This window comes from Hemiscyllium ocellatum, chromosome 40, assembly GCF_020745735.1.
Source record: "Hemiscyllium ocellatum isolate sHemOce1 chromosome 40, sHemOce1.pat.X.cur, whole genome shotgun sequence".
NCBI lineage: Eukaryota > Metazoa > Chordata > Chondrichthyes > Orectolobiformes > Hemiscylliidae > Hemiscyllium > Hemiscyllium ocellatum.
The window spans coordinates 22,727,118-22,871,296 of NC_083440.1; the positions used below are offsets into that span (position 1 = coordinate 22,727,118).

The 144,179-nt window shown below is 43.6% G+C and overlaps 1 protein-coding gene across 1 annotated transcript; it reads right to left on the reverse strand.

Annotated features, from left to right (window-relative positions):
- Window positions 1-49,353: 49,353 nt before the first annotated feature.
- On the reverse strand, window positions 49,354-86,507 carry LOC132834551 (NACHT, LRR and PYD domains-containing protein 3-like; the record flags this gene model as incomplete). Its single annotated transcript, XM_060853493.1, has 12 exons — window positions 86,399-86,507; window positions 72,730-72,893; window positions 71,553-71,666; window positions 68,809-68,903; window positions 65,822-65,988; window positions 64,523-64,694; window positions 64,368-64,433; window positions 58,223-60,014; window positions 53,014-53,100; window positions 52,627-52,797; window positions 52,289-52,459; window positions 49,354-49,435 (listed from the first exon to the last, which is right to left on the reverse strand). Coding segments are annotated over exons 4-12 (2,772 nt in total), but the record flags the coding sequence as incomplete, so codon positions are not given.
- Window positions 86,508-144,179: the final 57,672 nt, after the last annotated feature.

Here is a 144,179-nt window from a genome sequence, read left to right on the forward strand (position 1 = left end):
TATGCTGTCATTTAAAACCTGCACAATAGAATGTAATGACCGGGAGGCTGCGCTATCTGTGAGATTCATGTCATGTAATATGGCACAAAGGGTTTTGCTTATCCTCAGGATGTCAGGATGAGATAACGTTACAGACTGATTTTACTCCCTTTCAAGATGCTGAACTACGAGCTCTCCCTGTGCAATTTGTCGAAGACCAAACATGAGCGCATCCCGTCCTGCTCCACAGTGTGGACCCCAGACCGGGTGGATTATCTTGGTGGCTTTGGAGGTAAAGAGTGAGGCTTTCTGGCTCTTCACCTCCTGAAAATCCTCTGTGACATCGACATCCATCGTCTGCACCAGGAGTAGATTCTGCACGCTTTTCTGTAGCTTGGACAGTTGTCCCCATTTCTCTGTCACATTCTGAAAACCTTTGAGAATAAAGATCCGCTTAGTGTTCCCCTTGACTCTTTACTGCAAGTCTGAGGGAGCATCAAAGAGGGTCTTCACGATTCTCCAACCATTAACGTGGGAGACGACGAATTAGGCCACCTTTCTCCAGAACTCAGAAGATAGTGTTTATAAAGATAATCAATTTCCACTGTTTGTGGATTCAAACATAAAGGGACATAGTCTGCAATGTCGGGCTAATGTGTTCAGGAGAGATGTTAGGAAGCACTGCCACACACAAAGGGTGTTGGATGGTGGGAATTATTTTCCACAAAGGGAAGTGGATGCTGTATTAGATGTTAATTTTATATCTGCGATAGATTTCTTTTTCTTAAACATAGTTTGCAAGGAATAAGGCACAAACACAGGTATATGGAGTTTGGCTACAGATCAGGCACTGAATGCTGTGACAAGCTCACGGGGGTTAAATGTCCTGTTATTTAGTTCCCATGACTATTAACCGGCCCCTACAGCCTTGAATACGATCCCTAAAGTGTGGAATTAGGCCCTTCAGCCCAACAAATCCATGCCTATCCTCTGACGAGTAAACCACCCAGCCACATTCCCCTGTCCTATACTTATCCATGACGAATGCACCTAACCTACACAGCCTTGAACACCATGAGCAGCTCAGCCCGGCTAATTTTTCTGACATGTATATTTTGGATTGTGGGAGGAAACCAGAGCACCAGAAGAAAACCAACACAGGCACGGAGAGCATGTACACAGATAGTCACCCGAGGTTAGAAGCAAAGCCCAGTCCCTGGTGCTCTGAAACAGCAATGCGAACCATTGAGAAAACATGCCATTTCAAAGGATCCACTGCACTGACATGCTTCCTAAAGTGCGGTGTGCTGTAGTGTGCGGAGCTCAGGTTTAACCCAATGGAAGTCATATGATATTCAAAAGTTCAAATCTGGGCTGTTTCCCCCAGCTGTGTCTGAAGCGGTGATTTATACAGGTAAAATAATATTCCCCTTTCCTTTGCATTCCATTCGACTTTGGATAATTTATTTTTGACAAATCAGCTCAACGTTCCCAGTCACTTTCCAAAAAAGAAGTATACACCTCCAACTCTTGATGTTTGGTCCCCACTAGAATTAAGCCACTTAATTTTTATTATCTCTACCAAAAAGAATGAATCTTTCTTACTTCCAACATTATCTGCCATTTGCCTGCCCATTTCACTAGTTAAAGGGGTAAACTGCACGTGAACATATCCGACTAACTAACACTGAATAGAGTTAATATTTGGAACACTGAAATCAGCCTTTATTTAAAATATGGAGAACAAATGGGCAGAGACTTGCAAATTTTACGGCTTGACTTTTTTTTAATTCAGGGGATAAAGCATTGCTTAATTTTCAATGATGAATGAGTCTGCTGTTCGCATGAACACACCCAACAATATCCCCTTCTCCAATCTGTCCCACAGGAACTGGTGGAGGCCATTCAACTCCTTCTCTATTCTGTCCCACAGGAACAGGGTGAGGCTATTCAGCCCATTCTCCAGTCTATCCCACGGGAAAAAAGTCGGCCATTCAGCTCCTCTCCGGCCTGTTATTCTTGTACAAGAGAACAATCAGAAACTACTACAACCTGATCCCTGGGAAGGGAGGTCATTCAGCTCCCCTCCGGTCTGTTACTCTGGTACAGGATGCCATTCAGCTCTGAGTTCTCTGCATAGAATCTGGCAGATGTGCTGATTTCTTCCAGGAATTTGTTTTTGTTTCTGATTAAGAGCATTAACAGTTCTTTCTGTTCTTATTCAGCCCCTTCTCCAGCCTGTTTCACAGGACGAGCTCATAACTGATGTAGAGGCGATGGCTTAGCAGTATTATCGCTGCTCTATTAAGGCAGGCAACCAAGTGATGTTCTGGGTTCTCAAGCTCAAATCCCACTGTGGTAGATGATGAAGATTAAATACAATGACTATCTAAAATTTAAGACTCGAATGATGAACCCAGGTCGCTTGTCGATTAGCTCACGCTTTTCAGAGAGTAAACTGCATCCATACCAGGTCAGGACTACACTTGACTCCAAACGTACAACAATGTAGTTGACACTTAACAGCCCTGGTGGCAATTCGGGATGGGCAATACATGCTGGTGCTGGTCAGCGATGCTCCCATCCTGTGAATGAATTAAAAAGAAAACCCTTCTGGAGAATGACACAAAGGAAGTGGGCGAAGTCACTTTCGCTCATTCGGAATTGGTAAAGAAGAAGAGCAGAAGGCCTTTCATTCCCACTGCTAAGCACAAGAATGGCAGAAGGGCATAACGTCAGTCCACACTGTTCTACATGATAAAGCAAAGGCAGGAGGTAAAGGGAGGGCATGAGGAGTAGGGTTACATGGGGTGTAATGACAACTGGAGTGGGAATAAGGGAGCTGTTGGTGATGTGGGAAGAGGTAGTCCTGGGAAGCAGTGCAACATGGAGGCAACTGATTGTGGGAATGGACGGTCTGAGAGCCAAAGTTCAATGTTGATGTTAAGAAATTGGAAGAGAGGACTGTGCCCATCACCACCACTGCCCCCAAATTGAGTAGAGCTAAAACTGTCTCTCTTACCCTATATTTATTCAATGCTATTGCCCGGTATTTTGCAAGTCTATGTCCCTATATTTAAGCATTTATATTTCCCTGTATGCAAACCTCTCCCTGCTAATCTGCATTGACTTGTGTCGCTGTTCCCTTGTATGTAACCCACACTCTTCCCCATTGTTTAATTTTTTCCTAATTTCTCTTTCACCTTGTATCTCTGAATATGAGACTCTCCCTGTTACTCTGTATTTAAGACTTTATCTCCATTCAGTCCTCTCTATTCCCTGCGTTGTAACTAATTCTCTTCCTCTTGGTCTGACATTAGTCCGAACCTACTACTCTTCACTTAATCCGGTCTTTACCTACATTTAATCCTCTCTATTTCCCTGTATCCAACCACCTCTCTCTTACCCTGTTTTCAATCCTCTCCATTACTCGCTATTTAATTATGCCCCTATTACTTCACATTTAAAGCACTCATAACTACTCTCCACTGAACCCGCTAAATTTAAACCCTGCCCACCACAATCTTTAACGATCTCTGTATTCAGTTTACTCCCTATTGTTTTCTAATTAACCCTCTCACGACTACTTTCTATTTAATACGGTATGTTCTGTATTTAACGTCTCTTCTTCCCCGTACTTTATCCTCTTCCTGCTCTCCTGTATTAAACCCTCACCTATATTCTCTCTATTTAGTCTACCCCTATTTCTTTATATACGATTCTTTCCCTTTTCTGTGTTCAACCATCTCCCAGTTACTTTGTTGTCACTTTTCTCTCTATTACACTCCATCTCACCCTCTCTCTTGCCTTATATTGAACTCTCTTCGCATTCCTCTCTATTTAACCCTCTCCCAGCAACTTGATAATAATCCCACTCCCTTTGCCTGTAATTAACACTTTCCTCGATCAGTTATATTCAATTGCTTATCCGGTAAAACTCCATTTGAACCTTTTCGATTACGTTGTACAAAAGCCGATTCCCTTATCCTCTATATTACCCTCCCGTTATTACTCTCTGTTTAACCCTCTACTAATTATTGTCTATTTAATCCGATACCATTTATTCTCTGTTGAATTCTCTCCCTATGACGGACAGAACTTCAGAATATGTTAATATTTTCATCAAAACAACAACGACTCCAGGACACAACAATATTTATATTCCAACAGAAGCAGCTCCAACACAAAATAATATCTATACACATAAACTGGAACAGCTCCAATTCACAACTTTGAGATATAAACTAAACAGCTCCAGTACACAGAAATATTTACATACAGACGTGAACAGTTCTCATTTAAAATATTTAAAAATGAACGTGAACAGATCTAAAATACAATTAATATGCAGAAACATGAACAGTTTCATTCCAAGTTCGTTCTGCAACAATTTTTATGTACAAACGTAAACACTTCAAAAACGCAAAAATATTCAAACATTTACATGTGCAGTTGAAACGCGCCACGAAATTAATAAATAATAGAGAACACAACTAAGAAACAACAATACTTACTTGCAGGCAAGAACAACTCAAAAAGAAAACAGGAAGCAAATATGTCCAGGAACCGTTGCCAGACACAACCATGTTTATATTTACAAATGAGCATTCCTAATGATTCATGATATTTACGTTTAAACGAGAACAACTCCGAAGCAAAACAATGTTTATTTATAAACACAAACAGGTACAATGCACAATAATATTTACATGCAAACATGGTTAACTCCTATACACAGCAACATTTGTACAGACATACTCAGCTCCAACACATAACAATACTGAATACTTTATATGATATACACATGAAGAATGCAATATTCTGTATATGAACGAAAGGAAAAAATGTGTTGTTGACAAATTTGCAGTTGACACAAAAATAGTTGGGAAGGCAAGTTGTGACATGTTCTGAGAAAACATCACAAGTCCCGAAGTGTTAATTCTGATTTATCTCCACAGATCTGCCAGTCAAGCTGAGCAATCCAGAATTGTCTACTTTTGTTTATGTATGACATTCTTGCTTCAAACTTGGGCCAAGAGGTGAATCCCAGAGGGGAGGTGAGAGTGACACACCCTGACATCCCACTGGCTCGCTCAAAATTCACTTGAAGGACAATTAGGGGCACACTCCCCGCTAGTACCTATCATATCTGGCACATAGGAAGACGGTTGTCGTTGTCAGAGGAGGGTCAGCTCAGCTCCAGAACATTTCTGCAGAAATTCCACGGTGTACTATCCTCGGACAAAACAGCTTCAGCAACTTCATCAATAAATAGCTGGTCATAATTAATTTGAATATTATTGCTACAAAAGGATGTCAGCAGCCCGGAAGACCACGGCGAGTAACTCACCTCCTGACTCCCCAAAGTCAAAGCAAAAGTAAGAAGTGTAACGAAATACTCCCCAGTTTCTTGTTTGGAAGCAGCTCCATCAAGACTCAGAAAATTTGACATCACCCAGGACAAAGCAGTTTGCTTGATTGACATCACAACTACAAACATACACTTACTCCACCACTGACACTCAGGAGCAGAAATATGTCAAAAACACAAAATGCACCAAAGAGAAACATCAAGGTTCATTAGAGAGTGTCAATGCTCAGTTCATCAGCTCTGCTGGTAACACCGTACTCTGTTCTCCAATGACAAGACGAGATTGACGTGCTTTTGGAGGGAACCATTTCTGGATCTTTACCTACAAGGGATTGTCTCCACTGTCGCCCAACTGACCAGTTTCACTTATTAAACGCTGTCACCCTTTCCGCCTCTCATCAGCTTTTTAAAGATTTCTGCGTTCATGTGAGTGTATAGAGTCCTACAAAAGGCGAGAATGACCTCCCTACCCCTATAATCTGCACCACAATTAATCGAGGCATGTGGTATATGATGTGCCACCTTAATTATTGTATTAACCAGTCCTCTAACATTCAGGGATCGTGGGCAAGCGTCCCAAGTTCCCACTGGTCCTTTGAGTTTCCTAGTGTCTTGCATCTCATTAATTATTACCTTGCCTTGTTTCACGAGTTAAACAATAGATCCAGAAACCGAAGTAACAGTTCAGGTTTCAGTACTTATGAGGTGGAGAGACTGATGTTTGGATTACTCCCAGGTTCCCAAGAGAGCAATCTGTGCACCGTGACCTGCTGTAGGGTGCACTCGTCCTTTTTCAGGAGAGGGAGTGTTGTGATGAGACAGGAATATAACCAGGTCCTGAGAGACACAGAAACACACCCACATGCACACACTCGCAAAAATATGCCACTCAGACACAAAAGTACACCCACCTGCCCAAATACACTCAAGTTGAGACATAGGAAGATACTGATAAACAGAAACAGGAACACATCCCATCCTCCACCTACAACACACGAACATACACAGAAACAGTCAAACGGAGATGTGGGAAACCAACTCCAGACAGAAACATTACCTGATCCTGAGGGTCATACAAACACACCCTCACCCTCACAAACACACAGAGGAATACAATCAGACTAAAGTGTGTGACTATACCTATACACTGATACATTAACACACCCAAACCTTGCATATACACGCCCACACTGACACTCCCACAAGGGCAGTGAAACATAGATAGACACAGAGACCCTCACAATGGAAAGTGAAACACTTCAACACAAACTCCCTCAACATTGCTAGGGAGAGAAAGGGAGACAGTCAAAGTGCAGAAGACGAAGGGAAGCAACATTTACAGAAATGTAACTAATATTATGCCAAGGTATTGTTGATTGCGCCTGTGCATTTTGTATTTTCCAAAATCACCTCCTCAGAGAAACTCAGGGAAAGAAGAGATACAGAAGTGGTTTGAGCCAATTCACGGGAGCAGGTGTTAAACTGAGTGAACACGTGTCTGATATGGTCAATGTGTGAGAAAGAAACAGAGCGTGAGGCAGAGAGAGAGAGAGAGAGCATGAGAAACAAAGACAAAGACAGACAGAGAGACAGAGGTAAAGGGATAGAGTCAGAGAGAGACTGGCAGCAAGAAATTTAGAGATGGGGAGAGAGAGATGCAGACTTATCGAAAGAGATTGAGAAAGAGAGGAAGAGAGGGACAGAGAAAACGACATGCAGAAAGAGGCGGAAAGAGAGAGAAGGCAATATTCCTGTGGTGGGCTCATGGAACACTATCAAAACTGAACAAATGTGCATGGAGCAAGAAACAATTCAGATCAGGGGATCAACAGCACACGGAGAGTTTGTCTTGTTTAAAAAAACTGTTTATTTCGAGCTAACAGACAGAGACTGACATTGATCATGGTACAGGAGGGGAAGTTTCTTTCCCTCCCTCTCCTCCCCATAGGGGAAATGCAGAAACCCCTGCTGCCGGACTTTATCACTCATTCACAGGGCTCTCCGTGAGGACACAATATTCTGGCTGAGTCCATCACTCAGAGACAAACCGTCATTTGGAATCACTCCTCCAGCCTCTATCCCTCCGACACTGCCCATGACAGTTACTTCTTTTTCCCTTCAGTGCTGTCCCGTTGTTGCGTCTTCCAATATTTTTTAAGCTGCAATTGGATGGATTATGTTAAGCCTGGGAGATTAGTATCATTGTCAGGGACAGACAGGAAGGTGGATTACACCTTAGAATTGGATGAACTGTGATGTTCTGGAATGATGGGTGGACCGGGTTCGAAGGGCTGAATGGACTACTGCTTCTCATTGTCTGTGTGTCTCCATGTGTGTCAAACCGTCAGTGAATCAGGGATAGCAGCGTCTACCTGAGCATGGTGAATGGTGACCCATCTTGCTCCGCCCCCCACCACACCCCACCCCTCCCCCCCGCCCGCCATCCACTGCAGGGTGTTCAACTGAATCCATGTGATTGTTGTGATGAACCTCTGTCTGCACATATGCAATTCCTGCTCTGGGAACACTGCAGATGCCTGAGCACCTCTCCCAGTTCTTTTTGAATCATTAAGTGCAGGATTTATGTAACCAGGTTTTGCATCGCATTCTTGAACTTCGCTCTGAACTTGGACAGAGTCACTGCACAAAATAATGTGTTCGTGCTGCAGCTTAAATCCCTCAGCATTTCTGCAATGTATGTAAAATCCTTTATAGAACTGTAGTTCCAGCGATATGTTCCTTTAATGCGAAAGTACAAGACGTTTGAACCGTGCACTGTCCACAGAAGTATGAAGCTAATGGATATGGTGAAGAGGGAAATCACTGACCTCCTCCGATTCTCCATCTCTGCGTCTTTGTGCCTCTCTCCCTTCCTCTGACCCCTCAGGCTCTTGCGGACTCGACTGATCAATAAAATGTGTCTGATCATCAGAGTATTCATCAACAGAATTAACACGAATGGAATGAAAGGAGTTAAAATGATATCAAACCATCTGAATCCCAGCCACCTGGGATCTGTAAAATAACTTGATTTTATTCGACAGTGCCACAGAACATTGTTAATTATTCCCCCAGGTTCAAAGCGAAAATAGAAGGGAATGTTTTTTGAAAAGAGCAGAATGCCAGTTGCAGCCATAGCCACAGCCAAGGCTTTTTCTGTCCAATATTTTCTCTTCATTTTCAGGCAGCAAATGGCCACAAAACGATCGAAGGTGAAAAGGACAGTGAACCAGACGGAACAGTCTGTGGCTGCACGAGCCATGGCATAGGCAGAACGGCACACAGAGGTGAGATCCAGGAAACACGTTGGCATGTCAAAGAATTTGAGTTTCCACAGTATGATGTCAGTGAGAACAAACAGTAGATCCGACATTGCCATAGCCAACAGGCAGCGCGTTGTGCTGTTAGAGAGGCCACACTTTCCCCGTGCACGAACCACAATCACCAGGCAATTAACTGAAAGAAACAGGAAGTAAAATGCAAATTGGAAATTACTGATCAAGCTTCTCTCCGTCAGCACAGACAGCAATATAAGATCTTAGCACATAACTGAGGCAGTTGGGAAGGTTCAGATGTCAAGTTTGAACATGACAGCTCCAATGGCCTGACCTATTTTGAAGCTGCTCACTCCTCTGTTTAACTAAGGGTTGGCAGGGAATTTTCAGATGGAGGGGCGGGGGGGGCATATCTTTAAGGTGACAGGGAAGTGGTTCGCGGGATCTGAGGAAAAGGCTTTCACCAGAGTGTGGTGGGTGTCTGATAATTCAGTGCCCGACAGAGTTGCAGAAGCATCAAAAATAAACAAACGTTCACTAGTGCCGATCGCCAAACATCAAACACAACTTTTTTTAAAAAATGGCTGCAATTACACAAATAACTCCAAGTTAACTATAAAGTGCGGAGGTACAGAGAAGGCCACTGTATATTCACTTCAATACCAGAAACCAATTCAAATTCAATAATATTGCACTCTCTACATAAAATACCGCCACTTAAACATTTTCAAAGTGATTCCTTGCCTTAGTTCCAGTGAAACTCTCTGGAAGCTTCTCAGAAGAGATGAATACTTTCTAAGGCAAGTCTTGCAGAATCTGTGATGATGGGGATTCCACAGGGTCTCTGTAATCTGATAATAAATTAACAAGTTCCTGCCACTATGTGACTTTTGGGCACAACATGCCCGTGTACCATTGTCAGTGACAGTGTGAACACGCAACCGATCATCAGACCGATTTACACAAATTCATTGGTGTACTGCACTTACCGGGGATTGTTACAGTCAGAAGGGTCATGTAAAATAATTTACGTACATAATGAAATGAAAACGTCATTCTCTGCCTGAATCTCTGTGCGCAGGCAATCTCTCTGTACTCAATGCCGAGGTGATATAATCTCAAAAGCCTTTCCTTTATACCTGCTGGCATCGCCTGGGGGACTGTTACATTACAATGTGGTTCACTTCATTTATTCAATAATTTGAACAAACAGGCGACACCGGTGTGTTAACTCCCAGTGGCCACAGATTATTTTTATTTTATTTATTTGGTTTATCGGATGATACATGCCTCAATTGGTCAGGAGCAAACAGAGGAAAAATCATAATGAATAAAATGATAGAATCCTTACAACGTGGGAGCCGGCCAATGGCCCCATCAGGTCCACACTGACCCTGCAAAGGGTATCCCACCCACACCCCTCCGCTCTCCCTGTGAGGGCTAACCACTGAGCGACTGTGCTGCCCTCTATACCAGCATTGACACCACAACACCATCTAGCGAACTATAAACTCTCATTTCATTTCATGTCCATCCCTTGACTTGATCATTTGGAAATTAAATTCCGGTTGTTAAGTGTGAAACGTTCTCCTCAACACTGGGATGTGGCTTCATGGCTATTAGACACTGTTTTGTAAAGGGATGATCGTTGGTTTAATAAATCCAACATCCCAACGAATTCCTCACCTTGTGCTGATGCAGTTTTTTGAATGGAACCGAATTTCGCCAATTGAGGCAATAATTGAAACAAGTAAAGTAACTCACTGAAGAAAACACCTTCAACGGTTGCATAAGCTCCAATCAATACAGATTGATTGTATATCCTCCTACCAGGATAGGAGTGTCCTGACATGTTTCAGAGCTAGCTCTGAGGCATACATAGCCTGTAAAGAAAAACCAAGGGATGAGATATTCTCTCTTCCCTGCGGTGCACTGCACGTGTACACAGAAGAAACCTAAAACCTTTGACTGACGTTGGGATGGAAGAGTTTCAAGCGAAATGGAGCAGTGTGGCCAGGGACGGATTTGCACACACAAGGATGTAGAAATGTCAAAATCTGGAAATATTTTGTGGGAGTCATTGTTGTCAATGAGGCTTGTAGTGATGGGGAAATGGGACTTGGTGTGAGGACTAATAAAGGACAGAAAACAAGAGAGCAGGAAGAAATTTGTCATCTGAATGTCAGGCTGGTATTAGTGAGTGTCACAAGGACTATTGCTCGAGACACAGTCATTTATAATCTCTATCAACAACTGAGATGATGTGATCAAGTGTTACGTTTGCTGACAATACGATGTTAGGTGGGAGAATACAACACAAGAAGGACATAGGCACGAGGTGAAGGAGAAGTTCAGGATCAGTGAGTGAATGAGCACAAAATAGTCTGTACAATATAATGTAGAGAAATGTAAGAGATTCTTCATTCATTTCAGTCTTGGAAAGATTCAGGCTTTCTGTAAACTTTTAGATGCTTATCTTAGTACAAAATCAAGAGGCAAAAAGAAACCTTTGGTAGCATTCAGTGCCAGTCGTTTCCTTTATTCTCTTTATTCGTCTCAGTCACTTCTCAATTTGAGGAATTCAATTCTGGGTCATTTCAATCTCTCATTTTTTGAACCCTTGCTGTCCAGTTTCGTTCTGGCCAATCGGTATTGTACTCAAATGTACATGTACTCCCAACTCCCCCATTTGCAAAGTCAGTTTGGTGTTATTCTGATGTCAAATATCAGCAGTGCACAAAGGGAAAACTGTTGGCTGACTTTTTCAGAATCATCAGTCCTGACTTCGCAGAGTCCAGGATGGCATATTGCATCAAAAGTGCCTCGGGTCAAGAACGCCAGGGAGCAACTTAAGCATATCTTGGTTTGACTGGGGTGGGACAGGGGGAGAAGCATCAAAGTGTGGAAAGTGAAGCGAGCAAGGTCCTGATGCACACTGACACCAAAATGTCTGGAAGTGATATCACTCTTCAGAGACCAGCAACCTGTCATTAATCACCCGTTACTTGCAAATACATAAGCCTTCATCGTAGCCTTTTGTTAGATTTTGACATCTCAAAATCCCTGTCATTCATTCTTTTATTTCAGACAGGGCTCCCTGATTGGATTAGATTAACAGCCCCAATCAGGGAACTCATATCCTCTGAGGTCCACCTGACTGACATCATGACAATAACAGGTTGAAACAGCAATGAATTCAAATACGTAAAATTTGGCAAATCAGGGAGGAATTTTAAAAGCTGATCCCCTCGTTACTCTGAGTATTCATTTGGCCAATGACCATGTGGTTGGAAACACTGTTTCAAGGACGATGGGCTTTGGATGTCTCGATTATTGGGGAGGCTTCTAGGGCTGGAGTGGCCTAAATATATTGGAAACGTGGGTTTTGCTTTAATTGGATGGGGTAACACACTATCGCCATTGTGAATATTGACTCAAACCAGCCAGAGTGCCTTACACCTGGGATAAATCTCAGTTAGAAGGCAAATGAAGCTGGCCACTTGAAGACAAAAATCTGTGAGTGAAAGACAAAAGCAATAAGCATGTGTTCGGGATCCATGTTTCAGAATTCTAACCTTCAGGATCAAATACTTGCCTCACAGGTTCAGCGACAGGGTTCTTTCTGAAGCACCTCTTTTTTTTAATTTTAGGAAATCTCAATTTGTTTCAGTAATGGGATACAGTTAGTGCCGAAATATCACCTTTATATTTATTATTTGTGATGATGCTTGAGGTATTTGGTCAGAAATAACATAGTAAAAGGACTAACTTAGTACATCTCACAGATATGAATTGATACAAGAGAACAAATCTAAGCATGCAGCAAGTTAATATACTTTCACCAAATATTACAAACACAATGCAATAGCATGAATTTACAATATTATTGTATTGGGGAAGAGTGATCTTCAGGTGCATGAAGTGTTTGTTCAGTTTGCGAATGAAGAATTTGAGTCTGAAATTCGGGTGCTAACTCTAAATAAAGAATTGATGCATGAATGAGCAATGATTGATTGAGGAACCTTAGTAAAGATGTTATTGGTGGATAGATAATTACCAAACAGGAATAAATGCCTGAATAATTTTCAACAGTTGTAAAGTTGCCTTCAGGTCAACAATATGACTGGAAAGGTGAGAGTGTGCAACCCTGCCTGACTGTGGATCTGATGAGGAAGCTTTCTGATTCCCAACCATTGACTGAGTCTGAACTGATAATATTGGTGTAGAGCAGTCGGATTAATTTGTGGAGTCCCTTCCCAAAAACTGCATTGGTGAGCACATCCCACATGTATGTATGTGAGATCCTGTCAAAGACCTTCTGCTCTAAGCTGATGAGGGCGACTTCCAACCCTCCTGTCCTGCACATAGGCGATTCTATCCCTGAGAAGTGTGAGGCTGACAGTACAGATCAGGTTTGTTCGGAGTGAATCACTGAGCTGAAAGCAGTTCTAAGTCGATTGGTGATGACCTTAGTCAGATCATTTCAAGTTACATTCAGCAATGAAAATGGTCGTCAGTCGTCCCTCTTTTCCTTCTGATTGTAAATGAAGAGGAGGTTTCCTCATGGATTCACAAAGCTACCTGTTAGAAGCATGCTGTTGTCCACTTCTAGCAGGTCCTGGCCAATCATGAGTGACACACTCAAATACAACTCTCCTGGTAAGCTATCTCTTCTGCGAATCTTACTCTTTTTGAAGGACTCGAGGGCCTCGGTCAGCAAATCCAAAGGTAATGGTTGGTGCAGCCGCTCTCGTCTGCTATCGTTGAAGACCTACATGACAGCAAGGAATGGACGGGGACATTATCTTGGTGTTGTGGTTCTGTCCGCCAAACTGGGAATTTGTGTTGCAGACGTTTCGTCCCCTGTCTAGGTGACATCCTCAGTGCTTGGGAATCTCCTGTGAATTGCTTCTGTGATGTTTCCTCCGGTATTTATACTGATTTGTATCTGCCGCTTCCGGTTGTCAGTTCCAGCTGTCCGCTGCAGTGGTCGGTATATTGGGTCCAGGTCGATGTATTTGTTGATAGAATCTGTGGATGAGTGCCATGCCTCTAGGAATTCACTGGCTGTTCTCTGTTTGGCTTGTCCTATAATAGTAGTGTTGTCCCAGTCGAATTCATGATGCTTGTCATCTGAGTGTGTGGCTACTCAGGATATCTGGTCATGTCGTTTCGTGGCTAGTTGGTGTTCATGGATGCGGATCGTTAGCTGTCTTCCTGTTTGTCCTCTGTAGTATTTTGTGCAGTCCTTGCATGGGATTTTGTACACTACATTGGTTTTGCTCATGCTGGGTATTGGGTCCTTCGTCCTGGTGAGTTGTTGTCTGAGAGTGGCTGTTGGTTTGTGCGCTGTTATGAGTCCTAGTGGTCGCAATAGTCTGGCTGTCAGTACAGAAATGTTCTTGATGAATGGCAGTGTGGCTAGTCCTTTGGGTTGTGGAATATCCTCATTCCGTTGCCTTTCCCTTAGGCATTGGTTGTTGAAATTGCGGGGGTATCCATTTTTGGCGAATACATTGTATAGGTATTCTTCAGCCTCTTTTTGCAGTCCTGCTGTACTGCAGTGTGTTGTGGCCCTTTTGAACAGTGACTTGATGCAAATTCTTTTGTGTGTGTTGGGGTGATTGCTTTCGTAGTTTAGGACTTGGTCTGTGTGTGTGGCTTTCCTGTATACCTTTGTGGTGAATTCTCCGTTTGGTGTTCTCTGTACCATCACGTCTAGGAATTGGGGTTGGTTGTCCTTTTCTTCCTCTCTAGTGAATCGGATTCCTGCGAGTGTGGCGTCGATGATCCGCTGTGTGTTCTCTATTTCTGTGTTTTTAATAATTACAAAGATGTCATCCACATATCTGACTCAGACTTTGGGTTGAATTTGCGGTCAGACTATTTGTTCTAACCTTTGCATTACCGCTTCTGCTATGAGTCCAGAGAAGGGTGAGCCCATTGGTGTGCCGCTGATTTGTTCATATATTTGGTTGTTGAATGTGAAGTGTGCTGTGAGGCACAGGTCCAGTAGTTTGAGTAGTTTGTTGATAGGTTCACCGTCTTGTTCTCTGTTCTGTATGTCCAGCAGGTTGGCTATTGTTTCTTTGGCTAGGGTTTTGTTGATAGATGTGAACAGTGCCATTACATCGAATGAGATCATAGTTTCTTCCTTGTCAATGTGTATATTTCTGATGATGTCCAAGAATTCTAGTGCTGACTGTATAGAGTATCTGGATCTGCTGATCAGGTGGTTCAGTTTCTGCTATAGTTCTTTAGCCATTTTGTGTGATGGTGTCCCTGGTAGTGATACTATGGGTCTGAGTGGGATGTCTGGTTTGTGTACTTTAGGTAGTCCATAGAATCTGGGGGTATTGTTGTTTTCAGGTTTCATTCTCTGTAGGTCAAACCTGGTTATCTGTCCGTTTATTTTTTGTCGGTTCTTCAGTGTGATTTTTATCCTATTGGCGAGCTGTGGAATGGGGTCAAACCCCCTCTTTTGGTAGGTGTTGCTATCTGCAAGTAGTTGTTGCGCTTTTTTGATTATCTTAGTGGCTTCTGAGGTAGAGTGAGGCTAGCTGTTCTTCACCTCCTGGTGATCTTCCATGACATAAACCCCGATCGCCTGCAGCAGGTGCAGGTGCTGCACGTTTTTATGGAGTTTGGACAGTCCACTCCGTTTCAGAAGACCTTTGGGAATAAAGACCGCCTTGAAGTTCCCTTCATGGTTCTCCCTTTTAATCTCCTCCATGTTTTCTGGGATCAGCAGTTCCACGTTCAGATTCCACGTTCTCTTGCTGACTAGCAGGAGGCAGTGGTCAGGGAAGAACACCGACTTTGCGTTGGTGAATTTAACCAAAACAAATCCGAATCTCTCTAGTCCACTTCACAGGAGAACCATTGGAGCCTTGGTGAACGCCCCTCAACCACTTCCTCCTGAAATTTTGTTTTAAGCTGACGGGGTAGGCAACATTCAGTATTCTGAACCCATTTGATTCCAATCGCCAGGCCGGTCGCATCCTTCTGCCTTCTTTTCTTTCTCGTCTTCATCTTTATCTTCTCTTCCTTGTGGCGGTGATGGTAGAGGAAGATGGCATCAGTGGTGACTACAGCAGTAGCATTGTGAACCTGGAACAGGAATCCTGGTGTTGGTAATGGCATTGGTGTGGTCAGCCCAGGTAGGCAAACCCATTATCTTGTTTGAGTACATTGAAAGGGTGTTAATGAGACAATGGAACTGAGATATTAAGCCAAGAAGCTTGCAGCATTCACTGACAAATTCAGTCAAACCTGTGAGATATGCAAGGCTTCAACTTGACTGAACAGTGAATTTATTGTCAATGAGAAATTGCAACAAGTTTTCAGGTGAAACAATAGACCTGAGTTTCAGTAGAACTTGTTTTTTTTAGACTGGTCAAGTAAAAAGAGGAATATAAAATATCCAATAAAGGTTTTATGTAACAACCATCCTAAAATAGAAACTGAATTTAAAGTATGAAAACTATGTTGTTACATGATCATACTGCTTAGCCACTGCAATCAGAAATGACCAAGATAACGAGATAAAAGCAGGTCAGACGTCCCACTAAGGCTTGTGATTTCAAATTAACCTATTGGACGATAACCGGGTGCTCTGTGATGTCTGACATTGTCCACTCCAGTCCAACACGGGCACCTCCACATTAAAGCTAAAAGACGTCACTCAAATCAGAGAGATGCCATAGAGGACAACAGGATAACGAAGCAGGAAACTTGTGAGAAGGAGGAGCAGCCCAACTCCAGTTCTCCAAGCAGTAATCACGCAATATTAGCTAGTATGCGGGCATAGATGTTTCAGAACTGTTATGTTACTCAGGATATTAGTGCGAAAAACTGGCTTTGTAAAGTTACATATTTATCTATCTTCTATTTCAAATATAATTAACCAAATGTGATTATTGGTGTAAAACGAGGCCTACTAATTTAGTAATAGGTCAAATTATATGAAAACGAACCCTACAGTGGACATTGTCAATGTCTACATGGAAATGGGCAACTCCTAAATTAATCATTTTGCCTTAGCTGTTTTTTTAGGAGAAAAGAAAACAATAAGTAAAGTTTCACTCGTATCCTTTAGGGAAGGAAAATGCCATCCTTACCTGGCCTGGCCTATATGTGACTCAGGACCCACAACAACGTGTTTGGCTCTTAACTGCCCTCTGGGAAGGGCAATAATTGCTCTCCTAAATGGCGAGGGGCTAATCCCATGTAAGGCCACAGAGGTATGCTGCAGGTAAGAAAACCTTTGGTTAGATCTCACTGGGAAAAGTGGAAGCAGATCCAAGCACCACACCTTTGGAAGGATATATTGGCTTTGGAAAGAATACAGAGTAGATTTGCAAGAATTATATCACTACTTTCGGGTTTAGGTATGAGGACAGACTGCATACATTAAGCCTGCTCCCTCTCGAGATTCGAAGACAGGGTAGGTAAAGATAAATTATATCCCTTGGTTGGGGATTCCCGAACAAAGGGACATAGTCTGTGAATTGGGTCAGTGTGTTCAGGAGAAATGTTAAGAAGCATTCCTGCACAGGAAAGCTTATGGAAATTTGGAAGTCTCTTCCACAAACAACATTTAATACTGGACAAGTTGTTAATTTTAAATCTGAGATAGATTTTGTCTTTGTTATGCCTACATATTAATGAGTAAGTCACAAACACAGGTGCATATGAAGTTACCTTGCAGTTCTGGCATTGAATGGCAGAATATGTTTGAGGGGGCTGTATGGCCTGTTGCTATGTCCCTGTGACTAGTAATCTCTTCCCAGAATGATCCAAGGTATTGGCATTTTTTCCTAAAGTGTGGTATTGAGAAATGGGCAGAAATCAATTTTGTAGGTAAAAACAATGACTGCAGATGCTGGAAACCAGATTCTGGATCAGTGGTGCTGGAAGAGCACAGCAGTTCAGGCAACATCCGAGGAGCAGTAAAATCGACGTTTTGGGCAAAAGCCCTTCATCAGGAATACAGGCAGAGAGCCTGAGGGTGGAGAGATAAGTGAGAGGAGGGTGGGGTGGGGAGAAAGTAGCATAGAATACAATAGGTGAGTGAGGGAGGGGATGGAGGTGATAAGTCGGGGTGGGAGGGTGGAGTGGATAGGTGGAAAAGAAGATAGGCAGGAAGGACAGGTCAGGACAGGTCATGGGGACAGTGCTGAGCTGGACTCATTACAAGACTTTCACATTTCAATGGTTTAAAGCCGGTGTGTTTCCCTCAACCGTAGCTGAAACAGTGAATTATAATGTTTTAGCAACATTTCCCTCACATTTGTACTCGAACTGGATATTGTATGGATGTTTAAAAGCTTGCCTAATCTGCTCAGTCACTTTCCAAAAACAAAAGTACACCTCCGAGTCTTGGCGTTATGACATCCCCTCCAGAATTGGACCAGATAATTGATAGTCTCTCTCTTTACCAAAAAGATTAAACAATTCTCACGTCCTACATTATTCACCATTTGCCAGCCCCTTTCCCTTGTTAATGGTTTAAATATACATAGAAATATCACATTAACTGACCGTGAAGAGCTGAAGTATTTAGAATACAGCACGAAGCTTTTGTTTAAGGTTTTCTCTAACAGGAGAACAGATAGCCAGAGACTTGCAAGTTTCACTGACAGATTTTATTTTTAATTCAATGGACAAAGCATTGCTTCGTTTTGAATCACTGGATGCGTGTGCTGTTGCCATAGACATATCCAGCAACACTGGAATAGGAGAGGGCCATTCAGTTCCATCTCCACTTTGTTACACTGGAACAGGAGGCCATTCAGCTCTGATTACTCTTGACAGATGCTGGCAGACTTGCTGAGTTTATCCAGCAATTTCTCGTTTTGTTTCTGATTGACAGCATCAGCAGTTCTATCTGTTTGTATTCAGCCCCTTCTCCAGCCTCCTCCTAACAGGAAACTATTTAGCAGTTGGAGGAGATGGCTGCATGGCATTATTGCTGGACTGCTCATCAAGTGACCTGGGTAATGGTCTGGGGACCCAAGTTCAATCCCAATACAGCAGATGGTGCAATTTGAATTCAATAAATGTCTGGAATTAAAGAGGCTAATGATGACCACAAATCGAACATTAATTATTGATCTGCTCTTGTTCTTTCGAGATGGAAAACTCCATCCTTAAATGGTCAGGAGCTCATGTGATTCCAGGCCCACAACAATGTGCTTGACACTTCACTGCCCTCTAGGCAATTTGAGATGGGCAACAATGCTGGCGTTCGTCAGCCATGCCCTCACCCAGTGATTGAATGAAAATGCCCCTTTTTGAGACTAATAGAGAGGAAGAGGAGGAGGCAATTGAGCTCATTTTGAGGTGGTTGAAGGCCATTCATTCCCTCTCATGTGACTACGTGAACAGCACAAAGGCATTACGTCAATCCTCAATGTTCCACATGAAAAAGCGAAGGCAGGAGGGAAAGGGAAGATGTGAGGAGTGTGGGCGTGTGTGATGTTCAGTGAAGACTGCATGGGGAATGAGGGAAACTAGGTGAGGCAGAGAGAGGTGATCCTGGGAGGCAAAGTAAAATAGACGGAGGGAGAGCCAAGGCTTAATATTAAGGTTTGGAAACTTGACGGGATGAAACTCTTTTTCGTGGTAGCTTCTCCCTATGATTCAACATTTAAGCCAATATCAGTCTTCAGTCATCTCTATCAATTGATCCGTATTTCATCTTCCCTTTATTAGCCTGCATTTACTCATCCTCTATTACTCTTTACCTAATCCTACCTTTACCTATATTTGATCCTGTTTATTCCTTTGTATTTAACCATTTCTCCCACTTCTGCTCAGTTCAACACTCTCCCTATTACTCTCTGTTTACTATGTCCCTATCATTTTATATTTAACCAACTCACGATAATTTTCCATTGAATCTGCTCGATTGAAACTGATGTTTGAGACTACAGTGTTTAATTCTGTCTCTGTATTCAGTTTTCTCCCTATTGCTCACTAATTCGCCTTCTCATTATTAGTCTCCATTTAATCCTCTCCATTCTGTATTTATCACTCTCATTTTTCCTGTATTTAAGACTTTCCCAATTATCCTGCATTCAACTCTCTTCTCATGAGTCTATATTTAGTTCTTTCTCTATTACACTGTATTAACTCCACTTTCTTTCCCCTTAACGTAATCCTCACTATACTCCACTCTATTCAACATCCTCCCTGTTACTCTGTATTAAATCTTCTCACGTTCCACAAAGTTTGCTCACCAGTCATCACGTTAACGATTTTATGCTTACACAATATTCACACTGACCCAGCTAGCACAAAGCTGGTTCTTTAAGTGAGCAGAACCCCTGACCTTCCTGTTTACAGCAGGACCCCCTGATGAGAGCAGGTTAACAGGCCCAATCACGGAACTCGTATTCTATGAGTTCTATCTGGCTTACCTCATTATATTCATTATATTTTCCCCTGTATTAATCCTCTACCTGTGCCCCTGTAATCAATACTCTTACTCTTACTCTCTATGTACTCATCCCACTATTACGTTCTATGAAATCTTCTCCCTGTTTTGTCTTTAACATCCCGCTGCCATTTCTTGTGTTCAGCTCTCTCCCTATTAGTCCCTATTTAACCCTCCAAATGTATCTTCATAATCTCCCCATTATTCTTGATTAAATTCTCTATCAATTACAATCGTTAACCTTCTCTCTATCTGAATTTAGCCCTCTCTCTTTTCCCAGTGCTCTTCAATTGCAGTCTTGTTCGCACCCCTTCCAGAATATATGTTCTGCGCCAGAATAATGAGAGACTGGGTGTCCCAGCCTCATCGTTCACCACAACCATGAACGTGTGATCGCCGTTACTCTGTGCTGCCGCCCTTCCGGCCGCCGCTGGGACTGCAGATCCATCCCAAAGTGCTGAGTTCTCAAACCTGGTCCAGTCCACCGATTCCAATCAGTCTCGAGACAGTTTTCCAAAGCATCAGACCAGCATTGTACTTCCTTCGGTGAAGAATGCTCCCATTTCACCTTCTGCTCATCAGCTGTTTCCACATGTGGGAGAGACTAGGACCTGAGAGTTCAGCCTCAGAGTGAAGGAACGACCTTTGGAATGGAGATGAGGATGAATTTCTTCAGTCTAATGATGGATAATCAATAGAAATCGTGACAACAGAGGGCTGTGGGGACGAAGACATTGAGCATATTTAGGACAGGATTTTTTGGATTAGTGATTGGGAAGCAGATCAAATGTTGTGGGGAGAATGCAAGAGCTTGGGATTGAGAAACAGACAATTCATGGTTAAATGCCACTGTGTGCAGGTTAGCTGGGTTGACCATGCTAAATTGTCCATAGTGTCCCTGGATGTGCAGGTTAGGTGGATATGCCATGCTAAATTGTCCATAGTGTCCATGGATATGCAGTTTAGCTGGATTGGCCATGGGAAATGAAGGTTACAGGGATTGCCTGACAGAGTCAAGACCAGTGAGGGAATAGAAACCTTGTCAAATAATTTGGAATTAATGTAAGTACAAGAGGTCAGATACTTCAACAAGTAAGTAATGTTTGTCAATTCCAAAAAAAGATGATGTCGGTATCTACACAATTTTGTCTTTTGTAAGTTCGAATTAAATTCCATCCTTAGCAAAGTTGAAGAATTGAGGTTCAAGCAATTGGCAGTGGAGGAGAAACTGCGATTGTTGTCTCTTCTGACATGGAGAGAGTGCACTGACCTTCCTGAAAACTCCCGTCACCTTCTCTTCTCCAGCAGAATCACTTTCTGCATACTGCCCTGTCCTTTGCTCTTCTCCTTAGAGAATCAAGGAATTGTTGTTTCTCTTCATTAACAGGTGAATCTGGGGCCCGGCTCTCAGCTACTATCAGTGACTTTTCTTCAGAACTGAACTGAACAATTAATGTGGATGGACATTTCACCGCACTCATGAACTGCGTTCTGAACTTACACTGAGTCAACGAATAAATACCTTTGTGCAGCAAATTAAACTTCGCAGCAGCCATCCGACTTGATGAAAGACATACTCGGGTTCTGTGTCATCTGTTCTTCGCAGACGGCAATATATGGATTTTATAACATGCATTAGCCACAGAAGTAAGAATTTACCAGCTTTGGCGAAAAGTAAATTCGGAGACCACCTCCTGTTCTCCATCTCAGGCTCATTGGGACTTTCCTTTGCTCTGGCTCTTCAGTCCGTTGTTGACTCCATTGGCCACTAAAATGTGTCTGCCTTTCTGAGTGTTGAGCTGCAGGATTAAGGCAAATGGAACCAAAATTGTGAAAATCTTGCCAAACCCATGCAGAATCAGTATAATAGTTTGGTTTTGCGTATCATCCCCATGGAATATTGTCAATGATCAAACCAGGTTCATATGTAGAGTGGAGTATGGCGTTATTTTTTTCAACAAATCAGAATGCAGGTTGTTGCGAGTACTGAAGTTGCAGTTCTCTCAGTGAAATGTTTTTCAGCTTCTAGCAAGAAATAGCCACAAGTCAATCACAAGAGAAAATGACAGTGAACCAGAATGAACAGTCTCATACTCCATACAGCAGGACGGTGATGACACTTTATACAGGATGATATTCTGGAGAGATTCCAGAAAATAACAATAATATATCCCATAGAGTTTGACATCAGTGATAATGGCCTTTAGGTCAGATATTATCATGACCACCAGGAGTGAGGGCACATTTTCTCTTTGCCAGAATGACAATCGCCCCTAAATTATGTGCAAGACAGAGAAAGGAAAAGAGCCTGCAAATTTACTGATCTAGTTACCGCCTGACTCAAGAATAAGGGGGCTGACTCAGTAGGTTGGTTGGAGTTGATATGAGATTGGAAAATTTCAACCTGATCCAATGTGGTTCGATACGACCCTCTTTTTATGGAATCAGAACAAGGATTGGGATGATGACTCAGAGATGAGCTGCCAATTTAAATGGCTTAATAATTTGCAAGTCTCTTTAGTAAACAATCTCACTGGATTAAGTCTGCTGAGTATTTCCCCCCAGCAGAACCGACAACCCAGAAATAAGTATGTATTTGTGATTAATTCATTTTCTCATTTCTATTCCTCAATCCATGCACCAGAACACGTCCTGAACTCATCGCCTTTCCCATCCATGGCTTGACTTTGAACATAGCCACAATACAGGTCATATACCTTGTGCAGAGGGTCAATGCATACACCCTCTGATTATCTCTCCTTACCTTTCATTTAGATATTTGACAAGATGGAATTATAAGTAAGATGGTAATGGTGACATTATTAAAAGGCGAGATCTGAAGCAAGAGAGAAGTTGCTCCAATCAGTGGGTGAAGTTGTCAACTATCAGGTATCATATCCCTTCCAAGAATGGTGGCATCATTTGGACACATCTAAGTTTGCCACAGTTTGGCTTCTCAAGAGTAATCGGATCCTGCCTTCAATCTTGAGTCCCATAGTTGGGGTGGTGAAATCCAATCCATTTGGAGTCTGGAGAAAGAACATCAGGTTAGAGATTAGGAGTCCTGCAGTGAGAAACTCAACCCTCGACTGCACATTCCCCGCCCCAGCCCCCAACCATAATAAGACTTCCCACCATCTACAGAGCACAAATCAGGAGTGCGATGGAATACTCCCCACGTGCCTGGATGGGTGAAGTTCCAACAACACTCTCAAAAGGCTTGACGCCATCCAGAACAAAGCAGCACCTTTTGACTGACACCACATCCATAAGCGTCCATTCCCTCCACCACCAAATCTCAGTAGTAGACATGCGTGCCAACTACAAGATGCACTGCAGCAATTCAACAAAGTTTCCTCAGAAAGTACCTGTGACCTCACGAACACAACCATCCATAAGGGCAAAGATAGCAAATAAATGAAAACAAAACAAAGCAAGTTGTCCTCCAAGCCACTGACCATCCTGACTTGGAACTATATCGGTGTTCCTTAATTGCTGTTGGTTCACAATCCTTCAATTTATTCCCTGTGCATTGTGATAAGGCTGGTGGTTTAAGAGTTTATTTTGTTCTTTTTTTTCAAAAGTGTGGGTTTATGAGAGAGGTGAAGAGCTATCTACTTGGCAAGGCAATAGATTAAATAGTTTGTGAGGTCTTGGTTTATCTTATCTTATTTGAACAGGAGAAGCACCCTGGCTGGGGATGGCCAGCTGTCTCATACCAAGATTCCTAATTTTATCCATTTATTTTTAGATTTAGCTTTAAATAGTCGTTGCTGTTGCACCGACTAAATGGAAGCTTGTCTTCAAAAATATATATATTGTCCTGCATTCTTTTTCAGTTTGTACACTAATCGACTTGTGAATGGACTGAAAAAAATAGTACAAATTCTTAACCGGGACCCTGCCTGTACTGCTTAGAAAGTAAGGATGTGAATTCAGTAGATCTACAAACGGGGTCAGAGAAGCAGATTTAGAAGTCAGTTAAAATTGCAATACAACTTTGCAAAGCTATGTAAGTGGGAATTCATCAGTTCAGTTCATTTATGAAGGAATCGAATGAAGCAAATAAAAATCTGCTATCAGACCTTATTTTAACAATACATATGTCATACTGATTTCTATATTAATGTAAAGAGGTGATTTCGTGAAATTCCTCCCAATCTTTGGCATTTTGCAGCATTGGGCGCCAATTCTTGCTGCACCTTCGCAGGGTCGATTTTCCAGCCGGGGGTGGGCTCCGGAATGAATCGACAAGCTTAACATTCGAAGGTAGAAAGAGAAGGAAAAGTTAGAAATAACAGATAGGATTATAACAACAGACACAATCACATTCAATCATGCACTCATATGCTGTCAGTCACTTACAGGTGCATGCACAAGATACTGACACGTACACGACAGTGGAGCCTTACGCAGTCAGTATAACAGTCACAAAATCGTACCTGCACTTATCATACGAATCGAGCACACATACAAGAAAAGTCTGTCCCTCAAGCCATCTCCACTAGAAACCCAAGTACAAACCTGCACATAATGCAGTCTTGATGTTAAGCGAGTCACACTCACCCACCTCTGCTATCATTTCTTTTGCCCATATCAGAACCAAGTGTGTAACGAGGTCAAGAGTTGACTGGCCGCAGTGGAGCACAAACTGGCTATCACTGAGCAGGTTATTGCTGAGCAGGTGCTGCTTGTTCATAACACCTTCCATCACTTTCCTGTTGCTCGAGATAAGACTGCTGGGGCGGAAATTAACCAGCTTGGCTTTTTTCGTCCTTTTTGTGCATTGGATACAAGAGGGCAAAATTCCACTCTCTCGGGTAGATGCCAGTTTTGTAGCTCCACGGCAACTGCTTGACTCAGGGCACGGCAGGTTGTGGAGCACATACCATCGATGCCATTGCTGAAATGTTGTCAGAGCCGCCGCCTTTGCCCGCGAGAGAAAACCAAGATGAATCAACCCCTTGGCACTTCTGCCTGAAGAGTGAACAGGCTCAGCCCTTGCTTTTGTGCTGAGTCATTTGGATTCCACATTGTGGAATTATTGGAGATATATTTGGAGCCATGATCGCAAAGGGGGGGGCTGCATATCCTCCCTCAGCAGAGAGGGGCAACGGGTGGTGAGTTTAACCTGGGGATCAGCACACCGTGCATGAGTCTGTAAGGAAGAACCTTTCATGGTGACATTCTGACCTACTGGTCGCCATTGTACTTGATCAATGATGTCATTTATTATGCCAGATGTTTTGAATATTCTCGGTGCTCTAACATTGACATGCACAGGCTCTTATGATGCAAGTGGTAGTGACCTTACCTTTGAAATTCAAGAACTGCGCTCAAGTATTACCAGCACTTGAGATGTGTCTGAACAGGCTGATGAAAATGGCTACATTCGGTGAAATGTTACATACGACATTAGTGCTCTCACGGTATACACCTGCTCAGGAATGAGTATCTTATTCCCAAATCGGATAGAACAAGTTTACAGTGATTGATGGAGTTCTGCGCCATGAGATGGGATCCTTGTCTGATTAGGATCCATTGAGGGACCTGTTCCCTCATCAGGACTGTGTGTAAGCGTGCCAGCTCAATGAACACTGGAGAAACTCAGCAGATCTGGCAGAATCTGGGTATAAAGAAACAGGGTTAATGTTTCAAGTCCGGTTTGACTCTTCTTCCCAGCGGTTTCTAGGAAATACGATCTAGGACAGGAGTATTGATTCTGAGGGGAATGAGATACTGGGCAAAAATGAGATGGATTCTGATATCAGTTAGTGGAACCGAACAAGAAAGTGTTTGATTCTGTTGCTGAGCTAAGTGCGATCTCCAGATCTAATCCAGTCATGCGCAGTTTCCAAAGCTCTCCAGGTTCTAATCCTGTCACAGGATCAGTCTTGGGCGGGTTATATTTTCAAGGAATGTTTGAGGCTGAAACTGACTCAATGTCGATGCTGCAAGTTTCCAGAAACCATTTACGGAGACTGAAAATGTGGACGGGCATCATTTGTTGACGATTTGATGCAGTGTAGACTATTTAAGTGCTATTCTAAAATGTGTCAATTATAAAATGTGTATTCTAGTATCTGTCCACCCAAAATACACTAAATTAAACCCAAGAGCTTCTTATTTGTACTTAAACTGTACTTATTGTTGAATACTGTGCACAAACTTATTCAATCTGTAATTTACACTTTCTGTTCCCTTATTGTGCAGTTAATTCTCTTGGAATTGTGGTCATGCCCTGAGGAAACTGCGGTCTCTCAAACTGTGCCAGTCTCTACTTGCTGACCATAGGAACAGCAGATCTAGTTGCTAGAATCACTGAAGTTATCCTGTGACAGATTGAATATTTTTATTTCCCCTCTATTTCCTGGACATCATCCCTGTGTGCAGTGTTCACCATGTTCTGCTTCATGCTGCGGTGAACTGTCCTCTCCGGTTCACACTCACCTTCCGATTTTATCGATTTATTACAATCTGCTTCCTGATCATGAAAACGAAATATTGTACCAAGAAAAATGCAGATGTCATTTTCTAAATATGGTACACTTTGATCTGTTTTGAAAACTCCTGTTTTAATTTTGATATAAACCAAAAAAGGCCATTGCCAATGTAGCATGGTTCTGTTATCAAAAACCAAAATGCATGACTGAGCCTGGATAGGTGGGATTTAATTTGTTTGATCGGGTTTTAACTTAATTGTTTCCACTTGCTCCAGTTTTGTTGATCAGTGCTTTGACAGTAAGACACATTATCGTGACAAGTCGTCCATCAGAGACTGCAGGGTCAGAACAAAGGAGAGAATCCCAATGACTCAGAGATGAAGAGCAGAAGAAAGTCTGTGATTTTACTATTCAACATATTCAGCACCTTCATAATTCTCTGGTCAGTGCGTGTTTCGGAATTCTTTTATTGTAACATTCGAGAAAAGCACCTGAGACTTTGCAACAATACAAAACGTATATTTGTGAAGGTTGGCCTTTCACTGGCGAATTTAAGTTGCTGCACAAACAAATTTGCTTGTATGGCAACCCAGCCCCAGTTCAGACAGCAAGTCAAGGAGATGAGGAAATATCCTATCACGTTAATTATCCAGTTAATGAATGAACAAAACAGCTGATAACAGTCCAGAGACATGCCCCCAGTAAGTACATGTCATGAATGGGAAAAGAAATCACTGAAACTATTATGAATAGTTGGAATCGAAACATTGATCCGCATGGAAGACCAATGTTCATTATTTTCCGGTTCAAAACAATATACATTCTGCTTTCTGACGCTGATAACTTCTCAATTCACAGCAGAATGCTGCCCCAATACCATTTGCTTTAATATTGCAAAACTAACCTTTGACACGAGACTTTATGAAATTGTCTCCAAACACTTAAATGCACCTGATCCACTCCATGTCCCTTACCACTTTCTAAGGTTATCTTCAAGGAATTCCTGTCTGTCTGTAAATTATGATTTCACTTTCATCAGTGTGTGTTGACTTTGCGAATCCCGTTTCCACGTCTTTCTCACAATAACATCAACATTTCCTCGATGTTTGATCTTAAACTGTCTGTGTATCATGGTTTCTTCTATTCTGTAATTTTTTTTCCATGTGAGAGTGGCACTGTGACCCTCTAATCTGTCAGGTTGCTCCACTCTTCAGAATCTGCAGCTTTTGGGAAGGTAACAACAACGTGCCGATTTCAACTCCACTACACCGCATTCCACAAAGCCCACATCCCAACCAACTCTCCACCAAACACACACACACACACACACACACACTCACACACATACATAAACACACACACACTCACACACACACACACACTCACACACGTACATACACACACACACTCACATACACACACATACACACACCACACACATACACACATACATACACACACGCATACATACACACACACTCACACACACACATACACACACACTCACACACACACACCCACACACACACATAAACACACATACACACACACACAAACACACACACCCACACACACACATAAACACACACACACACACACACACAGACACACAACCACTTCAGCGGCATGAATTTTCAATTAATCTCCTCGCTCCTGGATTAGTTTGAATGAAGTTCTCCGGGCTGTGGCAAACTAATGTTAATTGTCTTCAATTCTCACTTACATTAGTATCCTTCGGTTCACTGGCAATTATTTGCATCGTCTTGTGTAAAGATAGAGGTAAATAAATTGTTTAATTGCACTGGCATTTCCTTGAATCGTATGGTCTACTTTTGGATTGGAAAGAACGCACATTGTCTTCACTAATCATTTTATGTTTACTAGCTCTTAGAAACTCCTACATCTGCATTTATATTTCCAAGCATTGCAGTCACAACATGTAGGAGACAAAGTAAGCCATTCACCCCATCGAGACTCTGTGCTAACCAATGTGGTCATAGCTCAGGGAGATTATTAATGGTGAAGGATTGTGTTTATGTGTGAGAGAGATACAGGTACAGTGTGCTCATCATAGATACCCGACAATGCAGAAGTAGGCCATTCAGGGTTCGGACTGGAGGGTGAGGGGGGGGTGTGAGAAGGATGACAGCGATAGGCTGAGCCAGGGAGAGGCAGAGACAGAAAGAAAAAGAGGCTTTGAGAGAGATAGGAAGAGAGGAGAGGGACACCAAGAGGCTGACAAAGAGAAAAAAAGGGAGGTGAAGGACAGTGAGAGGCTGAGAGAGAGGGGAGAGGGAGAGACACAGAGAGAACAAGAGGCTGTGAGAGAGAACGAGAAATGAGAGGGTCAGTGAGAGACTGACAGAGCTAGAGATGGGAAAGACAGTGAGAGGCTGGGAGAGCTAGAGAGGAGGACAGTGAGAGGCTGAAAGAGAAAGAGCAAGAGAGGAGAGAGAAAGTAGTAAATTGACAAAGAGGAAAGAGTGAGTGAGAGACTGAGACAGAGAGTGTTTGGGGGAGAGATACAAAGATAGAGATGAAGAGAGAAGAAAAGGTTGTGAAAGATTCAAAGAGAGCGAGAAAGTAATTGATAATAGAGACATCGAATGGAAGAGGGAAAGAGAAGGTGAGAGACAGTGAGATAGCAAGAGGGTTAGTGAGGCTGATAGAAAGCATGTAACCAACTGCGAGGGTGTGAGACAGAGCAAAACAGAATTCTATGCAATGCTCCAATCATGGTCTCACCAATAATTTGTACAGCCATAATATGATGTCCCGACTTTACCATGCAGTCGACCTGTGACACTACTTTCAAGAAACCAGGTAATTGCAATCCTTGGTCTCTCTGATCGAGGGCTCTACCATTAATTGCATGTGTGCTGCCCTGGTTTGTCTTCTGTCAAATGTTCATGTTTTCTTAGAATGACAATTTGCCACTTCTGGATAAATATTCCAATTCACAGAAGGTTAACATGACCATACAGCCAAAAGGCAGGGGGGCAATTCCTTGTGTTGTCATTGTTTGAAGTCAGGAAGGGAGAAAATCTTGCTATGACCATTCAGGGAGTTTGGGGGCGAAAATACCTGCCATAGGAAACAAACGATTTGCAAATTCAGAGAAAAAAATTAGCAATTTTACATGCTGTGGCAGTCAACAGGATGAAAAATAGTGTGTGTGTGTGCAGTTCTTATCAGGGATTGGAGGAGGATAGGTAGGAAAAGGCATCAAATTATTGCAAAGCCGCACTGAAATTTTAAAACTGAGCTAGGGTCAATAGCGCTCCCCTGACTTTGCCCCTGCCTGACGTTGGCACCCAGTTTGCCCTCCTCTCAACTTTCATCCTTGTGACTTTGCACCTCCACCACTAAACTCTTTCCACAAGCAATATGTAGGTTGGGTAACGTGTAGAGTCGATGTAGAGGATGATATGTAGGTTTGCGGATGATGCAAATATTGACCGAGTGCTTTTAACAGTGAGGGAAATAGTCTCTAGTTAGATCGAGAAAGATTGGTCAGACGGACAAGTCAGTGGCAGGGGAAATTTATCTCTGACAAAGGTGAGATGATGCACTTTGGTAGAAGTCATAAGACAACTGAGTATTCAGTGAATGTTTGGACACTCAGATGGCCAGAGGAGTAGAAATACCTTGAGGTGATTGTCAGCAGATCCCTGAACACAGGATGAGAGGTTAATGGGTTAGTTAAGGAGGCAGGCAGGATGCCTGTCTTTATCAGTAAGGCATAGATTATACCAGCAAGAAGATCCTGTTAAAGGTCTGCAGAACTTTGGTTAGGCCACATTTAGTGTAGTTCTGGTCACTGTACCAGAGGGAGGATGTGATTGCACTGGAGGGAGCGCAAAGGAAATTCCCCAGATTTTTGCTACGTGTGTAGCACTTTCCCCATGAAGGAGGAGGCTTGATAAGCTCAGGCCACTTTCTTAAGGACATAGATCGGGGGATGTCGGACAGGATGAATAGAAAACAGTTGGTCCCGTTATTCACAGGGCCAATAACAACGAGACATAACTTTAAGCTGAAAGGCGAGACATTTAAAGGGAAGATGAGGAAAAAAGTTCTCATTGATATCATGGAGGGGGGAATGCACTTTTCTGGGTGGGATGGTCGGTGACCTCGCAAACTTTAAGAGTACTTGGCTGAGAACTTGTAATGTCATAACATTCAAGGTAATGGGCCAACTGCTGGAGAATGGGACTGATGCAGATTTACTGTAATTTTGGCAACACAAACATGATGGGCCAAAGGGACTGTTCTGTTCCACAAGATTCTGTCACAGTAGAATCCTGAAGTTAAGCTTCTGAATTAGTTTCAAGTTTGTTTTGCATTGTACTGAGAAAACGTAAGTTAGTGTAAGTTTCAGTTGTTGTTGTGATCGATACAAGCTTCAGGTTCTCTCTTGGATTCCTGAAGAAGGTCTCATGCCCGAAACGTCGACTCTCCTGCTCCTTGGATGCTGCCTGACCTACTGCGCTTTTCCAGCAACACATTTTCAGCTCTGATCTCCAGCATCTGCAGTCCTCACTTTCTCTCTTGGAGTGCTCAGACTCAGATAGAATTTCACAAATGAGTTCTAAAACTGAATTAATAAGAACAGCAATGGGATACAGTTTGCAGTAAAACAGCTCTCAAGGAGCTCTACAACATGAGCTACTGAAAGTCTGAAAAGCCTCAGCGAAATGAAGGTCATCGCTGAAAAGAGTGTCAACAGATGGTTACATATTGGTGGGACTGATAATGAGTGAAATCTTGTTGCTGTTTGAAGGCAGGTTGGAATTGACATTGAGACCTGGCAGGATCAGATTAATCCAGTCTTTGGGGTATTCAATTGCAGACATAAATCTCAGTGAGATCACATCATTAAAATAAAGCTGTAGCCGTAATATGTTTGTTCAGAAGCAAATTAAAGGTGTCTTCAAAGTTTCCCAGTGGAGTTGTCACATCATATAAAACAACGTTGTGGAAAAATGTTAACTCCAATTAAGAGAGAATTCTCCAAATCTGACAGGTTGAAAGCAGCAGGAAGGGAGAGGCTGTTTCATAAACAGCAAAATGCATCTTCCAAGGCAAACGGTGGAAAAACTGTACGACACTGTCCTTGCCAGTGTTGGTATTCCTGGTAAGTCTTTTAAAACGCTATGTTATGTACATTTCTGCATTAAAGCATACTTATTTCAACTTTATGACTATTAGTAATTTCATTTAGCAAAGCAAATTCTGATGCCGGGCGACAGTGTGGTTTAAAGAGAACAGTTTGTCAATGATGAGTCTGCTCAGTATTATGCAGCATTGTCTGTCAGAACGGTTTTGCAGTGATGATGAATGACTGATCACCGGCTCTGGCTTGTCCCACATGTTCAGAATGATCACTTTCCATCTCTGTGACAGTTCAAAGGCTGCGATGGATCAGATGAGTTTTGTAACAACCCACCTCTCAATGGCATCACACTTTCCCCATGTCTTGGTGTTAAGATATTTTGGGCTCCAAGTGGGAGCCCAGAAACAACGTGGACAAGGTGTGGATTGAACAGGCCATTATGGAGTGGTCAGTGAAGGTCAACAGAAACGTGTTGAGCACGGAGTTGGAAATATGATGTACGTTGTTGAATTATTTGATTGTCACAAAGATGTGTGAGCTGTGCCAATTGTGCAAAAAAAGATGCACAGTACTGTGCTGCAGACTCGAATCGGACAAAAGCTCAAATCTGGAGTGTTGTGGTAGCAGCTCTCCCACAGACAACCAAACAACTTTGTTCAACGGGAGGTTTCCCTTTGGTTGCTATCATCCTTTGATGTTCCCCAAACAATAATGGTCTATGTGAAGGTGCTCCATGTGTATTCATTTGGGATTGTTGCTTAGTCTCTGGCCATTATTTTGGATACGTTATTATTATTAATATTAATATTATCATTCTTGTTGATATTATTATTATGGTTGTTTTGTTGGCACTGACGATTCAGTGAGGAAAAGTCTGTACATATTTTTAGACTGATTTATTCTGAGATCACTGTAATATGCCATGAGCTGCAGGATGATGACCTAAACACATTATTATTAGATTATTAAGGGCATAATATTCCGGGCACCGGAGTTCAAAACACCCTCTCCGCCACCAACCCCTCCCCATCCCCATGGAAGAAGGTGGAATTTAAATTCAACATGTACCTGTAATTAAGAGACTCACGATGACTATGTCTTGGTGGTCAAAGAATCCCACTTGGGCACTGAGGTCCTTTAGGAAAGGAAACTGCTAATTATTAGCTGGTCTGGCTGACTTGTGAGTCTCGCCTAACAGCAATATGATTTAGTGTAAACTGCCCTCTGTATAATAAATGCTGCCTGACCAGTGAACGATTAAGCAAAGGAACAGTAGTCCATCAATTTTGTGAAATCTCTGTCATTGTGCCTGGTCAGAGGGCTTAGAACAGTGGAGGTTGGCTGGTACAACAGAGCTTTCATTAATGTAATACAAGTTGGTTTGGGCTGACTGATGTGTGATTGAGGATATTTGATATTGTTGTGTTGCTAAAAGGCTCCAAACATGATCAAGAACATCCAACCAGACTGAGTCAAAGTCTGCTCTGCTGTTATGACCCTCATATAACCTCAGCATTCGGTGAGTTGGAAACTATGTCAGGGTCATCAGTTGATTCTTAGTCCATCAGCAGTGCTTTGGGTTTAGGATATGAATCATCTGTCACCCCAAATTTTCGTGATGCTCTTTGCCTCATGTTGTGGACCATCATTGCACTGATAGTTACACGAGATGTCTGTTCAATTTGTGATTTAGACCACAGAGGCAGATTTATATTGATATATAAATTCCAATAGTTACAATGCGAGTTACTGTAGATACATCAATGCAGTTCAAGATCTCGCTGGTCAATCTGCCCCTTAGAAATATTGTCACATCTTTCTCGTACTCCTGATGATTGGAAAGTGGAGGTGAGTGGGAATGAATGCTGATCTATGTTCATTGTAGGAAGTTGTTCATGACTAGGACCTGTGCAGACTGAGGATGGCCATCAGGGAACTGAGGAGGAAGTGAGGTCTGCAGATTCTGGAGATCAGAGCTGAAAATATGTTGCTGGAAAAGTGCAGCAGGTCAGGCAGCAGCCAAGGAACAGGACATTCGACGTTTGGATGCTGCCTGACCTGCTGCGCTTCATCAGGGAACTGACCCCATACAGGACAGTCCAATATTTTCAACTTCTCTTTGGATGACATTTTTTCATGTTAGTCAAATCACGGTATCAAGGCAAGGTGGTTTATTGGAGGTCACATTTAGATGATCAGTAAACACAGACTCTTTTGTGGACATTGAAGAGTGGAAGGTTTATTAAGGGTGGGTATAAGATAGTATTAAAGCAACTTATTATTGCCAACTAGCCCTTAGAAGTTTACTACTTTTTTTAGTAACAATAACACCCAGTTGAGCTTTCACTCAGTACATTGTAAACGTTAGGGCATCACACAGCTGACTGTGGCTATATCTGGCTCAGTGTTTTACATCAGGAGAGAAACAAGGTGGATAAACTCTTTGATGCAATAGTGTTCCATTTGTTTCAGTCCAAAATGGTTTACTTGATGGAAAATGTCATTGCTGGAATGTTCAATGGAAAGGTGTCAAAGTAATTTCATTTGTTATCCATTAAGACTTTGTAAGATTCAGAGAAGATGTGTGACTGCCGTACCTACAGAGATTAATACAAAACAGAAGCCTCAATATTCTCAGCACTAACATTCTGTGATGGCCTCTCTTGGAGAATTTTATTTACTCTTCTATCGACGTTCAGTCTTTACTTCTCCAGATGGTCCTACTCCCCGATGTAGGGTTCTGCCTGAATGCTAACCCAGTACTGTTCCTAATGAATGCATTTAACCCCTGATTTACTGAGCACTGGAATTGGACAGAAGGAGTTGCTGATTGTATGATATCATTGTACGCATTTGACATTTCCAAATTAACTCTATGTTGAAATTCATCAACTCAGAAAAATGAAAGATCTTAATCTGTAGGTCAAAGACATTCTGCGTTATGCAGTTATTGAATGGAACGTCTGTACTGTTGATTCAGATCTCCAGAAATCACAATGAGTGAAGGCATTCCTGATTGCAGAATTGTCGATGAATATCAGCCTGGATCCTCTTGCTTCTGGGAGACATACCATTACAGCGTTCTATTGAGTGCGGGTGACTGCTCAAATAGAACTGCTAACCCAGTATTCCTGCTTGTCTGCTGGTATCTGTAAAGCATTACAGTAAGTGTGGAGCACCAGCAGGAGAATGCCTGTAACTTCACTTGGAAGGTTTACTGGGAATTCCTTTCACTGTAGAACTATCCTGCATGTGGGCCAATCATGTGAAAGGATCAGCCAATTCCAGTGATAATGTGATTCAGTGAGTATCTTTCAATTAGAATCTGACTAAATATGGTCAAAGGGGAACAACTAACCTCAGTGTTCATGTGTTATTGGGAACATCTCTCCAAGTTGAATTATGCTAAGTGGGAATTACCAACTGAAGAGGAACAGCTTGTCCCAGTGGCCTTGTGCATGGAGCAGTATTGCTGTCTCGAGAATTGACCTGCTTGTGGGGAACTGAATATAAATGGAATATCTGTTCACAGTGGTAACTAAGACCATGACAGTATGAAGCATGTGGTGCTTCTTTTATATTACATTCCTTGTTTCTATTCTGTCCACTGACTGAGCTGTTAAAGTAATTTGTAAATGTACACTGGATTGCAAATGGGAAAACCTTTGAAATTGGTTGTAAGTGTTTGGTCCTCAGTTTACAAAGTGAAATGTCCTATTAGAGATAAGTAGATGTGATGTATTTAATAAAGTGAGAATGTCAGAGCAACAATGTTATTCCAATAAAATGCCCGATAGATGTGTTATGTTTTCCAAAAGGAGCCCTAAAAAGAACTGGTGTCAATGAGATTACAGCTCTGTTTGTTTTCATCCTGACGACAGGTTTATGGTAGCTGGAGGTCAGTTGTCTCATAGCCCTGCAGCAATTCTTCAGGGTCATATGCTCAGCCCCAATTCTGCAGATGCTTCAGGAATGCCCTCTCATGTATCGTAATTTTCAAATTAGAGACAATCTCTTATGATTACACAATACTCAGCACCATGTACGGCTCATGAGGCAATAAAGAGCTCCATGTACAACACCTAGCTTGGACTGGTAATTGACAAGTATCATTCGCCCCCCACAAGCCGCAGGCAATGGACATCTCAAAAGGTGAGTATCTACCAATTTTCAATTGGTTTACTTTGCCATTACTATCACTGAATGCAAGACTATCAACAGCTTGAGTTAACCCTTGTCAAGAGAATGACCTCGTCCAAGCATGCAAGTACTGTGGTCACAGGCATACACCAAACCCTCTCATTACTGAATACTCTGCCTGCCTCTGCAATCCATGTGCATTATGTAGCTAGCATGGGTGGGTTGGAATTCTTTCCATGTACTTAGCTGAGAGCAGCTCAAATGCAACACTGAGAACAAAGACTTACAAAGTTCCACATTGTGCAGGACAAACAGCAGCTTGACTGACGGTGCACATCACCACAATGAGTACCCACTCCCTTCGCCAATAACATGCGGGACGAGCAAAAAATACCTTCCACAGGATGGAAAATGGTTACCGTCCAAGTCTGTCTCAGCAGCTCCTTGCAAACCTATGGCCTCCAGCCCCTGGATGCATAAGGGCAGCAGAAACATCGAAAAGACATCACATGCAAGTTCCTTTTCAAGCCAGATATCATTCGAACTGTCAAATGCAGTTCTGTTCCATCACTCTTGCTGGGAGAAAATTCTGCAACTCTCCCCCATTGTGTGTTTCCCTGCACCACAGAGGAGATAGATGTTCACAAAGGCAACACCACAACAAAGAATACATACGAAAGGATATTGGACACTACCCTAACCTCTAAATCTCACATTCCATATGCACATTTAAAAATAATCGCCATTCCCTAATCTGCGAGAGATTACCTCTGAATGCAGACAGTGGAATGCAAAGGGTGGACGCTAGGAAATTGTTTCCATTAGGCGAGGAGACTAGGACCCGTGGATACAGCCTTAAAATTAGAGGGGGTCAATTCGGAACAGAAATGCGGAGACATTTCTTCAGCCAGAGAGTGGTGGGCCTGTGGAATTCATTGCCGCAGAGTGCAGTGGAGGCCGGGACACTAAATGTCTTCAAGGCAGAGATTGATACGGGGAGAATGCGGGTAGGTGGAGTTGAAATGCCCATCAGTGGACGGAGTGGACTCAATGGGCCGAATGGCCTTACTTCCACTCCTATGCCTTATGGTCTTATGGATTGTGTCCATGAGAATACCACATAAAACAGACAGCAGCAGAAATGTTTAAGGTGAAAGGCTGGATGCTTGGTGCTGAGGTTCTGCGAATTCTGGGCATCAGCTACCCCAGTGGAAAGTCCATCTCACTCTTTATTTTGTTGAGTCCAATGAATTTCCCAACTCCTGCTGGTCTCAAAGCCAGGAGACGGGGTCCTTTTGCCTTATCTGTCTGTGTTGGGTACTGGTTGAGGCGTTTGTGTTCCCTCCTCCAGGTGACTACCTGGGGAAGAAACCTTATCTTTGGAAATCGATCAAACCTGGAGTGAGTCAGTTCAAATTTGTGACAATGGACTCAGTGCAGAGATATCCAATCCCAGGGCATGGTCTAAAAAGATAGCATTCATTTGCACTGGGAAGTTGGCTGTGCTTGGGAAACTGCATTTTCATTTACTCATTGAAGAGTTGTGGATATCACTGGCTTAGCCAACACTTTGCACCCTTCCCTAATTGTCCCACCACATTGATCTGAGTCTAGAGTCAAGTGTAGGCCAGAACAGGTAAGGATGGCAGATTACCATCCCGAAAGGATTTTAATGACTTTTTTTCTGACAATAAGACTCTTAAGTCCAGACTTTTATTGAAATGAAATTCCACCATCTGCCATGGTGAATGCTGACTCCAGCTTCCCAGAAAAATACCCTAGTCTTTGAATTAACAGTATAGTGAAAAGGCCATTGTCTCCCCTAACCTTTAGCATTAGCCTCAATCATAACAACTTAAGTGTGGCGCTGTAACGCAGTGATTAGCATTCCTGTCTCACAGCACCAGAGGCCCGGTTACATTTTCACTCTTAGGTGACTGTCCGTGCAGAGTTTGAACATGTTCTCTTCCCTGCCATGCTGAAATAAAAACACATCCATGAGGTTAGGTGGTGTTTGTGGGATGCACGATCATTCCAGACTCAATGGCCCACATGGGCTTTTTCTGCTCTGTACAATGCTCGTGATCTCCATAGTGATTGCTGGTTAAACCATGGGGTTTTCTAGCTCCAGTATGTGCTCCAAATCTGGGAGGGGGAATCTCTATTCACAATGTGAAAGCCGAGGAGAGAAACATGGTGAATGAGCCTGTGCAGGAAATTTTACTTAATCTCAGATAAAATGTCGGATTCTTAAACAGAAAATTGCATGGATTCAGGTTTTATTTGTTTGGGAACTATTGTATACAATCTTGGACAGATGCCAAATATTCGCATCCTTATGATTGTGATGGGCATCCACTCATCATACAGAGCGTAAGGATGTTTAAACCTGTACACAATGGAGCCATTCAATGCCCAAACATTTGTTCATCCATATTGTGGAGGGCATCCATTCTGAGACACCGTGGACTGATTCAATTCCTCTGCTATAGTTCATACAGCATGATTACGTAATTCTGGAAGCAATCCGAGCTATTGAGACACTGAAACCAAATACAGAAATGTTGTAAGCAGTGTCCATGCTAGGTCTCTCCCATTCTTTGTTTTACTAATATCAGTTATCATTGTGTGGATGTTATGGCGAAACTCTAGCCAGTCTGAGTAACTTATAAAGCAGCTGAATTCATCCAACGCCGACCTTAAACCAACATTGAGTAAATTACTGTGTTTCTTTGAGAACTCATGTTCTTTCCATCATCTTTTTGTAAAAGAAAACTGCAAGTGATTCATTTAGAGAGTGTTTGTTGGTGTGGTTCAGATGCTTTCAACTTCATATGACATGGAATAAAAAATATCTTTGCATCATTACTCGCGGACTGGGCTCAGGAAGGAATGATATTTGATCAGTAATCTCAAGTCTCTTTTTTCCTTTCTTTTTCTTCCAGTTACTCTAATGCTAATTGTATTCCTGGCTCGGGGCAGGTGTGGTCTTTCAAAGTGCAGCACTCACTATCTGGTGGCCATGGCAGTGTCTGATCTACTGTTCATTGTTATTCATTTCATACTCTACAAATTTCCACGTTATTATTATGCACCGTGTTTCCTAGACATTACTCCTGTTTGTAGTTTTATATATATCCTGAACTGCTTGACCATTGATTGTTCTGTCTGGTTCACTGTTGCTTTTTCTTTTGATCGATTTGTTGCCATTTGTTTTCATCAGATGAAGACTAAGTATTGCACAGAGAAAACTTCGATGAGAGTTCTAGCAACAATCTGCATTTTCTTTGCTTTAAAAAACATTCCCAACTACTTTCGATTTGAACCTGGAATGATCAGCAACACTGTTCCATGGTACTGTTATATCATGTCCAGTTATTATCATGACCCTCGGTGGAAGAGTTTTCAATATTTTGAACAATTTTTAACACCATTTCTCCCATTCACTTTTATTCTCTTTATTAACACTCTGACCGTCAGACACATCTTCGAGGCTATTAAGACGCGAAAAGGACTGAGATGTCAGAGAAAAATAGACAATGATCCAGAGGTAGAGAGCAGACAGAACTCTGTGGTTTTACTCTTTGCCATATGTGCCAGCTTCATACTTCTCTGGTTGGTTTTTGTCTTAAGTTTTTTTAACGTTGCTTATTCCTTGAAGTCTGCAGCTGCTTCTCTCTTTCAACAAGTCGGATATATGCTGCGGGACTTAAATTGCTGCACAAACGCATTCATTTACGTGGTGACACAGAGAAATTTCAGAGACCAGCTGAAGGATGCCGTGAAATATCCAGTTATGAAAATAATTCACTTGATGGACTCGAAACGTTAACTCTGTTTCTGTCGACACAATGCTAGCTGATCAGGTGTACTTTATTTCAACACTTTTCCATTTTATTTAAGCTCTTTCTGCAGGAGAGAACACACATAGACAAGTGGCTGATAGTAAAAGTTTTTGAAAGCGAAGATGAGCTAAATAAATTATAGCGATTAGACAATGTTTTTCAACAGAATTATGAATTTGAAAATGAGCTGAGGAGTACACCGAAATTCAAGGTGCAGTCGACAGCAAAGAATGTTAGCTCAGATCACAACAGGATTCTGATCAGATAGAGTTTAATTTAGATGATTGTGAGGTGCTGCACATCGGAAAGGCAAATCAGCACAGGACCTACACGCTTAATGGTGAGGTCCTGGTAGCGTTACTGATCAAAGAGACATTGGGCTGCAATTTCGTAGTTCTTTGAAAGTGGGTGGACAGATAAATAGGATAGTGAAGGCGGCGTTTGGCATACTTTCCTTCATTGGTCAGTGCATTAAATATAGAGGTTGGGAGATCATGTTTCAGCTGTACAAGACATTGGGTAGGCCACTTTTGGAATACCGCATGCAGTTCTGCTGTCCATGTTATAGGAATGAAGTTCTGAAACTTTAAGGGTTTCAGAAAAGCTTTACAAGGATGTTGCCAAGGTGAGAGCGATTGCGTTGTAAGGAGAGGCTGAATTGGGTGGGGCTACGTTTCTTTTCCTGGAATGTCAGAAGCTGCTGCGTATCCTTATAGAAGTTTATAAAAACATGAGGGCCATGGTGAAGAAATGAGGTCTTTTTCCCAGGGTGGGGGAGTGAAAAACTAGAGGACAGAGGTTTAAAGTGAGAGAGGAAAGACGAGTAAAAAACAAAGTGAGTGAAGGGGCATCGTTCAGATGCAGAGGATAGTTCGTGTCTGGAATGAGGTGCCAGAGGTATTGGTAGAGGCGGAACTATAATGCAACATTCGGTTCCACACACAACATAACTATAGACATTGATCCAAACAAGATGAAATTGGTTTCGACCCATCCCCCGGATGATTGGCTGATCGATGAGGTGTAGGATTGATCATTAAATTGCATGATGTAATGGTAACGTCCTGGGGAGTATTGCTAAACAGGAGACCCTGGAGTGCAGGGGTCTATAATGATTAAAAAGCATCTGTATGTGTATATGAATAGCAAACGTTTGGATGGTTTTGGGGCAAATGCTGGCAAATGGGCCTAGATTGGTTGAGGATATCTGATTTGCTTGGATAAGTTGGACTGAAGGGTCGTTTCCATTGTACATCTCTGACTGTATGTTGGTGCGGTTACCATTCAACATGCTTTCCTCAAACTGGTTCGAATGTCCCACAGGACTAAACTGCTCAGGAGATAAAGGTGTGCACAATCACCACTGAAAACATATTCCCCGTTAATCACATTTGCCAGGTAGAGGATACCCAGTTTGCTGTTTAAAGTAATGCTTCACTGATTGGCAATTTCATAAACCTCTCAGGGAACCCTATGTGTCAATGACCACACTAATATTGACTATACTTCAGAGGCAGTTGGTGCAAACAAATAGAATGAACAGTTCCCGCTGACGTCATTGCATCAGAAATGAAGGAAGGTGGAAATACAATAGGGTTAAGCCAGGAGTGTGAGGGCTTGCATCATGTTCAGAATGTCTGTGAGCCGATCTCTGAACATTTATTTGTGTGTGTGTGTGTGTGTGTGAGAGAGAGAGAGAGAGAGAAACAACAGTTTTGCCTTCAATGGGACACAATTTAAATCAATTCAAATGTAATGAATAAAAATCTCCAATTCTGTCTCTCTGCCTGTGTCTTTTGTCTTTAGAGTTGTACAATGTCAGTCTCATGAATCACAAAGTGACAGGGTCATAGAAATGTACAGCGTGGAAACAGGCCTTTCAATCCAACTCATCAATGCTAAACCAGGTATCCTCAACTAACCTAGTCCCTAGCACTCTAAACCCTTCCTATTCATATACCCATCCAGATGCCTTTTAAATGTTGTAACTGTACCGGCCTCTACCACTTCCTCTGGCAGCTCATTCCATACACACACCGCCCTCTTCATGAAAAGGTTGCACCTTAGATCCCTTTTAAATTTCTCCCCCTCTCCCCCCTTCCACCACCTCATCCTTGACCTATGCACTCTAGTTCTAGACTCACCCACCCCGGGGAAAGACCTTGTCGATTTACCATATCCATGCCCCACTATAAGGTCACCCCCTCAACCTCTGACATCCCAGGGATAACAGTGCCAGCTGATTCAGCCTCTCCTTACAGCTCATACCCTCCAAACCTGGCAACATCCTTCTAAGCAGAGAGAGACCAGCATTGTATACAATATCCCAAAAGTATCATAACTATTGCCCTGTACCAGGTTATAGTTCAATAGCTTTCGGAGTGCTGATCCTTCATCAGGTGGTTGCGGAATATAAGATCGTACGACACAGAATTTAATGGTTTATGACCTTACGCTCCACAACCACGTAATGAAGGAGCAGCGCTCCAAAAGCTAGTGCTTCCAAATAAACCTGTTGGACTATAACCTGGTGTTGTATGATTTTTAACTTTGTACACCCCAGTCCAACACTGGCACCTCCAAGTAGTGTGCGGTCCAGCCGCAACATGATCTTGCAATTCCTGTACTCCATGCTCTGACTAATAAAGGAAAACACATCAAATGACATCTTCACTATCCTATCTATCTCTGACTCCACTTTCAAGGAACTATGAACCTGCACTCCAGGGTCTCCTGTTTAGTAGTACTCCCCAGGATGTTACCATTACATCATGCAATTTAATGATCAATCCTACACCTCATCGATCAGCCAATCATCCGGGGGATGGGTCGAAACCAATTTCATCTTGTTTGGATCAATGTCTATGGTTATGTTGTGTGTGGAACTGAAAGTTGCATTTCTGGGTTTGGCCTATTTATCTGCGTGACATTTCGCAGGAATTGGACTTCATGCTGAAGCTTCTCAGTTGCTCTACAAACACCACAATTTATGTTGTGACCCAGACTAAATTCATACAGCAACTAGAGAAAGTGCTCAAATATTGCTTTATCCAAATTAATCAATCAAGTATTAAAATTAATCAGTCAATCCAAAGTTTTCTCATTGCCATTCAGATTTGTATCCATGAAGCAGCTTGTTGCTATGGTAACAGGCCAAGGGTAGTGTTGGCATCTCCACCCTAACCGCACATTTCAATGTTTCTCTCCATGCAAGGGACACAGAGAAGATTTCAGAGAAACGTGGACAAGGAGCAACAAGAACATGCATCTTTTTGAAACAGCATCCTAATTACTTTTTCATAAAAATACATTGTAAATAATTAAAAATAAAATGTCCATTAAAAGATGCCAAGCAGCAAAGCTAGATAATTATTTTGTGCATTTGTCTGAGAGGTCAGATGTTCAGCCACAGGCTCCCATGGTTAAGAGATCCCAGTCCAATGTATTGTTATTTCCGCATAGTATCCCAGTGATGATCTTACAAATTTGCCATTGACTAATGCTGGTATACGAATCAATTCCAGTAAAGCGATCATCTCTTTGTTGCAGAGGCGAAGCTCACAACCAGGACACAGATGCAGTTAGTTGCCGTGGTAGCTTGTGCAAATGCTTTTTTTTTGTTCCATACCATGCAATTCTGAAAGAACTGGGTGGCACAGTGGTTAGCACTGCTACCTCACGGCACCAGAGGCCCAGGTTCAATTCCCGCCTCAGGCGACTGACTGTGTGGAGTTTGCACGTTCTCCCCGTGTCTGCGTGGGTTTCCTCAGGGTGCTCCGGTTTCCTCCCACAGTCTAAAGATGTGCAGGTCAGGTGAATTGGCCACGCTAAATTGCCCGTAGTGTTAGGTAAGGGGTAAATGTAGGGGTATGGGTGGGTTGCGCTTCGGCGGGTCGGTGTGGACTTGTTGGGCCAAAGGGCAAGTTTCCACACTGTAAGTAATCTAGTCTAAACTGTGCAGAACTGCTGCCACCATCAAAGTACATGATCTTACTGAAGACTTGGCCTCAGCCACACCATGATAGCAGGTATTTAGTGAGATAAGATAGACACAGAATATGAGATTAGGGATTAGTTTATGAGTGATCCTCAGGTTAAGTCTTTTACTAAAAGTTTGCCTCATTTATATTCTGCATGCAATGCAGTAACGATGAAGCCTTCTTTCATTTTGTGAGCAGCATTCTGGAAAAAATGGCTGCCTGTAGGCAATCACTCACCCAGAGATTGACCACCTCAAAAGTTCTGTCACTGGTCATGAGTTCTGTTGGTCCTTTTAGGCTTCCCACGGTAGTCTATTGGACAAAATACAGAAGCATGGAATTGAGGGTGATTTAGCAGTTTGGATCAGAAATTGGCTAGCTGAAAGAAGACAGATGGTGGTGGTTGATGAGAAATGTTCACCCTAGAGTTACCAGTGGGGTACCACAAGGATCTGTTTTGGGGCCACTGCTGTTTGTCATTTTTATAAATGATCTGGATGAGGACGCAGAAGGATGGGTTAGTAAATTTGCAGATGACACTAAGGTTGCTGGAGTCGTGGATAATGCAGAAGGATGTTGCAGGTTACAGAGAGACATTGATAAGCGGTAGAGCTGGGCCGAGAGGTGGCAAATGGAGTTTATTGTGGAAGAGTGTGAGGTGATTCACTTTGAAAGGAGCAACAGGAATGCAGAGTACTGGGCTAATGGTAAGATTCTTGGTAGTGTAGATGAGCAGAGAGATCTCTGTGTCCATGTACATAGATCCCTGAAAGTTACCACCCAGATTGATAGGATTGTTAATAAGGCATACGATGTGTTAGCTTTTATTAATAGAGGGATTGAGCTTCAGAACCATGAGTTCCTGTTGCAGCTGTACAACATTCTGGTGTGGTCATACTTGGAGAATTGCGCACAGTTCCGCTCACTCCATTATATGAAGGACGTGGAATTTTTGGAAAGGGTTCAGAGGAGATTTACTAGGATGTTGCCTGGTATGGAGGGAAGGTCTTAGGAAGAAACGCTGAGGGACTTGAAGTTGCTTTCATTGGAGAGGAGAAGGTTGAGAGGTGACTTAATTGAGATATATAAAGAAAATCAGAGGGTTGGATAGGATAAACGGCGAAAGTATTTTTTCCTCGAATGGTGATGGCTAGAATGAGGGGGCATAGCTTTAAATAGAGGGGTGATAGATATAGGACAGATGTCAGCGGTAGTTTCTTTACTCAAAGAGTAGGAGGGTCGTGGAATACACTGCCTGCAACAGTAGTAGACTTGCCACATTTAAGGGCATTTAAATGGTCATTGGATAGTCATATGGATGAAATTGGAATTGTGTAGATGAAATGGGCCTCAGATTGGTTTCACAGCTCAATGCAATATTGAGGGCCGAAGGGCCTAAACTGTACTGTACTGTTCTATGCTCTATTTTGTAGTCGATGACCCTGACCTGAGGGTCGCACCTCTGACCACACATTCGGCAGGTGCTTCCAGGAGGTGAACTTGCTCCTTGGCCTCGAGATCATTGGCATTCTTTTCTCCAGTTCCTTTTCTGCACTTCCTCTTGCCAATGGTGTTCTCGTAAAATTGTGGCACTTCATACAGGAGCTTCTTCCAAGTTAGATTCTACTGAACGAGCATCTCCCCACATTGACCATCAGTGTTGCGTTTCTCAAGAGAAGCCTTCAGGGAGTTTCTGAAATGCTTCCTTTGTCCCCCATCTCATCTGAGTGTCTTTGGTCAGCTGGGCAAAGATGAGTTGCTTTGGCAATCGGAACTCAGGCATCAGGGCCACAGGGCTAGCCCAGCAGAGCTGGAATTCGAGAAATGGTAACATTCAAGAGACAGATAGTTCCAACGATGTTCCAGTTAACTGTTCCAAAGTGTTAGTTGTATTCAGTGCTGCATAGAAACACCATCAGGACTTATTCCAAGCTTTACAACTGAACACTTGACATACACTGTCAGTGAGAGACAGCTCCGGAATCACAATGAGAATAGGAACTAGCTAAGCCCTTGACTCCAGAGTGGCTGAATTGTGTGGAAGTGACATGAAAATAGAATATTAGATATGTCGGTGAACAGTTTTCTCAATTAACTCATGCAATGTTAGTAATGTGAGGCTTCATTATTCATAGAATGATTACAAATAACAGTAAAGTTTATTAGACAGAATGCTAAGCATATGCTGTCACAATATGTGACTCTCAGTAAGAGCATTTCGGTGGCATAGTAGTTAGCACCGCTGCCTCACAGTGACAGGGACCTGGATTTGATTCCAACCTCGAGCTATGGTCTGTGTGGAATTTGCACATTCTCCGCGTGTCTCTGTGGGTTTCCTCCGGGTGCGTCAGTTCCCTTCCACAGTCCAAAGATGTGTATGTTAGGTGAACTAGCCATGCTAAATTGCCCAGGGTGTGCAGGGATGTGTAGGTTAGGGGCATTAGTCAGGGGAAATGCAGAGTAATAGACTAGGGGTATGGGTGGCACACTCTTCAAAGGTTCGGTGTGGATTTATTGGGCCAAATGGCCTGTTTCCACACTGTAGGGATTCTATGATACATTAAGTAGAATATTTACTGAAGCAGTCGAAGCATAATCACAGGCAGAGGGACTGTTTAAGATGAAACCAGATATATAATTAACTAAACACTGCAAAAGGTGGCACAGCAAGTGAAAGTTCCTGGCTGATACGTGTGGTTTATTCTGTTACCTTATAAGGAAAAGCTAAACCTGTATCCTCTGGAACTCAGAAAGGTCAGAGGTGACGTAATTGAAACATGTAGAGATTTTGACTGGATGAATGATGAAAGAATCACTCCTCTTATGGAACAATCTAGAACTAAGAGTCACTGTTTAAAAATAAGGGGGCACCCATTTAGGACAGAGAAGAGGACATTTTTCTCTCAAAGGGTTGAGAGTTGTTGGAATTCCCTTCCTCAAATTCTGTGGACGTGGAATCCTGCAATATGTATAAGGTTGACATAGATAGATTCTTGGTGACCAAGAGGATGCGTTACAACGTATGGATAGGAATCCAAACCAAACCAATCTCATTGTATCTCGAATTGCAACATGAAACAACCCTCAAACTTGCTCAACTGTTCCGACTCAGACCTTATAAATAACAGATCTTGGGCACCAAGTTTACAACTTAAATTAACAATTGATAATCAATAATTTTAGTTTAACTATAGCAGAACCAGAAAAACATAAAGGCAAACTAATTAATATCTACAATATAAGTCCAAACTTCTGTGCTCCTAATCTCCCACTGACACACTGACAAACCGACACAGTTAAGGTATAAATTAGAAAAGAAAAGAACATCATCATAATTTGCCAGTTCCAATAACTATTTTAATGATGAATATCAGGTCTTTATCAAATACATGAACGATTGGTTCTATTACACCCATGTTAGACTGTAAAACTTGCTTGAAGATTCTAAAGTCACCAATCAGTGCAAATAGCTTCTGCAGATCTCTGGAGACTTTTTCATATTTCTTACACAATGATTCTGGCCAATTTTTTTCTTAGAATTTCCAACAAGTTGATAACTGGAGTATAACTAGTGAGAACCTTGCCCAGAAGCTTCCAAAGGGGAAACTGTCTTTTGCACTAAGAATCTGTTCCCTCTTTACTGTTGTCTTCATAGTGATTCGACATTTCGGGCATGAGCCCTTCTTCAGGAAAGGCTCCTGAAGAAGGGCTCATGCCCGAAACATCGACTCTCCTGCTCCTTGGATGCTGCCTGAGCCGCTGCGCTTTTCCAGCAACACATTTTCAGCTCTGATATCCAGCACCTGCAGTCCTCACTTTCTTCTCTTCATAGTGATTGGCTTGCCAGCACTGGGTTCCTCCTGTGATTGACAAATACAACATCCAACCAGCTTCCAGTCCCTCAGCATAACATCGCAGTGCCAAACTGTCTGCAGTGCCCTGAGAGCTGTAATGAACCTGCATTGTCTTTCCAGTCTAGATCCCAGCAGCAAACAGTCTTTTAACATAGAACATAGAACATAGAAGGATACAGCGCAGTACAGGCCCTTCGGCCCTCGATGTTGCGCCGACCGAATCCTACCTAACCTATACTAGCCCAATAACTTCCAAATGCCTATCCAATGCCCGCTTAAATGACCATAAAGAAGGAGAGTTCACCACTGATACGGGCAGGGCATTCCATGAACTCACAACCCGCTGTGTGAAGAATCTACCCCTAACATCTGTCCTATACCTACCACCCCTTAATTTAAAGCTATGTCCCCTAGTAACACCTGACTCCATTAGCGGTAAAAGGTTCTTAGTATCTACCCTATCTAAACCCCTAATCATCTTATACACTTCTATCAGATCTCCCCTAAACCTTCTCTTCTCCAATGAGAACAGCCCCAAGTGCCTCAGCCTTTCCTCATAAGATTTTCCTACCATTCCAGGCAACATCCTGGTAAACCTCCTCTGCACTCGTTCCAAAGCTTCCACATCCTTCCTATAGTATGGCGACCAAAACTGCACACAATACTCCAGATGAGGCCTCACCAGAGTCTTATACAACTGCAACATGACCTCAGGACTCCGGAACTCAATTCCCCTGCCAATAAAGCTCAGTACACCATATGCCTTCCTCACAGCACTATTTACCTGGGTGGCAACTTTCAGAGATCTGTGTACATGGACACCAAGATCCCTCTGCTCGTCCACACTACCAAGTAGCCTACCATTAGCCCAGTAATCCATCATCTTGTTATTCCTACCAAAGTGAACGACTTCGCACTTAGCTACATTGAATTCCATTTGCCACATTTCCGCCCAGCTCTGCAACTTATCTATATCCCGCTGTAACCTACCACTTCCTTCCTCACTATCCACAACTCCACCGACTTTTGTGTCATCCGCAAACTTGCTTACCCAGCTTTCAAGTCCTTCCTCTAGATCATTTATAAAGATAACAAAAAGCAATGGTCCCAAAACAGATCCTTGTGGTACACCGCTAGTAACTGCGCTCCAAGATGAACATAATCCATCAACTACTACCCTCTGTCTCTTTGTTCATTTCTTTTCCGTTAAAAAGCTGCTGTTCAAAGTTCAAGGTTCAATTCTCAACTTTGACTAAAGCTAGAATGAGAAAAATAAAAATAGTGAGGGCCCCAACAGCTGAAAGATTGTTAGGGGATATACAGGAATGTAGAGTTGAGGTTAAAATCAGGTCAGCCATGACCTTATCGAATGGCACAGCAACCTTTAATGGCCAAATGGCCTATTCTCATTTCTTGTTCGTATGTTGCTCCTGACGCTGTTTCTGGAATGAAGCAGAGTCACATGACATTGATATTGGGCATCTGACGTCACATTGGAAGATAAAACTCGCACAGATGGAGATGAGGTGCCCCTTATAGGATATGCAGGTGGAGCATGAACATACAAGACTGAAGTTTGGCTGCAATATCCAGACAATTAAATTGTTAGTTTTTATGAAATGAACGTATCTATCCCCAGCGTTAATCCAGGTCTGGATTCCACCAGCGATTTCAGGTCTCTCTGTCCCCTTCTGCTGAACTTATTCCCCCACAGCCTGGAAAACAGTAAGTGAGCAGACTGAGTAACATGGAAGCTGAGGCAATGCTTCAACGATGTTGCCAATACGACCGATTAAAACGATGGCACATAAAAAATGTACTCACCTAACATGCACCAGACTCCTGCAGGTCAGTATGAGATGGCGGAATGAAGGGACAGATTGATCTGTGAAGAAGTTTGATTCAAGGGACAGAACAACCAGAGACCGGTTTGCACTGAGTGCTGAGGTAAAATCTTTTGCACAATCATCTGTCAGACAGTTTTCATCCAAGCTTGGATCCAAGGAAGAGAAAGAACATGAATCATTACAAGTGGACATGCCATCCATCACATTAAAATGACGCACACTGACAGTAGAATGGACCATTTACAAGTTGTATTAATCAATTCCACTGTCACCATTGACCATTCAAAAGTAACAACTCAGGAATATAATCTAATAATTCCCACTTTGCCTGGATCTCCAACAACACTCAACAAGCATGGAAACATCCAGAACCAAGCAGGTAGCCTGACTGGCACCACATGCACAAGCACCCACTTCTTCCACTCAGTAGCATCTCTGTGTGCTATCTGCAAGAATCACTACAAACATTCACTAAAGATCCTTCGACAGCGCCTTCCAACCACAGATCATTCTCATTAGATGGATAACAGCAGAAGATACATGGGAACATCACCCCCTCCGAGTCACTCACCATTCTGACTTGGCAATATTTCGCTGTTTATTGAGTGTTGATTCAAAATACTGAAAGTCTCTCCTTAACAGCATTGTAAACCTAAAACACGGACTGCAGTGGTTCAAGAAGGAAGCTTGTCACCATCTTCCCCAGGTCAACTAAAGATGGGCAGTAAATGGCCACCAACACCCACATTGTACAACTGGGTTTTTAAATATCCCAAGAATATTTCAACAGCAACTTTAAAAATCCTTACACTCTATCAGCGAGGCTGAGCAATGACAGTAGCTTGATGTGTTAACATCACTAATGTTAGGGAAATTACCTTTGAGTGCTCCATGCTATATGCAGCAGGTGGAGAATAGTGCTGAACCTCAAAAATCCAGGTAGCCCTTTCAAAGTCCACCCTGGATGACTTAACAGTTCATTTCACAAAATTATTGAATAGGTGCACTGTTCTCCACCATTCCTGGCTCTGTTTCAATGCACAATTCATGTCTTTACATCCCCTTTCAGATCTGAATCTACAGATTTCACTTCGGTCAGGACACTCCCCGTGATTAGTAGCCCCTGCGCCATTCGCTAGTCACCCAATAGCTTCTTCGAAGTGTTTTGAACCACAATGCTGTTTTGAGCTAAGTGATGGATGGTGACATCCCAGAGAGGAACAGTCCAAAGCCAGGTGGCATTTTTCTAAGGTGAAAAAGGAATGATTTAAAAGGGATCTAGGGAGCAACTTTTTCACACAGAGAGTGGTGTATGTCAGGAATGAGCTGCTACAGGAAGTGGAGAAGGCGGGAATAGTGAATAGGAAGGGTTTAGAGGGATATGCTGGTAAATAGGGCTCAATTACTTTCGGATGTCTGGTCAGCACGGACGAGCATGATTGAAGGGTCTGTTTCCTCGCTGTACATCTCCATGTCTCAATTACGCCAAGGCTTTGTGATAGGACAGAAGAGCTTCCTTATCAGCATACATTTGTGTCCTCCCGTGGAGCACTGTCTACTCCCTAACTGGAATGACTCACATGTTAGGTTGCAGTGTGCTGCAGCCAGCCCCATTTGCAGATTTTTTGGCCTGGGCCTCAGAGCTTGGAAATAGTCCATCCGGGCAGGAATACTCATTCGGGAGCAACTCCAAAATTTGCATGAGACTTTATCAAACACCTTTTGACTTTTTCCTTTCCGATTTTGAACACAGCCACTTTTGCATTTGGTTCGTGCGGACAATTGTGGAACCGCACAGTACCAAAGAGGCTTTTTGGCCTGTATCACCATCTATAGACAACGATCAATGCTAGTCCCACTTTCCAGCACCAGGTCCATTGCCTTGAATATTATGACACTTCAAGTGCTCATCCAACTTGTGAGGTTTCCCACCTCTCCTGCCCTCCACAGTGCAATCCACCATCCTCTGCCTGAAAATATTTTTCCTCAAATCCTTTCTGAACCTCCTGCGTTTCAATTTGAAATTATGCTCCCTTGTTATTGAGTCTTCGATTTAATATCACCTGTTTGCGACACACCTTGTCCATGCTCTTCATAAACATATACATCTCAGTCAGGACACCCCTCAAACCTCTCTGCTCCAAAGAAGACAAGATGAGCTTATCCAGCCTGTCTCGATTACTCGGAGATTTCATCTGACCCCAATACTCTACAAGGATAATTATTGGGTTAAGCAATAATGGATTCACCTATTCCCGGTCTGCTGTCCTATGAGAACAGCAGCTTTTAGTGTTATCCCTGCAGCAGACGTTTTGGACATTCAGAGCTCAGCTGGTTGACATTACTATTGCAGGTCAATAGGAGAATGACCAATATGGCTGCGTTGCCTCAATGTAAGTTTGCTGTGGTAATGAACGCCATCTAGCAAGTCCCAGATCCCCGACTCCCAATATCCAAAAAGAGCTTCTTTCACGTTTGCAATAACTCTGCCTGAAGGGACAATCACCTCACATAGATTAGTCCCAGCAAGATGAATTTCCTTGTCTCAGGCACTGACAGCTGAGGAAATTCATTTAAAGTAAAGTCACCATGACCATCAGGGAGAGACAAGTGATGGTGGTCTAAACTGAGAGTCACCACCCTCAACCAAGAAGGGTATTCCTTTAATGATAACCTCAGCTGGTGCAGAATTGAACCCACGTTGATGGTAATGCTCTACATTACAAACCAGCTGTCCAACCAAGCAAGCTAAAGTGACCCAATAACTGGGCAGTGTGGGCATAGGCTCTTGAGTCAGAGGCCAGAAAAATGACTGTCCGAAATAATACCCACATCTCTGTTATTTTGCACCTACCTCAGGCGGCTGAATCACTCTGGAGATATTAGCTGCCTAAAACGATCATATGTAGTATTTATTATCAAAATTACTGATCCTAAGAACTATGTATCCAATCATATCCAGTTGTGAAACACAAAAGTATTATCATCTCATAGTTACCGTAGATCCTGTAATTTACATTCTGGGTTCTTCAGAAATGCAGAAAATATTCTTAGTCCTGAATCCCTCAGTTTGTTGTAACTCAGGTTCAGAATTTTCACTGACGTGTTTCTGTTGAGAGCAGAAGAGAGATCCAAGGCACAAGAGTCCGTGAGATCAACCACTGTCAACCTGGAGAGCAGAAAGAGAGGGTTGAGAAAGGGAGGGAGAGGGGGGGAGACAGAAAAGCATCAGGGAAGTGGCAGCATTTCCTTATTTTGATAATACTGTCAATAATGAGCAGTGACAAATGTCTGATTAGCAGATTTGCGACACGGTCATCAAAGATTGTTACTTACTGCAAATCTTGTATTTTACATTCTGAGTGCCTTAAAGCAACAGACAGACGCTTGATTCCAACATCTCCCAGTTTATTAATACTCAGGTTCAGATCTGTTAATGATCGGTTTGTACAGAGAGCTGAGGCGAAATCCACAATACAAGATTCAGTGACAGCAACAGATTGCAACCTGGTGATCAGCACATTGGAAAAATAAGAGAAATGGGAGGAAAACTGAGCCATTAATACACTGTCATCAGTGGTGATAAGAATGCAATATATATTAGAACATTTGCTGATATTTTAACATGCAGTACTTAAAAATTGGAATTGGCATAATTAATAATATACTCAATGGTGGACGACAGATTATTCCAAACAGAATTTCACATGACCTGATACTCACTCCAGTTTCTGTATTTTACAATCACAATTCCTCAAAGCTGAAGACAGTAATTTCAGTCCTGAGCCTCCTAGTTCATTATTGCTTAGCCTAAACACAGGAAGACAAAATGAGGGAGAAAGGTCACTTAATTAGCAGTTAACATACACCTTCACTGTTGCAGATATAGGAAAATAAGGAAAGAATTCACTCTGTAACTTTTCTGTTGTGTCATTCAATTTAATGAAGTACAGTCAGTTCTGATTTAATGCACGATTTCTCTTGCAATCTCATGTTATAGGAAAGTCACACAACAGTAGCGCCATTTAAACTAATGGGGTTGGAAGCATGTTCTATCTAATACAGGTAAGGAAGGATCGCATTCTACAAATAATAGTCTAAATTCTTCAGTCAAGTTAAAGCCAATTTACGTTGAAGAAATGCATAATTATAGAAAAGACTGTATTGGCTCGGAAAAGCATTAATCTATTTTTGCATTTAGTGTCATTTCCTGAAGAGAATTACCCTTCTGTAAGCCAAGTGACAAGACATATTATGGTTACGGATATTTCCATAATATCTGTTGTGAATTTATTGGAATAGATTGACCACCAAATCAAAGGACAAACCAGTGCTTTCTTTCACTTAGAATTTTGTGCACCTTATCAATCGGTAAAATAATTCAAGGAAAGTTATACTGTGGACTATGGTGTTCCTGGTTGCTGTCAAATACACAGTACAAGATGGCATATGTTGAAACAAGTTTTGTTTTGTCAAGTTTCATGTCTTCATAGTCCCTGTACAGTCAGTTGATAGTGAGTGAGCATCACTTACTTGATTTCCTACTGAAGTACTTTTAAATTGAACAAAAAACCCTTGTTTTGATGGAATCTTACTGAGTTCTCTATCCATGACCTTGCGCCTAATGTTTCCTTGCACACATAAGAGGCTGGTTACAGCTCTTCCCTCAGCTGGACTTCTAAAAGTGAATTCCTATGGTTAATCCAGGAGTGGGGACAGAAATCTCCCACAATTCACTCACACAACTGAATTTAAAGATCAATATAAGATTCTGTTTTGGCCCTTCATTTACGGTGAATTTCCAGCAGTTGCTAACCTGCTCAGTATTAACGTAACCTGTGCCCTTTATAAAAAAAAACAAACTGCTGCAGATTCTGGAAATCTGAAACAAACACAGACAGTGTTGGAGCAACTCAACAGGCCTGGCATTATCTGCGGACACAGAAACCGAGTTCACATTTTGAGTCTGGTATTACTCTTTTTCATTTCTGAAGAAGTCATTCAGCACTCATGCTGATTCCGCTTTTCTGTCTCTACAGATGCTGACAGGTTTGTTGAGTTTCTCCAATATTCTTTGTTGGCCTTGCAACCTTTAAAATTGTTATGACTGGTCCATAAATTAATCTGGGAAATTCTGATCTCATTCGCAATTGAGTGTGGATCATTAATGAAACTCAAGGGTAGGCCTGGGTTATTTTTTATATATTGTAAAAAAAACCCATCTCCTTAGAGTAACGCCTCTTCCCCCTTTACTTTTCACTCGTGCAAGGAGCTCAGGGATTACTTTGCCAAGAAGGCAGATACCTTCTCAACCTTCTCCTAATCTAACAGTCAAACTCACCCCATGGACTGGTGCAGAGTATGCACCTTATTGTATTTATTCTCCTGTCCGTACACATGTTCTCGCTGAGCTCATATATTCCATGAAATCCCAATTGCAATCCTATCTCCCTTGTCGAGCTAACCAACCTCTCTTCCATGGTCCCATGTTTGCGATAGCAGTTCTTTCACCTCAGGTATGCAGACCTCTCTATCAAGGGTGTTTCTACTATATCCTTCCTTCCTTAATAAGCCACTGTTGACAAACTCTTAACCCTGATTCGCTTTATGATCTGAAACCCAGTTGTCATCTCTCAAAGCATTGCCCATTTTTATTCCATCTAATCAGTATTCCTGCATTCAAGGGCTAAGACAGCTCTTGTCAGACGTAGAAATGACATTCCATGTGGCTGTGACAGCAATAAACTCACACTACTCATTCTTTACGAAAGTCTGCAGCAGTTGACACAGTTTGAATTTCTTCTTCTCTATCAGTGTAACTCCTACTCCATTTCACTGGATGATACTGCACTCCTGTGGTTTGATTTGCTGACTAATCTCAACCAATACTTCTGGTATTCCGCCAACAGTTGCCATTTCAAAATTTATTTTCTTTCCCCGACATCCTGCTGCCCCTTTCGGTCATCATCCAGGGGAAAAAAAAATCAACTTCCACACATCAAAGTTTAGTGGCGACAAAAGACTCTCGCCCACCATCACCCCTCGACCATTCCATGCTCTCGAAATTATAATGTTACAGTGAAGCTTTGTTCAATACTAGCAAAATGGTGACCATGTTACCTTTCAGGAATCTATTGACAAGGAAATCTATATTCCTTGGTATATTTACACTTACCATGAGAAATGGTTGCAACCCTTCCCCCGATCAAAGGGAATAACCTCATATTTTCGATTTTTGTGCCATTTGGCATGTTCTTGCACATTCACTAAGTCTATTCAAGCCCTCCTGAAGCAGCTTTACATTATATTCACAATAATTAGAAAGATTACATTTGATTCTCACCTCCAATATAATTACATATATATAAAAGAGAGAGAGCGCGCACTGGAAACGTTTTTTTAAGCATATCATTAAAAATAATTTATTTCCTAACTAAAATAGGAGACAGTTCTCCAAATGTATCAGTATAAATGTCCCTTGGGTTAACCGTCATTATGTTCATTGACTGAGCAGTACAATTTCCCTGGAGGTCTGAGTATTGCTCATAGTTTGCATGACAATGTATTATGACATTTAAGTCTATTACTCTACAGCAATATTCGTTTACCCACTGTTAGTTAAAGGTATCCCGATAGTGTGATCCCTATTTCAGGAATCTCCAACTGGCAAAACAGCCTCCCAGCACACAGTCTATCCAGCCCTGTTTGAACTTAATACATTCAAATCATATCCCCTTCAACGTTCTAGTGACTACAGATCCAGTTGAATGAATCCCGCCCCATTTGGGAGTACTACCAGCCTGGGTATCAGCCAGTGAATCCTGGCTGAACTGTCTCTATGGCAAACGTCTCATCATTGATGGGGAAGTCTGAAATGCACTCGATATCCAGGTCTATTCTTATAAAGGCTCCTTACAACTGCAGTAAGATCTCACTACTACTGATCTCAAATCCTCTTGCAATTAAGGCCAACATAGCATTTGTCTTCCTAAACACTTCCTGCATCCGCCTTTGACTACGTAGATAATCAGGTTCCTTTGTACCTCCACAAAAAAAATCCCAATTAAACAATACACTTTCTTTCTGTTTTTCACACCAAATTGTATAACTTCAGAGCTGTCGCTTTTGCACTGCAACGTTGGCTCAGTGGTTAACACTGCAGCCTCACAGCTTCAGGGACCCAGGTTCAATTCCAGCCTCAGGTAACTGTCTGTGTGGAGTTTGCATGTTCTCCCAGTGTCTGTGTGGGTTCCTCCGGGTGCTCTCACTTCATTGCACAATCCAAAGATGTGCGGGTCGTGTGGATTGGCCATGCTAAATTGCCCCGAGTGTTAGGTGCATTAGTCAGAGGGAAATGGGTCTGAGTGGGTAACTCGTCAGAGGGTCGGTGTGGACTGGTAGGGGCCTGTTTCCACACTGTAGGGAGCCTAATCTAATCTACCAAGTACTGGCCTTGTCTAGATCACGCTGAAGCCTGTTGCATATTCCTCCCACCTCAAATTCTACCAAGTTTTGTGACATAGAAATCTTGGAAATATTGCTCATCCAAATCATGTGTGTATGAATAGCTGGGACCCAAGCATTGATCACTGCTTTACACCACTAGTCACTGCATGCCATCTGGAAAAAGAACCATTCATTTTGTTCTCTGTTTCCAGTCTGTAAAGTAATTCTCAATCCTTGCCAATATATTGCCCCCAATCCCGCATGCTTTAAATTTGTCCACTAGTCTATTACGTTGGAGTAAATGAAACATCTTGAATTCCAAATATGCCACATCAATGGTTTCTCCCTTTCATCCTAAACCAGAATTCCATTTGATGAGTTAAGCATGTTTTCCCTTTTGTGAACCCTTCAGTCTATAAGTAGTACGAACAATAGGTTGTTCAGCAGTTTGAGGCAGCTCCTCTGCCATTCAATAGGACCTTGGCTGATCCAAAGCTCACTATCATGCACTTTTCCCATAATCTTGGATTCCTCAATTTTCCAAAAGTCTATCCATCTCAGTCTTAAATATACACAAGAATTCTGTCCCACAGCACTCTGCAGCAAGGGAGTCCCAAAGACTCTCAAATCTCGGAGACAGTAAACTCCCTCTCATCTAAATCTTAAATTGGAGCCCCTTTACCCAGGGACTATGCCCTCTGATCCTAGACTCTCCCACAAGGGGAAACATCCCCTTTCAGCATTTTCAAACCCCTGAGGAATCCATGTCCAACACAGTCTTTGGTTGTTCTCATTTAACCCTGAGCTGAAAATGTGTTGCTGGAAAAGCGCAGCAGGTCAGGCAGCATCCAAAGAGCAGGAGAATCGATGTTTCGGGCATAAACCCTTCTTCAGGAAGGGCTTATGCCTGAAACGTCGATTCTCCTGTCCCTTGGATGCTGCCTGACCTGCTGTGCTTTTCCAGCAACTCATTTTCAGCTCTGATCTCCAGCATCTGCAGACCTCACTTTCTCCTGTTCTCATTCAACCTCTTGTCATGTGTCTTTAATAGGTTTTGGCATTTTCCCCACTACCAATGTTAGGCTAACCAAGCTATAATCCTGTTATATTTTTCCTTTGTCCTTTTTAAATCACGGTGATACATTTGCTAATCTCCAACCTGTACAAACTATTCCACAGTTTATTGAATTTTGGAAGACAGAACCAAAATGTGGGTTGAATTCTTCAGCCATTTCTTCACTCCCCATTATAATTTCCCCATTTCTGATTGTAAAGGACCTACATTCGTCTTTGTTGGTCTTTCATCTCTTGAGATACTTATGGAAGGATGTATGTTTCCTGTATGTTTACTTTAAGAATTTATCTTCACGTTATCTCACATTGGTTGTGGTGGAAGGACTTGTTGCCTTTACAATGAAATGTGAATGACGTAAAGTCATAGTTTAACAACAGAACTGAAAGAACGGAAAGAAAAATGAACAACCACCTCAAATATTGGCACTTGTACAGTAGAGGTGCCACCTGCTGCAGTTCTTCATGCTGGATGTAGCAGTTTTGTAGATCAAGATAACATATTGTCTCACACAATCCAATAACTGAAGATATTACTGCACAATCAATAGGGGTCAATCGCAAAGCATTATATGGGTTTGAATCGCCAAATTTAAGTGTTTTTATTGAACCAACTGTGCTATGAGCCAGTGCAGTGTCCTGAGACTCAAATAGGTAATGCAATGCACTCAGGAGGTTCTTTTTGCCAATTTTACTCTCTGTATTTCCAACATGTGCGACAAAATTCTCCTTCACCCAGTCGATCACTTCCCAAGTCGTTTTCTGTGAAAACGGACCCAGAAACTCCTCCAGAGGCTGAGATGACTGTGGGGAGCAGAGGCCAGTCACAAAATGCAGAAATACATCAAATCGCCCATCTTCCTCATCGTGGGCCTCACTGAGGCGTTCCCTTATGTCCCCAGGATTTGGAGTCAAGAATTGTGTAAGTGCAGCTATGAATTCTTGGATGGTGAGGTGTGGGAACGTGTAAACCACACGCTGGGCAGAAGCGTCCCCTTCCAAAACTTCCATCAGGAATCCAGACAGGAACTGGGAGGGTTGCAGGTTGTACTGGATCAAATCTCCAATTCTAAACACAACCTTTTTCTCAGAGACTCCTTGGAAGGCCATCTCACCAAGCTTCAGTAGCACATCGCGGGGGTTTTCAATTGCTCGGCTATGGTTTTTCAAGATGTTGTAAATAAAGTAGGAATACAGTTGGGTGATGGTCCTGGGAACTTGCTGCTGGGTCCTGTCTTTTTCCGTGAAAAAGGGACCCAGGGAGAGACCGAGGATCCAGCAGTACGAGGGGTTGTAGCACATGGTGTGCAGGATCTCGTTCTCCTCCACGTGGTTGTAAACTGCTGCAGCCAACCGCGGATCTGCGAAAAACCTGTGGAAATATTCCTTCCGTTCATCACCGACAAATCCCAGGATTTCAGCCCAGACGCTGATCTCAGCCTTTTCCAATAAATGGAACGCAGTGGGCCGGCTGGTGACTAGCACTGAACATCCTGGGAGCAGCTTGTGCTGGACTAAACTATACACAATGTCAGACACTTCACAAGGGAATTGGGGATCTGTGCACACAGAATGTGATTCTGTACTGCTTCGATTGTCTTCAAAGCTGATACTGTCCTTAAATTCATCCAAACCATCAAATATAAAGAGCAAACCCTCTGGGTGCTTCCAGACCTCTCCCAGAGCGTTCCCAAAGTAAGGATACTGATTCAATATCAGATTCCTCAGGTTTATTCTGTGGTTAATATTGTTCAGATCGCAGAATTTAAAACTGAAAACAAATTGAAACTGTGGATATATTTTCCCAGTAGCCCAATCATGGACCACCTTTTGTATCATTGTTGTTTTCCCAATCCCTGGGACCCCACTCACTGAAGCTGAAATCCCAGAATTCGACTGCCCAAAGAAATGCTTCATTTTCTGGAGCAGGCTGCCAAACTGGGAAATATTGCTTTGGAACAATTGCTCAATGCGGATTTTTTCCAGATCTCTTCGGAGATGTTTCTCTCTCCACTTTCCATGCTCTCCGCCTCTTGCCAGCAGTTCATGTTCGACCAGTTTCCGATCCCGAACACTAGAAATGATAGTTAGCTCAACGTATCGATCAACTAATTGAAAAATCTTATACTTTGTCTTAATTAGGATCGTGTTCACGCTCAGTGTTTCAGTTTGTTGCCGGAGTGTTTCCTTGTGTTTCTGTTGAATGTCTTAAAATGGAACAGACAAAAAAATGTTTTTCAGTATTGACTATGAAGTAAAGAAGCAATATGACATTTTAATCCAGTAATGTTCTATGAAGACTGAATTCATTTTCCGACAGGAGGTGATTGTGGGGCATTAACAAGTAATGAGTGAAAAATTTGGTTGAGGAATTTGGTATAAATTAACTTCAATGGTGATGCAAAACGATCAACACAGAAGTCAGCCTCCATAATACATCAATTCAACTAAATCCATTTCATTTTTGATAAGGGATGCTTTGAATACTTAATAAAAATGAAATAACCACCCCTGTTATACTTCTTGGACAGAGGTACAAGAATATTTTACACAGGATCGGAGACAGTACGCCCTTTTCATCCAGGCTTCATGTTTAAGTCCTGCAGTAGATCAATCTGTCCCCTTCCTCCTATCCACTTACCTAGCTCTGATATTCGGTTGTCTCTTCAATACTAAATTCCCTATAATCATGACTCTCTGGATTAATAAGCTTCTTCAAATTCCTTAACAAGTTTCATGATGATTTTATAAATCAGCTCCACACTTTGGGAGTCTATTCTACAGGTAGCCTGCATTTGGACAAAACTTTACATAATGTTTTAAAATTATTTTTTATTCAGTTGTGGGTGTCTCTGGCTGACCACCATTTATCGTTTGTCCCTCGTCGCCCTTGAGAAGGTGGTGTTAAATTTTAAAATTCCATCAGCCTTCTCGTCTTTAACAATGAGAGAAATGTATTCATCCTTTCCTGAAACATTTAATTGGATTTGCTGCATTGATCTTTCAAATTATTTTCATGCTTTTCTCTACTGTCTTTAGAAACTTTACTGAATAAGCGATTTTTGAGATTTGTAGCTCAGGTTGATGATAAGTATATAAGTTAGCTCGCTGAGCTGAAAGGTTTGTTTTCAGACGTTTCGTCATCATGACTTGGTTACATCATCAGTGAGAATCTCCGGTAAGTGCTGATGATATGTCCCGCCTCTCTATTTATAGGTCTTGGTTTCTTAAGGTGGGTGATGTAATTTCCGGTTCTATGACTAGAACCCTCCATACAATGGTCTTTTATCACCATATAAAAATTTATTTAGGACTGCTGTCTCATTATAGAGAGACGACTGGTAGTGTTTTAACCTAATGGTCACCATGGCTCAGGCGAGGGGAGAGAGGTCGAATCCTTCCTAGTAAACATGCTGACGTGGGAATTGAATCCATTCTGTTGGTGTCACTTAGCATCGCAAACCCACTGCTCAATCAAGGGGTCAGTTAGCAGGATAGCTGGTTTACAATGCAGAGTGCTGCCAACAGTATGGGCTCAATTTCTGCACCAGCTGAGATAACCATGAAGGGCTCTCCTTTTCAATCTCTTCCCTCACTGGAGGTAGAGTAGGCTAAGCCACTTGTCCTTCTCTCTAATGATAGAGCAAGCCTATGGTCCACTGGAGCTATGGTGGCTTTATCCAAGATCTCTCCATTTCTCTTTGATCCTGCCAGAAGCATATTTAACTGCGTGTTTTCCCTTTTATGAGTTGAGTGAGCAATACTGATACTTAGAATGACCAGTATATTTTAACTTATAGGTAAGGAGCTTCTCAATCCATTTAGAATCACAGATGTACAGCATGGAGGCAGACCCTTTAGTCTAACTTGTCCCTGCTGACAAGGTATCCTAAATTAATCTAGCCCCATTTGCCAGCATTTGGCCCATATCCCCCCCTAAACCCTTCCTATTCATATCCCCATCCAGATGCTTTTTAAAATGTTGTCATTGTTCCAGCCTCCACCACTTCCTGTGTCCAACTCATTCCATAGATGTTTCACATCCTGCATGAGAAAGTTGTCTCTTAGGTGCCTTTTAACTCTTTCTCCTTTCATCTTAAACCAATGCCTTCTACTTTTGGAGTCCCCTATCCGGGAGAAAAGACTTTGGGTGTTCTCCCTATCTATGCCCTTCAGGAATTCTGTAGCATACTTCAGGAATAGTCTTCCCAAGTACAGCCATAATGTTATCCCTAATCAAAGCGCCACATCCCTCCTTCCCCTAGCATCAATACTCTGGAACATTTGGATGCCAGTCCTGTCCCATCACTAAGCTATATCTCTGAAATAGCTCTGATAGCCCAGTCCCATGCTCCCAACCATGCCTTGAGTTCATCTGCCTGTCAGACATCTTGCACTGAAATAAATGCAGTTTAATTTATCAGTCCTTTCTCATTCTCGACTTTGCTCCTACCTGTCTTGATTGTTTGGCTTGTTCCTGTTCACAACTGTACCAGCCTACGACTGTTCTGTTTTCTCACTATTTCCCTCCCTATTAGTTGAAATGCTCCCATGTAGCTCCAGATTTCGATTGAAGTCGTCCATTAATTAGGTGTTTTGTAAACATGGGTGACGTGCTGGCTCACAGCACCAGGAACACAGGTTCAATTCCACTCTCGGGCAACTGTGTGGACTTTGCACATTTTCCCTGGGTCTGTATGGTTTTCCTCTGGGTGTCCCACAGTCCAAAGACCTACAGGTTAGGGTGGATTGCCCATTCTAAATAACCCATAGTGTCCAGGGTGTGCAGGCTTGATGGATTAGGGCTGACAGGATTACGGTGTGGATATGGGTATGGGTCTGGCTGGTATGCTCTTCAGTGGGTAAGTCATTGAGACATAGATTACAGAAGCAGACCCTGTGGTCCAACTCATCTATCCAAGGAGCAGGAGAATCGACGTTTCGGGCATGAGACCTTCTTCAGGAATGAGGTTCATGCCCGAAACGTCGATTCTCCTGCTCCTTGAATGCTGCCTGACCTGCTGCGCTTTTCCAGCAACACATTTTCAGCTCTGCTACTCCAGCACCTGCAGTCCTCACTTTCTCCAACTCATCCATGCTGACCAGATGTCCTAAAGCAATCCAGTCCCATTTGCCAGAATTTGGCCTATATCCATCCAAGCCCTTCTAATTCATAAGCCCAACCAAGGTATCTTTTAAATGCTGCAGTTGTAACTGCCTCCACTTCCTCTCGCAGTTCATTCCACAGACATACCACCCTCTGTGTGAAAATGTTGCTGCTAAGGTCCCTTTTAAATCTTTTATTTCACACTTTAAAATACCCTCTCTAGTTTTGGCCTCCCTTACCCTGGGGAAAAAATACCTTGACTATTCACCCTACCCACGCCCCTCATTATAAACCTTGACAAGGTCACCCCTGAGCTTCTGCTGCTCCAGGAAAACTGCCCAAGCCCTATTCAGCCTCTCTCAACCCTCCAAACCTGGCAGCGTCTTTTCTGATCCCTTTTAAGTTTAACAACATCCTTTCTATACCAAGGAGTGGACTCAATGGGCTGAATGGCCTGTTTCCACACTGCAAAGTTTCTATGATTGGACATGCCTCTACGAGTCAACTTGCCCTAGCGAAAAATCCTGATATGGATTCCTTGTTTCACAAATTATTGAGTAAAACCAACAGCACCTCAGAATTGCAGGAGACATGTGGTCAGAATATTCCTTAGCCAAATCAGTCAATTCCTGAAAGGTTTTAGCATCTGGTGCCTCAGGGAACATTAAGTTCCTAATAGCTGAAAAATCTGCATTTTCACAAATGTCCGAAGAATTACTCATTGCTTTTCACCTGCCCCAATATCATTGCCCACAAAAAAACACGTCCTTTTCACATACAGGTCCCAGTCTTAGACGGCAGGGTTGAACGAGTCAAGCTTCCCAAATAACAGCATGAAATGCTTACCCAACTAAACGGAGACTTTGAGAGTGAATTTCTTCAGGAGAACGCTTTATTCTCATTGCTGCTGAAGTATCTCTATAGAGATTGGTATCTCGTCACCAAGTCACTCTTCATTTACACGTGGTCAGTTGATACTGATCTAGCCGTATCACAGCCAGCTCTGAGAGTGAGCAGGATGTCTGATACTCTTGCTTATATCTGTCAGCTCACCTCCCTGACTGGACCAGGGTAACCGCCCCAATTAGGGAACTCATATTCCCTGCAGTCCACCTGACTGAGCTCATCATGCTCACTAAACATGGTTCAAAAGATGACAAGTATGTATTTGATTGCAAAGTGTATCAGGATCCTCAAACACCATTTTGAGTTTTCCTTGTGATTAGTATTATGGAGCCGTGTAATCTGCAAATTTACAATAAATCACAAAAAAACTCGGTGCGCACTGTGATTTCTACCTGCCTGCAATGTTTGGTTTAATACAGATCGACTTGTATTGATCCAAAGCTTTGTATATGCACAACACATATCAGCTCCATCTTAAAACAAAGGGTAGATTCAAGACTTTAGATTCCCAGAGGTAAATAAAATGTTTGACATTTCAATCTCTTACCTTTCAATTCTCCAGGGACTCCAGATGGACTTTGTGTGATATTTAAGTTTTGAAATGCATCAAAATCTGTCAACATTAATTGCACATTATCAGTTACAATCAATACGATACCAGTGAATAAGTATGAAAATGAAACCAATGTAATGTCACTGTACCCATTTCTTCAATTTCTTTCAGTATTTTGTCCAACTTTGGCACTCCTTGGCGCATTTTTGTGAAGGATTTCCACATTGCCCTTCTGGCTGCAGACCCTTTCCCCATCACCATCTTTAGAAGAATCTTTGAGCTTTCTGCCCTGGCACCCTTCTCCACAAGCGTGGTAATTTTCTTTAAAAATAATAACATTGATTTATATAAGACAGGGAAAAAAAACATACTGAGTGTGAGGAGAGATGACCTATCTCTCTGTGTGTCTCCCCGTTTTCATGATTCTGTAGATAGAACAAACTATCATACAACAATCTGCACTGCAGATTAAAATAATTACAGAAATCAAAGATCTCTGACCTGTGCTATTCAATCAACTCACTGAAACATAAAATGATGATGGTACTGTAAAGCACACTGCAGTAACCGTAAAACCTGGTATATACTGAGGTGCTGGATCATTTTACTGAGCTGTAGAATGAATTGGATCACTGTTTTCATTGTACACATATTAGTTGGCACATTAACTCCAATTAGCTGAGGTGGTGACACTGGTCATACAGGTGTACAGCATGTAAATAGGCCCTTCGGTCCGACATGTCCGTGCTGGCCTGTTAAAAGCCTACTGCACCTGCTATTCCCAGGTGGTTTCCCACCCAAGTACTAACCAGGCCAGACTTTGCTTAGTTTCTGCCATCAGACAAGAACAGGCATTTCCAATTATGAGTCTTACGATGGTGTGGCCTACCAACCATTCGGCTCCCTTTTCAACAAAAGCAAAATACTGCAGACGCTGGAAATCTGAACATGCTGGAGATTAGAGGCAAGAGTATGGTGCTGGACAAGCACAGCAAGTCAGGCAACATCAGAGGAGCAGGAGAATCGACGCTTCGGGCAAAAGCCCTTCATCAGGCATTTGCCTGCTCCTCGGATGCTGTCTAACCTGCTGTGCTTTTCCAACATCATCCTCTTGACTCTAATCTCCAGCATCTGCAGTCCTCACTTTCGCCATGCTGAAGAAACTAATCAAGTTTGGCAGGATCTGTGGAGAGACAAGCTGATTTAATGTTTTGAATCTGATACACCGCTTCTTCACAGTGGGACTTGAAATATTAATGATATTTTACGTTCCACAGTTGCTGCTACACCTGTTGAGTTATTGCAGCATTTTCTGTATAAATTATTATGATCGTTTGAAATTTTGCCCTGTATACTTTTGATCTCACGTGGGCAGGATGAAAGGCTTTGGCCACATGTCCCTCTTTTCAACAATGTTCAATCTCTCTCTTTGGTTATACCCTGCTTACCTTATGCTCTTGTCCACTGAAATGATTCTCATAAGTCAACAATGAGCTGACTCCATCCACCCCTCCTTCCACTGCCTGCTCCAGTCTGTCCTGGTAGAATTTTGTCAACTGTAACAGTTGGTAATCATTGCACTTTCTCAGGATGTCACTGACAGCGCGGTTTGGTTCTGTGAACACAATCGCAATTGAATATTTCAGGAGGTAAATCACCTCGGAGTGAATGCGTGCATTTGCTGAGGAAGAAAGTGTCCAAATCGTCAATTTGTGCAAATCCAATTCAGATTGTTATTGCGGTTGGCTTAAAGAGAAAGCAACAGATTTTAAATTCGACAATACAAGCTTTCAGAAAGCTTATTTTTGAGGGGTGCATTTTAAGAGCAGCCTAATTTAAAAATAGCTGAAACTGGGTCCTCACTTCTGAACTAGGCCCATTGTGGTGTGAACATATAAAAACAACCACCCATCCCAACTAAACACTTGATTGTGATTTGCAATAGGGTGCACGAATAAAGCATCTCAACGAGGTTAGTGGTGGAAGGACAGATGTGTTTGCTTGATTTTTGTCTCAGTGAGCAGTTAAGTATTTCTAGTCTTTAAACTGTAAGTAAAGTCTGAAGTTTACGTTCAGAACTCCAGACAATTTGTTTTCTCTTTTTGAAGACAAAGTTGCTTGTTTGGTGTAATATTGATACCAGTGTCTTTAATAAACGACAAATGATGTATAGAAGTATAAAGTACTAGACTGATTTTAATAACTTTATTAAATGTAGTAAATATGACAAATGTGATGATGTTTTTAAGTTCCAGTATGCCAGAATTGCTGGATACCAATGTAACCCACAGCAAACACATTAGTAGTTAAGTGTTTGCCCTCAAACAACTTTCTATCCAAGTTAAGGATTAGAATCTGAGCTGCAGACCTCACTTCACGTTGGCAAGGGGGAAATGTTACCAGGAGGCAGTCACATATCCTTGAAAGAGATCTTAAGACTTAACGCAAGGGTATCAGGGTATGTGAGGGTAGTGCAGAGATTCACCAAGGTGCTCTTGAGAAGCATCAGTCTCTACAATTGTCCAACAGTAGAGTGGCACGGTGGCTCAGTGGTTAGCACTGCTGTCTCACGGTGCCAGGAACCCGGGGCTGATTCCCTTCTCAAGGCAACTGGCTGTGCAGAGTTTGCACATTCTCCCAGTGTCTGTGTGGGTTTCCTCCGGGTGCTCCAGTTTCCTCCCACAGTGAATTGGCCACGTTAAATTGCCCAGAGTGTTGGGTGCATGAGTCAGGAGTAAATGTTGGGAAACACGTCTGGGTGGGTTACTCTTTGGAGGGTTGGTGTGAACTTGTTGTGGCCAAATGTGTGTTGTGGCCAAATGACCTGTTTCCACACTGTACTAATCAGGTTCCCTACAGATGAGATTCCCTAATGAAGTGTTTGAAACATATGTGGATTAGAATGGGGACTGTAGGGATGATGAACAACCTGACCACAACACTGAAACACAGGGGCCTTTCATGTTGGGAGACAAAATGGGAACGTTGAAATGATGGGGGACAGTACAATTAGAGGAATAGACACTGCGACTCTGTGTGCATGAGTTCCAAAGGCTCTGTTGCTTTCCTGGTGTCAGAGTTAGGAATGTCTCCTCGAAGCTGGATAGACCTTTGGATTAGAATGGGAGGAATCCAGTTGTCCTCATTCACATTGGCACTCGCAACACTGATAGGACTCCAAAGGGGGTTGTGATAAAAGATTTGAAAAGTTAACAACTAAACCCAGAACCCAGAACCTCCAAGGTGATCATCTCAGGATTATCATGTGCAAATTGGCAATTGGAGAAATAAAGTGAAGGAGTCAAAAGTTTGGCTTAAATCTTGGTGTGGGAGGAATGGTTTCAATTCATGGTGGATGGGCGCTGTTCCAGTGGGATGGGTTTCACGTGAACTGTGCCGGGACCAGTGCCCTGGTGAATTGAATAATCGGGGCTTTGAAGGATTAAGAGGGGGAAATGTGAGCTTGCAATAGGGAATGGCAACTATTTTGGCTTTGGGGCACTGAGTGGGAAAGGAAGGAACAACGAACAAAGAGCAAGAGCAAATCAGTATGAAGAAGGAACAAAAAGGTAAAAAGATGTAATTAATGGTGCTTTATTACTGAAATGCATGAATATTCAATGGAAAGCAAATCAATTAACGTCATAGAGATTAACAGAAATGATCTTCTCGGTGAAACAGAGACACGGTTATAACGAGATTGAAGCTTAAAGCTAAATATTCAGAGTATGTGACTTTTCAAGCGAGCAGCTCAGAAGGGAAGGCTGGTGGTGGGGATTTGTTAGTACAATGTGGAATTAGTATGCTTGTGAGAAATGAGCTTGGATTGGATAACATGAAATTCGTGTGGATGAAGTTAAGAAATCTGAAAGCCAGGGTGAGTAATGGTAACCTTGAAACTATATTCAAGTTGTGATAAATAGACCAAAGTGGGTCACAGTCAACATGTGACTCCAAACCCACAATAAAGACAAATCAACAAAACCAAAGAACTCTGGATGCGGGAAATCAGGAACAAAAGTTGAAATTGCTGGAAAAGCTCAGCAGATCTTACAGCATCTCTGGAAAGAATGCAATGTTAACATTTTGGGTCCAGTGACCCTTCTTCAGTTAATATTTTTTTTCTCTCCAGATATACTGCCAGACCTGCTGAGTTTTTCCAGCAATTTCTGCTCGTGCACCAAAATAAAGATATTGATTCTTGCGTCTGTGTAACTATATTCAGTTCAAGGGCAATTTGGAGTGATCAATAAATACTGACTTCGATAGTAATGTTCACGTCCAAAGAAATAATTATATTTTTTAACAAAAAACACACGAGCACACAATCTACTTACTGCTGCTGAGATCTGTACTCTCTGGAGGCCTATATCTGACCTGTAGCCTGCTGGTGGAAATTTTCAATTGATTTTTGAACTGATCTGCTTAACTCTACCTGTGACTCCTCTCGTTCTAACGGAAAATCCTGTGTTTTCTTTTAGATTTGAGCATTCAGCCATTGTTTTTATGGATGTTGTTAGGTTTGATGACCTAAAATAAATTTTAGAGATACAAAGTTGTTAAGTTGAACCACAAAAAATAAGAAGGATGACCATTTCCCTACCCACACCAATCGAACAACGATTTATGGGATGTGAACCATTGAATAAATCATAGAGTGGAAAAAGGCCATTCAGCTCATCAAGTCCATACCACCCACCAAACAGCATCCCACCCAGACCCAGACCCACCCCCTATCCCTTTAATCCTGCATTATCAGGGCCACATAACCTGCACATCTTTGGACTGTGGAGAAAACTGGATCACCTGGAGGAAACCCACGCAAACACAGAGAGAACATGCAAATGCCACACAGACGGTCACCTGAATCTCGGATCAAACCCAGGTCCCCAGCTCAGTGAGGCAGCAATGCTACCTACTGAGCCACCATTCATTTGAAGTAACATACCTCAGCTGTGGCTGCAGCAAACTGTAACAGCCCGGTGGATAACATTTCTCATAAGGAAAGAGTTTAGCACAATTTATTCCTATTGTACAGCTAAATTCTTCCTTTTCCTTCTGAAACATTGAATATTCTGAAGGAAATATGAATGGATGCCATGGAGGAAAAACTACGGGAGTCAATGTAGGTAGTCTGTGTTGAGAACTACTGACAGAGAAAGTTAGGCACTACCACCTGATGAAGGAGCGCCGCTCCGAAAGCTAGTGTGCTTCCAATTAAACCTGTTGGACTATAACCTGGTGTTGTGTGATTTTTAACTTTGTACTCCCCAGCCCAACACCGGTATCTCCAAATCATAATTTAAGTTCAGCACATGAAAGCAGACTCACAGGTAGATAGAATATTGAAGAAGTTGTTTGGTATGCTTGCCTTTATTGGTCAACACATTGAGTATGTGAGTTTGGAGTTCATGTTGCAGCTGTACAGGACTTTGGTGAGGTCTCTGTTGGAATGCTGCATGCAAGTGTGATCTCACTGACATAGGATGTTGTGAAACTTGAAAGGGTTCAGGAAAGATTTACAAGGATGTTGCCAGGGTTGGAGGGTCTGAGTTTACTCCAGTTCCCTCCCATAGTCAATGTGCAGATTAGGTGAATTGGCCATGCTAACTTGCTCATAGCCTTAGGTGAAGGGCTAAATGTAGGGGTGTGGACTTGTTGGGCTGAAGGGCCTGTTTCCACACTGTAAGTAATTGAATCTAACAGATTGCTCCCACCAGTGTCATATTATACTTATTATTTCTTAGCTCCAAGGATATCGGAGGCTGAGGGGTGACCTTATAGAGGTTTATAAAATCATGAGGGACATGGATAGGATAAATAGACAAGGTCTTCCTCCTGGGGTGGCAGAGTCCAAACTTAGAGGGCACAGGTTTAGGGTGAGGGGGCAAGTTTTAAAAGGGACCTAAGGCATAACCTTTCATGCACAGAGTTGTGTATGTCTGGAATGGGTTGCCAGAGGAAGGTGTGGAGGCTGGTACAATTATAATATTTAGAAAGCATATGGATGGGTATATGAACAGGAGCAGTTTAAAGATATATGGCCCCCGGGCTGGCAAATGGGACGAGATTTGCCTGGGATATTTGGTCATTGCAGACGAGTTGAAGTGAAGGGTCAGTTTTTGGGCTGTGTATCACTGTGATTCTGTATTTATCCCAGATCCAAGTTTCTTACTCTTCAACAGAAATCTAACCTCTGCCAAATAATACTCACTGTTCCCCCGAGAATCTTTCATTCCAGAATCATTTATTAAAACTGCCTTATTACATATTATTAGCTCCTACATATCTTGGTGTTGATCTACAACATATTGTTCACTGAAATTGCCCGGAATACCCTATGAAGTTGTACTCTTTGCTAGCTCTGCCAATTTGACATTCCCATTTTATGTGAAGATTAAAGTCATCTCTGATTAATGCATTGCCTTTTTACATGTCCTCGTTATTTAATGTTATTTCTGTTCTAAAGAACATTACTGCTAGGGGATTCTGGTGGCACAGTGGTTAGCACTCCTGCCTCACAGTGCCAGAGACCTGGGTTCAATTCCTGCCTCAGGCGAGTGACTGACTGTGTGGAGTTTGTACATTCTCCTCGTGTCTGTGTTTACTCCAGTTCCCTCCCATAGTCAATGTGCAGATTAGGTGAATTGGCCATGCTAACTTGCCCATAGCCTTAGGTGTAGGGGTGTGGACTTGTTGGGCTAAATGGCCTGTTTCCACACTGTAAGTAATTGAATCTAACAGATTACTCCCACCAGTGTCATATTATACTTATTATTTCTTAGCTCCAAGGATATCGGTTCAACATCTTTTGATCCAAAACCATCTCTTCTATCTTACTTATTAAATAACACACCATGAAAGCTGCCTCACCACCCTTCATTTCTTGCACGCCCTTTCAAAACTTCACACAGCTTTTAGTTGCCAGCTTTGATCTCGTTGGGGCCGTACCTCCACAACTCCTGATGGCCTAGCTGTATTATTGCTGGACTGTTAATCCAGAAACACAGGTCACGTTCAGGGGAACCAGGTTCAAAACCCACCCTAGCAGATGGTGGAATTTGAATCCAATTTTTAAAAAGTGAGAATTAACAGTCTAGCAATGACCACAAATCCATTGTCAGGTAAAACCTATCAGGTTCACTCATATCCTTTCAGGAAGGATACTGCTATCCTTACCTGGTTTGGGCCTTCGGTGACTCCAGGCCCTCTGCAATATGGTTGATTCTTAACTGTCCTCTGGACAATTAGGGGTTGGCATTAAATGCTGGCCCAGCCTGTGAGACCCTTATCCTGGGAACAAATAAAACAAAATCCATGAACTTTTTTTGATCTGTTAATTCATTTATCCTTTTCTCTGAATACTACAAGCATTTAAGTAAACAGCCATGATTTTTGCCTTTTTCTACTATTTTTCCCTTTAGGCCCTATTTGCTTTTCCTCCCTGTTCCGCTCTTGATATCATTATCTAAGTGGCCGCCCTGCGACGCCACCATTGACTTTGAAAGTCAGCATTTCCCATCTCCCAAACCCTTACTCCTTCTAAAGCGCAGCAGGTCAGGCAGCATCCGAGGAGCAGGAGAATCGACGTTTCGGGCATGAGCCCTTCTTCAGGATTCCTGAAGAAGGGCTCATGCCCGAAACGTCGATTCTCCTGCTCCTTGGATGCTGCCTGACCTGCTGCGCTTTTCCAGCAACACGTTTTCAGCTCTGATCTCCAGCATCTGCAGTCCTCACTTTCTCCTTACTCCTTCTGGTTTGTATAAATCGGCCTCCAGCCCGAGTTATTCAATCTGCCAGGAGACTGGTTCCAGCTCAGCTCTAGTGAAGCCCGGCTCATTTGCGTGAATGGAAATGCAATTCTCCAACACCAAAAAGTATTTAACACCTTTACAGAGTGCCAGTTTTTCCATGGTGATTCCTCAATAAGGGAATCAAAATGTATTGGGAAAAGACAGGCAGGTGGACTTATGGATTATCAGAGCACTCATGATCTTAGCAAGAGGTAGAGCAGACTCAATGGACTGAATGGCCTAATTCTGCTCCTTTATCTCATGATCTTATAAAACGATTCTGTAAATGGTGAGACATAATTTCCCCCTCTTACATCAAATTTGACTCGTCCACATTTTGCATGTATCTAATTTTTCTATTTTGAACAATTGTGTCCTTCCTTCCAAGATAATGGTATAGTTTAGTTTGGTTCCTTCTACCTCACCAAGCACTACATTTAATTAACTATTCTCTGCTATTTTCTAAAAGTCCGTGTTTCTTAAACCCACTCGCTCTGTAACATTTCACCCCTCGCCAATCAAGCGCCGATCGATCCCTGTGTGAAATATTCTCAATGCCTTACCTGCACAGGTTCACCACCTTTGCTCTAAAGGGCTGGGCCTTCACTCTGAGGCTGCACCCTTGGGTCCCGGTCTCTCCTGGTGTATTGGAGTTGGCTGATTAGTCAAGGCTGTTAATGTGGTGGGCACGTCTTTCGAAAAGCAGGAAATACAGTGCTACGAAAGACTTAGGAAAAAAAATTATTGGCATTGGGATAAAAGGGAGCATGTTTGAGAGTTGGAAAATGGATATCAATAGTTAACGAGTATTTTTCAGCTGGAGGGAGTAATGGAATTTAAAAGGGGTCACTACTCAGCTCCTTGCTTTTCCTATTGTCTCTCAATTAACAAGAATTTACAACACACAGGGGTAATTTCAAAGTCTGCAGATGACACAAACCTTCGGAGAATTGTGAAATTTGCGGAAGATGATGTAAAACTACCAAAGTCCATGAGACATTGATGAAGTGGGCAAATATATGGCAGATGAAATTAATGTGAATGATACAGTTTGATGCAAAGGAGATGTACAGGCCATATAAAATAAAGGGTATGATTCTAAAAATATTTACAAGAACATGGCCAATATGAGCCTTGGTCTATAAGTGTGGCAGGAAAGGTAGAGAGAGATGTTATTAAGATTCTAGGCTTCATTAATAGAGGCACTGAGTACAACAGCAGGGAGGTTGTATTTAGATAAGAAACTAGTCATACATCAGGGGAAGTACTGTGTGCAGTTCTGGGCACCACACAGGATAGGAATGGGTTAGACAGCGTCAGAGAGGTTTACAGAAATGGTTCCACAGATGAGATAGTGCAGTGGAAAGGCTGGAGACATTGGGACCATGTTCCTTGCATAAATGAATCGAGAAAGAGAGGGCACAGTTTTGAAATGTTTCGAGAAAGAAATAGACGTGAGGTGAAGAAATAAATAAATGCAAAGTGTGAAACTAAAACATAATGTCATGCTTAGAGAATAGCAAATATGACAATGTATTTTCAAGGGAGCTCCAGTAAACTGAATATTAGCTGATATTCCATGAACAGAAACTCAAACAGAGATGGGAAGTGGGGTTCATTGCCAAAGCATGGCATTCAGCGTACTGTGGTACAGAATACCTGGAGCTTCCTGACTCTATTACTGAACAGAGTGTGGTCACTTTGTGTGCACACACACACACTTTCCCGATGAGAAATCCCAATCCACTTTAACACATATTTCCTTCATCTACCGCCTTCAGGGGAAAATTTGGATTGTGATAATGATCAGACATTATGCCAAACAAACAGTCAAGGCTCTTAATTCTGTGATTAGATTTTTAAAATTCATTCAAGAGATTTTGGCATTGCTAATTAGGCTGGCATTTAATGCCCATCTCTAATTGCTCAAACAGTTGTTCCGAGTCAACTGCATTGCTATGGACCTGGAGTCAAATGTAGGCCAGACGAGGTAAAGCCAGCAGATTTCCTTCCCTGTAGGACATGAATGAACCAGATGGTGTTTTTCCAACAATCAGCAATAGTTTCAACAGACTCTTAAGTTCAAGTTATTGTTCAATTCAAATTTGGCCATCCATCATGCAGGTTCTGAACCCAGGCCCCCAGAACATTACATGGGTCTCTGGGTTAACAGTCCAGTGACAATACTACTAGCTGCCACCTCAAAATGTCATAACTTGTGCACATATTTACACATCATTTGCAAAAGTATAATTTTAGCATTTTAGCCTTAGTAGTTGGATTTTTTTTCAAGTGGTCCTGTCAGAAGTTAATTTCTGGACAAAACACCATCTGTTGCCTGGTACGTTATGAATGCCACAACTTAATAATAGTACTGACAAACTATACAAATTAACAGAGACGAGTTTGCCCCTGTACACAAAAAAAGGAAGTCTCTGATATTGCTCACCATAATCTAGGTCCTTACCTCATGCTGTGTCTCCTGATTCTGGAACAAGGCTTCCAGTCAAATAACTGTGTTCCGCATACGCCCTCCTCATAAACATGACCTTTGGCCTTTTTGCAACTTGGATATATTTGGATAAAGGTTTAATCTAAGTTCCACAGCCTCTCATTTGTGCTATAATCTTGTGATGCATTAAAGAACTAGTATCCAGTGACATTGAATCCCTGTATGGTAAGAATGACACAAATACTCCATCAGCCACCCGCTCTTCAATCTGTGTTTTGAACGAGCCAACAGGGGGACAAAAATGAAACTATTCTGTGTGAAAAAATTAGCTCCTCGTCATTAATCAGATTTTATAACACAGTACCCAACCTGTTTATGACTGGACTATAAAATAACAGAAATAGTGAGGACCAAAGTTCTTTGTAATCAAACAGCAAAGGGCACAGTTAATGCTGAATTTTATTAGCCTATTTGACTAAAATTTACGATAACTATGCCATCTAATTATTACCTGTTTCTTTGATCCATTTCCTTGTCAATGTGAATATAAATGCAAATGTATCAACTCCTGTATCACTCTCGTTTACAACCTGAAATGACATGGAATTCAACGAAGGGTCTATCGTATGAGAAGCAGTTGGGTCTGTACTTGATGCAATGTAGAACGACGAGGGGCATTTCATTGAGACCGCCATGAGCCAGCGAGACACTGGACTGAGAGACCACCGTGGGTCAAGCCGAAAGTCTCCCACCCCGGGCCAAGAGACCTCCACAGGGCTGTGGAAGAAAGCCCATACTGGGCTGGGAAGCGGCCTCGCCAGGTCAGTGCTGAGGCCCCGGGTTCAGGACGTCACCAAGAAGAAGAAAAGAAATACAAAGAGGAAAAAGAAAAGAAAGAAATAGACAAAGCAGATGAGTTCCAGCTACAGCGTTCTGCTGAGTCGCTGGGGATGACCCTTTGGAACAGAGACGAGGAGGAATTTCTTTAACCAGAGCGTAATGAATGTGCGGAACTCATTGCTGCAGAGGACTGCCGAGGCCGAGACATTGAGTGCATTTAAGACAGAGATAGGTAGCTCTTGATGAATAAAGTGACCAAGGGGATAAGGCAGGAGGATGGGACTGAGAAACATATCAGCCATGATTGAATGGCGGACCAGGCCTATTGGCTGAACAGCCTCATTCTGCTCCCATATTTTATGGTTTGATGGAACTTCCTGGTAAATCTCCTCTGCCCCCCACTCCAGTGCAATCATGTCCTCCTCATAGAATACTGCACTTCTCGCCACCATACTATCTGTACCCTAACCAATGTTTAATAAGGTTGTAACATGCATCAGCCATGACTGTATGGCGGAGTGGACTCGATGGGCCGAATGGCCTTACTTCCACTCCTATGTCTTATGGACTTCCCTGCTCCTATACTGCACACCCGGTCTAATGAAGGCAAGGCATTCCCTGTGCTTTCTTCAACCCCCCCACCCCTCAACCCAAACCTACTTACCATTGCAGACACATTTTGTTATATTGATTTAAAATGGAGGCTGCAAACTAAATCAACCGCCAAGTTACAATTTACCCAAACGCTTCCTGAAGCTGCAACGTCAAACTCAAATGGCAGCGATGAATGTCAAAATGACGGAGAGTCTGAATTGAGGGGAGGCAAAGAGCAACTGAAATAATGTGCCAATAAGCAGAAACCAGCTGGTGGGATAAGGGAGCAGCAGGAGAAGAGAGACTGTGAGTAGAGCATGTCCAGGAGCAGCAGGGCAGCGAGACCAGAACAGAACGGGCTGCTAGGGGGTGTAAAAGGTCAGCAAGGGCAAAAAGGTAGTGCAGACAGTGGGGAGCATACAATGTGCACAACAGAGAACAGAAAGAGGGAGAGAGTCCCAAACAAGTAGGTGGCAGAGCAAAAGGAGTGAGAGAGAAAGAGGCACAGCAGCGATGAGCACTGGTTCCACGGTGTGTGTGTGTGTGTGTGTGTGTGTGTGTGTGTGTGTGTGTGTGTGTGTGTGTTAGAGAGAGTGAGAGAGAGAGAAAAAAGAGAGCAAGAGTGAGCGAGAAAGCAGACTTCCCAATGCATGTCCAGTCAGCCTTCCAAAGAACTCATTGCAGCAAGAAGGTAGTCATATATGCTGAAGACAGGGGATGGGGAAGAGGGGTTTGCAGGAGTTGGAGATGCTGCTCAGAGACAGAGAACAGCAGTTAGGTATACAAAGAGAGTTATAATGGTGAGCCAGGGAGAAAGAGAAGCAGATAACGGGGCCAACATGGAGGTGGAAGTGAGTTAGCTGTGCTGAAAGCAGCTTGTGTCATGACAATGTCTGAGGTTTGCGAGTGGGGAACGGACGTAAAGGAAGGTGTTCGGGCTCTAAAATGATTGAACTCTATATTGAAGGCTGCACGGTCCCCAAGCAGGGAACGTGGTGATGTTCTTCCTGGTCCTAGCCCCCCAGCTCTAATGTGTTTTTAGCAAACCTCACACCTTCCCCTCACTTAAGCCTGACCGTCATCCCACTTCGCTCCCAGATCAACGAATTCAACACGTGTCATGTCATCGAAATTTTCATCTGCCGCCTCTGCACTGAGTTTTTCCATCAGAACTCCTACCTACCCTCTGGGGACCCCTTGCCTGTCTCCAACATACCCTATCCACTTGGATGCCCCATGCCAATCTGTTACCCGCTTTCGATCTCTCTATCTCCAGCTGTCACCGTGACATTGATCACCTCAATATGTCCACCCCTCTCACCCAATCCAACCTCGCACCCTCTCAACGCGCAACCCTCCACTCCAACCCCAACCTCACCATTAAATCAGAGGACAAGGGAGGCGCAGTTGTAGCTTGTTACATTGACCTTTATACCACTGAAACCAGGTACCAACCCCTGCTACTGCCCCCTCAATCACGACCTCATCGCCCATCACAAAGCTATCATCTCCCAGACTATCCACAACCACATCACCTCAGGGGATCTCCCATCCACAGCCTGCAACCTCATAGTCCGGGAAACTCATACCTCCCCTTTCTACATCTTACTCAAAACCCTGACTTCCCCTCGCTGACCCATCGTGCTCCCACCCCACCGAACGTGTCTCTGCATATCCCCCCCCCCCAACCCCGCGCTTGCTCCAGAATCTCCCCACATACATTTGGGACACCGCCCATGTCCTCCACCTCTTCCATGACTTTGCTTCACGGTCTCCAATGCCTCATCACCATGGACATGCAGTCCCTGTACACCCCTGTCAGCCATGACGAAGGCCTCCAAGCCCTTAGCTTCATCCTCTCCCGCTGACCCAACCAGTACTCTTCCAGCGACACACTCATTCAACTGGCTGAACTGGTCCTCACCATCAATAATTTCTCCATCGAATTCTCCCACTTCCTTCAGAACAAAGGGGTCACCGTGGGCAGCCAGTTGGGCCCCAGCTATGCCTGTCTCGACGTCAGGTACGTGTAATAGTCCATTTTCTGCAGTTACACCAGCACCATTCCTCATCTTTTCCTCCATTACATCGATGACTGTATTCGTACCACTTTGTGCTCCCAAGAGGAGGTTGAGCAGTTCATCAACTTCACAAACACCTTCCACCCTGACCATCACCTGGACCATCTCGGACACCTCCCTCTCCTTCTTTGTCCTTTCCACCTCCATTTCTGGCGACTGACTCAACAGGGACATTTACTCCTATCCCACCTACAGTAAAAACGCTATCCCTTACTCCCATTTCCTCCACCTCAGCCACATCTGCTCCCACAAGGATGAATTCCACTCCAGAACATCTCACATGGCCTCCTACTTCAAGGACAGCAACTTCCCCTCCTACGTGGTCAACGATGCCCTCCAGTGCATCCCCTCCACTTCCCACACCTCCACCCTTGAACCCCACACCTCAACGACAATAAAGATAGATTCCCCCCCGGTCCTTACTTTCTGCCCAACCAATCTCCGGAAATAACACATCATCCTCTGCCTTTTCAGCCATCCACAGTCAGACCCCACCAGCAGAGATATATTTCCCTCTCCAGCTCTTTCAACAATCTGCAAAGGCCATTCCCTCTGCAAATCCCTCATTTGGTCCACCCCCCCCCCACCAACCCACCCTCCATTCCCAGCACCTTCCCTTGCCACCACAAGAGATGCAAAACTTGTGCCCGCGCCTCCCTTTTCACCTCCATTTAAGGCACCAAAGGATCCTTCCACACCAGGGAGAGATTTTCCTGTACATCCAAACACCTCATCTACTGAGTCCGTGGCTCTTGATGTGGTCTCCTCTATGTTGGAGTTACAGGGCACCAGCTTGCGGAATGTTTCAGAGAACATCTCCAGGACACCTGCACTGAACAACCCCACTGCCCTGTGGCCGACCACTTCAACTCCCACTCTTCCCTTACACCCCTAACTCTGCCAAGGACATGCAAGGCCTGAGTCTCTTGAACTGTCCCACCTGTCCATCTTTCTTTGCATTTATCCACTCCACACTCTGCTCTGACCTTTCACCATCACCCCACACCTCCACGTACCTACCTCATTCCTAGCTATCTAACCCCCAGCCCCACCCCCTCCCATTTATCTCTCAGCCCCCTTGCTTCCCCTCCCACACAATTCTACCACTGAACTCACCGTAGCCCACATTGTTCATACCGTTCTAACATGCTGCCTGTGTTTTCTTACACACCAGTACCCTTAAAAGAACTGAAAGACCATTTTTAAATGGATAATATTATGGGGTGTATATGTCACAACACAGACTGAAGCGTTTGAGTTACAAGGAGAGCTTCGATAGGCTAGGGGGACATTTTTCACTGGAACAGAGGATGTTGAGGTGTGACATAACACGGTTTATAAAAATATGAGGAACACATATAAAGTGAATAGCAACGGTCTTTTCCCTAGGGCGGGGGAATTCAAAACTACAGGGCCGTAGGTTCAAGGTGAGACGAAAAAAGATGCGAAAGGGACCTGAGGGGCAACTTTTTCTTACAGTTTTGTGTCAGGAATGAACTGCTAGAGGAAGTGTTAGATACAGATTGCAGAAACAGTAACAATCTTTAAAAGACATTTTGATACCTCCATGAATCAGAAAGCTTTATAGAAATATGGGCCAAATGCAGGCACGTGGGACCAGTTTAGTTTGGGAAACTTCGGTCAGCATGCATGAGCTGGGCTGAACGGTCTGTTTTGGTAACATATATAGTGCTGTACTATATCTTTATAAAATCTTGGCCTTGTAAAATGCCTGTTTTTTACGAGGCTTGAGTTTTCTGTATTCCTCGAGTAGAAAGTGAGGACTGCAGGTGCTGGAGATCAGAGCTGAAAATGTGTTGCTGGAAAAGTGCAGCAGGTCAGGCAGCATCCAAGGAGCAGGAGAATTGACGTTTCGGGCATAAGCCCTTCTTCAGGATTCCTTGGATGCTGCCTGACCTGCTGCGCTTTTCCAGCAACACATTTTCAGCTCTTTTCTGTATTCCTATATGTCCAACCATAGGTATGTCATTTGTCACTTGCAATACATACTCACAAGATCTGGGTAGTTCTACTATCTGATAGACAATCATCCTTTCTCCATCCACAGGTCAGTGATGGAGTCTCCACTTTCTCACAAAACCCAGCTTTTAATAGCCTTTGCTTCAGTTTGTGCTAACTTACTTAATTTTAGATCTGTTTCCTGACCCTCAAATAACAAAGACTCCGTGAACATCTATTTAGAATCATCCTCATTTTAAACAGATTTTTGAACCCTCTAACGTTTCCCTGTGAAGTTACTGTGACCTTTGTTTCGCCATTCTTCTGCATGTTCCTCCTTTTGTTATTGTAACTGTTCTGCCCCTTATGAGCTCCTTGAGATGTTTCATGATCAAGGCTGAAACTATAACTTTCACTCACGCCTCATCATTAACCAGGAGTAAGTCTATCCCATCCACTGATAATTTCTTAACAACTTCCATCACTGCAGTTCCACATAACAAATCATTCTAATTTTGCCTTCAGCACACTGGAAATGGGATATATTCTCCACTCATGCGTTTCTCGGTACTTTGGTTTTCGCTGCACTCTCTGGTAGGAATACCAATTTCGAGTAGCTTTTTGATACGTTAATGCAGTTATGGTTGTAGTGGTATGCATTCTAACCTGCGCTCCAATGTTCTATGCATAGTGTTAGCGCATCAATCGAGGCAGCCCACGCAGCCAGGAAGAAAATTAGAGGGAAGTCGTGTTGGAAGAAAAAAGGATAATGTGGCCTTTTGACAAACACCCTTTATATTTCTCATCTATTTCATTCAACCCCAAGCTTTCATAGCAGCTCCTAGGTCCAGTTTCCGAGTTATAATTTGATCTTGGCATTTTACCTTGGAATTCTCATGTTGCATTCCCACTTGCGAACCTCAATATGGCCCATGACCTTCCTTTGCAACTTCATTCTGAACGAAGATTTTGATTTTTATCTTCAAAATTTCCTTTTTGGCTTCAAGGGGAGAGTTTGAGGCATTCCTGTCTGCCTTTTCTTTACCCTGGCTGCTTGCCATCCTTACAGATTCCCATCTTTTGGCCTTTCTTGCTTATGGGGTGATGGGAAAAAAAAATATATGGACCAACTCAATTATCAGGGCGTAAGTGAGGGTTGTGGAGAGTAGGAGGAAAGAGAATTACTATCTTCAAGAGGATAATGTGAAGGACAGCCCCACAAATATTATAAACCCTTACCTCCCACACTTTAAAAATTAATCATAAATAAGGCTGCATTATGATGATCGACAGTGTATGTTCGAGAACAATTGACTTGGTAACAATCTCATTTGCCCCTGAGTCATTTGTTTAAACATAGCAGATGGGACCTTTATTTTAATGGGGGTATACTAGTGCATTATGGGGTGTGTAGCAGTGAATGAGGAGGTGGTGGGGGTGTGCACCTGGCTCACGCTGACAAGACCACACCCAGTTAGGGCAGGTAAAATCATGTCCAATCTGCGAGTGAGAGACATAGTTAAAACCTTTCCCACTCAAAAGTTACATTTCTGCACTATTAAAGACCAAAAGTCTCACACCTGCACCTAGACTTTCCACAAGGTTGGTGCTGCATCCTTACATTCCACAAGCTGCAACTCTCATCGGACTTTATCAGCTTGAGCAGCTCCGTAATCAAATATGACACAGTCAGTAATGTTTACTGAGTAACAGTCCAATATATAAACAACACTGGGTTAAACAGATCTAAACAGAATTAAGGATTCCGCTCTAGAACATTTTTGGGGTTCTAAAGAAATTGTGGGGCCCCCGAGCTGATATTTTTGCATCATTTTTATCCATGGGTGAGGACCCAGAAGACTGGAGGGTAGCAGACAGTGTGTTATTCAAGAAGGGCTGCAAAGAAAATCCTGGGAACTACGGGCCAGTAAATCTAACATCTGTGGTGGATAAATTACTTGAACAGATTCAGAGAGAAAAGGGAGACATGTATTTGGAAAGAGAGGGTTTGATCAAGAGTAATCAACAGGGCTTTGTGGATGGGAGATTACGCCTCACAGAGTTCTTTGAAGAAGAGGTCAGGAAGGTTGATGAGAGCAGAGTGGTAAACGTTGTCTATATGGATTTCAGCAAGACCTTTGATAAGATTCCACATGGAAGGCTATTCTGGAAGGTTAGATTGCTCTGAAGGTTCGATGGAAACTAGGGCGAGTTGACACATTGGACTCACAATTGGTTTGATGGTCAGAAGTAGAGGGTAATACTGGAAGGATGCTTGTCGGACTGGAGGCCTGTGACTCATGGAGTGCCTCAGGGGTCGATGCTGGGCCCATTGTTATCTATGTCAACGAATTGGATGAGAATGTACAAGGCATGATCAGTAAGTTTGCAGACGACACTAGAATAGGCGATAACGTGGATAGTGAGGAAATTTATCAGAAATTGCAGCAGGATCTTGATCAGCTGGGGACCTCAACCAAGAAATGGCAAATGCAGTTTTATTTAGATAAGTGCGAGATCTTGAATTTTGAAAAGTCAAGTCAAGGTAGGAGTTTCATGTTGAATAGTAGGGCCTGAAGGAGTGTAGTGCATCAGAGGGACCTTGGAGTTCAGGTGTACGGTTCTCTGAAAGTGGAGTCACAGATAGACTGGCCAGTGAAAAAGGGTCCTAGCCTTCATCAGTCAGAGCACTGAGTGTAGAAATTGGGAAGTTACGTTGCAGTTGTAAGGGATGTTAGTGAGGCCACGCTTGGAGTATTGTGTTCAGTTTTGATCACCTTGCTACAAGAAAGATGGTATTAAATTGGAAAGAGTGCATAAGAAATTAGTCAGGATGTTGCCAGGACTCAACTGTCTGAGTTATTGGGAGAGGTTGGCCCAACTAGGATTCTTTTTAGAGGTACATAAGATCATGAGAGGCATGGATACAGTGACTGCACTCAGTCTTTTTCACAGGGTTGAAGAATCAAGGACAAGAGGGCAATAATTTAAGTTTACAGGGGAATGAACAAAAGGGAGCCTGAGGGACAACCTTTATACACAGAGCGTGGTACGCATATGGAATGAACACTGTTGAGGCAGGCACAGTAACAACATTTAAAAGGCGTTTGGATAAATACATGGATTGGAAAGGTTTAGAAGGATATGGGCCAAGTGCAGGGAAATGGGGTTAGCGTAAATGGGCATTTTGGTCGGCATGGACCAGTGTGGGCCAAAGGGCCTGTCTCTGGGCTGGAGGACTCTCTGACACTGTATTAGGATCCTGCCAATTGTGAACAGAAACCTAAAAATGGGGAAAATGCTGATCAAAAGCTATCACACCTCCAAGAGGGCAAGAATAATCACTTCCTTGTCTGTCATTTACCAGCTTCTGTCATTTATCACCTTTTGTTTGGGAGATGCAGATGGTTGTGAATGTCATTCAGCATTTCCATAGCCCACGAAGGATATAGCACACACAGAGTCTGAAATAGTCAGTGATCTTCCACGAGTAGAAGGTTTCATGAATGATCTCCTGGTCCATGGATGTGGAGATATGAGAAAAGAAGCCCTTTGCAGACCATGATTTGAATCCAGTACAACTGTTTGACCCAGAGATAAGAGTTGATACAATGACAGTAGTAGAAGAACCTGAAGCTGAAGTGCAATGAACAATGCCTGAAACCAAGCACAAAAATCATCAGCAAAAGACCTTTGTTTAGGTCCTGGGATGCAGTGACCAATAGATATAAAAGCTTTAGATCTATGAGCTATCTAAAAAGACTCTTGGCTAATTTGTCTTCATCATATGAACCTGTACCCAAGCGTATTACTAAGGCTGTGCTGTGGGATATCGGGGCACAGGACAAGAAATAGTTTTCGCAATAATCAATAATAACTCTCATGGATGCCTTTAAAAACCTGAATGGATTTAACAATTATGAATGAAATGCATGTACAGGGACTTAGTGAGCTGACAGATCGGCAGATACAGCTTAATTTGGGGAAACAACAAGTGTTGCATTTTGGTAAAATGAATAAGGACATGAGTGAAATAGTTGGAAGGAGGCCCTTCAATAGGGTTGAATTGATCAGAGAGACCCACCGCATAGAGCTTGGGTGGTTAAGGCAGCATTCAGCATGCTTACCTTTGTTGCTTGGACTTTTGACTATAGAATTTGGGATATTATGTTAACGTCATACAGTACATTGATGAGTCCTCTTCTGGTGTCCAGTTTTGACCTCCCCGTTATTAGACGGACATTATTAAGCTGGCGAGGGTTCAAAAGAGATTGACTAGGATGCTGCCAGGAATGGAGGGCTTGCGTTATGCGGAGAGGTTGGTTAAGTTGGGACTTTTTTCACTGGAGCCTAGGAGTTTGCAGCATGATGTTATAGAGGTTTATAAAGTGATGAAGGGTTTAAATAAGGTGCCTTTCCCCTGGGGTGGGACATTTCAAGATGAGGGGTATATTTTTAAGTTTGGGGAAGGAATATTTTAAAAAGACATGGGGGCTATCTTTTTACATAGAGTGCTTACCTTGTGGAGTGAACATGCAGGGGATGTGGTGGATGCAGGTACAGTTACAACATTTAAAAGACATTTGGATAAGTAAATGAATAAGAAACATTTGCAGGGATATGGGCCAAGCTCAGGCAAGTGTAACTAGTTTAGTTTGAGATTGGTCAGCATGGGTTTGTTGGGCCGAAGGTCTGTTTCCTCACTGTATGATTCTGTGATGAAAGTGGACCTGGCTGGTATGAATGTACAGTTTTTGTTCATGAGTAATCATTTTCTTTATTGATCATGTACATTAGATTAGTTGTAACTGTGAATGACACCGCAAGCACCTTTTTTTTCATTTTATTTGTGAAAAGGGGGGTTGTTTGGAGAAATCTGTTTGTAAGTACACTATACACTTGTGTCTTGCATAGTCACATGACCTCTGCTGTAAGCTGCTTTCAATTCAGACTAAGCAACTATTAAACACTCTCCATGAGAACTGGTCGATCCCTCCTAAAAGTTCAGTGATAGTGGTGAATATGAGCAGATTGAATCAGATGTTCCAGTGTCGAACTGACCATTTTAGCTCATGTCTGGCACTATAATCGATGGCTGTAGCCACAAAGAGGTGAATTTGAGACAGAAGACGCAATAGGAAACAAAAAGAACAAATGCAGAGAGACTCAGATAGGGTTAAGAAGGTATAATCACTTCAATCCTATAGCATTTTCTATCACTGCTATAAGTTCTGTGTCTGATCATTTCAGCTGATCTCTCTTTGTCGCTGACTTTTTTTTAAGCTTAGATTACATACAGTGTGGAAACAGGCCCTTCGGCCCAACAAGTCCACACCGACCCGCCGAAGCACAAACCACCCATACCCCTACATTTACCCCTTACCTAACACTAGGGGCAATTTAGCATGGCCAATTCACCTGACCTGCACATTTTCAGACTGTGGGAGGAAACCGGAGCACCCGGAGGAAACCCACGCAGACACGGGGAGAACATGCAAACTCTACACAGTCAGTCGCCTGAGTCGGGAATTGAACCCGGGTCTCTGGCGCTGTGAGGCAGCAGTGCTAACCGCTGTGCCACCGTGCCGCCCACTACTTGTCCCTTAGTTCCACCCATTGATAAAATTAATCTTGACTAAATAAGTCTTTATTGAGAAAAAAGGACACCATTTCTGGTAAAACCAAATTGAACAGGCTTGATAAGTCTTCACTCAGTTCAGCTATAAAAATCTGAAAAATATATACTTATAATGTCCTGACTTGCTGCAACATTATTGATAGGTATTTTGATCTGGTGCAATGTGGAAAATCCAAACCGATTAATTGATGATTGAGTTCCAGCCAAACTCTGAAGGGACTTTCCTGAATTTCAGGTGTCAAGGAGTAGGACGAGTTAAACCCTGCCGACTGAGAACTGTCAGAGTTCCTGAACCTCGTTCTCAACAATTTCAAAATTGAAAACTTTCACAAAAGACACATGATACGTGTTGTGATAAATAACCACAGAGGATGAGATACCATCTCCATCAAAGTAGTCCAGGATAACACACTGATTCACCTCACTCAAAATGCCTGTTAAAAATAAAAGTAGGATACCGAGTAGGAGTGGTTTGATCTTGCTACCTCCCTGTGTAAAAGACTAGCCCAGACACCGTCTGAGGGCACTCTGAGCAAGTGCCATTGCTACAAGATAAAGCAATGGTTATAACAGCCAATGCAACATAACCCCAACATGAAACAATGGCCTTAAAAAGGAAGCTTAAAGTTAAATACAGAATATAGGCTGGGAAATTATATGAAACTTACCTTAAAATGCAGATTCTCCATTCCCATTTGCAATCGACATAAAATCACTGTCACCAAGCCGATGTTGTCCCTGGTTTTCAGCCAGCAAATCAGAGTTTGGTCATTGGGGCTGATCCTTGTAATTTGAAACTAAAATAAACACAACGCACTGCTGATGCTGAAAATCTAGAACAGAATCAGACCGCTGGAGAAACTGAGCAAGTCTGACAGCATCTGTAGCGAGAAAACAGTGAGAATGCTGTCAGACTTGCTGCACTTCTCCAGGTCTCTGTTTTTGCTTGCAATTTGAGATTTGTATCATGCCTTTATCCTCTGACAAATTTGCTTTTTTTAAAACTTTAAAATAGATATAAACCACCGCCCCCCCCCACCCCATCCCCCAGTTTAACAACGCAATCAACTGTGATCAAAGCTATTTACATTTATTTAAATACTGTTTTATGGTCAATTCAATTGGAAACAATTGTGGAAATGTATTTTTTTTTAACCTTGCTATCTGAAACTGCATGAAACACTCCACCAGTTCCCTGATGCTTGGGCCTTTGGTTCTCACAAGCAGCACCCTGATGTCTCAACACCTCCAAAAGGTAAACAAACCAATCATTTACTCTGCTGAACAATGAGGATACCTTAAAATCCTCGGAGTGAATCTTGCCAGAAACGGCTAAGTGTCATCTTCATCGAGGGCTTTACTTCATCAGGCAGGGTTTCAGTGTGTTCATCCCAAAACTGACTCATTAACTACTTACCACACCCTAAGGCATGCATCTTGTCCAATGCTAGCTCAATTCTCCCACTTGCTGTAGCCAAATGTACTTGATGCTGCCATGAAATTTCAGGATATTTGACATCGGGAACATATTTAAAAAGATGGTTGTGTCATCAGTCAAGTGCTCGCAGACCAGAGCTGCTGCCTGTGGCAGACAAGGGGACGTTTTATCTTACTTTAAAAGCAGGGACCTGGAGGTCCTGGTGGACAGGAGCATGCTGAGGAGAGACATCCTTTCCCCTCGGGACTGGCCAAAGAGGCCACAACACCAAAATCTGCCAGACTGCTCTGAAGTCAGCACCTGGATCAGTGGTACCTCTCTGCGATGGAGGAACGATGAAGAAAGCTAACAATCTTTCTGGTAGGTAAAAACAAGGTAAAAACAATGACTGCAGATGCTGGAAACCAGATTCTGGATCAGTGGTGCTGGAAGAGCACAGCAGTTCAGGCAGCATCCAACGAGCAGTGAAATCGACGTTTCGGGCAAAAGCCCTTCATCAGGAATAATAAGCATTCTGTCAGGGTAAGCACCGCCATCACCTTCTCCCTGCTATGTTACATTCACTTGATCTCTGCTATAGCAGTTTGTAAGTTTCAACAGGTCTTATAAAATTTAAGCTCAAATCACAATATTAATTTGTTCATTTGAATCTTTAATGTAATAGAGAGCAGGAAGTAGTCTAGTGCAGTAACACAGGAAGCATTATTGGGATTGTAATTAACACCTATTAAAATACAGCAGCAACTTTATGGATGTTCTCCAGCTCATGTTTTCTGGTTCAGCTTAGCGAGTAAGTCAACATTTCTGTTTCTTGGCTCATTTCCAATGCCTTGAAGGCCTTTTCACTTCTGTTTGGAAATAGGATAATGTCTAACGTTCTCACTTGCATGCTTTGGTCAAGCAAGCTGTTGCTAATAACTCTTTCTAAACACTTTATAGGCATTTGTTTCAAGTGGTCTTTTTGTTTTTGCTATGTTAGAATGTTTGAAAGCAGTGTGTTACTTTATACACCTTAAAGATGAGATACAGATCTCTATGAATTATTTCAAAATAGGAGGATGACCGAGGGAATAGAAAAACCCATCGGGTATTTTTCCAGGAAGTTGAATGTTCATCAACAGAAATTTTCAATGGTGGACAAAGAGACTTTAAGCTCGGTGTTGGCATTACAACATTTCAGTGTTTATATTACCAGCAATGCATCTGAGACAGTTATATACAGTGATCACAACACTAACGTTTGTGAAAATGTCAGATTGGTTAGATCGAGCTTGCTTTTTTAGATTAGATTACTTACAGTGTGGAAACAGGCCCAACAAGTCCACACCGACCCCCCCTACCTTACATTACGGGCAATTTAGCATGGCCAATTCACCTGACCTGCACATCTTTGGACTGTGGGAGGAAACTAGAGCACCCGGAGGAAACCCACGCAGCCACAGGGAGAACGTGCAAACTCCACACAGTCAGTCGCCTGAGTTGGGAATTGAACCCGGGTCTCTGGCGCAGTGAGGCAGCAGTGCTAACCACCGTGCCGCCCACTACTTGTCCCTTAGTTCCACCCATTGATGAAATTAATCTTGACTAAATAAGTCTTTATTGAGAAAAAGGACACCATTTCTGGTAAAACCAAATTGAACAGGCTTGATAAGTCTTCACTCAGTTCAGCTATAAAAATCTGAAAAATATATACTTATAATGTCCTGACTTGCTGCAACATTATTGATAGGTATTTTGATCTGGCGCAATGTGAAAAATCCAAACCGATTAATTGATGATTGAGTTCCAGCCAAACTCTGAAGGGCGTTTCCTGAATTTCAGGTGTCAAGGAGTAGGACGAGTTAAACCCTGCCGACTGAGAACTGTCAGAGTTCCTGAACCTCGTTCTCAACAATTTCAAAATTGAAAACTTTCACAAAAGACACATGATACGTGTTGTGATAAATAACCACAGAGGATGAGATACCATCTCCATCAAAGTAGTCCAGGATAACACACTGATTCACCTCACTCAAAATGCCTGTTAAAAATAAAAGTAGGATACCGAGTAGGAGTGGTTTGATCTTGCTACCTCCCTGTGTAAAAGACTAGCCCAGACACCGTCTGAGGGCACTCTGAGCAAGTGCCATTGCTACAAGATAAAGCAATGGTTATAACAGCCAATGCAACATAACCCCAACATGAAACAATGGCCTTAAAAAGGAAGCTTAAAGTTAAATACAGAATATAGGCTGGGAAATTATATGAAACTTACCTTAAAATGCAGATTCTCCATTCCCATTTGCAATCGACATAAAATCACTGTCACCAAGCCGATGTTGTCCCTGGTTTTCAGCCAGCAAATCAGAGTTTGGTCATTGGGGCTGATCCTTGTAATTTGAAACTAAAATAAACACAACGCACTGCTGATGCTGAAAATCTAGAACAGAATCAGACCGCTGGAGAAACTGAGCAAGTCTGACAGCATCTGTAGCGAGAAAACAGTGAGAATGCTGTCAGACTTGCTGCACTTCTCCAGGTCTCTGTTTTTGCTTGCAATTTGAGATTTGTATCATGCCTTTATCCTCTGACAAATTTGCTTTTTTTAAAACTTTAAAATAGATATAAACCACCGCCCCCCCCCCACCCCATCCCCCAGTTTAACAACGCAATCAACTGTGATCAAAGCTATTTACATTTATTTAAATACTGTTTTATGGTCAATTCAATTGGAAACAATTGTGGAAATGTATTTTTTTTTAACCTTGCTATCTGAAACTGCATGAAACACTCCACCAGTTCCCTGATGCTTGGGCCTTTGGTTCTCACAAGCAGCACCCTGATGTCTCAACACCTCCAAAAGGTAAACAAACCAATCATTTACTCTGCTGAACAATGAGGATACCTTAAAATCCTCGGAGTGAATCTTGCCAGAAACGGCTAAGTGTCATCTTCATCGAGGGCTTTACTTCATCAGGCAGGGTTTCAGTGTGTTCATCCCAAAACTGACTCATTAACTACTTACCACACCCTAAGGCATGCATCTTGTCCAATGCTAGCTCAATTCTCCCACTTGCTGTAGCCAAATGTACTTGATGCTGCCATGAAATTTCAGGATATTTGACATCGGGAACATATTTAAAAAGATGGTTGTGTCATCAGTCAAGTGCTCGCAGACCAGAGCTGCTGCCTGTGGCAGACAAGGGGACGTTTTATCTTACTTTAAAAGCAGGGACCTGGAGGTCCTGGTGGACAGGAGCATGCTGAGGAGAGACATCCTTTCCCCTCGGGACTGGCCAAAGAGGCCACAACACCAAAATCTGCCAGACTGCTCTGAAGTCAGCACCTGGATCAGTGGTACCTCTCTGCGATGGAGGAACGATGAAGAAAGCTAACAATCTTTCTGGTAGGTAAAAACAAGGTAAAAACAATGACTGCAGATGCTGGAAACCAGATTCTGGATCAGTCGTGCTGGAAGAGCACAGCAGTTCAGGCAGCATCCAACGAGCAGTGAAATCGACGTTTCGGGCAAAAGCCCTTCATCAGGAATAATAAGCATTCTGTCAGGGTAAGCACCGCCATCACCTTCTCCCTGCTATGTTACATTCACTTGATCTCTGCTATAGCAGTTTGTAAGTTTCAACAGGTCTTATAAAATTTAAGCTCAAATCACAATATTAATTTGTTCATTTGAATCTTTAATGTAATAGAGAGCAGGAAGTAGTCTAGTGCAGTAACACAGGAAGCATTATTGGGATTGTAATTAACACCTATTAAAATACAGCAGCAACTTTATGGATGTTCTCCAGCTCATGTTTTCTGGTTCAGCTTAGCGAGTAAGTCAACATTTCTGTTTCTTGGCTCATTTCCAATGCCTTGAAGGCCTTTTCACTTCTGTTTGGAAATAGGATAATGTCTAACGTTCTCACTTGCATGCTTTGGTCAAGCAAGCTGTTGCTTACTAACTCTTTCTAAACACTTTATAGGCATTTGTTTCAAGTGGTCTTTTTGTTTTTGCTATGTTAGAATGTTTGAAAGCAGTGTGTTACTTTATACACCTTAAAGATGAGATACAGATCTCTATGAATTATTTCAAAATAGGAGGATGACCGAGGGAATAGAAAAACCCATCGGGTATTTTTCCAGGAAGTTGAATGTTCATCAACAGAAATTTTCAATGGTGGACAAAGAGACTTTAAGCTCGGTGTTGGCATTACAACATTTCAGTGTTTATATTACCAGCAATGCATCTGAGACAGTTATATACAGTGATCACAACACTAACGTTTGTGAAAATGTCAGACTGGTTAGATCGAGCTTGCTTTTTTTAGATTAGATTACTTACAGTTGTTGGGGAGAATACATCATCAGAGGGCCTAGAGTGGGGCTAGGGAGGGTAGCACTATTGCTACAGCAGACATTACCAGTTCCAGTCCCCAAACAGTTAACCACAGCCATGGGGGAGAACCTAGCAACTGCAGGGCTACCTGTCTGAAGCAACATTCCTAGCTGATTAGATCATGTCAGCCAGTATCAGACTGTCCCATTGAGAACTCATGACTAATAAAGGAACCAGTAACTGTCGAACGGTGTGAATTGCGCTATCGGAGTACATGATTGTTAAAGCATCTGTAAATGTACCTACTAGAACAGAATCCCATCGAAACCCATGATAAATAATAATGATTGTTAATTCGCTTGCGGAAAACCATTGACTCTGTTACGGAAAACACCTAGCCTGTCAGACACATAGTAATGAGATCGATACTCTGAACAATGGACTATTGATTGCAGGGTCAGAACTGCCGACCCCAGGATGGCTGTACCATTGTCCGGCACAGCGGGAGCTGGACAGGCACCTCGATGCGGCCAATAGAGGCACAGACCGCCTCGCTCTCTGGTGTACCGACCAATGAGGGGGACGAACGAGGGAGAACTGACCGGGAACTCCTGGCGGCGTGAAGTATAATTGAGCCAGGTCCGAAGGAGAAGACAGAACGCCTTCTCCAATGAATTGCATGCTGTAGAATTCGTTGTATAGTTTGCCAGTTTTGATTCTGTAAAATAAACGGTGCTCTGCTCCAAACTAAAGAAGCTGGTGCGGTCTCTCCTTCCAAAGAACTCGCAAAGACTGGAACCCTGAGGTTCCGGCCTAACACAGTGTGGAAACAGGCCCAACAAGTCCACACCGACCCCCCTACCTTACATTACGGGCAATTTAGCATGGCCAATTCACCTGACCTGCACATCTTTGGACTGTGGGAGGAAACCCACTCAGACACGGGGAGAATGTGCAAACTCCATACAGTCAGTCACCTGAGTTGGGAATTGAACCCGGGTCTCTGGTGCTGTGAAGCAGCAGTGCTAACCACTGTGCCACCGTGCTGTTGCAGCCATTCAGTTTGACAATTGTGCACATGGTAGATTGCGAAAATGTGATTGCCGATGCATTACTGAGACTGGAATGAGATACGGAGATGTTCGGAAGTGGGTGTACCATGGCCTGAATTGCTTGTGGTTGTGCATGTTTATATACTGTATTTGTGTGTGTGTTGACGACTAATCAGGCTTTTGAAGAGTTAAAAATGAATGAATTTCTGCCTGTTTTAACATCTAGTAGTCAACCTAGCTACCTCCCTCCGGGTAACTTTCACTGTTCACTTACCGGAACAAATTTCAAAGTTACGGTCTGGGTTGCCTGCTTAAGAATGTTTTGCGTGGTCTGGTGTACTCCGTAACATCACATCCCACTGCCAGTGCGCAGACTCATGGGCATCTGCAACCAGTTCGAACTGGCCTGAGGAGTCAAGGTGAATCAAGGCAAGAACAATTGGGAACTGGATCGATTGATCTTTGTCCCCTTCACCATCAGAACAGATTACCTGAGGTGCTGGCAATGTGGATCAGAGGGGCCGGGGCGGAGGGGAGTGCACCAGCAAGGAGAGGCGGAAACTGGACATTTGGGAGCAGCAGTCCCTCTCAGTTGGTGATCAGGTGCGAGGTACTCTCACTGTTGTTGTAGGTAGCGCAGGTTGGCTGATTCCCACGACCTGCATCATTGCAAACTTCTGAACCATCTTCCACTCTCACTGAGAAGGTCTAAGTTGGACCAGGTCCACAGGAACCCCATGTGCAAAACTCTGGATAAGAGGGGGAACAACATACTCAATACCACCTTCCAATTGATAGCCACTTAGTATCGGTATGCAAACACCAAGTGTCACGGTGTACTGAGGTTCTACCCAATATTGCCAAGATGGGCTCATTGCCACTGAATGCTCCAAGTAGTTGGACCGTTCCACATCACCTACTGTTTGTGTAGAAATTTGTAAAGAAAAACACCTTTGACTATAAGTCCATCAGGATGTGGTCAGCGTAACGCATCCACAAGACCCTGCAGGAAAAGACAGTGAGTCCTGTCGCGTGGTTCCCTGAGCAAACTGTCAATGTCGTTTGGCAGAATACCTCATCACCAGAACTTTCCAACGAGTACCAAGACATTGCTTGGCTGGTGGTGAATAGGGCACTACCTGTGGCGATCCATCTTGTACAACGTGACTGCATGCATCACCACATACTGCCCGGGAAGCGGCTGTGGGAGGGTCGAGGCCGTCCCACAACCTTGTGGAACGTGCCATTTGCAACGGAGGTCTGGAGAAAGGTTTCTGTAGAGACTCGGTCACGAGCAGCTCCGTGAGGCAGGATTCTGTCCTCTACAGACCATTCCCTGGGACGCACACTGAGATAAACATCAACTGCACCGGAAGAACCATCAATTCAGTGAAAGATGCTCTTTGGTCGGCTCAAAATATGTTGGCATTCCAGGACAAAGAGTCGAACCTTGACTGAGTGTTGCAGACTGGCCCATTCCAAGGTGCAGGACTGCGCGCTGAGGGACACATGAAAGCTTGGGGCAGCTGCCGCCAAAGAGCAGTGCAGAAAGACCCACTGATTGAGGTCTTTGTGCTGAGTTAAACGGAGTACCATTCTGTCATCAGACCCTCTGAGTACCTCAAATGTACGTAAATATGATTTTACACAAGGAAGAGTTGCTTTTGATTTGTTCATGGTATAGAATCCCAATCCAATATTTGTTTTGGTTAGAGAAGGAGGACAGGTGGGAGAGACTACACACGTAGTGTCTTCGGTTCAGCTGCTGCCCTAATACATCAGTTCGCTCTTTCCCAGCAGCCCCCTTGTGTTCTGTCACTATTTTGTTCCTCACTGAAGACTGGTCCAGTAAAAGCCCATGGGACGCAAAGCATTGGCACATTGGATGCAAAATTGAATGAAAGGCAGGCTATAGGGAGATGGTGGAGAGGTGTTTCTGTGACTTGGAGATATACAGCATAGAAATAGACCCATTGGTCCAACTCACCCATGTTGATTAGATATCCTGAACGGATCTCTTCCCATTTGCCAGCTTTTGGCTCATATCCCTGACAATCTTCCCTATTCATACATCCATCCAGGTGCTTTCTAGATGTCATAATGGTACCTGTCTCCACCACTTCCTCTGACAGCCTGTTACATGAGCTTCTTTCTGGTTGGATTGCACAGACCTTGGTGCTGAGGCATTGCTATTCTTCATGGAAGGTCCCGTCAAATTTCACTTAAACCAAAGGATAATATAACTCAGTGTGGATACTGTTGATAGGCAACTAGTGCTCACTGCTGAGGTCAAGTCTGGAAGTGATAACAGTTTCAGTGACAGATTACTGAGAAAGATGCAGAGGTGCAATTAAACAACCTCTGATAGAAAGGATGCGAAGCTGGGGTTTCAGTTCAAAATCCCACCAAGTACCAAAATAAAAACTACAGCCTGACAGTGGATGATGGCTTTAAAGCTCCAAAGTTTGATTTCAAGAAATTACGGCTCGCTCAACAATGAATTTTGGAATAGTAGTCTTGCAGTGTAGATAGTGCGGATGAGTTAGGAGACTTTTGGGGTACCAAAATAGAATGTTACAAAATAAAAAAGGAAAAAGGAGACAGATCAAGAGGTTCTCAAGGAAATCTTACAGCTGACAAATTTATTAAATGCACTGCCCCTGCTCCCTCGGATGCTGCCTGAACTGCTGCGCTCTTCCAGCACCACTAATTCGGAATCTGGTTTCCAGCATCTGCAGTCATTGTTTTTACCCCATCCCAGATGTTGTTAAACTCCAGGGGAACGCCCCTGACATTGATAAGCTGTTCTGGTCAGAGTTGGGCTGTTTGCATGACCCTGATGCTCAACTCTGGACTATTCCTGTGAGTCAAATCTATATGTGTGATGATCTTGCCCTATGGGTTAGTGAATGTGTTCATTGTGCAACTCATGGTGGCTCCAGAGTGATCAGTGACTGACTTGTGAACAGCTTATGTTGGCTCAGATGGTGAGTGACTGTTGCTTGATCTGTCTGGAGTAAACCCTGGCAAGGGCGTTTCCTGTGGGCAAGGGTATATACCCTTTGCCTGGCAGCCCTTTTGAGGTACTCCAACTGGACTACATTGAGTTGATTAAATGTCAGTGTTATAAATGTGTTTTTGTTATTGTTGTCTTTTCTAAGTGGATCGAAGCCTACCCTACTAACACTACGGCTGAGGCCGTGGAGAAGACTTTGCTTAAGGAAATTATTCCCTGCTTTGGTATACCTGCTTGCATTAGCTTGGACAATGGACTGCAATTTATGGGTTATATTAATGAAGAACTCTGTTCCCAGCTTTCTATTCACTGGCACTGCATTGTGCTTATCGTCCTCGGACAGCAGCCTTGTTGAATGCTTTTAACTTGACTCTTAAGACTAAACTTGCCAAAAGAATGGCTGAGACTGTCCTCTCCTGGGTTATGCTGCTCTCTTTCGCCTTACTTTAGATGCAATCCATACCTGTGGGCAAGACACGACTGTCTCCAGCTGAGATTCTCTACGGCTACCCGGTCCATACTCCTTGGAATGAATCGGTTCCCTCTTCAGTCCATTTCCACCACGACATGATCGAAGAAATGATTGTTTCTGTTCTTGCTCCATCTAAGGTCATGCGTGATTTTCATTTCCATGTGCGTGTGGCCTATGGCGATGTTTCCTCCCTCTCGATCTCCTCACAGGTGGAGCCTGGCTCGTTTGCGCTTGTCAAGAACTGGACTTGCAAAGGTCTCCAACCTCATTGGGATGGCCCCTTCCAGATTTTACTTACCACCCCTATGGTGGCCAAAGTGGCTGGTCACTCGGCGTGGGTCCACCTGCACCATTGTAAGTTGATTGACCCTGCAAAATCCTTCACACCATCATTGGGCACCTCGTGCCAACATTGGGAGAGCTGTCTCACAGACTAGTCAAGCAGCAGCCTGAGACAGACCTCAACTTACACCACCATCCCTGTTCCTGGATAGGTCTTGTCCCATCAGCAGCACAGACCCAGCGGAGGGTGACAGCACAATGGGATACACTCAGGAGGAAGTTGCCCTGGAATTCCTCAACATTGACCGTGGACCCCATGAAGTCTTATGGAATCAGGTTAAATACAGGCAAGGTAACCACCTATTGATGACCACATGCAATCCTCCCTTTTCTGATGAATCCATGCCACCATGCTGAACAACACTTGGAGGAAGCACTGAGGTTGCAGAATCAAGGTCACCACCAAGAATGGCTCAGTAGCAGCACGACTAATCAAGCTGGATGGGTCTTAAAGGGCATAGCTGCTAGACTGGGTCCGCGGCAGGTGGTTAGGGGAACTGACAAGAGGGAAAAAACACACATAAACTCATCCTTACCAAATACCAGCTGCAGATACATCTGTCCATGATACCAGGGTGACCACCACATAGTCCTTGTGGAGACAAAGTTCTGCCTTTACATTTAGAATAGTGTCCATTATACTGTTCATACTTGAAGAGTTTGATTAAATCACCCCTTAACCTTCTAAACTCAAAAGAGAACACGCTTAATTTGTATAATCTCTCCTCATAATGCAGCCCCTGAAGTCCAGGAATCATTTTTATAAACCTGTGTTGTACTACCTACAAGGCTAATCTATCCTTCCTAAGATGTGTGCACAGATCTGCTCACAGTACCCTGTGATACTATAAACTTCACAATTTAATAACTGCTCAGGGTTTGAAAACAAATAGCGATAACTCTTTTTTTTTCTGTAATCAGCTGTTTCCTGCTGGAGGAGCTCACTACATGGGACCTTAGCTAATCCCAGAACTCTGTTACAAAAATGCTAACTCCTGATAACAAAAGGGACGGATGAAACTGTAGACCCCACACAATCACCTCAGCAGCCAAAATCACTTATATCCAAACACGGGCTTTCTTCACTAGGTGTTAACATAGCCATCGTTACAGTTACTGCACTATCCTCCACCCCAACTTTTAAGCCCAGCAATATAATCAAATCCCTACCTAATAGATTACTTCCAATGTCAGGAATATATAGTAATTGTCCTATCACTTCCTCATCATTTCTTCTAATTGGGGTTGGTTCAAAAATAGGCAACAAGAATTCTTCGCCTTTTACTCCGGAAACCTTAAGATACTCCTTCGTCAATTTAACACCGTTAGGTCTAAAACTTAGGGATGGTCGTGCCACTCCCATGTCCACCAAAAATACTGCCTCCTCCCCTTCAGGTCCCACCTTTAAATTTATCAAGGGCTCCCGGTGGGTCTCAGGAGGAAGGAACCCCTGACTCCCCTAATCTTCACCTAAGGTCATTAGGGAAACGGCTTCCCTTTCTCGTGCTAATTCCGGGCATTCCTGTTTAAAATACCCCACTTTCCATTAGCACTGCTGTCTCACAGCACCAGAGACCCGGGTTCAATTCCCGCCTCGGGCAACTGCCTGTGTGGAGTTTGCACATTCGCCCCGTGTCTGCGTGGGTTTCCTCCGGGTGCTCTGGTTTCCTCCCACAGTCCAAAAATGTGCAGGTTAGGTGAATTGGCCACACTAAATTGCCCGTAGTGGTAGGTGAAGGGGTAAATGTAGGGGAATGGGTCTGGGTGGGTTGCTCTTCAGAGGGTCGGTGTGGACTTGTTGGGGCCGAAGGGCCTGTTTCCACACTGTAAGTAATCTAATCTAATCTATTACCAACATCTCAACCATGTCGGGTATACATATAACTGGGGCGATGGCAGCACAGTGGTGATGTCACTGGATGAGCAATCCAGAGGCCTATACAAATAATCTGGGAACTTCAGTTCGTATCTCAGTACGGCAGCTGGTTGAATTTCATGGGGTGGCACAGTGGTTAGCAGTGTTGCCTCACAGCACCAGGGTCCTAGGTTCGATTTCAGTCCAGGTGACTGACTGTGTGGAGTTTGCACATTCTCCCCATGTCTGCGTGGGTTTCCTCCAGGTGCTCCGGCTTCCTCCCACAGACCAAAGATGTGCGGGTTAGGTGAATTGGCCATGCTGAATTGCCCATAGTGTCATAGAGTCATAGAGGTGCATTAGTCAGAGGGAAATGGGTCTGGGTGGGTTACTCTTCGGAGGGCCAATGTGGACTTGTTGGGCCGAAGGGCCTGTTTCCAAGCTGTAGGGAATCTGAAAAAAAAGGTAGTGGAATACCCGTTTTTAAATAACTGCTCTTTTCAGACACCGAAACGTTAGCCAGCTGAATGGCAGACTGGGTATTGGATCAGGCCTGAACTGCTGTGCTCTTCCAGCACCGCTAATCCAGAAATTGGATCAGGCTGCAGAGACCGATGTGCAAACCGGTTAAATTTAAAACAAAACCAAAACAACTGCGGATGTTGGAAAACACACAAACCCAGATATTGCTGGGAAAACAAAACTCAGCAAGTTTGGCAGCATCTGTGGAGAGAAAACAGAGCTTTTTTAAAAAATTTCAAAAATGCACTTCATCCATAAAAATATATGCATACACATACATAGTCACTGAAACAGTTCGGTTCTGTCCAGGAGCATATGAACAATTAAACTCTGGAGTTTGACTCGACCCAGCAAACAAACTGAAGGCATTTCTTATTTGTACAAGACCATGTTCACACACATCGCAGACACCAGGGTGTCCAATAACTGATTCCCCCCTCCACCAAACCCCTACAACTTCAGCAGAAAGACAGTCGAGGGCCTTATATCTCTGTGAAACCTGACTGACTTGTTCTGATAGAGTTCTGAGCCCACTTCTCAATGATCCCTGCCTGGTCCTGATTGTCCTCTGCTCGCCCTCACCCCCCAGTACTGGGGGAAGCCAGTATCAAAGATGGCGCCCTCCACTGCAGCCTCCGCACGGCATCGTCGCCATCTTTGATGTTGGCGGAACGGCTACGGTCTGACGTCCCTCCCAAGCAAACAATCCACTCCCCTCCTCCGTCCTGGGGGGTAGCGAGGGTCCCGGGGGTGGAGGGTAACCCCATCCCCCTGTAGGGGGGTGTGGTAGTGAGGGTCCCGGGGGTGGAGGGTAACCTGGGGGGGGTGGTAGTGAGGGTCCCGGGGGTGGAGGGTAACCCCTTCCCCCTGTAGGGGGGTGTGGTAGTGAGGGTCCCGGGGGTGGAGGGTAACCCCCTCCCCATGGGGGGGGGTGGTAGTGAGGGTCCCGCGGATAGAGCGTAACCCTCTTCCCCTGGGGGTGGTGGTAGTGAGGGTCCCGGGGGTGGAGGGTAACCCCCTCCCCATGGGGGGGGGTGGTAGTGAGGGTCCCGCGGATAGAGCGTAACCCTCTTCCCCTGGGGGTGGTGGTAGTGAGGGTCCGGGGGATACAGGGTAACCCCCTCCCCCTGGGGATGTGGTAGTGAGGGTACTGGGGATGGAGGGTAACCCCCTTCCCCTGGGGGGGGTGGTAGTGAGGGTGCTGGGGATGGAGGACAGCCCAGAGTGCTTTCAGCAACAACAACAACCCGAGCCAGAGGAAACTGGTGCCTCTCTGACCGGGAACACTGGCGGCCGAGGGTGGGTTGGGGCAGAGGTTTGATAACACGGGGCGGGTGGGTGGAGAGGGAGGCGATCAGTAATACCGGCCAGGAAGGGCGGGTCAGTAACTTGGGAGGGAGGGTATGGGGTGTATTGCGGACTGATTGGTAACTGTTGGGGTGGGAGGGAGGCATTGGGGCGTTCAGTAACCACCTGGGAGAGGGGTGACTTGGATGTCACCATCCCTAACTCCTGCCAGTAATCACAGTCCTGGTCAATTAAGAATAACAGGAGAAAGGGAGCCTGATTGTCCCATAGTGAGGGCCAGGCCAAAGGGCTAGGCATCAGAAGGGCCAGTGGAGGAGGAAAGTGAAGGTTGGTATTCAGTGATCCAGTATTAGAGAGGTGTGTTTGTGAGAGGTCAGTGAGTTCTGGCATTGCATCACTGCCTCTCTCTCCTGCCTTCTGCTTGTTTCCCCAACTCCCTTCCACCCCCACCCCGCCATCTCCCTGCACCTCTCTTCCACCCCCACCCCGCCATCTCCCTGCACCTCTCTTCCAGCTCTCTCTTCCCTCACTCCTTCTGCGTCTTCACCCCCCCCGCCCTTTTTCCTCCTCCATCTCTGCCCTGCTTCCTTTCTGTTCCCCACCCTTCTCTCGCTCTGTCTGTCTGTTTTTGTCTTTCTCTCTGCAACACCCCCCCCCCCCAACTCTGCTTCTCTCCCTTTCTCCCCGCACTCCCTCTGACTCTCTCTCCCATTCCATTGGTCTGTCTGTATTTCTTTCTCCGCACTCCCCATCTCTCTCTATCCCTAATTTCCCTGTCTTTCCCTCCCTCTACCCCCCCCCCCCCCAATTCGTGTTGTCTGTTTCCCACCGTCAGTCTCTCTCTCAGCGTTTCTCTCTGTCTTCTACTCTATGTCTCTCTCTATCCCACTGTCCCTGCGACTCCCCCCGCCAGTCAGTCAGGGCTGGCCACAATGTGATTGGTGTGCCTGAGTTTCTCTTGTTTCTCCCCCCTCTCCCTGTGCCCATCTCTGCCCACAGCTGCCCTGAGTTGGCTGGTTTCTGAGCTCACTGCTGTAGATCCCCATGACGCTTCTTTCACCCGTGGCTCATGGTGCTGCTCCAGTCTTTATCACTTTCCTGCTCACTGAAACCGTGCTCACCACCAGCTGGAGATCCGCTTTCCCATCACCCACTTCCAGAGCCCACAGGGACAGCCTGATCCCAGCATCACCACCAGACCACAGCTCCGGCACAATCTCCCCACCTTCCAACACCAGCGTGGCATAGCCAGCACCCAGGCTTGACTGCTCAAGGTGGCATCAACTGGGGCACCATAGCCCAATGGGCACCAGGGGCAGCCACTGTCATCTGTCCGGATTGTGGCAAAACATGATGCATGGTGGACAGAAGGGTGAACAATATCTGGAGGTGCCCTGCACTTGTCTCAGTCACTCTTTGCCCCCGCAGTCTCTGGGTTAACAAGGTTTTCTTGAACTGTTCGGTCCATTGCTGACGTTTAGGAACTGCGAGGAGGAGAAAGTGAGGACTGCAGATGCTGGAGATCAGAGCTGAAAATGTGTTGCTGGAAAATGTGCAGCAGGTCAGGCAGCATCCAAGGAGCAGGAGATTCGATGTTTCAGGCATAAGCCCTTCTTCCACGTCGTCCTGTTCTCATCTGGAGACATCCTTTTACCATCCAGCTGTTTGACAACACAGAACAGCATTGTCAGCTCCGAACTGATCCCACAAAAACAATGCTGTCGTGACCACATCAAATTTATTTTTACCGGACACCGCTGATGTTATGGACTAGGCCAGATCACTCAAAATATTTACCCCTCTCTCATACTCTCCCCCTTTCTTATACTCTTGCGCTCTCTTACATGGTTGCTGTCTCTCTCAAGTCACTCTTGCCCTCTCCTCACACACTTCCACCTGTCTCTCACACACATTCTCACTCCCTCTCTCAAACCACACACACATTTCACACTGACATCATTTCTCACACACACCATTTCACTCAGACAGTATTTCACATTCACACTATTTCTCATACAAACACACACCATTTCTCTCATGCACCATTTCACACTTTTTCTCACACACAAATAAGAAAAACAGAATGCTGATTCGTCCACCAGTTCCACATGTTCTCTTTGATTGGCTGAAGTGACTGTCAATAACAATCTGTGGGTGGAGCCTTTCACTATCGTGCTATATTGATTGGCGAAGATCTAGACATCCTTGTCCATTATCACCGACATCAATGTACTTGATTTCTGATTGGACAAGACGATGACCCAGACTAATTTGACTGATTGCAGACAGCAGATCAGATTATCCGAATGATTGGCTGATACAGTTCTTAATTATGTTCATTGTTACCTGATTGGCTGGGATCACTGTTCGTCACTGGTCACACAAACTCACCACTTCACAGAATCACATACTCTTACACATTACCTCAGTTATGAAAGCTTTTAGCACGCTTGCCTTATTGCTCAGACCTCTAAATACAGGAGTTAAGGACGTTATGTTGAGGTTGTACAGGGTGTTGCTTAGGCCTCTTCTGGAATAATGTGTCGTTATAGGAAGGAGATTATTAAGGTGGAGAGGGTTCAGTAAACATTTACCAGAATGTTGCCAGGCTGGAGGGTTAGAGTTGTTAGGATAGGCTGAATAGTGGTGAATAAGAGATGGGGGTGGTCTTATAAAGGTTAATAGATATATGTATGAACAAGGTGAATGGTGGGGATTTTAAGACTAGGAGCATACTCTTGAGTGGAGAAAGGTTTTAAGGAGAAAATGATTTTTAAAAAGACATGAGGAACAAGTTTTTTTAAAAAAAAACACACTGGTTTGTGTGTGGAATGAACTGCCAGAGAAAGTGTTGGATGCATGTATGGTTGCAATATTTAAAAGTTGAAAATGCGTTGCTGGTTAAAGCACAGCAGGTCAGGCAGCATCCAAGGAATAGGAAAGTCGACGTTTCGGGCACAAGCCCTTCATCAGGGCAATATTTAAAAGACATTCAAATAAGTACATGAATAAGAAATGCTTGAAGGGATAATGGGCCAAGCACAGGCAGGTGGGACTAATTTAGTTTGGGATTATGATTGACATAGATGAGTCGGACCGAAGGCTCTGTATCTGTTCTGTATGACTTCATGAAACACATATCTGTGTCCACAAGGTTTGTTTAATTCCAGATTTTTTTAAGGCATCACAAAATTTGAAGTCACAGTGGGACAGTGTGGTATTTAATAAATTCCTGCTTTCGGAATCAAGCAAGTCCTGACACCAACAATTCAGTCCCAGACCAGATATGTCACATTTTGTAGATTCTGTCGCTCTGTCTGTTTGAAGTTTGGAAAGTTCACCAGATTCTGTTGGAACCCTTAATTATCTCAGAACAGTGGGTTTCAATACAGTCTGAAATTCGCATGTTAATCAATCACAACTTGCATCTACTTTATAACAAACTTCTCCATCTACTGTTTCTCATTGAGACTAAGCTTCCCCTCCATTCCCATTGAAAGCGATAGTGAGTTGCACTTCAAAAAACTGACAGAATTCTCAAATTGGATTTTTTTTGTAGAAACAAAACGTATAGGAATTAAATTGCAGCTTTCCCTGTTCTTGCTCCCGGGTCAATATTCAATCATCTACAGACTGGAATGTAATTGATGATCTCAGCGAGTTTATAAAGACCACAATACATAATGGAGAGTAGGTTACACACTATAATCTAACCAAAGGGCTTGGGGGTGGTATGATGGTGGTGGAGTTTGTAAATGGAATAACAGATACCATGCAGGGAGTTACAGACTAGAATCTAATTGAGGAGATCGGAAGTTTTATACATATAGAAAAACAGAAACTAGGGAACAAGTTACAGACAGGAATCTAATGGAGGGGATTGGGGATATATGAGGGAGTGAGTTACAGACTGGAATCTAATCAAGGGGTTCGGGCAATTCATTTATTAAATAGCTGAAACTGTCACACTGATTAGCTTCATTTGACCTGGGATTTTGAACAGAATAAAGGTTAAAAAAAAATCAGTGAATGAATTAGAGGCCCCCCATTCAATTTATTTTCATCTTTCACAGAGTGCAAGAATGGATAAACTTCAAACCTGTCCATGCCGACCAGATATCCCAACCCAATCTAGTCCCACCTGCCAGCACCCGGCCTATTCATATTCCCATCCAAATGCCTTTTAAATGTTGTAATTGTACCAGCCTCCCCCACTTCCTCTGGCAGCTCATTCCATACATGTACCACCCTCTGTGTGAAAAAGTTGCCACTTAGGTCTCTTTTATATCTCACACTAAACCTATGCCCTCTAGGTCTGGACACCCCGACCCCAACGAAAAGACTTTGTCTATTTATCCTATCCATGTCCCTCATGATTTTGTAAACTCTATAGGGTGACCCCTCAGCCTCCAATGCTCCAGGGAAAACAGCCCCTGTCTATAACTCAAATCCTCCAACCCTGGCAACATCTGAGGGGGAATGTCTTCTCTGACTGTTGACAGTCTTTGGAACTCCCTGCCACAGACAGCTCTTTGTTTTGTGTGTGTGTTGGGGGCAGAGATCTCGTGTCTATTCAAGATTGAGATAGGCAGTTTCTTGATTGGTTGGATAATCAAGGGTTATGGGCAAAGTGGATATGAGGAACGCTGGATCAATCATGATCCTACTGAATGGGTGGAACACACTCAAGGAGCTGAACATCTACATTGTTCTAATTTCTTATGTCCTGAAAGGGAGAAGTAGCAGATGACATGAGTCAATTGATCAGACACTCCTCGAGACAATGAGAAGCCAGCATCATCTAGGCCAATTAGAATATAATGACAGCACTGATCTGACAATAGGGCATGGCTTGGAAATAGCAAGCAGCAGCTTTCAGTGGCCAAAGTGCATGCACCAAGTTTGTAACTGAACTTAACATCGCCTGCTGTCCAGTCAGAAACACAAGGACATCGAGGTATTGGAGTGGGTCCAGAAATCGAGTGTCAATTCCACGCCCCCCCCCAGCCAAACAGAAAAGCAAAGCTGCAGTATGCCTTTCAATTCAACACCCTGCATTATGAAGCATTACTTTATTACTTAAGTAATGTTTCCAAAACCACTTCATCAGGCTGTCTCCTGTTGCCTGAACTGGTTAAAGTCTCAAACAAAACAAAACAAAAGTTAGGATGTGTTTAATTGGTAACCTAAACTTTCAGCGGTGAGACTTGCGAAGAGCAGAGAAGGGTGAGGAGACTTTTAACAGAGCTATTAAAAATCAGCAAACATTTAATAAAGTAAATAGGAAGGGCCTGCTTTCAGTGACTACAGATTTGAAACAAGACAACGCTCATTGAAGGTAATTGGTGAATTAACCAAAGCCAACCTAACAGCATTCTTCTTCATGCTGCGGGTTGCTGTGGTCTGAGACACACACACTGAAAGGGAAATGAAAACTATGCAATGGGACCTTATCAAAAGAAATCAGGTCAATGTATGAAACCTCTGCAAGATTAAAAGTGTGGGACAAATTCGACAACACTTCAACAAGCTCAAAGATGGCCAAATGTGCCCCTCCTGAACTCCAAGTGTGTGAAGTTACTGCACAGAACCATGATAATATCAGCCAATCACTTTGCAGATGTTACCTGGCATGTAGAAACATATCAGGGAGGTGTTTGGAAACAATTTGAGGCACTGAAGGATGGCCCCTGATTAATAAAGGGGCATTTTCAGCAATCCAATCCTCTTGGCCAGATTTACAGCCGAGGTTCATCTTGACAACATGAAGAGGACAACGGTGATCAGTGCTGAGAGAGATCAGCTTTGATCCCTGTGACTAAGATAGTCATGTGGCCTATTTGCCTTTTAACCTCTTCCTTCCCCGTGCAATCCCAACTTCAATCGTATCAACAGAAGAGGAACCTTTGGACTAAAATAGAACACGATCAGCTGGCGACATGTCCGGAGGGAATGAAGGATGTCCCAAACCAAAGAGCCACCTTGACTTCAAGAGGGAGCTGCTGTTTCCATCTTCAATTCCGAACGGCATACTGGTCTTTCCAGGATCTTGAAGTAGCTCCATTCAAAGTGGATTTCGGAAATGCAATTGGGATCTCCTGGCTAAAAATATTAATGTGGAGATTGTTTCCAGTTTTACTTCAAGAATGTAGCTCTGGATAGCTTCAAGAGCAGCATTAACCTGCCCTCCCAGACCACCACCCTCCCTACTCACCCAAACACCTCTCCCCAAATTACCAAACCTCTCCACAGCACCAACCCTCACCACAGTCACATCCCTTTGCACAGCTCTGCCCTCAGCACAGGCCTCGCATCCACTCCCATCTAACTGGCAGCAGTCCATACCTCCACAGAATGATTCCCACCTCTTACCCTCTGATCAGAAACCTTACATGTGTGCACCACCCACAAACAGAGTAGGTTACAGAAGTGAGGCGGGTTGCAAGAGGTGACAGAGACATGGAGATTTGTAGCAGCTGAAAGAGCACAGAGGAGTTGCCACAGACATGGAAGGTTGCAGAAGCCTGGAACAGTACAGAGAGAGGGAGTTTTGTAGCTGTTGCAGGAGGTTATAACATTGGGAGGGTTCTAGGAGCTGCAAAGATTACAAAGATAGAAATAGTTGTTCAAGTCTGAGGTTACAGACTTGGAGATTTCAATGGGCTGAGATTACAGGGCTGGAGGAGGTTAAAGAGGTAAGGAGGCAGTGTAGGGGCCAAATGAGGTTATGGAGATAGGGAGGGTGTAGGGGATAGAGGAGGTTATAGACATAGGGAGGGATGTAGGGTCTGGAAGAGGTTACAGAGGTAGGGAGGGGTGTGTTACCTGATGGAGGTTAGACACAGGGAGGAGTGTAGGACCTATATGAGCTTATAGATGTAGATAGCGTACAGGACCTGAAGGAGATTACAGAGAAAGGGGGAGCGGGGCAATTTTAAAGGCTAAGGGGGTTACAGAGATAGGAAGGGGTGTAGGGACGACAGTAGATTACAGAGAAAGGGAAGGGTATAGGGGCTGGAGGAGTTTAAAGAGATAGGAAGGGGTCTATGGGTTGAAGGAGGTTACAAAGATAGGGATGGTTGTCTGACTTGAATAAAGCATACAGAAATGCGTAGGTTTTATGGGACTTCGACCGGAAGATATATGCAAGGTGAAGGAGTAATAGGAGATCAGGAATTATTAGGTGCCTGCAGTGGTCACTGTGAGGGAGTGACCTACCTGCCCACACTGCCTTTAGACAAATACGTGCTGCTGAGCAATACTGAATGAGAGATGTGAAACTATCCACCATTCAAACACCCTCTGACATTCCTGAAAAGCTTACCATGCACACTCTGAGCGAGGACTGAACAGTGAAGGAATAAAATGAAAAAGGCAATGATAAATTCCAGGATACTCAGCAGCAAGAGGAAGAATACCAGCATCAATGGTCCCAACTGTAAAACACAAACGTGGGACACTCCAATCACCACTCTTCAGTGTGGGACCTACCCCTCATTCTTTACTTCTTGAACTCTATTCCTCATCAACTATGCAAACCCAGCCTTTTTCAATGTCTCGCACTCAATCCCCACTTTATAAGAGGTAGACATCTCTCTGAGCCCCGCTTCCTTTCTCTTCTTCCCCACCCCATGAACTGTCACTGTCTCCTCTCGCCAGCAATGGCCCCTTCACCCAATCACTGCCCTATCACTATCATCCAATCCAGTGCTTCGGTCTTGAGTGCATTCTCCAACTCTGACATTTGCTCTTCTCCCACCAGAGCACTGCTCTACTGTCACATCCTCCCTTTTCCAGGTACAAACGCAATCCCTTTGCTGTGTCCTTCACCACTTTCTAAGGAACATCTCTTACTCTCCCCGCTTCTTTTTAGTATGCACACTGGAAGAGTGCAATGTTAGTGAGAATACGAAGATACAGGCTCCAAGATTAGGTGGGATTGAGGTTGACAAAGAAGAGGTTTTAGCAATTTTGGAAGACCTGAAAATAGATAAGACCTGGGGATGTATGGGATTTATTCTCAGATTCTCTGGGAAGCCCGGGAGTCTTTGGCTTCAATTCTTATGTCATCGTTGTTGACAGGAATAGTGCCAGAAGACAGGAGGACAGCAAATACTGTTCCCTTGTTTAAGGGGAGTCAGGACAACACTTGTAATTATTGGCCAGTGAGCCTTACTTCGATTGTACGCAAGGTGCTGTAAAAGGTTATAAGAGATAGATTTATAATCATCTGGAAAGGAATAATTTGATTCAGGATAGTCAACAGTTTTGTGAAGAGTGGGTTGTGTCTCACTAACCTTATTGAGTTCTTTGAGAAGGTGACAAAACAGCTGGATGATGGTAAGGCAGTTGATGTGGTATAAATGGACTTCAATAAGGCGTTAGATAAGGTTCCACACAGTAGGCTATTGTACGAAATAGGGAGTTTTGGGATTGAAGGTGATTTAATGGTTTGGATCAGAAATTGACTGGCTGAAAGAAGACAGAGGGTGGTGGTTGATGAGAAATATTCATCCTGGAGCTCAGTTACCAGTGGTGTGTCCCAAGGATCTGTTTTGGGGCTACTGCTGTTGTCATTTTTATAAATGACCTGGACGTGGGCGTAGAAGGATTAGTAAATTTGCGGATGACACTAAGGTAGAGTTGTGGATAGTGCCAAAGGATTTTTTCGGTTATTGTGGGATATAGTTAAGATGCAGAGATGGGCTGAGAAGTGACAAATAGAGTTTAATGAGGAAACGTGTGAGGTAGTTCACTTCAGAAGTAACAGGAATGTAGAGTACTCAGCTAATAGTAAAATTCTTGGCAGTGTAGATGAACAGAGAGATCTCAGTGTCCAGGTGCATAAATCCCTGAAAGTTGCCACCCAGATTGATAAGGCTGTTAAGAAGGCACATGGGGTGTTGGTATTTATTGGTAGGGGGATTGAGTTTCGGAGCCATGAGGTCATGCTTCAGTTGTACAAGACACTGGTAAGGCCTCACCTGAAGTATTGGATGCAGTTCTGGTCACTGCATTATCGGAAGGACATGGAAGCTTTGGAGGGAGTTCAGAGGAGATTTACTAGGATGTTGCCTGGTATGGAAGGAAGGTCTTATGAGGAAAGGCTGAGAGAACTGAGGCTGTTTTCGTTGGAGAGAAGAAATTTGAGAGGTGACTTAATCGAGATGTATAAGATAATCAGAGGGTTAGATCGGGTGGACAGTGAGAGCCTTTTTCCTCAGATAGTGAAGGCTAACACGAGGGGACATAGCTTTAAATCGAGGGGTGATAGATTTAGGACAGCTATCAGGGGTAGTTTCTTTACTCAGAGAGTAGTAGGGGCGCGGAATGACCTGCCTCCAACAGGAGTAGGCTTGCTGACATTAAGGACATTTAAATGGGCATTGGACATACATATGGACAATAATGGAAAGGTGTAGGTTAGGGGGCATCAGATTAATTTTCGCAGGTCGGCACAACATCGAGGGCCGAAGGGCCTCTACCTCGCTATAATATTCTATGTTCTCCCCACATCTGACCTGCACCCCAACGCCAAGACTGTCTCTCACTCTTAAATCTGATATCTTGCTAGATTTCTTCCCCGATGAAATAACCATCTCTCTCTTTTCCCAGCTTTGAAGACTGGCTCACTCTCTCTCCTCCCTCCAGCCCCTCTCTCGTTCCTGAGCACTGTCTCCATTTTGTACCACTGACTCCTTCTCTCCCTCTTTGAGAACAACCTCCCTTTCTCTCAAGTATCTGCTTTCTACTCTTCTCTCCCACTTTCTAAATCTTACTGCTGCCGAACACTCACAACGGAAGAGCTACTCACAAAGTAAAAGCTTGAAGTTAGTGGTTCCATCAAGTTGAGTGTGACAAAGTAAACTCCTGTACCGACAATAGCTGCGATACAGCTGACTACGTGCATCACTATTATTGCTTGTTTCTGCAGGAAGTTTAAACAGGTTACTTTGAAATCAGCTCATTATCAAATCCACTTACAACTAAGATGCCCTCTCCCTTCTGGAGGAACTACTAACTGTGCCTCTCCCCTCTCACCATGTCTTTCTGAAATCGTTGACCACATCAGTGTCCCTTCTCCAGCCCTCTGGACCCAAAGAATAGGGAAAGTACAGAAGGAGTAGATTTGGCCCACATGTATGTCCAGTCTCAATGAAGCAGTGACTCAACCAGCGCCCCTCCCTGGTCAACTTCCCGTTGTCCTGCGCATTCTTCCTTTGCAGATAACTTCCTGTTGAATTCCTCAGCTGAAGCTGTAGCCACCAAACTCCTGGGCACCTAATTCTGAATCCTAACAATTCAGGGTGGCAAAAAGCTCTGTTGCTGTCATTTCTTTTGTCAATTGAATTCAATTTTCTTCTGATTCCTGATCAGTTTAGTTGTATTTATTCTATCCAAATCCCTCATGCTTTCAAACACATTAGAACCTTCTCCTTTTGAAGAAAGACAATCCAAACTTCTCCAATTTATCTGCAAAACAGATGACCATCAGCCCTGGAACTATTTTTGTGAACTTTTTCTGCAATCCTTCAGAAAAGTCTGGTGCCCAATACACCAGCTGTGACCCAGTATTTTACACAAGTTGCCCTGTCCAAAGAATGACCATTAACTACTCTGTACTGCTTCTCGTCACTCAGACAATTTTGGATTCATTTTTCTGCTATTCCTTAATCGAGGGAACTCTTAGCTGCACACCACTGCAGAGACCTTATCAAATACCTTTTGTAATTTCCCTAGTTAATTATTCTTACTCTGGATTGTTCCATGTACTTGCCCAAAGTAAACCTAAACTTTTCATGATAATGACCACCGTCCCTCAATGCTCTCCACTCAACACACCTCACTCCCAAGAATCATCAACCAAACTGACCTATCGGTTGGCATCCATTTTAACTCCTCCTCCCATTCCCCCAATGACACATCCATCCTTGGCCTCCTCCACTGTCAGAGTGGAAACCCTTCGTCAGGACTGGGGAGGGGGAGCCCAAACGTTATATTCCACCTGAGATGGACCAATGGACTCAATACTGATTTCACCAACTTCAAAATCCCTCCACCCCCAACCTTATCCTATGTCTAACCCCACCCTTCCCCCCTCGTCTCCCTGATCTGACCTAACCTGTCCATCTTCCTACTCACCAATCTGCTTCAACCTTCCCACTGACCAATCACTGAAACCCTCCACTTTCACTCACCTATCAGGTTCCCACCTACCTTTCCCCCATCCCCATTAACACCTCCCTCTACATACTATTGGGTTCCCCTCCCCCTCCCCAGTCCGGGCGAAGGGTTTCCACCTGGAACGTTGACTTTCCTACTCTTTGGATGCTGTCTGACCTACTGTGCTTTTTCAATTCCACAGCTATTGACTCTGACCTCCAGCATCCGCAGTCCATGTTTGCTTGACCGAAATTGTGCTGATTCTGAAAACTGTCCTGAACACATTCTAGGAACTCTGTTGTACAACTGTTCCAGTCCAAAATCACATGATTAAAATTCATTATAATTACTCGACAATTCTTATATTTCTCCATAATGTCCCTATAAACTAGTGGTGGTTTATAGATAGCAACAAGCAATATAGCTGCACTCTTTTTGTTTGCAGAAACCTAATTCAAACCTTCAATCCTCTGGATATCTCTTCCTCGTACTGCAAAATTCTCCTTAATAATCATGACTTTCCTCCACCTTTCTTTCCTGAAAATCATGTATCCACAAATAGTTAAAAATCACACAACACCAGGTTATAGCCCAAAACGTTTGTTTCAAAGCACTAACATTGACAACCACCTGATGAAGGAGCAGCATTCTGAAAGCTAGTGTCTGTTGAATTATAACCTGGTGTTGTGTGATTTGTAACTTTGTCCACCCCAGTCCAACACCAGCATCTCCAAGTCATGACAAATAGTTATGTTTGTCCAGTTGTGTCCTGCTGAGGGCCAGGTTTCAGTTATACCCACAACATTATATTTCCATGTGCCTATAACTCACCAGTCTTATTTACCTCACTCCACACATTCAGATATATCCTCAGATAGACATTATTCCTTTCCACTCAGCATGAAGCAACAACTATTTTGGTCTTTGCTCTTTGTACAAATCTCCGCCCACTCCATCCTCCCCACCTCAGCTTTTCAGCTGATCTTTCTATACATTGTTCTCTCATCTACTCACCTGATGTTCTTTTGGAAGACTCTGAACTTTCAATCTAACTTTCTGTCTTTGACATTCAATGGAATTGTCGCATATGAATCTCCCATTACTCATTGAGGACTGACCAATGATCTGTCAAAGCCACAAGCTCTCTCTGTGTGAAGGACAAGCTCATAGATAACATGACGTACTAACTCCACGGTTGACGGACTTTCCCTGCACATTGGCATCCTTCTTTAATATCACTTCTAGGTTCCCATATACCAAAGCTAATTCAGTTAAAATGTTCCCAGACTCATCTGGGAAGAAAAAGGATCCAGTTTCAGTTGAGGTCCAGTCTACAAGGGCCTGCTCATGTCCCATTTCCCTTGAGTTTATGTTCCTGTCCCAGAATTCAAAAACACTCCTCTCCAGTACATTATATTTCCAGCCACTCACTCATCTATTTTACGCCCGTACCACCACATTCACATAAGCATTATACTGCAAATAAAATGGAGATAACAACTGGGCTTGGGTCAGTTTATATCGTAAATTCCCACCTGGAGGATTTAAGAAGGGGATCTTCAGGACAAACAGTGACCAGGTCATGCAACACAATCCCGAGCAGTTAAAATGTTAAAAATACTTACGAGGTGGATATTCGCGGTGTTTATAATGTCCACCACCAGTGATCCTGCTATGATAAACTGTGGGACAGAAGTACACTGTGTAAGAAACATTGGTGGTGTGACAATAATTGTCAAATGAATATCAAAACACTTTGCAGCATACTCTGTTTTATAAATACATATGTAAAGGATTAAAATGTATGTGTACAGCATGAAGTAGCAGTTATTTTGTTCTTTGTGTAAGTCTCCACCCATTCCATCCTCATCACGGCTTTTCAGCTGATCTTTCTATCCACTTTTCTCTCAACTACTCAGCTGATTTTCTTTTGGAAGAGTCTGAACTTTCAATCTAACTATCTGTCTTTGACATTCAATAGAATTGTCACATGTGAATCTCCCAATACTCACGTGCTGAGGGCTGACCAATGATCTGCCAAGCTCTCCCTGCCAGAAGGACAAGCTCAAAGATGACAGAGGAGCACCATTGCTCGTGAGTGCCCATCCAAGTGACACACCATCCTGCCATGGAACTATATGGCAGTTCACTCATTGTCTATGGATCAATATCCTGGAGCTCCCTTCCTAACAGAACAGTGGGTATACTGAGACCCAAAAATCTATAGCAGTATAAAATCATAGCTCATGAGCACTTTCCCAACAGCTGTTAGGAAGGAATAATAAATACTGATTCAGGCAGCTACCTCCATATGCCTTGAATACACATATTAAGAAAATTACTTTGATCACTATCTGTGGTAGCAAGTTCCACATCTCACCACTGTGAGTGAACAAAATTTTTCACAATTCCCCAAGGGATTTATCTGGATCTTTTATCCACGCCTTCTCGGTTTTCAAATGGCACCAATATTTTGGTGCTCAGCTTGAGTTCCACCAGGATCACTAAACTGTCAACCTCATTACAAAAATGGACAGCTCTACAAGTGAGGTGAGAGTGACTGTCCCTTGACATAAAAGCAGCACTTGAACAGGTGAGGCATCAAGAGGCCCAAACAAAACCAGTGTTGGTCGGAATTGGGGAAATCTCTCGGTTTTTTGGAGCCGTACCTGGTACGAAGAAAGTTGGTTGTTGGAGGTCAGTTATCTCAGACTAGCATGTCATTGCAGGAATTCCTCAGGGTCTTGTCTTAGGCCCTATGATCTTCAGCTGCTTTATCAATGACCTTCCCTCCAGCATAAGATCAGAAATGTCCATGCTCGCTGATGACTGCATAATGTTCAGACCAATTGTGACTCCTCAGATACTGAAGCAGCTCATGTTCATAAGCAACAAAACATGGACAGCAGCCAGGCTTGGGCTGATCAGTGGCAAGTAACATGCATGCTACACAAAGGTCATCTCCGACAAGAGATTCTAACCATAGCCCTTTGATATTCAATGGCATTCCATGACTGAACCTCTCCCTATCAACAAACTTGAGTGCTGTATCTGACCAGAAACTGAACTGGACTACCCATGCTGCAAAAGCAGGTCAGGGGCTAGGGATTCTGTGTGAGTACTCACATCTTGTCTCTCCAAAATCCTAATCATTATCCAGAAAGCACAAGTCAGAAATCTGGTGGAGTACTCTCCAGCAGACCTGGATGGGTGCAATTTACACAACACTCAAGAAATTCAACACCATCCTGGACAAGCAACCAGTTTTATTGGTGCCCCTCCCATTACTTAGAAAATTCACTCCCTCACCACTGCCACTCACTGGCAGCATTGTGTACCGTCTACAAGATATTCAGCAGCAACCACCCAGGGACTTTCCAAAGCTGGCATTTCTACCACCCAGGAGCACAAAGGTAGAAAAAGCATAGGAATACCACCACATACAACTTGTCCTTCCAGGCGACGCATCATCCTGACATGGAATGGCATCTACATTCCTTCACTTGCCAGGTGAAAATTCTGGAATTCTCTTTCTAATAAACACCCCGATGACTGTGGTTCACCACTAACTTCTTTGGAACAATTCAGCACAGGAAATAAATGTCAGCCCTAGCTAGAGGCTGACATTGCATTACTGAAGGAAAAAGATGATGTCTCTGCAATGACAGCTGAGAAGAACATTGTGGATTTTAAAAATCAGTTATGAATGTAGGAACTGCTTAAAATATTCAGCAAGTCTGGCAACATATTTCCTCTTGTCAACACCATGAGAACTTTACACCTTCCATTAAGTTACGTGCATAGAGAAAAGGAGTTCCAGTTTGTTTAAGGTCTTCCAATAGGTGTTCCAGAATTGGCCTTTGAAGACTGAGATGAAGTGACATTCCCGTATTCACAGGGCTGTGAATCTTTGAAATTCTCTAGCCTGGAGATTTAGGGGTATTCAATGATTGTGTTTGTTTAAAGGCTGAGCTCTTTCAACTCTGAGCCAAGGGTTATGACGTTTGGGTGAAACAGTAGAAGCGAGAGAGAAACCAGCAGTGATCAGACTGAATTCTCTTATTTTTGCTCTTGTGAACTTCCTTGGCCTTTTGAGTGATTTGTCAATATCGATAAGAAAACAAACGCACCAAAACTCCTGTCCACCAGGGAATCCCAATTAAAACAGCAAAGATGTAATTTTCAGTGAAGTTCAGGGAAATACTGAACACCACCTGAGTGATTCCAATCATTATCTCGGTGATCTGCAAGAGAAGAAGAGTTCAGCTGTAATTCCACACCAGAACGTTAAGTTATTCAAATGGCAGGGAGACAATAGTACAGGTTTAACAACAAAAACTGCTGGGTGAGACAAATAGAAATTATCAGCCAGGATTTGGGTGAGAGAGAGAGAGAGAGGAACATTAATTAGAGTTCATGACAGATGAAAACCTGAGACTATAACAGAGAGGAGGTGTGAAACCATTCAGGATTTGTGCGTGACAGGAAAATATCATGCAGGATTTGTTTGAGTTCCTCAGGATGTGAGGCTGTTACTAGTGGAGTATAGAAAGGGTCAGTGCAATATACACATTTTTTATATATAAGCTTGGATGTGCCGACCAATTATAATATTTTCCAATTTGCTGATAGCACCAAACTGAGTTGAGGGGACGAGAAGGGGACAGGGGAAGAGGGAGCAAGCTGTTTGGAAGGTGCAAAGAAGCCTCAGGAGGACTTTGACAGGGCTAAGTAAATGGGTTGGAACATGACAAATGGCATATAATGTAAATAGAGGTAGATTATTCACTTTGGTAGAATAAACTGAAAGATAGAATATTTCTTAAATAATGATCGGTTGGGAAATGTCAATTTCCAAAGGAATCTGGTGGCTTTCTTGAGAAATCATTAAATGGTAGCATGTATGTGCAGAAAGCTATTATTAAGGAAAATAATTCATTTTGAGAGAATCTGAGGACAGAAGAATACAACCACAATTGTCTAGAAACTTAGTGAGACCTCATATTGAGCAGTGTGTATAAGAAATACTTGCCAGGGAGGGAGAACAATGTAGGTTTACCAGATTAATCCCTGGGATGGTGGGATGTTTACATGGGGAGAATGGAAAACTGAGTCTGAGTCTGCAGAATTTCAAACAGCGAGAAGTGATCTCATTGTAACTTAAAAATTCTTCCAAGGGCTAGATGGTGACAGCTTGAAAAATGTCCATATTACAGAGGAGAATGTGCTGGATGTTTTGAGATGCATGAAGGTGGATAAATCCCCAGAACCTGAACAGGTGAACTCGAGAACTCTGTGGGAGGCTAGGGAAGTGATTGCTGGGCCTCTTGCTGAGATATTTGTATCGCTGATAGTCACAGGTGAGGTGCTGGACTGGAGGTTGGCTAACGTGGTGCCACCGCTTAAGAAGGGCGGTAAGGACAAGCCAGGGAACTACAGACCAGTGAGCTGACATCGGTGTTGGGCAAGTTGTGGGAGGGAATCCTGAGGGACAGGATGTACATGTATTTGGAAAGGCAAGGACTGATTAGGGATAATCAACATGGCTTTGTGCGTGGGAAATCATGTCTCACAAACTTGATTGTGTTTTTTGAAAAAGTAACAAAGAGGATTGACGAGGGCAGAAGATGTGATCTATATGGACTTCAGTAAGGCATTCGACAAGGTTGCCCATGGGAGACTGGTTAGTAAGGTTGGATCTCATGGAATACAGGGAGAACTAGCCATTTGGATACAGAACTGGTTCAAACAAAGAAGGCAAAGGATGGTGGTGGAGGGTTGTTTTTCAGACTGGAGGCCTGTGACCAGTGGAGTGTCTCAGGAATCAGTGCTGACTTCACTTCTTTTCGTCATTTACAGAAATGATTTGAATGCGAGCATAAAAGGTATACTTAGTAAGTTTGCAGATGACACCAAAATTGGAGGTGTAGTGGACAGCGAAGGTTACCTCAGATTACAACAGGACTTTGATCAGATGGGCCAGAGGGCTGAGAAGTGGCAGATGGAGTTTAATTTAGATAAATGCGAGGTACTGCATTTTGGGCAAGCAAATCTTAGCAGGACTTATACACTTAATGGTAAGGTCCTAGGGTTTGGTATGCTTTCCTTTATTGGTCAGAGAACTGAGTAGAGGAGTTGGGAGGTCATGTTGCGGCTGTACAGCACATTGGTTAGGCGGCTGTAGGAATATTGCGTGCAAATCTGGTCTTCTTCCTATTGCAAAGGTGTTGCGAAACTTGAAATGGTTCAGAAAAGGTTTATAAGGACGTTGCCAGGGTTGGAGAGTTTGAGCTACAGGAAGAGGCTGAACAGGCTGGGGCGATTTTCCCTGGAGCGTCAGAGGCTGAGGGGTGACCTTATAGAGGTTTATAAAATCATGAGGGACATGGATAGGGTAAATAGACAAAGTCTTTTCCCCTGGGGTGGGGGAGTCCAGAACTAGAGGGGCATAGGTTTAGGGTGAGAGGGGAAAGATATAAAAGATACCTAAGGGGCAACTTTTTCCCCCAGAGGGTGGTACGTGTATGCAACGAGTTGCCAGAGGATGTGGTGGAGGCTGGTACAATGGCAACTTTTAAAAGGCATTTGGATGGGTATATGAATAGGAAAGGTTTGGAGGGACATGGGCTGGATGCTGGCAGGTGGGACTAGATTGGGTTGGGATATCTGGTCAGCATAGACCGGTTGGACCGAAGGGCCTGTTTCCATGCTATGATTGAAGGATGAATATACATAGGAATTCAATGTGTGTTACCTCTGGAACTAGGAGTCATAATCTCAAAGGGAAGGGAGAGACCTGTTGAGACTGAGATGAAGAGGAATTTCTTTATGGAGAGAATGGAAACTCTTCACAATACTCTTCCCCAAAGGACTGTGAAAGCTCAATCATTAAACAAATTTGAGATAGAACTGGTTTGACTTCTGAAGTGTAATGTCATAAGAAATGTGGAGAAAGTGTGGGAAAATGATATTAAGGATGTGGTTAGTCATGATCTGCATTGTTGAGACAGACTCAATGTACTTACATTTCAATGACAGATCAAGAAAAAAACGTCATTTTGGGTTTGTTGGGGGAAACAGTGAAATATCAGGCATGACTTTGAAGTTATGAGAGGATAGCAAACGGAACCGTGTCAGCGACAGAGAGATATGAAATAGCTTTCATCTGTGCAAGAGGGAAATATCAGGTCACCTCTGTGACAGAGAGAATATCTGACACAGCTGGAGAGAACCATCAGAGGTTGGTGCGCTCGAAAAGACATTATGAGTTAGCTCAGTTGCTGGACAGCTGGTTTGTTATAGAGAGTAACAGCAAACAGGTTTAATTCGTGAGGCTACAGTGAAGTACATTCCTTCTCAACGTCTCCCCTCAACTGACCACCAAATGACAGAGCAGCTCGAGAGCCTGGCAGGAACTTTTAATGTGACGTGACAGGAATTGTGAGAGAGAGAAAGAAATATCAGAATGTGTGAGAAAGTGGGAAAAACTGAAACATGGTGTTGTGAGAAGCAGGAATATCAGTGAGGGTTTATGTGTGAGAGACTGGAAAATCAGACAGGGGTTTGTATGTGTGAGAGAGGAATAACAGTCAGGGGTCTATATGTGAGAGGCAGGAATATCAGACAGGGTTTATGTGTCAGAAACAGGAATATTAGACAGGGCTTTAAGTGTGAGAGAGAGTAATATCAGAAAGGGATTTATGTGAGAGAGACAGAAATATCAGACAGACGTTTATGCGTGAGAGATAGGAATATCAGACAGACGTTTATGGGTGAGAGAGAGGAATATCAGACAGGGGTTTATGTGTGAGAAAGAGGAATATCAGACAGGGGTTTGTGTGTGAGAGAGAGGAATATCAGACAGGGGTTTATGTGTGAGAAAGAGGAATATCAGACAGGGGTTTGTGTGTGAGAGAGAGGAATATCAGACAGGGGTTTGTGTGTGAGAGAGAGGAATATCAGACAGGGGTTTGTGTGTGAGAGAGAGGAATATCAGACAGGGGTTTGTGTGTGAGAGAGAGGAATATCAGACAGGGGTTTAGGTGTGAGGGACAGGAATATCAAACAGGCGTTTGTGTGTCTGAGAGACAGGAATATCAGACAGGGGTTTTTATGTGAGAGAGAGGAATATCACACAGGGGTTCATGCGTGACAGACAGAAATATCAGACAGGGGGTTATGTGTGAGAGAAAGGAAAATCAAACAGGGTTTGGGTGCAAGAGACTGGAATATCAGAAAGGGTTTATGTGTCAGAAACAGGAATATCACACTGGGGTTTGTGTGTGTGAGACAGGAGTATCAGTCAGGGTTTGTGTGTGAGAGACAGGAATATCAGACAGGGCTTTTAGAGTGAGGAATATCAGATTCGGGTTTATGTGTGAGACAGAGCAATATCAGACAGGGGTTCTTGTGTGAGAGAGAGGAGTACCAGACAAGGTGTCTGTGAGAGAGACAGGAATATCAGACAGGTTTGTGTCTGTGAGAGAGGAATATCAGACATGGTTTATCTGTGAGAGAGAAAGGAATATCAATGAGGGGTTTGTGTGTGAGAGACAGGAATATCAGACAGAGGTTTCTGTGTGAGACAGGAATATCAGACAGTGGTTCATGTGTGAGAGAGAGAGGAATATAAGACAGGGTTTATGTGTGAGAGACAGGAATGTCAGACAGGGGTTTATGTGTAGGAGACAGGATTATCAGACAGGGGTTTATGTGTGAGAGAGAGGGATTCCAGACAGAGGTTTCTGTGAGAGACACAGGAATATCACACAGGTGTTTATGTATGAGAGAGGAATATCAGTCAGGGGGTTATGTATGAGAGAGAGGAATATCAGTCAGGGCGTTATGTGTGAGAGATAGGAATGTCAGACTGGTTTGTGTGTGAGAGAGGAATATCAGACAGGGTTTTATCTGTGAGAGAGTGGAACATCAGACAGGGGTATATGTGTGTGCGAGAGGAATATCAGACAGGGGTATATGTGTGTGCGAGAGGAATATCAGACAGGGGTATATGTGTGTGCGAGAGGAATATCAGACAGGGGTATATGTGTGTGCGCGAGAGGAATATCAGACAGGGGTTTATGTGTGAGAGACAGGAATATCAGTCAGGGGTGTACGTGAGAGAGAGAGGAAGATCAGTCAGGGTTTATGTGTGAGAGACAGGAATATCAGGCAGGGGTTCTTGTGTGAGAGAGTGGAACACCAGGCAGGTTTGTGTGTGCGTGAGAGGAATATCAGACAGGGAATTATGTGTGAGAGACAGGAATATCAGACAGGGGTTCGTGTGTGAGGGAGAGGAATATCAGACAGGGAATTATGTGTGAGAGACAGGAATATCAGACAGGGAATTACGTGTGAGAGACAGGAATATCAGACAGGGGTTTATGTGTGAGAGAGAGGAATATCAGACAGGTCTATGTGTTAGAGAGAGGAATATCAGACGGGGTTATGTGTGAGAGAGGGGAATATCAGATCGGGGTTTATGTGTGAGAGACAGGAAAATAAGACAGGGGTGTACTTGAGAGAGAGAGGAATATCAGGCAGGGTTTGTGTGTGAGATGGGGGAATATCAGACAGGCGTTTATGTGGGAGAAAGAGGAATATCAGACAGGCGTTTATGTGGGAGAAAGAGGAATATCAGACAGGGGTTTATGTGGGAGAAAGAGGAATATCAGACAGGGGTTTATGTGTGAGAAGGGGGAATATCAGATAGGGGTTTATGTGTATGAGAGAGGAATATCAGACACAGGTTCATCTGTGAGGGAGTGGAATATCAGACAGTGGTTTCTGTGTGAGAGACAGGAATATCAGACAGGGTTTATGTGCGTGAGAGAGGGGGATATCAGACAGGGGTTTATGTGGGAGAAAGGGGAAATATCAGACATGGGTATATGCTTGAGAGAGAGGAATATCAGACAGGGGTTTATATGTGAGAGAGGAATATCAGACAGGGGTTTGCATGTGAGAGAGATGAATATAAGACAGGGGTTTATGTGGGAGAGAGAGGAATATCAGAAAGGGGTTTATGTGGGAGAAAGAAGAATATCAGACAGGGGTTTATGTGTGAGGGAGTGGAATATAAGACAGGGTTTATGTGTGACAGAGAGGAATATCAGACTGGGGTTTATGTGCGAGAGACAGGAATATCAGTCAGAGGTTTATGTATGAGAGAGTGGAATATCAGGTCAGGGTTTGTGTGTGTGAGAGAGGCATATCAGACAGGGGTTTATGTGTGTGAGAGAGAGGAATATCAGACAGGGGTTCATGTGTGAGGGACAGGAATATCAGTCACAGCTGCAAATGTGTTGCTGGTCAAAGCACAGCAGGCCAGGCAGCATCTCAGGAATAGAGAATTCGACGTTTCGAGCATAAGCCCTTCATCAGGAATAAGAGAGAGTAGCCAAGCAGGCTAAGATAAAAGGTAGGGAGGAGGGACTAGGGGGAGGGGCGATGGAGGTGGGATAGGTGGAAGGAGGTCAAGGTGAGGGTGATAGGCCGGAGTGGGGTGGGGGCGGAGAGGTCAGGAAGAGGATTGCAGGTTAGGAGGGCGGTGCTGAGTTGAGGGAACCGACTGAGACAAGGTGGGGGGAGGGGAAATGAGGAAACTGGAGAAATCTGATACTTACAGGAATATCAGTCAGAGGTTTATGTGTGAGAGAGTGGAAGATAAGACAGGGGTTTGTGTGTGAGAGAGGGGAATATCAGACCGGAGTTTATGTGAGACAGAGATGAATATCAGACAGGGGTTCACGTGTGAGAGAGAGGAATATCAGACAGGGGTTTATGTGAGACAGAGAAATATCAGACAGGGGTTTCTGTGTGAGGGAGAGGAATATCAGACAGGGTTTATGCGTGAGAGAGAGGAATATCAGACAGGGTTGATGCGTGTGAGAGAGACGAATACCAGACAGGGCTTGTGTGTGAGAAAAAGGAATATCAGATATGGGTTTATGTGTGAGAGAGGAATATCAGACAGGGATTACGAGTGAGAGAAAGGAATGTCAGACATTCTGTAAAAAATGTGCATTTCAGCCTGACAGACATTTCTGCTGCATAATGTAATGCTTTACACATTGTTGAAGGCAAGTTGGCTCTGATTGGGAACAGGTAGCCAGTGATAGTAAACCAGGTAGAATGAGAAACAGTTGAAACATGGGTGAAATTTGCATGGAGAGGAAATATTTGATTCTTACACCAAAAATCTTCAGTTCCCTGCTGAAAAAAGTGTTCACAATCCTGAGACAGTCACTCTCCTCCTTGACTGTATCTAAGTACAGTGTTGAAACGTTTCTGTATTCAGGTAGCTGGAAGAAAAGGAAGATTGAGCACATTTCAGGGGATTCCAAGGTACTTTGTAGTCACTGAATGAATAAATGACTCACTGTAAGTGTAAACAAATAAAAATTGACCATTTTAAGCACGGCAATGTAAGATTTAAGCAGAGATAATCTTTTTCAATGATGCAAGCTGAAAGAAAAATATTTGGCTCAGGATTCAAGCAGAATCCATTTTTAACCACTTTATGCAGGTCACTCAGTTCAGAAGAAGCATTGCACTGTTGGAAAGTCAGCACTGAGGGAGCACTGCACTGTCAGAGGGTCAGCACTGAGGGAGCACTGCACTGTCAGAGGATCAGTATTGAGGGAGAATCACACTGCCAGAGGGTCAGTATTGCGAGAGTATCGCACTGTCGGAGGGTCAGTGCTGAGGGAGTATCGCACTGTCAGTGGGTCAGTACTGAGGGAGTACGGCACTGTCGGAGGGTCAATGCTGAGGGAGTGCCGCACTGTCAGTGGGTCAGTACTGAGGGAGTACGGCACTGTCGGAGGGTCAATGCTGAGGGAGTGATGCACTGTCAGGGGGTCAGTAACGAACATGTTTAAAAAGTGCCATGAGTCTACTTTGTGTGAACAAAACTGTTGCCCACTCACCCGAGTTAAACTCTTAATGTCAAGCCCGAATCTCGACCCAGTCTGAAAAGAAATCACCAAAACATTTGGATGTTAGCAGTGGCACTGTTGCCAAATACACTGGACTTAATTTATTGAGAAAATACAAAGGATGTAGTTGTTTGGGACAATGTGATGGAGTGCTGCACTACTGGAGAGTCAGTAAGCAGGGCGTGCCGCACTGTTGGAGAGTCAATACTGAGGGAGCGCCAAACTGTTTGAGGGTCAGTACTGCGAGAATACCGCGCTGAAAGGATCAGTACTGAAGGATCACTGCACTGTCAGAAGATCAGTACTGAGGGAGGCCACACTGTCAGAGGGTCAGTACTGAGGGAATGCAGCACTGGCAGAGGGTCAGTACTGAGTGAGCGCTGCACTGTCAGAGGGTCAGTAATGAACATGTTCAGAAAGTGGCATGAGTCTACTTTGTGTGAACAAAGCTGTTTCCCACTCACCTGAGTTAAGCTCTTGCTGTCAAGCCCGAACCTCGACCCGGTCTGAAAAGAAATCACCAGAACATTTGGATGTTAGCAGTAGCACTGTTGCCAAATACACTGGACTTAATTTATTGAGAAAATACAAAGGATGTAGTTATTTGGGCCAATGTGATGGAGTGCTGCACTACTGGAGAGTCAGTAATCAGGGACTGCAGCACTGTTGGAGAGTCAATACTGAGGGAGTGCCACACACTGTCAGAGGGTCAGTACTGCAAGAGTACAGCACTGTCAGAGGTTCCTCCTGAGGGAACACCACATTGTCAGAGGGTCAGTACTGAGGGTGTGCTGCACTGTCAGATGGTCAGTACAGAGGGGGCACTGCACTGTCAGATGGTCAGTACTGAGGGGGCACTGCACTGTCAGAGGGTCAGTACTGAGGGTGTGCCGCACTGTCAGAGGGTCAGTACTGAGGGGGCACTGCACTGTCAGAGGGTCAGTACTGAGGGTGTGCCGCACTGTCAGAGGGTCAGTACTGAGGGTGTGCCGCACTGTCAGACGGTCAGTACTGAGGGGGCACTGCACTGTCAGAGGGTCAGTGCTGAGGGAATACTGCAGTGTCAGAGGGTCAGTACTGAGGGGGCACTGCACTGTCAGATGGTCAGTACTGAGGGTGTGCCGCACTGTCGGAAGGTCAGTCCTGAGGGAACCCCATACTGTCAGAGGGTCAGTACCAAGGGAGTGCCACACTGGCAGAGGGTCAGTACTGAGTGAGCGCTGTACTGTCAAAGGGTCAGTAATGAACATGTTTAGAAAATGCCATGAGTCTACTTCTTGTTAACAAAGCTGCTTCCCACTCACCTGAGTTAAAGTCCTTCTGTCAACGCCTAACCTCGACTCTGTCTGAAAAGAAATCACCAAAACATTTGGATGTTAGCAGTAGCACTGTTGCCAAATACACTGGAATTAATTTACTGAGAAAATGCAAAGGATGTAGTTGTTTGGGACAATATGATGGAGTGCTGCACTACTGGAAAGTTAGTACTGATGGAGTGCTGCACTGTTGGAGAATCAGTACTGAGGCAATGCTGCAGTGTCCCAGAATGAATACTGAAAGAAAGCTGCACTGTCAGCGGATCAGTACTGAGGAAGCATCGCACTAGCAAAGGGTCTATACTTAGAAAACTCTGTGCGATTGGAAGAGTTATACTGCGGGAATGCAGCATTTTCAAGTAGCAATAGGTGCTGCACTGCCAGAGGGTAATTACTGAGGGCATACTGCCCTGTTTCAAAGGTGGGGGTAGTACTGAAGGAGCAAAGCACCATTGGGAGCAGTACTGACAGCGCACAGATGGTCCATTGTGAGGCGCCTACACTCTTTTGGGAGGCATGACTCAGGGATAGCTGCAATGTTAATGGTGTCACAAGCAGATTAGATACTAAAAGAGACCGTCTGACTCCTTTCAGTGTGTGCTTCTAATAGTCATGTTGGGAAACATATGGATAATTTGTGCACAGCAAGATCCCACAAACAGTATCATGACAAAAGTTCAGAAAGTGCAATAGAATATAGAACATTACAGTGTAGTACAGGCCCTTCAGCCCTCAATGTTGCACTGACGATCTGAAGCCCACCTAATCTACACTATTCCATTCTCGTTTAGCCATCACCATCTGAGAAAAAGGCTCTCACTGTCCAAACTATCTAACCATCTGATTATCTTATACATCTCAATTAACTCACCTCTCAACCTTCTCTCGAACAAAAACAGCTTCAAGTCCCTCAGCCTTTCCTCGTAAGACCTTCCCTCCATACCAGGCAACATCCTATTAAATCTCCTCTGAACCATTTCCAAAGCTTCCACATCCTTCCTATGATGTGGTGACCAGAACTGTACATAATACACCAAACATGGCCGCACCAGAGTTTTGTACAGCTGCAGCATAATCTCACGTTACCGAAACTCAATCCCTCTACCAATAAAAGCTAATACACCATATGCCTTCTTAACAACCCTATCAACCTGGGTGGCAACTTTCAAGGATCTATATATCTGTATGCAGAGATCTCTCTGCTCATCTACACTGCCAAGAATCTTACCCTTAGACCAGTACTCTGCATTCCTGTCACTCCTTCCAAAGTGAATGATCTCACGCTTTTCCGTATTAAACTCCATTTGCCACTTATCAGCCCAGCTCTGCAGCTTATCTATGTCTCCCTGAAATCCATAACTCTACCGACTTTAGTGTAATCCGCAAATTTACTAATCTGTCCTTCTGCGCCCTCATCCATGTCATTTATAAAAATGACCAACAACAGTGGACCCAAAACAGGTCCTTGTGGCACACCACTAGCAACTGAACTCCAGGATAAATATTTCCCATCAACCACCACCCTGTGTCTTCTTTTAGCTAGGCAATTTCTGATCCAAACCGCTAAATCACCCTCAAAACCCATATCTCCATGTTTTGTGCAATAGCTTACCGTGGGGAACCTTATCAAAAGCCTTATTGAAATCCATATACACCACATTAACTGCTTTACCTCATCCACCTGTTTGGTCACATTCTTAAAAAACTCAATGACCTGCCCTTCACATGCTAACTATCTCTAATCAACTTATTCATCTCTAGATGATTATAAATCCTATTTCTTATAACCCTTCCAATACTTGACCTACAACCAAACTAAGGTCTACAATTTCCAGGGTTGTCTCGACTCCTCTTCTTGAACAAGGGAACAGTATTTGCTATCCTCCAGTCTTCTGGCACTATTCCCATGGACAATGATGACAAAGATCAGAGCCAAAGGCTTGGCAACCTCTTTCCTGGCTTTCCATAGAATCCTAGGATAAATCCCATGTGGCCCAGTGGACTTATCTATTTTCAGACTTTCCAGAATTGCTAACACCTCCTCCTTATGTACCTTAATCCCATCTAGTCTAGTAGCAAGTATCCCAGTATTCCCCTCAATCACACTGTCTTTTTCTAGTATGCATAGTATTCATTTCACACTTTCTCTATCTCCTCGGCTCCACGCACAACTTCCTACCACTACGCTTGATTATCCCTAACCTTACTCGAGTCATTCTTTTATTCCTTATATACCTATAGAAATCTCCTTGATCCTATCCACCAACAACTTCTCATGTCGCCTCCGTGCTCTTCTCAGCTCTCTTTAGGTCTTTCCTGGCTAACTTGTAACTCTCAAGCGCCCTAACTGAGCCTTCATATCTCATCCTAACATAAGCCTTCTTCTTCCTCTTTAAAAGAGATTCGACTTCCTGAGTAAACCACAACTCCTGCGCTCGACAACCTTCTCCCTGCCTGACCGGTACACACTTACCAAGGAGCCGCAGTTGCTGGTCCTTCAATAAACTCCATATTTAAATTGTGCCCATCTTCTGCAGTTTCCTTCCCCATCCTATGCATCCTAAATCTTACCTAATCGCATTGTAACAGCCTTTCCCCCAGCTATAACTTTCGCCCTGTGGTATGTACGTCGTCTTTTCCATTACTAAAGTAAACATTACTGAATCATGGTCACTACCACCAAAGTGCTCACCTATCTCCAAATCTAACACCTGACCAGGTTCATTACCCAGTACCAAATCTAATGTGGCCTTGCTCTTTGTTGGCCTGTCTACATACTGTGTCAGGAAACCCTCCTGTACACATTGGACAAAAACTGACCTAAAGTACTCGAACTTTAGTATTCCCAGTCAATATTTGCAAAGTTAAAGTCTCCCATAACAACTACACTGTTACTCTCACTCCTATCAAGGATCATCTTCGCTATCTTATCCTCGACATCTCTGGAACTACTTGGAGGCCTATAGAAAACCCCCAATAGGATAACCTCTCCTTTCCTGTTTCTAATCTCAGCCCATACTATCTCAGTAGGAGAGTCCTCAAATGTCCTTTCTGCAACTGTAATACTGCCCTTGACTCTCAGTGTCATACCACCCCCTCGTTTACTGTTTTCTCTGTTCTTACTGAAATATTTAAATCCCAGAACCTACTCAACCCATGTCTCTGAAGTGGCCACAACATCAAAATCCCAGGTACCAACCCATGCTGCAAGTTTACCCACCTCATTCCGGATGCAATAAGTCTACTTTATGTTAACAAAGTCTTTTCCCACTCACCTGAGTTAAAGTCCTTCTGTCAAGGTCTAACCTCGACTCTGTCTGAAAAGAAATCATCCAAACACTGGATGTTAGCACTGTTACTGGTGCCAATTACACTGGAATTAATTTACTGATAAAATGTGAATGATGTATTTGTTTGGGACATTGTGAGGTTACCATGTTACCTGCCAGTCACATGCACATGTTAACTGTTAACATGGATATTCCTGCACATGTGAGATTCACAGTAGGAATTACGTTACCTGTCTACTGCTTTTGTCACTTATTCAAAAAACGTTGTCATGTTTGTCAGGAATTACATACCCTTCCTGAATCTATGCTGAACACGTCCTGATTAATTGAAACTGTTTGGGTTGATGAGTTACCCTACCCTTGATGATAGACTCTAACAAAATCCCCAGTGCAAATTGTGGCAGTACAAAAGGACAGCCGCACAGGCAGGAGGTGAGTACAGAGGGAATACTGCGCTCTCTGTCTGCAATACACAGAGAATACTGCAGTGTCAAGGGACAGCAAAGAGAGACTATGGCATAATTTGTGGGTAAGTCCAGAGGTTGGGGGCACCTTCAGGGGTCAGTGCTGGGGGACTGCTGCAGCATTAGTAGGGTAGTACACGTTATATGCTGCATCACTAGGGGTGAGTACTGAGACAGCAAACTAAAGGATTCTGCACTGAGATCACTACGCTGTTTTCAGACGTATGGTTAAGAGAGAGCTGCTATCTCAACCATGTCACTGTCCAGTGAGATGTTAAACTAAGTCTCCGTTCTCTTTTAGTGTACGGTCACTGTTCTCATGTAGGGAAACATAATGGCCCATTTGTGCAACGCAAGATCCATTAAATAACACGATGATAAATGAGCACTTTCAGAAAGCAACTACACTAGGGCGACTTTTCTTTCTTGGTAAAGCCTCTTCCCTCTCAGCAGATGTATACTCTCCCTCAGCATGTTGCAATGTCTGGGTCAATTGCGCAGAGCGAGTGTAATGACACGGGGTAAACTCTCCTGCTTAATTTCAAACCAGCAACACAGAAAAGATTTACCCCATGTTGTAGTCTGTAAACTTCGAGTGGCCAAGAACTATTTGAAGTAAAAATAACAACTTTATTTCTTAAATCATAACAGAGAATAATTAACTAACAATTATTTACAAGTCCTTACTCTAACCTATCTTTTACCTTCCCTTCTATAATAGTAGTCTGATTACGACTTACAAAACAAAACACCCGATTTCAAAACCAGGCAGCTTTCGTTCTACTCTGTATTTCGGTCTTTTCTTCTGCTTGGGAATACTGCTTCACAGGTTACTGATCGATAAAAGGACCTTTTAAGAGAACGATTTTCTGGACAGTGCAGAAAATGTCATTGGCTTGGCAGTTATCCTCTCAATTGTTCAATTTTCCCCAGTCTTGTACCCCCCCACCCCCACCCCCAAAGCATCAGATTGCGTCATTGGCTTTTAAGATTGTCAATATACTCAATTCAAACTGGATCGGGGTATAAGTTAAGCTGATGGGCCGAATTCGAATCTGTTTTGTCATTTCCAGGTAGCCAGCCAATTTAGCTTTCGACCAAGTGTTACATTGTTACCTTATTGAGAACGCTTGGTACTGTCAAATAACTCTCTTAAAGGTACAGTACACCCCACATCTTCGTAACAGGGAGTACTAGACCATTAGGGGTGCAGGACAGAGAGGGTGCTGCACCGTCAGGAGTTCAGTGCTGAGATAGCAAACTCAGGCAGCTACAATGTTGATAATGTCACTGTCAGACGAAATCTGAGACCCAGGTTCTGTCTGCGCTCTATCACTCCGCAGTCCACGATCAACATAACGTTCAATATCTGTCGAGAATGGTCTCTCAAATAACTTTGTGATGAATGAGCACTTTGAGAAAACAGGGATGTGAAGCTGACCAACCTGTCTTGGTAAAAGCTAATTCCTCTTTACTGAATCTGAGAACTTCAACAAAATATCTGAGCCAACCTGGAAACAAATCATCTATCACTCTGTGTAAAAAACCTTGCCCAAAACATATTCTTTGAACTTTACCCTCTCACCTTCAATTTAAGGTGAGACATTTCAGGTCTGAAAGGATGCAGCATAGTCTGGAAAGAAATGAAGAAAACATTTGGTTGTTAACAGTCTCACTGTTGCTAAACACATTAAAATTAATTTACTGAGAAAAACTCAAGGACACAGTAATTCAGGACTCTGGGAAGTTACCATGTAGCCTGCCAGTCACAGCTAAGAACTGCATGGCAACCTGTGAACACAGGAAATTATCATTATTACACCTAACATTCATAAAGATGCGCAAGACACAATCATGAATCTTAAAACCCAGGAAGCCATTCAGCACTCAACTGCACCATGGTGGCAGTGCAGAGGGAGTGCTGCACTGTCAAGGGGGGGTCAGCAAAGAGTGCATGCAGCTGTGTTGGCAGCAGCATAGAACAAGTGTTGCACCATCAGGAAGGTCTACACACAGGGAGTGTGCACGGTCAGGGAGGACTCGACACAAGGAATGTTGTACCAGAGAGACTGTATAGAGGGAATCCTGCACCAGAGACACTGTACAGAGTGAGTGCTGTACCATCAGGGAGGGCTGTACACAGGGAGTGTTGCATCAGAGATAATGTATACACAGGGAATTCTGCCCATGGACACTGTACAGAGTGAGTGATGCACAAGCAGAGACACTGTACAGGGGGCAAGGGCTGTACCATCAGGGAGGGCTTTACAGTGCAAGTGCTGCATCATCAGAGACCCTGTACCGAGGGAGTGCCAAACTGTCAGGAAGGACTGTACAGAGGGAGTGCTTCACCATCTGTCTGCCCTCTATCACTTTGCAGTCCCTGTTGTCATGTGATCAACATAACAACCAATTTTTGTAGAGAATGATCTCTCAAATAATATTGCGGTGAAAGAGCACTTTCAGAAAACAGCTATGTAAGGCTGACCAATCTGACCAACTGGTAAAAGTTGATTTGCCCTTACCGAAGCTACGAACTTCACCGAAATGTCTGAGTCAACCTAAAAACAAATCACCAAAACATTTGTATGTTAACAATATCACTGCTGCCAAATGCACTAGAATGAATTAACTGAGAAAACGGTGAAGGTGTGGTAGTCAGGACCCCATGAGATATGCTGCCTGCTAGTCACAGCTAAAAACTGCACGGCTGCGTACACATAGAACAGTACAGCCCTGTTCATGCTTAACATGACTCCAAATTAAACAAGTTCCTGCTGCCTACCCCTGGCCAATATCCCTACATCCCTTGCTTATTCACAGGTTTATCTAAAAGCCATTTAAACACCCTTGTCATATCTGTTTCTATCATTACTTCTGGCAGCATTCCAAGCACCTATCACTCTGTGGAAACATTTTGACCAAACACATTCTTTGAGCTTTCCCCCACTCATGCTCTTTAGTACGAGACATTTCAACTCTGGGATAAAAATTCTGACCGTCAAACCTATTAATGCATCATAATTTAATAAACTTCTAACAGCTCTCTCCTTAGCCTCTGCCCTCCAGAGAAAATAGCCGTAGTCTGCCAGCCTCTTCTGAGAGCTCATACCCTCTAATCTGGGCAGCATCCTGATACACTTCTTCTGCACATTTTCCAAAGCCTCCACATCCTTCCTGTAGTTTGGCAATCCCACACTTTCTACTTTGGTCCTTCCAACTCACTAGAACATGCCGGTCCTGAATTCTGATTAGGAGAATTTTAAACAATTCCTACATGTGAAATGTAGACTTGCCCAATAGCAGCTCCTCCCAATTAACACTCCCTAGCTTCTGGCTAATACTGTTATAATTTTCCCTCCCCCAATTTGGTACCTTCCCACAAGGTCCTGATTTATCCTTATTCGTAACTATCTTAAAACTTGAGGAGCTGTTTCCAAAATGCTGTCCCACTGGAAGATCAGTCACCTGGCCAGGCTCATTTGCCAACACAAGATCCAGTATGACCCTTCCTCTAGTTGGACTATCCATATTCTGTTTTACAAAACCAGCTTGCATACCTAACAAATCTGTCCCATCCAAGCTTCTTGCTGTGAGGGAGTCACAGTCAGTTTCACTGGAGTTAAAGTCACCCACTCTGACAAACCTGTTATTTTGCCATTATTCAATAATCCAACTATATATCTGTTCCTCAATGTCCCGGTGGCTGTTGGCAGCCCTATAGTGTAGTGCCATCAGAGTGATTGCACCTTTCCTATTTTTGAGCTCTACCCATATTGCCATGGTGGATGACCCCAGCAATATGTCCTCTCTGACTACAACTGACATTCTCCCCGATTAATAATGCAACTCTCCATCTTCTTTTACTTTCTTCTCTATCTCGTCTAAAACATCGAAACCCTGGAACACTGCCCAGGGCCTGTCCTGTCTCTCTCTGAAACTAAGTCCCTGTAATGGCCACAACATGAACTGATGTCTTATATCATGATCCAAGCTCTAAGTTCATCTGCCTTAGCCAAAATACTCTTGCACTGAGAAATAAACACACTCAAACCCCTAGCCCCACTGTGTTTATTAACCTGTCCCTATCTATTCTTCCTTTCAGACTTATTGATCATTACAACTGTCTTCCCCTCAATCTCTCAACTTGCTGCCCTGGTTCCCAAACCCTGCCACTCAAGTTTAAAAAGAGTCGTCCTTTGAGGATACTGGTCCAACCCATCCCTCCTATACAGGTCACTCCTGTCCCAGAAGAGGTCCCAATGATTCAAGAACATGCAACCCTGCACCCTGTACCAGTGCCTTTGCCATGCATTTATCTGTCTTATTTTCCTGTTTTGACACTCGCTAGCAGATGGCATCAGAAGTAATATAAACCTCAAAAATTGTAATCTCTGGATTACAACTTCTGGCAGGTGGGACTAGATTGGGTTGGGATATCTGGTTGGCATGGACGAGTTGGACGGAAGGGTCTGTTTCCGTGCTGTACATCTCTATGACTCTAAAACCTCGAACTCATCACCTTCTCCTTTAATAATGCCGTGCAGCCATTCAGTGGCATCCTTTATCCTGGCTCCAGGGAGACAACACACTCACATGCAGTCTTGACTTTGATTGCAGAAATGCCTTTCTGCTGCCCTGACGAAAGAATCTTCCATCATTACCACTCTTCCTTTCCTCTTCCTTCCACCAGTTTGTAAGTGGGACTCTGGTGGACTGCTGCACTATCTGTTCTTTCAGGGTTGTCTGCTGGTCACCACCCATTCCCTTCCTTCCTCTAGGCCCTTGAGCTGTGGTGTGACCTCTCTAAACTTGCTACCCACATAACTCTCAGCCTCAAGGAGGTGGCATGGGGGCTCAGAGATTATGAGCTCCTTTCATTTGCTTCTGCAAATGGGAACCCTTCCTCCACGTGTGGTCACCCAGGACACAGACAGCATCCAGGTCTCCCCATGTGTGACAAGCTGTATATTCCACTTGGCTGGCCTCTCCTGACATCACTTACATTTATAATTATCCCTTTACACTGGAATAAAGTTTCACAACACCTTCAGCTGGTGAAAAACAGTCCCTATTGTCAATTACTCACTAACCAATCAGATTACTGTGCTTTCCTGGGACATCTATCTTCTGTGTTATCCAAACTCTCAATCCTGCTCCCCCCTTACCAATTCCGAAGTTTCTGCTGTCCCACTGGTTCCGGGGTAAGTCCTTGTAGGTCCCTGTTAACATGAGAAATTACAATTATCACTGTTCACATTCATAATGGAGCTAGCTATACAATCATGAATCCAACAATCTAAGAAGCCATTCAGCCCTTGTCTCTTTACCAAAGCGGCTGTAAGGGGGAGTGCTATACAGTCAGGGGTTGCAGTACAGAGGGAGTGCTGTAGAATCAGGGGAGGCAATAGAGACGGAGCGCTGCACAGTCACAGGGACAGTACCCAGGGAGTGCAGTACTGTCAGATGCCAGTACAAAGGGAGTACTGCAATGTCACCAGGCAGTATAGACGGAATGCCACACCATCAGGCAGAAGCACAGAGGGAGTGCTGCACTGTCAGGGTGGCCATACAGAGTGAGTGATGCACCGTCAGAGTTGTCAGGATTTAGGCAGCAAACTCAGGGAGTCCGTATTGACAGCATTATACTGTATTGTGAGACATGATTATGGGGAGCTGAAGTGTTGATGGTGTCACTATCAGGTGAGATGTTAAACCAAGACTCATCTGCCCTCTTTCAGTGTTCAGTCAGTGTTGTCATGTTAGGAAACACAATGGCCCAGAGAGAGAGAGCGAGAGCGAGAGCGAGAGAGAATGAATTAGCAAAGTTTTGTCCAACTCATTTGATCCACAATTCCCCTTTCAAATCTGACCCTTGACCCCACCTGGAAAGCACTTGGAAGTTCACAATGCCACAATTTTCAATTAACTTGCAACTAATTTACTAAACAAATACTCAGGACGCAGTTTTTAGAACTCACTGACATTACCATGTGGCCTGCTATTCACAGCCAGTATTTCTTGAGTTATATTTCATAATGGAATTAGCTACACAATCTTGAATCAAACAATCCAAGAAGCCATTCAGACCTCATCCCTGTACTATGGTGGGTGGGAAAGCATAGTTCAGAGGGAGGGCTGCACTGTCAGAGGGCAGAACAGAGGGAGTACTGCATTGTCAGGAGATAAATGCTTCCACAGCAAACTCCGGGAATCTGTCCTGAACAGCATTACACTGTTTTCAGAGACATGACTGAGAACTGCAATGTTGACAGTGTCAATGCAAGCAAGATGTTAAACTATGGCTCTGTCAGCCTTCCTTCAATGGGCAGTCACTGTTGTCACAGGGTCCACACAATGTCCAAACTCTGCAGGGATAAATATTATAAAGAATACTGTGATAAAGGAGTATTTTTGGAAATCAACTATGCAAAGACAACAAATCTGTCTTGATAAAGCATTTTCTCCCTCACCAGATCTGTATCCGTCTTCAAAATTACTGACTTTGTTCCTTTCTGGAAAGAAATGAAGAAAACATTTGGATGCTAGCAGTGGCATCACTGTTGTGGTTCTGCTCGCCGAGCTGGAAGTTTTTGCTGCAAACGTTACGTTCCCTGGCTAGGGAACATCATCAGTGCTGTTGGAGCCTCGTGTGAAGCGCTGCTTTGATGTTTCTTCCGGTATTTATATTGGTTTGTTCTTGCCGCTTCCGGGTGTCAGTTTCAGCTGCAGTGATTTGTATGTGGGGTCCAGGTCAATGTGTCTGTTGATGGATGTTCTTGCCGTTTCCGGGTGTCAGTTTCAGCTGTAGTGGTTTGTATATGGTGTCCAGGTCAATGTGTCTATTGATGGAGTTTGGGGATGAATGCCATGCTTCTAGGAATTCTCTGGCTGTTCTCTGTCTGGCTTGTCCTATGATAGTGGTGTTTTCCCAGTCAAATTCATGTTGCTGGTTGTCTGAGTGTATGGCTACTAGAGATAGCTGGTCGTGTCATTTTGTGGCTAGCTGATGTTCATGGATGCGGATTGTTAGCTGTCTTCCTGTTTGTCCTATATCGTGTTTTGTGCAGTCCTTGCATGGTATTTTGTAAACTACGTTAGTTTGGCTCATGCTGGGTATTGGGTCCTTTGTTCTAGTCAGTTGTTGTCTGAGCGTGGATGTTGGCTTGTGTGCTGTTAAGTATCACTACCAGGGACACCAGCATACAAACTGGCCAAAGAACTACAACAAAAACTGAAACACCTAGTCAGCGGATCCAAACACTCCATACAATCAACACAGGAATTCTTGGACGTCATCAGGAATACACACATAGATAAAGAAGAAACCATGGTATCATTCGACGTGACGGCACTGTTCACTTCAATTGACAAAACCCTAGCCAGAGAAACAATAGCCAACCTACTGGACATACATAACAGAACACAGGAGGCCAAACCTATCAACAAGGACGGCATACTTAAACTACTGGACCTGTGCCTCACCACACACTTTACATTCAACAATCAGATATACGAACAAATCAACGGTACACCCATGGGATCACCAATCTCGGGTCTCATAGCAGAGGCAGTTATGCAAAGGTTAGAACATACAGCCATACCACAAATCCAACCCAAACTCTGGATCAGATATGTTGATGACACCTTTGTAATCATCAAAAACACAGATATAGAAAAAACACACCGAATCATCAACGCCACACTCACAGGAATCCGATTCACACGAGAAGAGGAAAAGGATAGCCAACTACCATTCCTAGACGTGTTAGTAGAGAGAACACCCAACGGAGAATTCACCACAAGGGTACACAAGAAACCAACACACACAGACCAAGTCTTAAACTATGAAAGTAACCACCCCAACACACACAAACAAAGCTGCATCAGGACACTATTCAAAAGGGCCACAACACACTGCAGTACACCAGAACTGCGAAAAGAGGAAGAGGAACATCTATACAAGGTATTCGCCAAAAACGGATACCCACGCAACTTTATCACCACATGCCTAAGAGATAGACCGAGGAACGAGGACATGCCACAACCAAAAGGACTAGCCACTCTACCATACGTCAGGAGCGTCTCAGAACTGACAGCCAGACTACTGCGACCCTTAGGACTCATAACAGCACACAAGCCAACATCCACGCTCAGACAACAACTCAGTAGAACAAAGGACCCAATACCCAGCATGAGCCAAACTAACGTAGTTTACAAAATACCATGCAAGGACTGCACAAAACACTATATAGGACAAACAGGAAGACAGCTAACAATTCGCATCCATGAACATCAGCTAGCCACAAAACGACACGACCAGCTATCTCTAGTAGCCATACACTCAGACAACCAGCAACATGAATTTGACTGGGAAAACACCACTATCATAGGACAAGCCAGACAGAGAACAGCCAGAGAATTCCTAGAAGCATGGCATTCATCCCCAAACTCCATCAACAGACACATTGACCTGGACACCATATACAAACCACTACAGCTGAAACTGACACCCGGAAACGGCAAGAACATCCATCAACAGACACATCGACCTGGACCCCACATACAAATCACTGCAGCTGAAACTGACACCCGGAAGCGGCAAGAACAAACCAAAATAAATACTGGAAGAAACATCAAAGCAGCGCTTCACACGAGGCTCCAACAGCACTGATGATGTTCCCTAGCCAGGGAACGAAACATTTGCAGCAAAAACTTCCAGCTCGGCGAGCAGAACCACAACAACGGATACCCGAGCTACAAATCTTCAATCAGATTTTAGTGGCATCACTGTTACCAAACACACTGGAATTAATTCCTCTTGAGTTACCAGTTAACATGGGAAATTCCCATTATCACTGCTCACATTCATTATCCTATTAGATACACAATGATGAATTACTGCGATAAATGAGAACTGTCAGAAAACAGCTAAGCAAGGGAGACAAGTGCGAGGTTACCCTGTAGCCAGCTGGTTTCAGGTAGGAACTGCCTTGTCACCTGTTAGCGTGGGAAACTACTGTAATTGCTCCTCACATTTGTAATTATGTTAATGACAAGACAGCCTTTGTGTGGAGCCTCAGAAAATGGGGGAGATACTAAATGAATATTTTGCATCAGTATTTACTGTGGAAAAGGATATAGAAGATATAGACTGTCGGGAAATAGATGATGACATCTTGCAAAATGTCCAGATTACAGAGGAGGAAGTGCTGGATGTCTTGAAACGGTTAAAGGTTCAAGGTGGATAAATTCCCAGGACCTGATCAGGTGTACCCGAGAACTCTGTGGGAAGCTAGAGAAGTGATTGCTGGGCCTCTTGCTGAGATATTTGTATCATCGATAGTCACAGGGAAGGTGCCGGAAGACTGGAGGTTGGCAAACATGGTGTCACTGTTTAAGAAGGGCAGTAAAAATAAGCCAGGGAACTATAGACCGGTGAGCCTGACTTCGGTGGTGGGCAAGTTGTTGGAGGGAATCCTGAGGGACAGGATGTACATGTACTTGGAAAGGCAAGGACTGATTTGAGATAGCCAACATGGCTTTGCGCGTGAGAAATCATGCCTCACAAAGTTGATTGAGTTTTTTGAAGAAGTAACAAAGAAGATTGATGAGGGCGGAGCAGTAGATGTGATCTATATGGACTTCAGTAAGGTGTTCGACAAGGTTCCCCATGGGAGACTGATTAGCAAGGTTAGACCTCATGGAATACAGGGAGAACTAGCCATTTGGATACAGAACTGGCTCAAAGGTAGAAGACAGAGTGCGGTGATGGAGGGTTGTTTTTTCAGACTGGAGGCCTGTGACCAGCCTGTCATAAGGATCAGTGCTGGGCCCTCTACTTTTTGTCATTTACATAAATGATTTGGATGCGAGCATAAGAGGTACAGTTAGTAAGTTTGCAGATGACACCAAAATTGGAGGTGTAGTGGACAGCGAAGAGGGTTACCGCAGATTACAACAGGATCTGGACCAGATGGGCCAATGGGCTGAGAAGTGGCAGATGGAGTTCAATTCAGATAAATGCGAGGTGCTGCATTTTGGAAAAGCAAATCTTAGCAGGACTTATACACTTAATGGCAAGGTCCTAGGGACCTTGCTGAACAAAGAGACCTTGGAGTGCAGGTTCATAGCTCCTTGAAAGTGGAGTCGCAGGTAGATAGGATAGTGAAGAAGCGTTTGGTATACTTTCCTTTATTGGTCAGAGTATGGAGTACAGGAGTTGGGAGGTCATGTGGCTGTACAGGACATTGGTTAGGCCACTGTTGGAATATTGCGTGCAAGTCTGGTCTCCTTCCTATCGGAAAGATGTTGTGAAACTTGAAAGGGTACAGAAAAGATTTACAAGGATGTTGCCAGGGTTGGAGGATCTGAGCTACAGGGAGAGACTGAATAATCTGGGGCTGTTTTCCCTGGAGCGTTGGAGGCTGAGGGCCGACCTTATAGAGGTTTATAAAATTATGAGGGGCATGGATAGGATAAATAGACAAAGTCTTTTCCCTGGGGTCGGGGACCCAAGACCTAGAGGGCATAGGTTTAGAGTGAGAGGGGAAAGGTATAAAAAGAGACCTCAGGGGCAGCTTTTTCACGCAGAGGGTGGTACGTGAAAGATGTAGTATTCAACACCCCATGAGATAGTATGTAGACTGCCCGTGATGGCCAAAAACTGCAGGTTTACCTGTTCACCTGGGAAATTACCATTATCCCAGCTTACATACATATTGGATATGCTACACAATCTTCAATCTAACAACCCAAGAAGAATCTGATTGAAGATTTGTAGCTCGGGTATCCGTTGTTGTGGTTCTGCTCGCCGAGCTGGAAGTTTTTGCTGCAAACGTTTCGTTCCCTGGCTAGGGAACATCATCAGTGCTGTTGGAGCCTCGTGTGAAGCGCTGCTTTGATGTTTCTTCCGGTATTTATATTGGTTTGTTCTTGCCGCTTCCGGGTGTCAGTTTCAGCTGCAGTGATTTGTATGTGGGGTCCAGGTCGATGTGTCTGTTGATGGATGTTCTTGCCGCTTCCAGGTGTCAGTTTCAGCTGTAGTGGTTTGTATATGGTGTCCAGGTCAATGTGTCTGTTGATGGAGTTTGGGGATGAATGCCATGCTTCTAGGAATTCTCTGGCTGTTCTCTGTCTGGCTTGTCCTATGACAGTGGTGTTTTCCCAGTCAAATTCATGTTGCTGGTTGTCTGAGTGTATGGCTACTAGAGATAGCTGGTCGTGTCGTTTTGTGGCTAGCTGATGTTCATGGATGCGAATTGTTAGCTGTCTTCCTGTTTGTCCTATATAGTGTTTTGTGCAGTCCTTGCATGGTATTTTGTAAACTACATTAGTTTGGCTCATGCTGGGTATTGGGTCCTTTGTCCTAGTGAGTTGTTGTCTGAGCGTGGATGTTGGCTTGTGTGCTGTTATGAGTCCTAAGGGTCGCAGTAGTCTGGCTGTCAGTTCTGAGACGCTCCTGACGTATGGTAGAGTGGCTAGTCCTTTTGGTTGTGGCATGTCCTCGTTCCTCGGTCTATCTCTTAGGCATGTGGTGATAAAGTTGCGTGGGTATCCGTTTTTGGCGAATACCTTGTATAGATGTTCCTCTTCCTCTTTTCGCAGTTCTGGTGTACTGCAGTGTGTTGTGGCCCTTTTGAATAGTGTCCTGATGCAGCTTCGTTTGTGTGTGTTGGGGTGGTTACTTTCATAGTTTAAGACTTGGTCTGTGTGTGTTGGTTTCCTGTGTACCCTTGTGTGAATTCTCCGTTGGGTGTTCTCTCTACTAACACGTCTAGGAATGGGAGTTGGCTATCCTTTTCCTCTTCTCGTGTGAATCGGATTCCTGTGAGTGTGGCGTTGATGATTCGGTGTGTTTTTTCTATATCTGTGTTTTTGATGATTACAAAGGTGTCATCAACATATCTGATCCAGAGTTTGGGTTGGATTTGTGGTATGGCTGTATGTTCTAACCTTTGCATAACTGCCTCTGCTATGAGACCCGAGATTGGTGATCCCATGGGTGTACCGTTGATTTGTTCGTATATCTGATTGTTGAATGTAAAGTGTGTGGTGAGGCACAGGTCCAGTAGTTTAAGTATGCCGTCCTTGTTGATAGGTTCGGCCTCCTGTGTTCTGTTATGTTATGTCCAGTAGGTTGGCTATTGTTTCTCTGGCTAGGGTTTTGTCAATTGAAGTGAACAGTGCCGTCACGTCGAATGATACCATGGTTTCTTCTTTGTCTATGTGTGTATTCCTGATGACGTCCAAGAATTCCTGTGTTGATTGTATGGAGTGTTTGGATCCGCTGACTAGGTGTTTCAGTTTTTGTTGTAGTTCTTTGGCCAGTTTGTATGCTGGTGTCCCTGGTAGTGATACTTAACAGCACACAAGCCAACATCCACGCTCAGACAACAACTCACTAGAACAAAGAACCCAATACCCAGCATGAGCCAAACTAACGTAGTTTACAAAATACCATGCAAGGACTGCACAAAACACGATATAGGACAAACAGGAAGACAGCTAACAATCCACATCCATGAACATTAGCTAGCCACAAAACGACACGACCAGCTATCTCTAGTAGCCATACACTCAGACAAACAGCAACATGAATTTGACTGGGAAAACACCACTATCATAGGACAAGCCAGACAGAGAACAGCCAGAGAATTCCTAGAAGCATGGCATTCATCCCCAAACTCCATCAACAGACACATCGACCTGGACCCCACATACAAATCACTGCAGCTGAAACTGACACCCGGAAGCGGCATGAACAAACCAATATAAATACCGGAAGAGACATCAAAGCAGCGCTTCACACGAGGCTCCAACAGCACTGATGATGTTCCCTAGCCAGGGAACGAAACGTTTGCAGCAAAAACTTCCAGCTCGGCGAGCAGAACCACAACAACCCAAGAAGAGATTTAGACCTCATCTCTGTACTATGGGGGCCAGTACAGAGGGAGAGCTGCACTGTCAGGTGGCAGTACATGGGAGTGCTGCTCTATCAGGGGATAAATGCTTCCACAGCAAACTCCAGGAATCTGTACTGACAGCATTACACTGTTTTCAGAGACATGTCTGAGAGCTGCAATGTTGACAGTGTCAATGCAAGCAAGATGTTAAACTATGGCTCTGTCAGCAGGCAGTCATTGTTGCCACATGGTCAATGTCCAACTCCTGCTGGGACAAATATTATAAATATGTGATAAAGGAGCATTTTCAGGAAACAGCTATGTGAGTACATCAAATCTGTCTTAATAAAGCATTTTCTCCCTCACCAGATCTGTACCCTTCTTCAAAATGCCTGACTTCGTCCCTTTCTGGAAAGAAATGAAGAAAATATTTGGATGTTAGCAGTGTCAGTGTTACCAAACACACTGGGATTAATTACCTGAGAGAACACTCAGAACTCATTAGTTTGGGACCCCATGGGGTTACCATGAAGCCTATTAATTACAGCTAGTAACAGTGCGGATACCTGTTAACCTGGGAAATTGGCTTTATCATGTTCACATTAAAACTATGCTAGATACGTAATCATGAATCTTACAATGAATGAAGTCTTTCAGCCCCCATCCTCTTTACCAGGATTGCAGTGCAGATGGAGTACTGTGCCTCTGCGGTACAGTACAGAGTGAGTGAGGAAGGCAGCAGCATCAGGGAGACTATACACAGCGAGTGTTACACATTCAGGAGGCTGTGTGAAGGGAGTACTGCACTGTCAGGGAGCTGAACAGACTGAATGCTGCACCGTCAGCAAGTAAGCACTGAGACAGCAAACGCAACGAATCTGTACTGACACCATTACCCTGTTTGCAGAGACACAATTAAATGTGAGCTGCAATATTGTCGCTGTCACTATCAGGAGAGATGTTAAACCCTTTTTCAGTGTGCAGTCACTGTTGTCATGTGGGCAACATAAATACCCAATTTCTGCCGAGAAAGATCTCTCAAATAACACTGCAATGACTGAGCACTTTCCAAACACGGCTACATGAGGCCAGCGAATCTGTCACAGTAATGGTTCATTCGCCCTCACCAGATCTGTACTCTTCATCGCAAGTGCCGTCCTTGACACAGTCTGGAAACAAATCACCAAAACATCTGGATATTAGCAGTGTTCCTGATGCCAAGTACATTATAATTTATTAACTGAGAAAACGGGAAAGATGTAGTATTCAACGCCCCATGAGATACCATGTAGACTGCCCGTCATGGCTAAAAACTGCAGGTTACCTGTTCACCTGGGAAATTACTGCTATCCCAGTTTATATTCATAATGGAGTTAGCTGGACAATCATACATCTAACAACGCAAGAAGAGATTCAGACCTCATCTCTGTACTATGGAGGCCACTACAGAGAGAGGGCTGCAATGTCAGGTGGCAGTACACAGGGAGTGCTGTTCTATCAGGGGATAAATGCTTCCACAGCAAACTCCAGGAATCTGTACTGACAGCATTACACTGTTTTCAGAGACATGACTGAGAGCTGCAATGTTGACAGTGTCAATGCAAGCAAGATGTTAAACTATGGCTGTCAGCCTCCTTTCAGTGGGCAGTCACTGTTGTCACATAGTCAACACAATGTCCAACTCCTGCTGGGACAAATATTATAAATATGTGATAAAGGAGCATTTTCAGGAAACAGCTATGCGAGTACATCAAATCTGTCTTAATAAAGCATTTTCTCCCTCACCAGATCTGTACCCTTCTTCAAAATGCCTGACTTTGTCTCTTTCTGGAAAGAAATGAAGAAAATATTTGGATGTTAGCAGTGTCAATGTTACCAAACACACTGGGATTAATTACCTGAGAGAACACTCAGAACTCATTAGTTTGGGACCCCATGGGGTTACCATGAAGCCTATTAATTACAGCTTGTAACGGTGCGGTTACCTGTTAACCCGGGAAATTGCCTTTATCATGTCCACATTAAAACTATGCTAGATACGCAATTATGAATCTTACAATGAATGAAGCCTTTCAGCCCCCATCCTCTTTACCAGGATTGCAGTGCAGATTGAGTACTGTCCCTCTGCGGTACAGTACAGAGTGAGTGAGGAAGGCAGCATCATCAGGGAGATTATACACAGCGAGTGTTACACATTCAGGAGGCTGTGTGGAGCGAGTACTGAATTGTCAGGGAGGCTGAACAGACTGAATGCTGCACCATCAATAAATAAGCACTGAGACAGCAAACTCAGCGAATGTGAGCTGCAATATTGTCGCTGTCACTATCAGGAGAGATGTTAAACCCTTTTTCAGTGTGCAGTCACTGTTGTCATGTGGGCAACATAAATGCCCAATTTCTGCCGAGAAAGATCTCTCAAATAACACTGCAATGACTGAGCACTTTCCAAACACGGCTACATGAGGCCAGCGAATCTGTCACAGTAATGGTTCATTCGCCCTCACCGGATCTGTACTCTTCATCGCAAATGCTGTCCTTGACACAGTCTGGAAACAAATCACCAAAACATCTGGATATTAGCAGTGTTGCTGATGTCAAACACATTATAATTTATTAACTGAGAAAACGGGAAAGATGTCGTATTCAACGCCCCATGAGATACCATGTAGACTGCCCGTCACGGCTAAAAACTGCAGGTTACCTGTTCACCTGGGAAATTACTGCTATCCCAGTTTATATTCATAATGGAGTTAGCTGGACAATCATACATCTAACAACCCAAGAAGCCATTCATGCCTCATCACTGTACTAGTATAGAGTATAGAAGAAGTGCTGCACTGTCAGGGGATAAATGTTTAGACAGCGATCACTGGGAGTCTGTACTGACAGCATGACACTGTGTTCAGAGACACGATTGAGAGCTACAATGCTGACAAGTGGCGATGCAGGCGAGATATTAAACTGTGGCTCTGTCTGCCCTGTTTCAATGTACAGTCTCTGTTGTCATGTGGGCAACATAATATCCATCTTCTGCAGAGACAAATATTTC